Source organism: Apteryx mantelli, chromosome 31, assembly GCF_036417845.1.
Source record: "Apteryx mantelli isolate bAptMan1 chromosome 31, bAptMan1.hap1, whole genome shotgun sequence".
NCBI lineage: Eukaryota > Metazoa > Chordata > Aves > Apterygiformes > Apterygidae > Apteryx > Apteryx mantelli.
The window spans coordinates 1,209,713-1,343,022 of record NC_090008.1 but is presented as its reverse complement, the minus strand read 5'-3'; the positions used below and the strand labels follow the sequence as shown (position 1 = coordinate 1,343,022).

General features: G+C 49.1%; 10 protein-coding genes across 12 annotated transcripts; 5 read left to right on the top strand and 5 right to left on the bottom strand.

Moving 5' to 3' along the window:
* Nucleotides 1–15,776: 15,776 nt before the first annotated feature.
* NCSTN (nicastrin) lies at nt 15,777–29,391 on the bottom strand. The gene is made up of 17 exons (XM_067313136.1): nt 29,268–29,391; nt 28,947–29,051; nt 27,411–27,534; nt 26,747–26,865; nt 25,494–25,639; nt 25,217–25,367; nt 24,635–24,744; nt 23,644–23,796; nt 22,125–22,229; nt 21,873–21,950; nt 21,558–21,727; nt 20,212–20,314; nt 19,841–19,936; nt 19,237–19,324; nt 18,951–19,102; nt 18,412–18,624; nt 15,777–16,817 (listed from the first exon to the last, which is right to left on the bottom strand). Exons 1-17 carry the CDS (start codon nt 29,389–29,391, stop codon nt 16,695–16,697), a joined length of 2,160 nt encoding a protein of 719 aa, XP_067169237.1. The 3' UTR covers nt 15,777–16,694.
* A 175-nt stretch (nt 29,392–29,566) lies between these two features.
* On the top strand, nt 29,567–52,155 carry COPA (COPI coat complex subunit alpha). 2 transcript variants are annotated; one of them, XM_067313542.1, is made up of 33 exons: nt 29,567–29,625; nt 29,818–29,931; nt 30,402–30,475; nt 30,785–30,865; nt 31,177–31,253; nt 31,764–31,873; nt 36,021–36,130; nt 36,497–36,596; nt 37,190–37,325; nt 38,239–38,321; nt 38,932–39,082; nt 39,516–39,582; nt 39,932–40,007; nt 42,228–42,310; nt 43,305–43,444; nt 44,373–44,458; nt 44,889–45,027; nt 45,395–45,557; nt 45,668–45,814; nt 46,226–46,415; nt 46,548–46,643; nt 47,022–47,110; nt 47,359–47,482; nt 47,778–47,867; nt 47,973–48,082; nt 48,285–48,362; nt 48,567–48,635; nt 48,862–48,998; nt 49,316–49,502; nt 49,604–49,714; nt 49,972–50,133; nt 50,394–50,588; nt 50,901–52,155. In XM_067313542.1, the coding sequence occupies exons 1-33, from the start codon at nt 29,586–29,588 to the stop codon at nt 50,958–50,960; spliced, it is 3,675 nt and encodes a 1,224-aa protein (XP_067169643.1). In that variant the 5' UTR covers nt 29,567–29,585; the 3' UTR covers nt 50,961–52,155. The 2 variants fall into 2 exon arrangements, with proteins under 2 accessions (XP_067169643.1, XP_067169644.1); XM_067313543.1 differs by lacking the exons at nt 49,604–49,714; nt 49,972–50,133; nt 50,394–50,588; nt 50,901–52,155 and adding an exon at nt 49,109–49,187 and having other exon boundaries at nt 49,316–49,466.
* Nucleotides 52,151–54,369, bottom strand: S100A11 (S100 calcium binding protein A11). The gene is made up of 3 exons (XM_013939865.2): nt 54,209–54,369; nt 52,747–52,896; nt 52,151–52,437 (listed from the first exon to the last, which is right to left on the bottom strand). Exons 1-3 carry the CDS (start codon nt 54,209–54,211, stop codon nt 52,285–52,287), a joined length of 306 nt encoding a protein of 101 aa, XP_013795319.1. The 5' UTR covers nt 54,212–54,369; the 3' UTR covers nt 52,151–52,284.
* Nucleotides 54,370–54,802: 433 nt separating this feature from the next.
* On the top strand, nt 54,803–94,408 carry LOC106482322 (keratin-associated protein 9-2-like). Of its 2 annotated transcripts, none has more exons than XM_067313418.1 (7): nt 54,803–54,913; nt 64,305–64,454; nt 64,900–65,057; nt 65,348–65,504; nt 65,740–65,800; nt 67,433–67,596; nt 93,477–94,408. In XM_067313418.1, the coding sequence occupies exons 4-7, from the start codon at nt 65,475–65,477 to the stop codon at nt 94,107–94,109; spliced, it is 888 nt and encodes a 295-aa protein (XP_067169519.1). In that variant the 5' UTR covers nt 54,803–54,913; nt 64,305–64,454; nt 64,900–65,057; nt 65,348–65,474; the 3' UTR covers nt 94,110–94,408. The 2 variants fall into 2 exon arrangements, with proteins under 2 accessions (XP_067169519.1, XP_067169518.1); XM_067313417.1 differs by having other exon boundaries at nt 67,430–67,596.
* LOC106482313 (trichohyalin-like) lies at nt 57,744–62,468 on the bottom strand. The gene is made up of 3 exons (XM_067313135.1): nt 62,331–62,468; nt 61,328–61,829; nt 57,744–61,213 (listed from the first exon to the last, which is right to left on the bottom strand). Exons 1-3 carry the CDS (start codon nt 62,466–62,468, stop codon nt 57,744–57,746), a joined length of 4,110 nt encoding a protein of 1,369 aa, XP_067169236.1.
* LOC106482321 (cornulin) lies at nt 68,165–69,885 on the bottom strand. The gene is made up of 2 exons (XM_013939873.2): nt 69,732–69,885; nt 68,165–69,457 (listed from the first exon to the last, which is right to left on the bottom strand). The coding sequence occupies exons 1-2, from the start codon at nt 69,867–69,869 to the stop codon at nt 68,489–68,491; spliced, it is 1,107 nt and encodes a 368-aa protein (XP_013795327.2). The 5' UTR covers nt 69,870–69,885; the 3' UTR covers nt 68,165–68,488.
* On the top strand, nt 84,913–87,423 carry LOC106496342 (keratin-associated protein 16-1-like). Its single transcript, XM_013956984.2, has one exon. It carries the CDS (start codon nt 84,913–84,915, stop codon nt 87,067–87,069), a length of 2,157 nt encoding a protein of 718 aa, XP_013812438.2. The 3' UTR covers nt 87,070–87,423.
* Nucleotides 94,409–101,154: 6,746 nt separating the features above from the next.
* Nucleotides 101,155–102,045, bottom strand: LOC106487907 (keratinocyte proline-rich protein-like). The gene has a single exon (XM_013946716.2). The coding sequence runs from the start codon at nt 102,043–102,045 to the stop codon at nt 101,155–101,157; it is 891 nt and encodes a 296-aa protein (XP_013802170.2).
* An 11,799-nt stretch (nt 102,046–113,844) lies between these two features.
* On the top strand, nt 113,845–115,053 carry LOC106487906 (keratin-associated protein 16-1-like). The gene has a single exon (XM_067313134.1). The coding sequence runs from the start codon at nt 113,845–113,847 to the stop codon at nt 115,051–115,053; it is 1,209 nt and encodes a 402-aa protein (XP_067169235.1).
* Nucleotides 115,054–119,894: 4,841 nt separating this feature from the next.
* LOC136994585 (SCO-spondin-like) lies at nt 119,895–120,815 on the top strand. The gene has a single exon (XM_067313133.1). The coding sequence runs from the start codon at nt 119,895–119,897 to the stop codon at nt 120,813–120,815; it is 921 nt and encodes a 306-aa protein (XP_067169234.1).
* Nucleotides 120,816–133,310: the final 12,495 nt, after the last annotated feature.

The window sequence follows — 133,310 nt, the reverse complement described above, 5'->3', positions numbered from 1 at the left end:
GAGTCGGTGGAAGCCGTTTCTCCGGGCTCTCCGGAGGGATGACAGGTGGTGGATGAGTGAAGGGGAAAGACAGACTGTGGGGGTGAGAGAAAGGGGGGGCTGGTTGTATATTAAATGAGCCCGTATGTCATGGATTCTGGCACCCCAGACATATGGAACCCAACACAGCTGCTTTGCTTGATGTATCCAAATAGAAGCTGGCTCCCTGCTCCCTGCGGGACGCAGCGCTGCCGGCCGGGAAAGCTGCCTCTCCGGCTCCCTTCCCTCCCCCTCCTGCTGCCTCTGCTGCTCGGCTCCGACATGCGGGGGGCCAGGCCCGGACAGATGCCTCCAGCGCCCCGGGAGCAGGTCTGGGAAAGGCAGGGCCTTGCCGGAGGCACCTCGTTCCCCGAGCAGGGGAAGGGGAACAAACTTCGGCAGGAGAAACGCTGCTGCTCGAAGAGATTGCAGCCTGCCTGGGAAGACAGCCAGGCAGAGATGTTCAACATATTACATCTCTCAGGCCTGATGAGCCTGTAATGAGCCATACGACTAAGAAATGGAAACGGAGCGGATACGGACAGGCAGTGACTGGAAAGAAATAACCTACATCCCGTTTTAAAAGACTTGCGATGGACAGAGCCCTTGATGTGCATTTGCAGAAACGCTGCCCAAGAAACACAAGGAACCCGGCAAGCAGACACGGAAATGCCTCCCCAACCCCTCTGTCCCCGCCACGAGCATCCGTGGCTGTTCGTCTGTGTGCTCACACGCGTGCACACGCATGCACACGTTTCCCAGCACACATGTGCAAATATTCTCAGCCAAAAACTCCTCTGTGAGAATCCCACATCCATTTATACACCATAATTTACATCCACGCTCATACACTTACCCCAAACCAGGCATTTGCACATGCACAATTTGCTCTCGAGTGTTTTCACGCAATAATTTGCACAACAGCAACATTCACATGCACACGCACACACACGCACTCCCACAAACTCACCCTTGCACGGCAATATTCGGATTTCACTAAAAAAATTATCTGGACTTTCTAGGTCTTTTTCTAGAACACAAATCCTTTCAGCTATGAGTGATAACGTAAGCAAACCCTCCAAACCCTAAGCTAAAAGTTATTCTTGCAAAGTCCTTGGACTGAGATGACGGAAGGAACTGCATCAAGTAAGGGCTAACAGAAATGTGGCTTCTAGTTGGATCCACCGCGATGTCCCCTCAAGGCTTTGAACTTGCAATAAAACAAACCGTCCTTAGAGCAAGACTGAGTCTGGCTTTGTGTTTAACTTGCTCTCTCTGTGTCAGGTTCAGAGGCAACAAGTCAGGTACCAAGAAACATGACCAGCGCAGAAGCACGTATCTTCAGTTCCCAAATTAGCCACATCTGCTATAGCTGTTTACTACAACCGTGCTTCCTGCATCCTACTTAACTTTCTCTTCTCCCCTCTCGCTTTCATTTCCCTTGATCCTTGTCCTCCCCTCTGCTTTTGTCACGTTCCCGCAGACCCGGGATCTCCTTTCTCGCGCTCCGCGGAGGGCAGAGCGGTTCCTCCCCTCCAGGTGCTCCGCTCTCGGGAGCAGCACGTCCGTCTGCGAACAGCACTTAAAGGAAGCCTGTGCCCGGCCCGAGAGCCGGCGCAGCCCCTCTGCCGCAGCCCGGCAGGGCCAGCCGGAGGCAGCTCGCCGCAGCCGTGTTTCTTTGCACGCTGGCGGTGCCCGCCGTGTGCCGGGCAGCGTGTGCGGCCGCACCACTGCTGTTCACAACAGCCGTCCCCGGAGCATTGCTCCGAGCCGCCGCGGCTCCTGACAGCGGGACAGGGCGGCCGCTCCGGCCGCCACCACGAGCTCCGACGAACGAGGCTGCAGCCAGGCTGGGAGGAGGAGGAGGAGGAGGAGGGAACTTCGGCTCTGGGGCCGGGTGCGTGCCGCGGACCAGCCCGGATCGGCACCTCTAACGCTCTGCAGCGCGGCACGTTCAGCCCCCGGGCTGGCGATGAGTTAGTGCGCGGACACCCACGATCACATCCATGCGTGCAGCTCTGCACCCATGCGTGCAACTTCTGGCTCTTTTCAAACACTCTCCCCTCTGCTCCTAGGGACTGGGGAATGCACTTGATTTCTTGCGCTAGCTTCGCTGCTCTTCTGCCTCCCTGTTATCCTAGCACGCTGCTCCGAAAAGAACAGGCCTGACCTTCTTTTGCTCTGCGAACTCGGGCGCTGCCGAATCCGGCTGGGGACGGGCTGGAGGTGCAGCCCACGTGCAGCAGGTGAGCTACCGAGCCACCCCGGCAGGAAATCCAGAGCGACTCTGCTGCGCCCTGGCCTCGTCGCTCCGGCGCAGGGCAGGGAAGGAGACAAACGATCGCCTCCTGCCCCAGCCTCCCTCCCGGCCTCCTGGGACACCAGCATGGAGAAGCGAGGATGTCAGTCATATCCTGGGGGAGGGGAGGCGGCAGAAACTCTCTCCTTGGGAACACAGGGATGGCAACACGGCACGGGAACAGCCCAGGAACCACTCACCAGTCCACCGCGGTCCGTCGAGGGCACAGGCTGTGGGACCTGTTTTACCATCGCTGCCAGAGACCCCGTCTCGGCTTCCTTGCAAGTGAATTCAAGGTGTATCAAAGAAGGAGAGGCAGGAGTCCCGCGTGGGGGCTTCTCTCTTGTCCTCAGTCGCATGAGGATGTCGGCAGGACACACCGGGTCATTTGCGTGGGGACCAGTTTCAGTATCGGACCCAAACGAACTCCTTAACCCAATCCTTTGCTGTGTTAGTTCAGTCCGCAAGAACTCTTCCTTCACGCAGGTGACTTCTGCTCTGAGGGGTTCTTCTGCTCTTTCCTTTGGATGAACTGCAAACTGCCATCTTCCTAAATTTATCTATTGCAAGAGTCTCATCTGACCTACACTTGTTCCAGTCCTTCCTTCAGAGCCCAGCAAAACCCCAGTAACATTTACACTCCCAAAAGAAAGTAATGCTTCCCCCTCCTTGCCCTTTTCCTTGCACTCTGGATCAGCGGTGTGACAATTTGTGAAGACTCCCTGGCCATGCAAAGCAGGACTCAGGCTATGTCCAGGACCCACTTTCAGGCCATTTAAATGGAGGTTCCCTTTCTTTTTTTCCAATCAGAAATCCTCCGTGTCACTGACAAGTCCAAAGTGAAGGATGCGCACATGTGTGTGCATTAAATGTTACACCAAGTGCGAGTGGAAGGGTCAAGCATCTCTTCCTGGGAGAGCTTGGAAGTTATGCAAAGGGCTGACTTTTAGCACGGATAATCCTGCTAATCTCGCGTCCATCTCCCTACCTGTCACACTAGCATTTCAGCAGCCACAAACCTCACAGCAACATCCAGGTGTATCTCTAACCCATCCCGAGGAGTCACCTTACCCCTAAGCCGATGACCATTCCCGAGCTCCGGCTTTTCTCTTCCAGCAGGATGAAGCTCAAGTAATCCAGGGCACGAGGAACTGCTTGGCTCATCCGTCCATTGATGAGGAAGGAAGTTTCCCCTTGAGCGCGTGGCGTCCTGCTCGGCGGGACGGGCCTGGGGGGTCAGGGGGAACCCCAGCGGCCTTGGGGCCCAGGCATGCTACTCCTTGGGCAGGAGTGCGAGCGGGCCACCGCGCCTTGAGATGGACACCCCAAGGAGGCATGTGCCCCATACGCTATATATACACCCCAGCCTCGCACGCCGGGTCCGACCCCGGCCGCCTCATTGGCCGCTCCGGTGCTCCCCCCCTCATAAATATTAAAGTCAAGAGAGGGGATGCCATTGGCTGCGCGGGAGGTTGGAGCCCCTGGGAGAGGAGGGAGGTGGAGGTTGGATGTGGTCCTGGAGGGTGGATGGAGGTGGTGGGCTGGGAGGGAGGGAGGGAGGAGGGTGGGGGTGCTCCGGGAGAAGGCGACATCTGTTCTCCATGCATATTTCATAAAGGAGAAATGGAGAGATGGGGTGGGGGGAAAGGGAGTGAGCGGGGAAAGGGGAGAGGGGGAGCGAAACTGGCAGGCAAGTCTCTGCGCCGGGGTGGGACGAGGCGCAGCGCTCGCAGAAGGAGCGGGACGGGCGGCGCAGCTTTCGCGGCGGCTCCCACCGGCGCGCAGCCCCCAGCGCTGCGGCGCGGGCGCGAGTTGGGCGGCGTGTTTGTGCGGCGTGTGCGTGTGTCCGTGTGCCTGCACGAACCCGGTGTGGGTCCGCGGGTGCACGTGCGAGGCAGGCGAGCCCAGTCCTGCCGGGTGCCTGGACCACTGACAGCCGGGCTCTGACACGAGCAACAGCCTACCCATAGCTCCCTTCTGTGAGCTGCTGGAAAATGCACCTGTAGCGAAGTTTGATGGGGAAAGAGAAAGAAAGTGAAAGAAAGAGGCACCCGGAACGCACAGTTATTGCTCTGAACATTGATCCTCTAGTTAACGACGAAACAACGATCTCTTTTTGCGGGTAGGCTTCGTTTCTGCCTCTCACCCTTCTCCGACTGCAAATCCTTCCTTTCAAAAAAAATCTTCCCTGGTTCTCACCGTCACTAAACTCCCCGCTCCGACATCGGCGCGTCCCCCATCCTGCACGTACAGATCTGCGCGTGCCTCCCCCTCCCCAGACCTCCCGTCTCCGTCCTGTCCCTCCCTCCCGAGCGCGGGAGGTGACGGTCCCCCCTCGCCTCCCTGCCCGCCGTCCCGGGGGGCCGGTTGCCCCTGGCCGGCCCGGCAGGCGAAGCCCAGGTGATGGGCATTCGCACCTGGGCAGCCTCCAGCCCCCGGCACGGATCGGCAGATGGTCGCGGCGCTCGCGGGGCGAGCGGCGGCCGAGGCGGGGGGGATCAGGTGGCGGCGAGGAGCCTGCCTCGCCATTGCTATGGCACCGATTAGAAAGCAATATTCGCCTAATGAGCTCGTGGCGACGGCCACGTCCGCCCCGAGGATAACGCGCGTGCGATGCGCAGCGCGCGTCCCGCGTCGAGCACGCGCGCCCCACGGGCGCCCCGCACACGCGTGGCACCGATCGCTCCTCTCGTGCACGCTGACACGTGGACGGTGCCTCCGTGGCCGCCCAGGTCGCCCAGGCACAAGCCAGCACAGGGGCTGTTTGCATTTATTTCTCGCCCGGCGCTCCTTGCTCCGTCCCCGTCTCGCCTGCCACCCCCAGGGCCAGCTCCTCTCCCCCTGCCAGGACGCCAGCAGGGCCCCACCTCTCTCCGCAGCTGATGCTGGGCTGCTCCGGGCATCCTGCCGGGCTCAGGCTCGGGCTCAGCGAGGAGGGGAGGGGAGGGGAGGGGAGGGAAGGAGCGAAGCTGGCTGCTCCGCTCCCCACCGGGAACGCGGGGCCTGCTCCGTGCTCGGCCTCCCGGCCGCGGCAGCACGCAGCAGCCAGGCTAGCGGGCAGGTTTCTGCTCCCTTCAGCGATCGCTTCCGCTCAAGTTGCTCTCCCAAGTCGAGGCCGCGGGAGATCCATCCTCCCTCCCCTGGATCCTCGCTGCTCTCCTGGGGAGCGATGCGCAGCGCTCCGGGATGCCGCCCGGTTGCACCGTGCCACCGCGGGGACACAGACTGCACAGATTGCTCGTCCCCAAGGCAGGGGAGACTAACCGGGGCAGCCCCCTCTGCTCCACACCAGTGACACCAGCAAAGCTCCTGTTCCTGACAAACAAGGCCACTTCCCGCAGCGCGGTCACCTTAACTCTGCCCTGGGATGCTGCAGACCGAGCTTCCCTCCTTTCACAGGCAAGATCCGCGATTGCAAAGGCCCGTTCACTTGTCAACATCCAAATTTTGCACTGTCAGGAGCAAGAACTTCATCTGGGATCATCCCTCAGCTTGGAAAACCATTGCTCTTTGTATACGAGAAGGATCTAAGGGCAGGATGCGGCCCGCGCGCCGAGCGCTGCACCGACGCAAACACAACCTGCCTTGCAGAGCCGACGGCTCGGGGAAGGCGAGACGCACGCCGACGGGGCTGCGTCTGAGGAGCAGGGGAAGACGAAGCGATAGCCAAGGGTCTCACGGGAGGGTGACGACACAGCAAGAAACTCAGGACCTCTCTCCCGCAATCCAAGCCAATATTTTTCCCCCCTCAGCTGCAATTTCCCTGCTGCAGGGGCTCGCCAGTCCCTGCTCAGAGCCTGCCGAGCTGCTGTGGTCCCCGGGAGGGACCTCCTGCCTTGCCAGGCTGCCAAGGGCAGTTTGGCTACTGCTTCATTTGCTACCTCCTCAGCAGGAAGAACTTCTGAGCTTCAGATATCATAAGACTGGCCAAAAAATGACGAGATTTGGGGGAGAGGGAACAGAAGACCCTCCGGCTTTGTTCTTCACTTCTGAATTTCCCAGCTTCCCGGCCAGCAGAAACTGGTGTTCCTTGTCAAAACCAACCTTAACCACAAGAGTCCACAAGCTGGGGCCTGCAGAAAATCCTCATTTCCTCTGAATTCCCGGGCCTCACTTTCAACACGGCATTCGAGAGGAAAGTGAGGCTGGTGAATACTGGTGGGAACAGAGCCAACTTTCTAAAGCCTCTCGATACCTTTGGCTTGACCTGCGAGGCTGAGGTCCACGTGGGTTCATCGTGGTGTTCAAGTCCAAGGGGACGAAGCCCTCCAGGACTTGCCCATCTCAAGGCACGGAGACAGAGGTCAGGAACTGGCTGCGGCTCAGAGGAGCCGCGCGGGCCGCACGGCCGAGCCGCTCTGGGCCCGCGCGCGTGCGTGCAGGGAGGGCACGGCGAGGTATGAAAAGAGACTAGAAGAGGCAGCATTTGGCAGGAGATGAGGCGACATATTGTACAAAGCCACTGGGGACCACACTGGCCTGTGCTTGTCAGGGAAAACAGACGGCTTTAACCCTTGTGCTGCTGCACCCAGCCACAGTTTCATAACTTTTAAAGAGCAAAGGGGTGCATGCTCAAACCACAGACGGGAGACCTTGAAGGACATCCCTGCCACATCGTGCTATGACTCAGGACACAGGAAAAACAGAGTCCCTGGGACTCAGCACCCCTACCAGGAGGAGAGAGATATGGTGAACTGTTGGAAAGGACTATTACCCCCCTTAATACATGGGGAAACTGAGGCACGATAAGGTGGAGGGACTGTGCCGGATTCAAGAATCTGTGGCAAGCCTGGGAACGTAATGTAGAGCTGTGGTCTTCGGGCTTTCACCACCAGATCGCACTGCCTTGCAGGGAGAAGGTGCTTGTGGCCGTGAGCAGTCAGACGTTACCCCTTCTGCCCTCATAACTGGCATCTTCGTGCATATTGCACGACTGTGCCCATTGCACGACTGTGCCCTGTTCTTCCAGCAAGGAGCCTTTGCAGGAGCAAAGGTGCTGGGCTCCCCCTTGTCCCAGTGTCCACCCAGCCCCTCATACGTGGTAAAGACTTCTCTGGCAAACCTGCCCTTCTGGGATGTTCCCTGCACCAGAGCCTTGAGGGATCCTGAAGTATCCATAGTGTCATGTTCAGCGCCTTTAGACCTTTCTCAGGCAGGCAGAAGTGCAGTTTATAGAGCGGGCAGCTCCCAGCTCCATCACGTCTGGTTTGCAACATGCTCTTGCAGCCAACTGCTGCAGCCTGAGCGGCTGCAAAGGTTCAGATGCTCCGCACCGACGGCGCAAGGCCTCACCGACCACACTGCGATGCTGAGCCACAGCCCCACCATGTGCCCCGTGCCCTTTGCAGACAGAGTGGGAAACGGAACTATTTGGACTGACGTTGGAGAAGCATCTGGACGGCCTGTGACTCCTCACTCGGGGTGATGATGTCCTCGAAGGCCAGTGCTCGAAGCCTTTTTGAGCAAGTCTGTTTGAGCATGCAATTGCGCGTGCATGCATGTACATGGGTGTCTGGGCAAGCTTCATGTGCAGAACTACGCGTGCACATGTAAACTTGGGTTGCAGGGTGTGCACGCACGTGTGCGTGGGGGGTAGGTGGATGAGCAGGGTCCAGGATACCTCTTAGGACACATGTGTTTATGCGCACATGCATTTGTGTGTGCACACCTATGCTTACTCATGCATGTGCAGAGCCAGGAACAGAAGGTCCCTGATCTGCACAGCTCTCCCCACGCCCTGGGCACGCTTGCCTGGCTAGTGACAGAAGCTCTCGGCTCCGATAGCCCCTCTCCTCTCCTCGCCTTTGTCTCCCTGGCTTTTATTGAGTGCAGGTTTTGTGAGCGGTCGGTGACAGACGGCCCCGGTGCTCGATAACTAGACAATCTGTCACCACCACCACTGACAGCTTTCACAAGGAGCCCCTTTCCTTTCATCCTTCCCGGTTCCCTTCGTCGCTGCTTGTCCCCCTTCCACACGTGCTCTCTGGCTTTGTTCCCCCCTAAAAGCCAAATAGCGACAGAAGCTCCTGATCATAATATTGCTCTAATCGAGTCTGTCATAATCGGATCCAATCTAATTACGTTCAGATCCCTCTCTTCTCCTGACTCTCTCTATTGCCTGTCCATCTGTCCCTCTCTTCCCTTCCAGTCTTTGTGTCCATCCATCTGTTATCTGCAGGCCTTTCTCCCTTCCCATCACCTCCCTGGGCCCCTGCCCCATTCGCAGCGTGGCCGCCCCGGCCCTTTCCTCCAGCGGCTCCCTCTCCAATCCATCTCTCTTAAAGGCCTCTCCATCAATCCATTTAGCAGCAGCTCCCTGCCTCCTCTAGCCCATCTGCTTCTCCCTTTCTGCTGGCTCCGAGATGCAGAGATGCTGTTTTGTTTGTATGTCGATCTTGATTAGCCCCAGAAACCTCACTGTTAAAGCCGTGCTGGCGCTGGGGAAAGATCACCTGGGTAGCAGAGAGCTGTAGGTCCTAAGCAGCATCCTCCAGGCCTGCCTCACCCCCTACCTCCTCCGAGCAATCGCACGGCACACAAGCAATCAGCCGGCACGCAGGTGCGAGAGGCTGGACAAAGCACAGAGTAAGGAGAACGGGGCCTCGGGAGCGCAGGGCTGCATGGGGCGGACTGGGAAAGGCGAGTTTGAATCAGTAGACGGGAGGCGGCGGCAAAGTCTCCTCCTAACACCGCCTCCCCAAACCACCTTCCATTTTCTCTAGTTGTGGTATTTTTCTCCAGAAATGCAAACAACTGATTAGACAGATGGGCAGGAGATGTGACTGGATGTTCTCAGCGCACACGCAAAGAGAGGACACGGTAGAGCCGAGCTGGGGCAGACTGCTGCAATGACACAAGGTGCAGGCATTAGGTGCCCAGCTCTCATGTCCTTCTGGTGCTCCATCAGCTCTGGATTTGGGGTGCTGGGTCAGCAGCTGGGTCACCTAAGGTTTTTTGTGCCTTTCTCAGCAGCAGCTGCTGCTGCTGGTCTCTGTGAGAGACAAGGACACCGGCATGGATGGACCCTGGGCATGATCCAGTCTGGCAGTTCCTACTCTCCTATTTGTAGTATTCAGACCCTGATTTTAAACACATGTTGGACTCAGATGCCTGCTGGATGCCAGCCAAGGGCCTTCGCTTGCTACAGTAGTTATCCTGAGCTAGGCTGCCTTCTTCCCTTCAGCTGGACCACACCACTGCTCATGGGCATGACACAGAAAGCAACTGTCAATGATTGTGGCAACGGGAACGCTGGAGAGTCACTCTAGGCTACTGGTTAGAGCACTAGACTGGGACACAGGACTCCTGGGTTCTCTTCTAGCTTTCAGTGACTCAATAAATGGGACTAATCTCTTGCATCAGATTCCTTGAGCTGCAAAGCAAGGATAAGGCTGCATACCTGACTTTACCATCACATCCAAGTGTCCTGGGCAAGGACAGGCAGGCAGCCCACATCATGCAGCGCTCAGATCCTCGCACGAAAGAGGTGAGGGATGTGCAGACAGAGGTTTCTTGTTTGTATTTCCACCTGTTTATTTTTGTCTTGGCAAACGCTTGCCCAGATTGGCTTCTCATAACCAAAATGATTCATTAGCCGTGCTCTGATGTATCCTTTAGACAGCAGCATGACACAAGGGCTCTGTTACCTCTGTATCCAACGTAGTGGTCCGTGGTCCACGGTCCTGGCAGTCTACATAGGTAAAGGATGGGCTCAGGCCCATTTCACAGATAGAGACTCAAGGCACAGGGCACACAGAGCTCAGAGGTCTTAAAACAATTCAGCACAGACAGAACCTAGAGCAGGCATCGAAGGCACACAGAGGAGTAACCCTTGTTCAAATCAATGAAGAAAGCAAGTAGCAGACCTTTCTCTACATATTTATTTGGGAGTTACAGCTAAATACTCTCCCTTCAATAATCCAAACTTAAGCAACTGAGAGGACCTGGCTGTCTGAATATGCCTTATAGTGGTACGTACAGCAATGCCCCAAAACCTTTAAATTCTCATCTAGAGGTCAGGCAGGCAATAGCAGAACTGGGAACTGGACCCAGCCACACCACAAGGAGAAGCAAAGGGGGTGAATGACAGTCCCAGCAAGGCCATTTGCAGGACAACGTAACTCCAGCCAGCTGCAGGCGCTGCTGCCCAAAGCGCAGGTGCTGGGCCTTGGCACCAGGAAGAGAAGAGGCAGCAGAAGCCGTGCAGACTGGAAAGGAAGGATGGAAAGTGGAGAGCAGAAGTGTCATTTCAAGTAAGGGAAATAGCGACTTCTCGGAGAAGTGACAGAGAGCACCGTACTGTAAATACTGCTCTGCTGCGTCCCAAGCTGCGTCCCCAGCTTGAATATGCCAACAGAACAAACTTTCTTGCTCTTTATCAGCAAGTCTCTTTCTCTGGTCTCCAGAAATCAAGCCCTCCATCCCCCAGTCGGCTTCATCTCTATTTAAGATGCTGACAAAATGTAGAAAACAAATTATTTAAGACAACACTGATTTTTTCTTCCTGTCTCCACTGCTTCCTTCACCCAGAAGCCAAACAGTGTTGGCTTTGTTCTGGGTATTAATTAACTTTCCTGCCTCTTAATATTCCAGAGCCATAAAGTTCCCAGGAGCTGGGAGGCTGGGCGCTAAGAAAACACACATTTCCTCTCCTTTCTCCTTGTCTCATTGACTGTCACCCCCATATGTCTCCCCCCTCAGGGCACAAGGGCAGCTGCAAACCCTCCTCTCTGGGCTCAGCCCCAGCCCTTGCCTCCCGGGAGGCAGCTGAGTTCAGAGGTCAAGAGAGTCAGTGGCATCTTCTTTTTGTGCAAAAATCCCTGGTAGAGTCGCGTAGGGAGACAGGAGAGGAAATTGCTGCTTGCAAATTATATGCTGGGGGGGGGGGGGGGGGAGGCAAGTCTCTCATCCCGATGCCTAGGGGCTCTAAGGCAGACTGCATGTGTCAGCTGCCCTTTTCTGCAGCAAGGGAAGTCAGGGGCCGCCCAAAAAAACCTAGTCTGGGTTCTGCTCAAGCCAGGGAAGGTTTGGGGGAAGTTTCTTTAGAGCAGCTTGGTAATCCAGGCACTATCACAGTACCAAGAACGTGACTTGGAGTTGCACAGGGAGCCTGTGGGAACACCTGGGAGGACAGGGCTTCTCACTGACCTGTCCAAGGCAAGATAAAGGGATGAAGCTGATTTTGGAGGAGAGGCAGGAGAAAATGTGGCGGGGGGGGCTCTCGGTTTCTAGGCCTGGCTCAGCACTTTGTAGCTAAAAGGGCAAGAAGCAGCTCGTGAATTAGTTCTAAGTACAACAGGAAAGCTAGTTCCACTTGCTGGAGCCAGATGCTGGGAGAAGGAAACGGGCACAGAGCTGCAGTCTTCACCCTCAAGAGCAAAACAGCGCAAGGTGCAGACAGGCGACTACCCTGGGGAGTGGCTGCCTCTGCCCTTGCTGGCGTCAACAGTGTGTTTATTTTGAACAGCAGTTCAGCAAGACTTGCTAGAAGTTGCATCACTTCTTTTTTCCCCTGGCAGATGGCTGCAGAACTTGCTTCTTCCAGGCGCCGTCTCTTGAGGGTGAATTTGCTCTTGGCTGCTCCACTACTCTCTCCTTTCTTCCCTGTTCCTTTGGTCAAGGCTGGGCTAATTCCACTTTCTGCAAGAGAAAGTGTTTACCTGAGTCCCCAGCTAACCTAGAACCACATCCAGAGATGGTCCTGACTCCCAGCATGGGGCTCTGTCCCTCAAGACACTCCTTCCCTTCGCAGCCAGTGGGTTAACAGCTCACAGATCACCGTACTACCTGGCCCAGGAGAGAGCCTGGCCCACTGCGTTGGGTCCTACCCAGTGCTAAGGGCACCCGAAGGCTCATAAACGCTGGGCGAGAGGCAGCGTGGGGATCCACACTTCACAGGGAGGGCCATTAGGCCTAGAGAGGAAGGGGAAGCAAGTGGAGGACAGCAGAGGTAGCCAAGCTAGAAGCCAAAGGCCATTCTCAGTGCTAGCAGAAGCAGGGGTGCAGAGGGCTGAGCAGGGGAGTGGGCTTGCAGACGCCGCCCCCCACCTCACTAAACTAGCAGAACAACTGACCTGCTGAACTCGATGCCTAAAAGAAGCCAAGGATGCCAAGTGCTTGGACAGAACTCAGAAAACCGTCCAGTATCTCTGAGGAACGGGAAGAACTGGTTAGACCAGCAATGATTTAAGACACCTACAAAATGTAGTATTTCTGGAAGAAATTCAAGGACTCATGCTTTGGAGCAACAAGCCAAAGTTTAAAACAGAAGAGGGCATTTTCCCAGTACCTGAACTTGATAGCTACGCTGAACTGACACGGAATGAGCTTTTGTCCCCTGCGCTGACTGTGCTACAGAGACGGTAACCTTTGGCAACCGGGAGAATACCTTAAAACCCTGCAGCAAGGTTTGCCAGATGAAATCTGTCAAAGCCAGAAAACAGCTAGTTAGCTCTGTAGCATTCCTGTAAGAGTCCTTTCCCAGTTGAACTGCACGCTGCTGTGGATGAGGTGGACCAAAGACAGATGCAAATGGTGCTTGCTATATCCCTTCGCTACACTGAGAGGCAGCTAGGGATAACACACCGTGAGAAGTTGCTTCAAAGACAACCAGACACCATGGATCAGGAAAGTTGTTTTGCATAATTTCCCATGCAAACTTACTTAATTATCAAAGCCAACAGGCTCTGAACAGGGGAGTTATCTTGTTTACATCAGCCTACCTCAAAGGCGGCCACACCAACAGCTCTGTATTGTCACCCAGTGTAGCTATCTGAAGCTACAGCACAGCAGCTAGCAGAAACAGGAGAGCTGGAAAAGAAAGCACTTCTCTCATCCCTGCCTGGAACGACTGTGAAGGTCCAGGCTGTACTGCCACTTACAATCTGCCTTATTTAGGCAGCATCCATCCAAATATATGTGGTTACACCTCAGAACTCAGTAATTTTGTTTTCGTTGCAAAGATAAAAATAAACCTACGTATACGCCAATACTCAAACTGCTTTCCACATTCATGGACTGAGAAGGCACTTATTCTCCATTGCTTATTAGCATTAGGAATGCTCTAATTAATGCACATAATCTCTGGAGTGATGGGGAAAAGGGCATCAGGGGAGTTATCAACTTTAAGGTTTGAGCAGCTGAGGACAGCTGCTGTTACACCAGGAACTAGAAATACAACCCGGTCCCAAACCAAAGGGCAGCTACTGCACAGTATGAAGGAAGATAAACAAGGGGCCAAGCTTGTTTCATTTTTAAACTGGGGATATCTACTAGATACCTGTACTCAGACTGAAGGCACGGAAAGGATGTCCTAAGAGTGAATCTTTCCAGTGGCCAGACACTAACTCTGGGTTTAAAACAGCAGACAGCAACTCCCTAAGGGCGAGCGATTCAGTGGCGGTGCACAAAGGAAGCAAATGGTTTCTTGATCCCAGAGGAGAAGAACGAGCACTCCCAAATCCACTGTCAGCTCTTTGTTTGAGGAACAGGAGTGAGGATAAATGACTGAATGGGTCATAGAGATCGTGATTCCTTCCAGCCTGCTCCATTTATGGGCTGGAGAGGGAGGCAGGTGAGCATAAGACCTTTTTGCATGGTCTTGTTTCTGGATAAAAGGGGATTTAATTCTCCATGATACACAAAGCAACTCCTTTCACCAACATCAGCACTTTCATATTTTAAGTACTGCTCACCTCAAGGTCTCACGAGCATCCCCTCACTCCTGTGAAACAGGACAGCAGCAGGGTTTACATTACAGACGAGAGAACAGGCATGAAAAGGGGAAGTGAAGTGGTCACAGCCACCCTGGGGAGGGACACGAAGAGAAATCTGGGGCTACTGACTTGCTTCTCATAGCTCATTTACTTCCCCGATGAATCCAGCCATCCTGACTACTTCTTCCCCACCCCCTTTAATCCAACACTCAGGCCCAACTCCCCAGAGAAAGTAAGGCTCAGATTTGAGCAGCAGAAGCCTGACTGTCAAAAGCCAGCTGAGCAAAATGAATTTACTGACCATGGCAAAACACGATGAGGAAGGCTGCAAATACTGATGGCTACTCCCTTTCCTTCTACCCCTCTGCAGCAACACTGCTGGCACCAAGAGGGTTTGCGGGATGCGCAGATCCCCAGCTCAGGGTAAATTTTAGGCTGACAGTCAAGCAAAGACTTTCGGTGTTCTCCAGCGTTGGCAGCAGCAGGCAAAATTTCTCTCTGCAGCAGCGGCTGCCAGCCTAGCCCCCTTGCTTCTCCGTTCCTTTTGTCAGCCGCTGATAGGAGGGCTGCTCAGCGCACCGTCCACAGGGGAGACCTGTTGGCCATCCAAGGAGCGGCGTAGGCACAGGCAACGGAGGCAGCTGTTTGTTAGCCGCGCCAGAGAGCGGCTCTGAACAAAAAGCTGGGAGTGGAAAACGGGGGTGGGAGTGGTGAAAGGGCTGATTTCTGTTTGTGTGGGGAAAAAAAAGCAAGCAGAAGCCTTCAGGGGAGGGGGGGGGGAAAAAAAAAAGAGGCAAACAAACCACCCGCCCAAAACAAGCACACAATCCAGACTTGAGTAGGGAGAGAAGGAATTATGGGAGGGAAGCATTTTTAGTTTTAAAACTATCGAGAGTCCTATATATGTTGGCACAATTTGTTGATTAGCTATCACCAATTCCACCATCTCTCCACTTAGCTCCACCATGAATCAAGTATTTTCACTTTGATATGTAAAAAAAAAACCCATATAGATAATAAACTTACCTTAGGGAGGCAAAAACCCCTCACACAATTTACAAAATTCTATGTCAGATCACATACTGTTTTGAGACCCTCCGTATCATGTAAAACACTTTCATGCACAGAAATATTCTGTTTGGACAATTTTGGGGGACTGATTTTGTTCTGATAAAGTTGGAATGAGTCCAAAGATATGAAAATCCTTATTATAAAAGAAAAAGGTATCTCCATTTAAATTAAGATACAAGTTTCTTCAGCATTGCTAGGAGAGATGGAAAGAGATCAGGCATCGAAACATTCCACCAAGTATCAGGAACAGTTTCCTAACAGCAAGATGCATTAGCAGTAGAAAAAGTTTCCCTGAGGGAAGCAGTGAAAGTACAAAGTCTGAATTACTTTAAAACTCTGGAGCGTATGCCTAGTTGAGAAAAGACTTAAATACAATACGCCTACATTGTTCTCTAAGGAAAGGAAAATGATGTCTGGTTTAGTGCTAGTCAGCTCTGATCTCTATGATTAATCCTCTCTGCCTATTTTTGAGCTCTTAACTTTGGACAACACCGTCACATCTTTGAATCAAGATCACCAAAGAACGAGTGAACTTTCTTTCATACAAAAGAAAATCAGGAATATCCGAGAGCTTTTTCCTCCTGGGCTGGTCAGTCACAACTGCTAGCCCTCAGGGTCCAATCCTGCTGGGTGCTGTGCAATAGCATCAAAGGAAACAAGAGTGGGCGAGCATGCTCGTTATAAAACATGTTTTATTATACCAGTGCCTAGGGAGCAACCAAGATCGAGGTGCCACTGTACAGAGCACTGTACGGAGTGATCAACCATCTCAGCCTTGGAGAGCCTACAGTCCAAACAGACAAATTGGACAACAGTGAGTTCACTCCCTGTCCTGTCTAAGGGCACAATTTCTTTTGTTCGTCCAATTCTAGGAAGTATGCAAAGTTTCACTGCGAGTTAAAAAAACAAATCAGACAAGTTCCATTCCTCCCAAGGCCAAACCATTTTGCAAGACCCAGTGGTTTTGGTCCTTTTGGCAGCAACTAAGACAATACAGGCAATGGGTTAACTTGTAAGCGGAGATTTTTTTTTAATTAAACGGAACTATTATATATATATATACAAAACCCAGAAAATATTGCACCTTTAAAAAAAAGGACATTTTACATCTAATCATCTGTTTAACAAACCTTGCACTCCCTGCATTGTAGTATACACAGATTCACAGCAACTGTTTGACATTAACAGGCAACCAGTACTGTCTGACACCACAGAGATCCGCCAATCCATGTACATCCCAGAAAAAATACTGTTATGCTTTCCACCCTTGCCCTCATTTTGAGGATACATCCATCACATTGTCGTCTTGGTGGCATCCAGGACCAATCCTCTCAAGTTGCTCAGAAGTAAGGACAAATTACAAAGAAAGGCTTGGGGAACTTCTTAGGCAGTCACAATCTTGTTAGGACTTGGTCAGCATGGTTTTCTGGGAAAGTCTTTTATGTTTTGGGGCTCAGACCCCAGAACCCGAGCATGGAAGTTCTGGAGCAAACCATTTGCGTCCCTATCCAGAGAGAGGGGCGTTCCAGTGTAGTTTTATCTTTGACAATTATAATCCAAGAACCGAGGCTTCTCAAACCCAGGGAGAATCTTCAGTAAGCCACAGCCCCAGGGTCCCGAGGGATGCTAAAAAGTACATCCGCTTTGGCGTTGATAAAATATGTGGCCAGGAGAGAGAAGATCAGAATGGCAATGCCCACAACCAAAGTGATTATCTAGGAAGGGATGAGAAACACTTAGCATTTTTGTTACAAAGACAGACCTGCATCACCTCACAGAATTTGTATTGAACGGGAGTGTCTGTCACAAAGCTATGGACAGACAGCTCATTACTGAGGCAATACATATATTAAAAGATACAGTCTTAGGCAAAAGGAACAGGACTGCCAGACAGGATCAGATCAGCAGTGCACACAAACAGATGTTTAAGGGAAAAGGCAAGGAAGTTACATCACTCAGATAAAGAAAAACATGACCCAGTATCATGTTTCAAAAAAAAAAAAAACCCCACAAAAAGCCATCGGAGCGGTCGACGCAGTTAGCAAGGATTTTTAACACGCATTCCATGTTAACGGTGACACTGTGGCTATTTCCACTATTTGCATGAACTGTCACCTCCTCCAGCAAGGAACTGTGAATGCTTTCAACCAGCACAGCTGTGTGCAGAGCCAGCATCTCTCAATAGCCTTAGCGTAACTGAGATTATCTCCTACTCGGCACCTTCCCTGAGGCCTAAGTGCCATACCAGGCTAAGGCACACAGTCATTAGGTTCCTCACTGTCAACCCTTCTTGCATGGTAAAGCTACTATTTCCAGTTTCCCCTGGATAACTCAGAACAGTCTCCATACTGTGGCCAGAAGCACATGTGATGCTACAACTCATATAGTACGTTTTACATCAGCTCAACACTTCAGGGATGGCTGGGCTTGAACCGTGCATTTCTGAAAGGCACCAGCACCCGCTGGGCTATAACAGGATGAGACACACAGGCAGGGCATTGTCCTTGCCTGACATAGTGTTAAAAAGGCCCAGTGCCACACAAATAAATTGCTCATAGTGCAAATAACCATCTGAGAGATGCAACAACTGCCTGGGCTTGCATGGCCTTTGGGTGGCTTACTGCTGGAACACGTGATGACTACAGTGCTGTGCGCTCCGAAGTCCTTACCAACAGGGTATGACATCATTAACAACCAACCAGAGGGCATCAGGATAGGCACACAGTCCGAAAGTCACTGTAAACTTAACCCTTAGTCTGCTGCTACTTAAGCCATATCACAGCCAGCTAAGTGCTGCTTAGAATCTGAGATGGTGAATCGACAACAGCTTTCACTTGTAAAGATTTTTGCAAAGGTTACCTCCTCCTATGTTCCAAGAGGATTTAAATCGCAGCAAAGAAGATTTGGGTTGCAAAACACCTTAACAGTAAGCGTCACTGGTTTGACTTCCATTGCTGGGGGAAGGGGTTAAGATTCATGTCACTTGCATCTTCTATTCATAGAGCTCAGTCTGCTCACTGGACTCTGATTATTCTGCACTGTCTCGGCCTCGGCAGACTAGGTTATTAACCCACAAATAGCTGGATGTGGTAGGGTATCACCAACAACATTACTGGTTACCCCTTTCTCAACGGTCAAAGCCTGGCTGTTCTTAATTGGGGAGCTCATAGAGGACGATGGCACAGGATCTCGTAACAACCTCTGAATGGTTTCTTGAGCTGTCAGGAGATGTTATTCAGTGCCCTACGGATTTCGCCTAGCCACACTTTTTTTTCCTCTATTTTCTTTTTTAAATATGTACAAACTTACCTCTAGCTCCTTGCTGGCTACCAGAAATATTCGGGCACGGATCTCTTTCCACCGACTCTCTGTCCATGTAGAGTACTCAGTAGATCCCCATTCTCTGAGCTCAAAGGCAGGAGAGAGCGCTTTGCTTAGGTGGACAGTTGACCGAACACAGTAGGGGACTCGTGTTGTTGAATTAGGGTCCAGAGAACCCTGCACCCAGGCATACTCATACATCTGTGAAGAAAACAGGGCAGTAAGAGACAGCAAGGCATCAGCAAATAACTAGACTAGTTCCCCTGTTCTGGAACCTCACCGACATCTCTAGAGAGGGGGCTTTACTGACTGTTCTCACTGTAATGGGATCCTTTGGCCAACCCCTTCTCTGTCCTTGGGCATTAAGATGTCTCCTTGTTGAAGGAGCTTCCCCTGTTCTCCCATGCATGATCATGGGCAACAGAAAGTATTCCTAACCAGATTTCTTCAAAAGCGGAAAAACAGCAAATGGGACAACAGTTCTTTCCTTGTCTACCATCTGCTACCCTACTCCGAAGGTTACTTACTTCTTTCTCAGCGTGGGGTGTTTTTTCAGGGTTCAAGCACTCTTCCTTGGTGAGGTTGACAACAGTGCCTGTGAGGTTGGCCAGGACATACTGCACGAGGTAGGTGGTGTTCACAGGGCTGGAAACCGCAACATAGTGTTGCGGAACATCACCTGGAACAGTCAGAGAAATGGGATTGGCAGGGAGAAGGCCAGAAGCAGATGACATTTCTACAGAGCTTTAGAAAGTTGCCAGGTAACACATGGGGTCAAACCCAATCCCACATTCTTCCCTGTATCACACTTACCTAGAATTACTTTTATGTCTGGTTTAATGATGGACTGAAACCAGGAATTGTTCATTTTAATCAGAAACCCATACAGCATTCGAGAGACCTGGAAAGAGATGGAAATTGGTTTATACAAAGAGGAGAGAACACAGCATCTTAATGGCTCTCTCTCAAGATTATCTGGCTGAGAGATGCTTCCTTCTCTAGGGGCCAAGAGCACAGCAAAGGAACCACTAAATATTACAACTGTATACAATGCAGGGATGAGTTGTCAAAACCGTGTTTGATTCCAGCTCCACTGACTCCTTAGCTGATCCCTGTGGTATATATTGCCATTTCCCCTCAGCTTCCTCTTCTGCTTTGTGGAACGAGGATAAAAGAGCTCTGTTTTATAGGAGGCTTGTGGCTGTTAATGCCTGCCCTGAGATTGAGAGGGAAGGTACTAGAGAAGGGCAAAGTGTTCTTCATTTAGCTTTGGTGGGGAAAGGGAGAAAGGGGGAGGCAAAGCCCTCATGGAGACAGACAGGACAGCATGCTGTGTAAACACATATAAACAGAGACAGAAGGGAAGTACGTGAGGGCTCAACATCGATGCCAGGGACTCAATTCCATCTGCTCGTACCGTTTTTGGATCTGCCTGAATAGCAGAGGTGTTGTTGGCTCCCCCTGCAAGCTGGTAGAGAGCACGGGCGACCACTGTGGCAACTTCTGCCAGGGACTGCAAAGGAAGAGGGCTCTGTGTTAATCAAGATAGGCAGACCCAGCACAACAAGGAAGGAGAGCAAGCCAGAACCTACACATCTATCAAAGTGCTTACATCGTGCTAGCATCTGAGTGCCTATTGCCTTTGTCACTATACAAAGCGCTCCAGACTTCTCTCTGCCCTTTCTCAAGACAACCTCCCCTCTCCTCGTGATCCTGCTTGCTGTCTACCCCTACCCAAAGCCCCATCCATCCCAGCTACAACAGCTAAAGAAAATGCAAAGTAGGAACCTTGGCTGTGTTTGTGACATACTCCAAGGTCTCCTCAGGGCTAAGCCCCTCAGGGTACTCCATCCGGATGTTCTCTGGAGTGTCGTACATGCTCTGATAGTATCTGAAAAGAAGAAGGCAAACAGAGCTGAGAAGGGGCGGAAAAAAACCACGGGGCATGGAATTCAATTCAGAGCGTGCCTAAAGCAAACAGTGGGAGCAGTCTCCTGGGAGCAGAGATACAGCCCTGCCAAAGCACTACCCTGCCACACGCTCCTTAAACCATTTAATGAGGCTTTATAATTAACTTGGCCCTTCCACAGCTTCTCCCATCTGAGGATCTCCAAGCAATTTACAAGCTGTGATTAGCTTTCAGGTGGGCGACAGCCCAATCTATTAAATGGGTAGAGAAACTGAGGCAGAGACAGCCCATGCACAAGGCCTCGTGGGAAGACAGCTCTTGATGCAAGTCATGCTAGTGGACTTCACTGATGCCTTATCTTAAAGCTGGTGAGGAATTCCAAGTCAGCTTTATGAGAGGTTTACATCAAAGTATCTGCAGCAGACACAGCTGAACTGGAAAGCGGGCTGGAAGCCCACTGCCTGGTGTACGCACCTGACACTCCCAGCCCACCTGGGACTGATCCCCCAAGTCTAAAGATGGGTCACATACACGTGGGTTGTACTTTTCCTCTACCCCAGCATTTTCCTGCCCTTTCAAAGCAGTGCAGATCTAGAGCTGAAAAGGAAGCTACTTCCCCCCTTGACCACTACAGATATTCCCAGAAACAGCATAGAAGAATAGAAGATGAAAGGAAAGAGACAATTTGAAGAAAATGTGTGTGTGGGGGGGAAGAGCGCAGGGCTACAAGGGGATCTGTCCGTCTTCTGCCCCACATTCTCACTTTCAAAGTTGAGGAAGAGAGGATCCCCAAGGAACAAATTGTAGTAGGGTCAGGTGGGGTAAATGAAAGTGCCCTTTCCAATGCCTGGGGCTCCTTGCCACCACAAATAGAAAGATATATTGAAAAAGGAAAAAAAAAAAAAAAAGAAAAAAGCAGCTTCTGGAAGAACAGATGAGGCTTAGGCACGCTCTGTTGCCATTTGCTCACCTCTGGCTTCCAGCCAGCTGTGGGGAACATTTTCTGTACAAAACTGGATTTCTTTCGGTTGTCAGAATAATTATGTTGCGCCTGTTCAATTACATGGCACATGTTTGCTCCTCTGCTCCCCCTGGACTGCCGCTCTACATGTATGTTAGACAGCGCACCCCCGGCGGGGGCGTTGCGGGAGCTAGGGCTGCCCTCTGCCGGCTCCACCAACCTCGGCCACAGGCCAACGCGTGTCCTTCTGCCCCGGAGAAGTACCTGTTCTGGAAGGAAGTGCGGTGGTCAGTCAGTACCACTCCAGGGATGTGCCTGGCCCGAAGGAAGCGTTGGAAGGAAGACGGGGGAAGAGGCTGCGAAAATCCAACTTCCTGCAAAGTCACTTTTCCTCCTACACTGCTATTGCTCAGAATTTCTAGCAGGTTTTTAACCTGAAAAGGGGAGAAAACTACACTGTTCCACTGTACTTTTGGAGGTGGAATTTCTCTGGAAAGGTTAACACGCTGACCATTTGTAGCTTGCTAATATTGCACAGCCTTTTGGCTGGATGAAGGAGTACAGATTGCTCTCCATTACCTGCGTTTGAATAGATTCATTCCTCCGAGAGACAGGGTCCGTATGCATCCACAGAACACTGTCATTCCTTAGAGCCACCTGCAAGGAAAAGAAGCACCATGAAGCACATAGTAGGATATCACTTAGTCCTGGTAGAGCAGGGGAGCCCAGACCAGGGAGAAGTCAAACACAGTGAAAGGCTGGCTGGAAAAGCCACATTTAAATTATCACAGACAAACAGGGAATAAAGAAGGTCCCTAACTTATCCCACACCTGATTCAATTCCACAAATGAATGAATGTTGTCCAAGCGGAGAGGAAACTTGTCTTTTTCCATATCATACACCATTCGTGAACTGCCAATGTAATCAAAGGTCTCCTGCAATAGAAAAAAAAATAAAAATCGTATATGAATCACATAAGGGTAGCTGCCTAGCTCAACTATCAGTCATATTTGAGAGACTGAGGTAGAACAGAACCAGGAGTTCAATGGCCAACAACTGCATCAATTCTTTCGGAAAGTCCATACAGCCCAGCACACACCAAAAGACCAAAGCAAGTATTACACTGTGTCTGGCTTCAAAGAGAAATAAGGGTATTGTAGGCAGGGATGGAGCAAAGGACAAAAAATGAAGGTAAAGAGCAAAAATGCAGGGGACAGAGTGAATTCCACAAGCAACAAAGATACAGAGGCAAAGTCAGACTTGGTATCAGTGAGCGCTTATATCTAGCAGGGTACGGCAAGTGAGTAACAGTGGAGGAGCATTAATGCAGTCTCTATGCTGGAATATGCCACCTTCTTTGTTCTTGGATGAGGAAAGGGCAGAATACAAAGTTAGAGAAAAGGACAATCATCTATTCCAGGAATTAAAAATATGAACCTTTCCTGAAAGGAGGCGTGTTTGTTTTCCTGGAAAAAAAGGAAAGAAAGGTGACATGACAAGAACAAGTTTGTCAGGGGAGCTGCAAGAAGCTGAGCATCACTCGGGGAAGGATAGATGCCTCTAAGGAAGAAGATCCCTGCTACAGAGAAGGGCAATAAAGTCAGGCAGTCACTATATTTCCCCCTTGAATAATTTACAGCCAAGTCTTACCACTCCTCCTACATTCTGGGAGCACAACAGAGACTCCACTCCGCAGCACTGCGCGCCCGTCTCCCCCAGGGAAATTCTGACTAGGGATATATGTGCTAGGGAGGGTGAATGAAGGAAGTCACATGGCCACAGCATGGGGCTGCGGGAGCCAGTTTCACAAAGCTGCACAAAAGAAGCCATCAGCGTAGATGCCTTGAGGGGAACATCAGCTGTTGGCCATCAGTCCCTCCCTCATAAGCTTATTCTGCTTTAACACAGCTGCCAACTCCAGTGCTGGGCTCTCAGAAGTGAACTGCATTTCACTGCTGTCAACACACATAATTTTAATCTAGTCTTTTCTGGGCTTCATGTCAGAATGTAAAGTGTGGCTGCTGCATTCCACCCTGAATGGTGGTGAGGCAGAGAACAGACAGACAGAGATACTAGGGAGAGGAAGGAGCAAAAGGAAAGTTTGTGTCATTTGCCCAGAATGAACTGGGGGGCAGAAAACAGGTTGCCCAAGTGGAAGCTCGATCTGCTGTTGCTATCTCAGAGCAGTTGAGATCTCGTTCTCACTGAGTAAAGAGAGAACCACGGTGTGGGGATGCAAGCAATGACCTTGCAAAAAGAGTGGCAGGAAGTTCATTCGCAGGGAGCCAAGGACTGACGTACTGTCTCGGAATAAGCCAAATGGTGGAGTGATGCTGCTACTGCTCTTACCCCTTGGAAGAAGGTGAACATTATATTCCTTTGCAGCAAATGAACATCTGACACTTTATGAAGGGCTTCAGCAGCAGCCAAGTGGGTCACAAAAGAAGAGACGGCACTCTCTGCCCCTGGGGCAACGTTCCAGAAGAAGGAGTGGCTGTCAATCTGCAAACATAAGAAATATGCACATAGGCAGTGAGAATCTAGAACCTGGCAGAACTGAGTAACGGGCATACTTTATTGGGAAAGCACCAGTCAAATCCGCAACCTCTCTCCTATCTTACAACTCACCCCATGAGGGAAGAACCAAAGCATCCTGCTTAATGAAACTTAAAATACTGATTCCATTGCTGTGCCAGTCCTGAGGCCTCAGAGCTCTGCCAGCACACCTCAGTCCTGGCCAACATGCCTGCCAGATATGCTAATTCAGGTATCCTAGAATCAGCACTTCAGGGCTAGCCCCCAGTGAAAACTGAGATTACCACGTGTGCTGTAATCTTAATAATGTTCACCAAGTAAAATAGACTGCTAGACAGGGGAGTAAACTTTTTCCTCATCTTTGAAACCTTCTCACTGCTTGACCCACAAAAAAATCCCCATGTGATTCAGTCTCGCCCTTCTGTAAACACAGACGGATCAACCAGCTCTCCTCCTCTGCAAAGCATTTCAAGGACATAAACTATCTTAGAAAAGCGTAATCAGAAATGTTAACTGTTTCTACTTGTCTGGTTCCTTAAAGGTTTTGCATCACTGAAGAAATGCCCTAAGTCATGTAGCAAGACAAGCAGAATTAAAACCCAGATGTTCTTATGCCGAAATAACAGGCTCTACCATCTAAAAGGGTCCTACTTGCAGAACTAGTAAGTCAGATGTAAAGGAAGGTCTGAAACATAGGAAGAAATTAAAATATTTAGGAGGGTATATTCCAGTAAGGCCCTAAGTCCGCATCTTCCCAGAATCCTTTTAGCCCACCCTCCTCACAGCAACATTAAGAGGTACCTACTCGAGTAGCAACAATAATGACTTCTTTCTCAGGGTCGACTTTTCCAGAGGAATTGATAGGTTGCAAGGTGCTCCACACGTTGTAATCAAGAAGAGGATCACATACAACCTCTAGGAAGCAGAAACAACACAACTCAAGAGCTGAGACTACAGCAGTGACAACAAGCGAGAAACAATCTTTCTGGTCAGCTGTAGCTCACCAGTGGTTCTATCACAGCAGCAAGCTTCTGCTCAGCGTGGGTGAAGTCCTGGCCCCAGGAAAGTCACTGACATTCACCAGGACCAGGATTTCAACCCGTGTACATGCACTGCTAGAGAAGCACTAACATCAGAGCCATTCTTTATGATCCGTTTAGCAGATATTAAGTCCCTTCCACTGCCAGCATCTCTTCTACACATTAATTTTCCAAACCAATGACAAATATACCCCCAAATTCTTCACCACTTAAATAGTTTATTTTGAAAAGCAAGCAAACCTTCAGGGAAACTCTAGCATTTTCTTTCTTTCGAGCAACTGTATTCCACTGGGATTTTTACTATCAGCCTTATCCCACATCATGACAAGGAAGAGGAATCTGCTCACCGGGATTAAGGCTGAAGGTGCTTTGGATGGAGCTGCGCCTCATGCAGGTAACAGTGCTAGTGACAGCATGCATGTGGGAGAAGAGCTGCATAGCACACAGAGGGTACTCAGGGCCAGATCCGTCGTGAGGGACGTTATGGTCTTGATAGCACTGGGGAGAAATAGAAATTATTACAAAACTTAGCATTTCTGTAGCAGTGTTGTACACTGCAATACAGCCCCCTTTCTTAAACCACATAGCAGATCCCCTCTCCCGCTTTTTGGCAAAGTGCAGTACCTGCTTAATAACTTGAGTCTCATTGGCATCCTCAAGTAGAAAAATAGGGAAGTCAAAATCCTCGTATGAAAGCCCGCTTCCCACAGGATTCCACACAGTACTATTGCAGTGTGCAAACTGAGGGCCATAATCTTTGGAATAAACACCTGGAAACAGGAAGAAATGGGCAAATCAGAATCTGCGAGAGAATAACAGACTGCAGGAAAGGTAAGGCCTGCTGAGAAAATAGCAGCAAGGATAGATTTAGCACCATTACGGGCTAAGGAACCAGCTGACAAAAGCTCACAGAGCTGGAGCTGGTCACCGCATGCGGCAGAGTGGCAGAGATGGAGCACTGTGCCACACGGACAGAATAAGAAACATGCATGCTCGGAGCCATCACATGCCAGGAGGCTGGCACGAGCACTCAACAAGCATTTATCACCTGCTGGGAGAGTGGAGGAGGCATACAGAGAAACATTATACTTCAAAAGGAGGAACATACACACCAGCATTTTCTGAGCTCATCACGGGCTGGAAGTACCTCTAAGGCATCCGTAATGTGCCAATCATTTTAACACCTAGATACTGCATGCAAACAGCAGGAAGGCAGCGAGACAACAAATGCCAGCGCACCAAACTCATCTCAGGAGTTTATATAGCATCCTTCACAACAGAAACCTTTGTGCAAACTACACAAGGTTTAGCAGTCTCTCCCCTCAAAGCACAACACAGTAATTTTGCTGCTTGAAAATATTCTAAAGTTTAGGGAAGCATGAAAAAAACAGTGAAGTGAAAACCTAACTGAAACTGCAAGAGGAATACAGGGAAGCAAAATGGGATTTAAAGAAAGGTAACAATTAGCCCAGAGGAATTAATACCTACTCCACCCAACCTGCACAAACACAAGAGGCTTTAATGATCACGTGTGGACAAGTACAAGTTTCATATGTTAAAGAAAAAGAAGTTGCAGCAAATCTGGATCAGGTTTAACATTTTAATGACATAATGCCATTTTATCCAGGGCAGATTCAAAAGCTTATCTAACAGTCTTTCCCCAAACATCAGTTCCAGCTCTTGTTGAGGACTGATGAGATTTCAGCTCAGACCAACTACTTCTAAAGGACATACTGAGCCTATACCTTAAACATCGTTTTGACATTAAACTGCAGCTGCAATTTTGGCTGCCCTTTGCACTTCTTGCTTTGACTATATAACGTAAAACTGCTATTTCTCCTCCACCCAACAATGATAAAGACTTAACATTTCCTTACCAAAACCATCATTGGGGCACTTCAAACCAGGAGAGAATCCTTGGGGAGGGCTAGGTTTGGCAATGGTCACGGCAAGGCCTGAAACTCGTGAGGTTCCCTTCAGTTGCAGCATTACCCTCCTGGAATAGAGAGCATACGAGTGAAAATTCGAATTCACTATCCAAAAGCTACAATCCAATACATGCTATTGCTGCTGTATTACAGTCAAGCACCCCTTGATACTTTTGATCAAAATGTGTCCCTTTCTCCTTATCTTCTCAGAAATACATAAGACTATGCATATGTCAACAAGAAGGAAACAATCACTTCACCCACTTCTTTCCTCCTCTGCCCAGGAGGACATGAGACAGACATTAATCATGTCATTTAGTGAAATACTACAGTGCTACAGTGATGAACATGACTTTAAAATTTACAAAGAGAAGAACTCTTGGATTCAAACAACCAAACGATCCATTTAAGAAGTAAATGGATACAGGCACTAAGATACAGTAAAAATACAAATGCTCCAACTTTACTGTACATTGGTACAATCAGGCATTCGGGGCCGATTTACCATCTGTCATTTGAAAAACGACATTTTTCATCATCAGATTAGGGACCCTTATTGGTCCTCTGGGCTCCTGTCCCTTTGGGAAGATTAAAACTCGTGACGACTCTTTACCTGTTGAAAAGGTTCCCATCTAGCAATATCATATATGGCGGGTGTGGGCCATCCGCGAGCACCCAGCTCAGGTCTTCTTCCTTCTCAACCACGTGGATCACCCCTGTGTCCCCGTTGATGGAGGCTGCGGAAAGAGAGCGTGCCCTTCATGTTTCACTGGAACCTACTTCTTTCAAACCTCAGACAAGAAGGGCAGTATGTTGCAAAGAGGTTTAAGAAAAGAACAGCTCACAGGGATTAGAGAGCTGAAGAAAGGAATTTGGCGAAGTGGTACTTCTAGCTAAAATACACCAGAAATACCAGATACGCTTTTGTTTTTTAAAGTGAAAAAAGCGAAACATTATAATTTAAGAGGTAATAGCAATAAGCACCTATACTTTGAAAGCACCTTTTGTTTAAAGCTCAAAGCACTTACGGAATTTCAGCTACCTAAGCACTACTAGTTTCCTGTGACTGAAGAAAATAAGGAAGGATATAACAGGAAACTGAGGTCTAGAAATGGAAAGGCACAAAGAGGAGACAGGAACTGTCAAGGACCACAACCACAGAAGCAGTTTAGAGCTGCCCATTATGAAAGAGCAAAGATCACAAATTCAGAAGCTGAGAGTTCAAGCAGAGCTCAGCACGAGGCTCTGTCAATGCCCACAGTTAGTAACTGCTGTTGTTGTCAAGAACTGCCAGAGATTAGGAAGGCAGGACTGCGGACAGGTGTCTTGCATTAACACTAGACTCACACCAAATGATGGAAGTCGGAGAACCTTTTACCCCAGGTCATCTATCAGACCAAGAGCAGCTGTGCTGCCCTGCAGTACTAGCTGACAATCCCACTGCAGGGAGGGGCTCGCTCAGGAACCTCCAAATTCAGTCACAAACTAGCAAAACACTGACTCAGATAAAGCCCTTTCTATATATCACTGCCTTCAGCAAGGAACACTGATTGAATTGGGTTCCCTTATCTCTCTCTCTCCATTCTTACCAGCCAAGCAATCCTCGCTTCCCCAATCCTAATTCAACAAAAACCTTATCAAGTTAACAAGCACTGCACAAGCTGCACAACCAAGCCCTCTGCTCCATACAGATCTCAACTTCCCATTTCCCCTTCACTCCCTGCTCCCTTTCTCCAGTCCCTTGTCACCCCTAACTCACTCCGCAGCACTCACAGCTTTACCTTGCACCCCTAAATACTGGCTGGGCAAGGGACAGCCTATGCTGAGGCTTGGTTTTGTCCTATGTGTGCACTGACTGACTGCTACACACAAGCACAGATTGCTGAGTTCAGAGTGCTGCTCTCTGCCAGGCGCTGATTGTCAGAGAGTAGGAACACAGCCTCTCTGAAGCCTCTACCCTTCGATTTAGCAGAAACTGGTCAGCAGATTCAGCCTTACTGAAGCAGGAGTGGAAGAGAGGGCAAATAGCACTGAGAACACGAGCAATGCTGATCGAGGCAGGACAAACAGGACAACACTATTACACCACATCACTCGGGGCCTGGCCACCCCAAGGGGCTGCTCCAGGGGGCCCCACAGCAGTACTCACACTGGCAGCCGATCTGGTGGGTGGCATTCAGGAGGCGAACGCACGGCGCCGTTTTGTTCAGGGGGATGTAGATCTTCCTCTCCACAGAGTTCCCCTGGCAGGAGCCTGGGAACCAGACACAGGCCTGCTTCAGAAGGGGCCAGACGAGGGGTCCCGAAGGGAGCCCTCCCAACTCGGAGGGAAAAAGATAAGCCCCCACTCCCTTAGTCTCAGAGGGAGACAGGCGACCCCCCCAGACACCTCAGAGAGGGGCTTTCCTCCCCCCCCAGTTCGGGGGCCCCCCGCCCCGCCCCGCCCGGGTCCTCGTCCAGCCAGCCTCACCCGCCCCCAGCACGGCGAACAGCAGCGCCCGGAGCAGCCCCCGCCAGGCCGGGAGCGGGGCCCAGCGGCTCCCCGCAGCGGCCTCCACCCGCCGGCTACCCCCGGCGCTCCCCACCGCCGCCATCTTCTCAGCCCTTCCGCTTCCTCCGCCGCGGCCACACAGAAGCGCCGCCGGAAGCCTTTCTACACCAGGCAGGAGGACTTAGACTCTATGGTCTGGGTGGTGGGGGGGTGAGGCGGCGGGCGGAAGCGGAAGTCGCTCGGGGGCACTTCCGGGGCGCCGACGTGGACCGTTGGGGCGGGCGGTGGCGGCGGACGATGCTGACCAAGTTCGAGACCAAGTCGGCCCGGGTGAAAGGTAACGGTCGTGCCGGGGAAGGGCACCGGGTATCCCCGGACCGAGGCGGCTGGGCGCCCCCCGCCCCGAGGCCTGCGGGGCCCGGCGGCCCCGCTCTGCCGCTCCCTGGCCTGGGGCGGGTTGGGGCTCTCGGCGCCCCGAGGCCCCGTTCGCGCGGCGGCGCCGCTGTCACGTCTCCGTGTGCCTCGGCAGGGCTCAGCTTCCACCCTAAGCGGCCGTGGATCCTCACGAGCTTGCACAATGGCGTGATCCAGCTGTGGGATTATCGGATGTGCACCCTGATCGACAAATTCGACGAGCACGATGGTGAGCGTGTTCGGGGGGGGGGGGGGGAGTGCAATTTTGGAGCGAGAGTGAAGGTTGAAACCTCCTTGTGGGAGAAGGCTGGGGTGAGAGAGGAGGAAGAGTCTGTTTGCTGAAGCCTCTGCTGGTCTGACTTCACTTTCCATTTGTTTTATCCTGTCTTTCTTTCTGGCCAATTTATTAGTCTCTGAATGTGTCTATAAAGTCGGGTATTAGTTTCATTGTTGATAAAAAAATAAACTTGTAATTGCGTCTGGAGGGCTTAGATGTTCTGTGATGTGTTTCTGCAAGTGTGTTGATAGAAAGGAGTGTGACCTCAGAGTTTTACCTGACTTTTTGTTGCTGCTTTAAAGTTTTTATTTTATCATTGCCAAAAGAAACAGGGAGGGATAAAAATCGTACTCTAAGTGATATAATGGACTGCTCCAGCTGTCAGCCATCTTTCTCTGTCAACCTGCTCCTTCTATTTGTAGGACCTGTTCGAGGTATTGACTTCCACAAACAGCAACCTCTCTTTGTTTCTGGAGGTGATGATTACAAAATAAAGGTAAATTTCCCCCCGTTATCCCTCCTTCTGTAAAGGACATTGTCCAGACAAGAGAACGTGTAGGGGAAATGCTGACAAGTTGAGAGGGTGAGGGGAAAAATTAGTGTTAGGAGGTTAAAAATCTGCTGTTTCAGAAGCATTGGAGGTAATTATAACAAATTGAAGTCTCTATGTAGCTTGCATTAGAACCATTGTAGAATAAAAGAGAGAAGTTTGTAAATGAGCTAAAGTCTAGTACGTTGTGAGAAAGCGCAGGAAGTCTAGGCAGGCTGTGGCACATACTTTTTGTTCTGTTCCTGTGTTGTACAGGTCTGGAATTACAAATTGCGCCGTTGTCTTTTCACTCTGCTTGGGCACTTGGATTACATTCGCACTACCTTCTTCCACCACGTAAGCCTCCCTGCTACTTAACCCAGTGATATACATCTGCTCTCTTTTTGTATGAAATGGGATCTTTCTTTTGCTTCCCTGGATGGGAATCTTTGCTAAAGAAATCGTATCTGACTTGCTAGTACGAAGATTCTCCCAACATGTTGCTCTTCTGTAGAGGTGTAAGAGGCATAAATTCTGCCTCCTATATCTTAAAAAAAAGAAAAAAATACTGGTTGTTCATGGAAACCATTGGAAAATACTGAGAAGGGGAGGGGGGCATGTCTGGGGTGGAGATTATTATTTCATTTAGAAAACACTGTGTCTTTTAGGAATATCCCTGGATCTTGAGCGCTTCTGATGATCAGACAATTCGTGTTTGGAATTGGCAGTCCAGGACTTGTGTTTGGTAAAATCAATGGGTGCTTTACAAGTAACTGCAGGATTGGGGTGCAAATCATCTTAATTTGTTGTTTTTGAATGGGAGATGTTACTGACTTTTAAAAACTGGGCATAGTTGAAGGAATAGAACTGGTAAAGAAAACTGATCAATTGTGAATATATCTGTCAGTCTTTCCTTTTGCTCATTTATTCTGATGCTACTAAACTATCTCTTACTTGTAAATTCGCATATTGTTTGGGTAAAAAACTTCCCAGATTAAAATAATATGTTGATACTCACCTGTGAAGTTATTGCTATCAGTAAATAAGCCGTTGAATGCTCTCCACAAGAACGTATGTGTCAGGTGTTCAGTCACACTAACTCTTAAAGAGTCACATTTCTCTTCAGAGTGTCACCTTATCATATATTCCTTATCGTCTCTCTTCCTCAGACTGAGTTTATTGCTGTTGGTACAAACTGAAATGTATGTTAGTATTTGCTGTGTTTAAATGGTATTTTCTGTCCTTTTTGTTGTAGTGTGCTGACAGGACACAACCACTATGTGATGTGTGCCCAGTTTCACCCCTCTGAGGACCTGGTAGTGTCAGCCAGCTTGGATCAGACTGTGCGCGTTTGGGATATTTCTGGTGAGCTGCCCAGATCGAGGGGGTCTCCAGTAGCTCAGCCCACTTCAAAACTGCAGTTGCTGAAAGCCAAGTGAGGCAGGAACAAGTCAGTTCATATCTGAGAGCAGAAAAAGTAGCCTGTTTAGGAGCCTCAGGCAGCAAAGTACAGAATTCTCTACTGACAGGGACTTGTTGCCCTCAGTTTCCGTGAAGTTTCGGTTGTTGGTTGGTAGGAACCCCTGGGGGTCATCTAGTCCAGCCTTCTGCTTGAAGCAAGTCTTCAGCAATAGATCAAGTCAGCTGTAGCTTTGCACAATGAAGAAAACCTCTAAAGATGGAGATTTTACAATGTAATATCCCAGTCTGAATTTTTTTTTTTTTTTTAAGCCGATGTGGGTGATGAGTATTGCTGTCAGAAGGCACATAGTGCTGTCTCTGAATCAGCTTTGCTGATGTGCCAGACTTGTAGGCGGAATTCTTGAGATTTGTGGATCATCTTTATCCCCTTGAAAAACTCTGGAGGCAACAATAAGTCATTCGGGCCTTTATATGGATTGCAAAAAAGGCTTTTTCTTTTTTTCCTTTTTGGTAACCTAGTTGTGCATGGTAACAGGAAGACAGTGTTAGAAATTTCTCCAGCGTACAGTTTGCTTATCTGCTTCATAAAATGAAGCATGCTCTAAAGATCAGAGCAAGGAGATGCAAATCAAAATTCCAAAGTATTTTGCTAGTAACTTATTGTTAGCGGTTTCTTAGGTTATAGCTAGGCCACGAGGTGACTTAATGATTGAAAGAGGATCCCTCGGTGAAAAAGTAAAATGGAGAAAATAGTAGGTGGAGGTAAGGGACTGCTTGGAGGCAGGCAGGCGGGGCAGTACTGATGGTGTTACAGTGTTGTGAGCTGTTCTAGAGATGGATTGTGGTCCTTTATCCCACCTGCCGCTCTCAGCACTGCAGTTTTGGTTGGGCATGCTGCACTGTTTGTGGTACGCACTCGGACATGGCCAGCTGTGTCAACAGTAGGGGCTGGGGACAGGATCTCTTGGTTATTTAAAACCTGTCCCCCTCTCTGTACTGCCAGCGTGGGGAGTCTAACAGCTCTTCTGCCAGTAAGCTTCACTGCTGCATTCTCCCACAGACTCTCTCTCTCTCAGCAGAGTTCCTGCTGCCAAATTGGTTTGGAGATGGTACAGAGCTTTTTTTTTTTTTCCCCTCAGCTGATATGTGATGAGGGGTTTTAGCGATGTGCTGAATTATTGACTCAGCTGCTGCTCCAGTCAGACAGGACAGTACAAGAATACTGGTGTGTGAAAAAACTAGGGATAGATGAAAAATGGATTCAAAATAAAGACTTTCCCCCATCCTTCCACCCCTGAAATTTTTCCCCCAAATGACTTCTGTCCTTAGCGAGATTCTGTTTTGGTTCAAGGAGTCTTCTGGGAATGGTTATTTCCCCATTTTGTCTGATGTCTGTCATGTGTACATAATCTTAATCATAGACAGCATCATTTGATACTGAGATTTAATTCCAGTTCTGAGTGCTGCTGATGACTTGTAGCTTCTGCTGACATCAGTGGGAAGTTGTGTTTTCAGCAGGTTTTGGGATTATGAGCACTGGTTCTTTGAATGTCCTCAGTTAAATGAGTTGGAAGGCCATATTCCAAAATCCTCTTCCCAGCGTTGTCAGCTTTGTTGTCAGCGAGAGATGGAGGAGTTGTAGTGGGTGAATTAAGCATGACCTGGAGCAGGCAGTCAAGACTGCCCTATTGTTTTGAACTCCCATGTGTTTTGTGTTCTGTGGACTGAAACTTTCTGTCTTCGGAGCTGCTGATAAAGCATCTTCAATGCAAAACAAATATGGTCCAGGTTAAAGAGTCCACTTCTTGCTAGTCTCCTGAGAGAGACTGTGTGAATGCAGTCAGAATGAGCATGTTTACATATTAAAATGCATGAAATTTGTGTTGTGTTATTCACCTGTGCTGTGGAATGAAGTCCTTGCTTATGATGATGATATTAACCTCCAACAACTACAAAATAACGTGTTTTTTCTATCTCTTTTTAACTGTTAACCCAGGAGGAGGGTGTTAGTGGTCATGATCAGAGAGTGCTTTTGTTTTGTACTGTAACATCACACACCAACTTCTGTTCAACTTCCTCTTAGTTGGCAAATGTTGATGTCTGCTGCTTGGCAGGAATCTTTCTTGTTCTGTCAGGACTCGGATTAGTCAATCGGGATGACCAGCTTAAGTGAGGATCACCCGAGGGTTTTGGCCTTTAATTCACTGTTATGCTGTTGAGGAGCCCTGGGGCTGGGAGGACCTGAACTGACAGAGCTCAGATAGTATTTTTAGACCTAGCCTGCCTCTCCCTGAGCATCCTTAGTGGATGTACGTTCATGGTTGGCAAAACCTTTGCACAACTTCAGCCTCCACTGCGCTTTCCTAATTGTCCACTGAATGCAGATGGATTAGAGGGATAGGAAGAAATCTATGCTTAGCAATGAAACAGTCAGTACCCAAGAGCCCTTCTTAGTTTCGGTCCTGGGTAAGTTATAGACCTTTAAGTGTGAGGCCTGAATTGGGAAGAAGAGGAGAATAGAGCAAAAGAATTTGCAAAGGACTGTCTGTCGTTCAGCATTGCCTCTAACGTGTCAACCACTGTATTCTCAAAATGGATCCTAGGAACGTCCTGATGCTTTGCAGTTCTCTTGCTTCTTCCCTCCTAAGCTCCAATTTGTCGGTTGCAGTTAGCGTGTGTCCCCTTTTCCCTGGTTATTTTAACACCTGCTCCTCTTAGTGCTCTTGTGCATGTTGAGCTGAGTCTCCTTTTTAGATTTATTTTTTTTAAACAGCTGTCCTCAGAATGCCTAATATCTACCATTTTGCTCCGAGTCCTTTCTCTTTCCCTGCTCCTTCCCCAGAGCCATGCAGGAAGCTGGTATGTTCTGTGAGTGTCCTGCCTTCCCTCTAGATCTGTGCAGTTATGCCAGAAATTTTCCACTTGTGTTCCAGTCCTGTTTCACTGGCTTGTCAAAGGCTCAAGTATTTTCTCTTCTAAAAGCCCTGTGTTTCTTCTTTCACCATCCCTTGATTACGTATGTTTTATTCCTCACTTTCTGGGTCAGTTTGTGTCAGCTTTATAGAAGCTTCCACTCAGCCGTTCAAGTTCTTCACTGTTACTTGGACCATCTGCATGTACCTCACCCAGCGTGCAGAGCGTTCATGCTTTGTTTCAAGCTGCTGCTTAATGTGTTGATTTCATTAGACTGACTTTCTCGAAGAGGTAATTGAGACTAGACCCTCACCTTAAATCTCCCCAAAGCCGCTAATTCTTGAGGAGTTTGGGAATCAGAATTATAAGAAGAAAAAAATAATTTTATCCTCAGTATTATTTGTTTTCCTATTGCACCTCGCTCTTTGTGGCATCCATAACTGGTTCAGTTCTGGTTTTACTCTAGTCATTTTTTTCTTGATAAACATCATGATGGCTTCCTTGGGCCGCAGACCTTTAAATTGAAAAGTGTATTTTCTAAATTTTGTTTGAGAATGCTTTATCTACTAAGCTCACAGTCTCTTTTCCGTGTTTGTTGCTGGATGAGAGGCTCATTTCAATTCTCACTTTCCTGACTGTGTTCCTTCTGATTTGGAGTTTTCTTCAGAATCGGGAACAAGCTTTAGTTCCTATAGTTTTAGCCTCTTAAAATAGCTCCTGAAAATACCTTGTTTCCAGGCAGATTGTCCAAATTCATAATCAAGAGGTGAATGAGAGCACTCCTCAAACTGGCATAGATGAAAGCAGCCTAAAAGTTGCAAGCTCAGATTAGCAAATAAGGAGTGAGAGAGGGAGAAACCAGAATGTGCCAGTTGTCCTTCGCTGTGGCGCTGCTCTCTGCGTACCAGTGAGCTGAAGTGATCCTTTGTGTGGTGTACTGCGTTGCAGACTTTCCTTCTGACATGTCTAATCTGAGCTTGCACTTTTGGAGGAAGTGAAAGGGAGTCCTGGATGTTTCTCTCGCCCTCTTCCACTTTCAAGTTCTTCCTTTCCACCTGAAGGTGTGTGAAAACAGCACAGGAGAGCACTCAGCTTGTTGCTAAATTAAAAATACTGTCTTGATGATGTAATTTTTGCTTCCTCTGCCCCTGCTTCTCCTTCTTCTCTGTCCCTCAAGGCCTAAGGAAGAAAAACCTGTCCCCTGGAGCTGTGGAATCGGATGTCAGGGGAATAACCGGGGTGGATTTGTTTGGGACGACAGATGCAGTTGTGAAGCACGTTCTTGAGGTACTGTGTTAATATATGCGTGCTGTACAGCCTTTTCAGCTTTGCTTAATGAAGTCCCTGTGATGACTTCAAATGATCCTCTAAAAGATCTGAAAAACAGTGGAGGAAAAAGGAGTTGATACCTGACTCAGCTTTATGGATTTACATGCTGTTGCAGAATATGGCATTTATTTTTAAGAAATTTAAGATCTGAAATCTGGAGATGTTTGCACTGTAACCTAACAGCTACTGTTTTCTCTGTACAACTAAAATCTCAGCTAAATAGCAGGCACTGTTGCCTTGTGGGGGGTTCCCTTTTCTCAGCATTCTGTAATAGCTCATTAAGGCTAGGAAGGCTTCAAGTGACCGTTTTCTTTTTGCTTCTAGGGCCATGATCGTGGAGTGAACTGGGCTGCCTTTCACCCCACCATGCCACTTATTGTATCAGGAGCTGATGATCGACAAGTGAAGATCTGGCGGATGAATGGTAAGAAGATTCTCCAAAGGGAGTTCACAGAAAGAAGGGGAGGCTAAGCAGGATAAGAGTTGAAATTTGTTTGAACATCTGTAGGCAGAACTTGAAGGTAACTTAAACTTCGCAAGCATGTCTGTACAAGTCAGTGGTAAATAATCCTGGGCAGCATTGCCTTTTGCAGTTTGAGGAGAGCTCAGTTCCCTAGCCAACACCTCAAGCTTATTTTGTTTTTCAACCACATCTGAGCAGAGGCTTGTAGGAACAGATAAGCTTGACTCTGAAGTTTTTTGAATGTACACCAATGCAATAAGAAAGGGAGCTATTCCAGAGCCAGGAGCCCTTCATTGGGAATGGGTGTACTAATGTCAGTTCAGGCTAGATAAACTATATAATATTCTTAGCACCTTTTTGGTAATCTGACTTTACGTGCTCATCAGATGAATTGTGCTACAGGTGAGAGAAATCATAAATGTAGATTGGAGGGAGTGATACAGTAACTAGCAGCCCATAGAATCCACTTTCTAAGGTTGCTTGCTGTGCTTCTGCTATGGCACAACTTAAGCTGCTTAAGCATTAGTTTCCTCATTGTGTTTCACTTTTGTTAGAATCGAAGGCCTGGGAGGTCGACACTTGCCGTGGACATTACAACAATGTCTCGTGTGCTGTCTTTCACCCGCGGCAGGAACTGATCCTCAGCAATTCAGAAGACAAGAGCATCCGTGTGTGGGATATGTCTAAACGGTTAGTGCTTCTCAAGCATCTGACTCAACCTTATTATGGAAGTTTTCACACAAATGAAAGGCCTACAAGTATTCTTAGAGCAGTTCTTAAAATATCAGTTCTAGAGTTTGAAAATTCGTGAGTGAGAAACCATGTTCTTCACATTCTCTGTCCCTTTGAGAGACACGTTATGGACAAGGCTTGCAGTTATCTGAAAGCAAATGGAAGAGGGCTGGCTTGTCTGGTGCTACTGCTGCTGAAAGCACTTTGAATGAGAATATATTATTTGACTTGTTTGGCTGAGTATCATTCTTCTGAAATGGATACAGAATGAACCAGACTAGAGATTTATATGTAAATTGAGTATTCATAGAACAATAGCTTTAGTTTTGAAATCAGTTACTAGATCTAGTGCTGTCCTTCACCTTAGGCATCAGGAATAACATTATAAATACAAATATGTCTGACATGAAAGGATTTCATAAATAGACCCTAGCTGGAGTACTGAAGGCAATTAATTTCAGTTCTCATTTTGACCTAAGTCAGTTTGCTCTGCTCTTATTTAGAGAGCTTAGTTAGTACTAAGCTAAGCTTACTCCGGGGTTGGAATCTCATCTGCTCAGGCTCTTGTTTATATAAGAGAAATTTCTGGGTTAGAGAAGCAAAGTAGTTTGCACATTTTAATGTTGGAAATAGTATTTGAAGTGTCCTGACTTTTGAACCAGCCTGACAGAGCACAAAACAGAGGCTTTCTCTAAATAAAACAAACCAGAAGTCTTTGAATTCAGCGTTTTGAACTCTCAGTGGACTCTCCCATAACGAATGCCAGAGATGTTCTGTACTGTTAAGCTCAGGAACTTCATTTTGTGAACTGGAGCTTACATCAAGGTTTCCATTTTGTTTATTTTCCTTAATCCCTCTCTTGCACATCTAGCACGGGTGTCCAGACATTTCGCCGTGATCATGATCGCTTTTGGGTATTGGCTGCTCATCCCAACCTCAACCTCTTTGCTGCAGGTAAAAAAGAGATCTACTCAATGTCTGGCAGGCTGCAGTTGAGAGAGTACATATTCCATGCAGAAACTCTATGCATCAAGGATTTGATTTTCATTAGCACACTTTGCAGAACACAGTGTTTTTCAGATGCTTGTATTAAATGTGTTGGACAGAAAAGATCCTTGTTTAACTTGCTGCAACATCTGAGAGCTGTGAATGGACACAGTTTCATTGCATCAGCTGCTGATCAAAGCTAGAGCAAGACAGTCTCTGCCTTAAGGCTAAAGCCTTAGAGCGTTAGCTCGTTAGGCATAGGACAGATTCAAGGGGAACTCCATGCTGGACTAGTTACAATTACCAAAATGCATGTCAGCAAGGCAAAGTGTTTCTAGTGGAACGCCAGATCTTAAATTTATTGGGAAACCTAAAGGGATGGGAACGTGGCCCTTAGTGAGGGAGGAAATAAAATCACTTCAGTCAGGCTGAAAAGTAGTAGATGTGGCTGACAGTCATTGGTTGCAGTCTGTGTTGGACCTTTCTTGGTTTGAGGGGCTAAGACATGTCATTTACATAATGAGAAAAACACAGAATTTAATTCTTAGGTCTGAATTCTCACATGTCTTTTTCTCAGGCCATGATGGTGGCATGATTGTGTTCAAACTGGAGCGTGAGCGGCCTGCTTATGCCGTACATGGGAACATGCTGTATTACGTGAAGGACCGTTTCCTCCGCCAGCTTGATTTCAACAGTTCAAAGGACGTTGCTGTCATGCAGCTGCGAAGGTAGGAAGAGATGAGTGCTCATGTTACAATAGTTGCTGGTATCCTGAATTGCTTGTTAGTTCCTCATTGATAAATAGATTATATTGTCATTTTCTGTTCAGTACCTCAGTTTCAACTGATTGTTCTGCTAGATGAACTACAAAGCTAAAAGAAGTTGATTTAGGTCAGTTGTTATCCATTTATGGTTAAAAATTTTTTTGTAACTAGCTTCAAATTTGAAGCAACTTCAAGCTGAAATACCAGCTCTCTCATTTAGAAAATGCCGGTGTTCTTAGTTCTTCCATGTATTTTTGAGTCAGGAAATTCATCAAAACAGAGCTTTTCTGGTAGTGTATTTCAAAAAATAAGGAGTTTTTATGAGAAGATGATTTGGGTAGAAGAAATTGTGGTTTGCTCTTTTATTAACTCTGTTCTCTTCATCGCTCCTCTTCAGTGGTTCCAAGTTCCCTGTGTTCAACATGTCATATAACCCAGCTGAGAACGCTGTCCTCCTCTGCACGGTAAGCCAGTTTTGCTGCAGAATGTGCTACAGAACTTTCCAAGAGGCTGTGAATGCGAATTCTGTTCTCAAGATGCAATTTAAAACTGAGTCCCAAATGCTAAGAGGATGTGAGATACAAAGCTAGACTGAGGACCAATTTTATGGGTGACTTTTTGCTTGTGAACTGTTTTGTGCATTTATTTTTGATACCTACCAGTTTGTTCCTTTTCCTCTCATGTTACAGGCTGAACATCATTTTTTTTCTTACTATTTTAAATAATTTTCCGTCTCAAGTGGGTTTGTAATTGGGAGGAGTGGGGAAATCCTATCTCGTAATGTTTTTTTGTTTTGTTTCCTCACCCCCACAGAGAGCCAGCAACTTGGAGAACAGCACTTATGACCTATACACCATTCCCAAGGATGCAGACTCCCAGAACCCGGATGGTAGGCGTTTCTTATTTCACATTAATCCTTCTTAGTGTTTTGCCTCTTTATGGCTATCCCTTCCTCTGCTCTCGTACTGTGTGTTTGTGTGTGTGTTTTATGTATATGAAAGCTTCATTTCTCTAAGCCTCTCTTGTTGGACTCTTTCTCATGTTTCCCAATGCCCCCGCAGTACACATCGTTTGGCAGGCTTCCTGCTTACTATATCACAAGCTTCACTGACTTGAAAAATTCATGTTCATCCCAAACTTTTACTGCTACAAATATATATTTTATAATTTTGTTATTAGGAACTTTCCATTTTCCGTTTCGACGCAGCAGGCAGCCTTCCTGGCTTGTCAACAGAGATGGATTTTAACCAGATATGTTTTGTTCTAAAAGGGTTTATACTCTGAAAAGTGGCTGTAAAAGTGACAGTGCCAGGGCACCAGTATTCATTCTTCCTCTCAGCAAATTCCAATCAGTTTTGTGCAATTTACAAGTCAAAATATGATTTAGAAAAAAAATTTTTCTTTCTCCTAACTGTGAATTCCACTTGGGATCTGAAACTCCAGCTGGTTCCTCCTGCCTCTGTCGTCATGGCAGTAAAGATTTTGAAATGAGTGGGAGTGATGAATGAGTTAGACTGGAATCTAGCGTACTACTTTGGAGATTTATTAGTTTCTGAGGGTCTAACGAAGAAAAGATTTCTTTGTCAGTACAGTCAGCGGGTGTATTCTGGAGAGGGAAAGAGAAGAGCTTTTTAGTCACTTTATATATATTAAATATTACTGAATATATTTCAAGTATTTATTCTGATTGAGAGGTTCAAAGCTGACTTGTTTGGGGATGTTCAACTTATGATCCTATTAAAGAGGAGAGGGGTAATTCTTGCAGAGGAAGAGGCATCTATGCTTCGTGAAAACCAAGTATTCTTAATGTGTTTTCTGTTGAAAATTGAGACTCACCATTGTCTTTGTCTTGTGTTTATTTTTCTGGGGTGTTTTTAAGCAACTGTCTATTCTCAAGGACAATGTAAAATTCTACTAACTGATAAGTATCCTCCTTGTTCATTATTATTTATTATTATCCTCCTTATCCATCCTTCTGATGATTTCCCAGGTCTGTAAAGTAGGGATTTAACACGTGCCCTGGAGTTGTCATCCTCATATCCTTCAGCTTATTTACCTGCCCTAAAAGGGGAGCTAAGCTTCCTAATCACTCTTCTCTGATCTTTTGGGTAATATATTTCTGTCGCTTTCTCCCTGGTGTAGAGTCAGTGTTAAAGATTTAAAGCCATTACATGTGGGGGAAGTCAGTAAAAACCCTGAATTGTGGAGATTCATAAAAACAGGTGAAGTTGCCTTCAGAAAGCCCCTAGCTGAGCTGGGAATAGAATTTAGACCAGTCTTTCATATGTTGGGCAGTAAATGAGACCTGATTGCCTTGCCCTTCAGCCCTAAGTTATTGTTTGTTAGGGTGTAGATCTGCCACAAATGACACTAGGCTTGGTGAAATGATACTCAATCTAGTGAGCGAGTGACTTGCAGGTATCCTAAGAAGGTCTCCCAAAACACTCATGTTTTCAGCAGCAGGAGTACTGGTGAGAAAAGGAACTGGAAACTGAAGAAGGAGAAATTGTATTTTACCAAAACAGCAGCAGCGCTCTCACTTCGCTCGTCTGTCCCCTTCCTCTGCTGCAGCAGCCTTCCCCGCATCTGAAACACATCCTGCAGCACAGTTCTCTCTGCGCTTCTGACATGCGGAGCGTTGTGTTTATATTAGCGTTTTAAAACCGAGAAAACAGCTGCGTGCTGGGGAAAGTGCAGCCTTTCTCCTCCAGCTCGTTATGTCAGTTTGCAGGGGGGAGGGAAAGGGGGCTTACATTGAAGCCGGGACCCTCGCTGCTCGCTTGGTTTGGCCAGCAAGGCTCTGCTCGTTAGCTTGACAGACTGTGCTGTCGCCCAGGATGGCCTGCCTCGGCGCCAAGCGGTGGCGTTGGCTGTGTAGACAGCCACTTGTCTTGTGCCTTGGCTGAAGAGAAGGGCTGGCGCTGGCCACACGGAGATCTGAAAGGACATTGGGGGAGGAAATGAGTCTTGCGAATAGCCTCAGGTTAAACATGAATTAGTAGGAAGCAGCTGATCCAACAACAAGATGGGATCAAACAAGACTGACTAATGTGTTGCCATAAGAGCCTGCCAGAGGTTTTATTCACTGCCTGCATTTTGCTCTCCCCAGCCCCTGAAGGGAAACGTTCCTCCGGGCTAACAGCTGTGTGGGTAGCTCGTAACCGCTTTGCAGTCCTGGATCGCATGCATTCGGTAAGGGGACAAGCTTAATAGGGTCATCTTTTAAACTGGGTATATTGTCATCTGGAAGCATCTGAGTGGAAAGCGGGAAAACTGGGTTAACGGAATTACTGGTGATCTGAGTAGACTGGCAGAGCACTGTCAGTAGAGACTGGGGTGCAGATATAAAGAAACGTAATATGGTGAAAACCTAATGAATTTAAATATTGTTTAACTTCTTTTACTATAAATGTTACCTCTCAGTTGCTGGGGGCCTGCTACAGAAGGTGAGTTCAGAAATGAAAGCTGCCCAGAAAAGGACTGTGCAGCTAGCCAGGCCACTTTCATAGCATGAAAGTGCTGAGTAAATGGTGAAAAAGCAGGTATAGGTTTTTATAAAGCTCTTTGTTCTCACTCGTGGAGTGCAGTAGGAGAAAGAGGAAAGGCAGTAATGGAAAGTTTTCCCCACTTGGATTTACTTGGTGGGAAGGAGAAGAAAAGTCTTAATCTCTGCCTTGTACAGGATACTGTACTCATCACAGTTTTTAACATTAGATTGCATCATTCAATATTTACTAAGCAAGAAAATTCAATTTTATTACATACCTGTTTTGTTATTCCTCTCTTCTTGGCTTCCCCTTCTCCCCCTTGCTGTTCTCCTGTCAATTTTCCCTACTTTTTTTTAATCTACATTGTGTTCTCTGTTTACCTTGTATATTCACTTGTAGAGAGGGCTTGCAAATTTTATCAGCCAGCTAATAATGACAGCAGTGGTGATGAAGGGAAAGTGTGCACTGTGTGAAGGTGTACTAAGAAAAACAGATTTTTTACTCTGACAAATTGACGTGGTTGAGTTTTCTGGCAGGATAAATTTCTGTTGATCTTGCTTTGTGAAAGGCTGCATCTTCCGTTTGTCTCTCTTGTTATTGGGGTTCAGCTATACAAAGTGTCTGAGCCTAAATGATCTTAAACGTCTTTGTAGATTCTACCTAACTTTCCTGTGGTGTTACTTTTCATCACATGGCAGATCCTAATCAAAAACCTGAAGAATGAGATCACCAAGAAGGTGCAGGTGCCGAACTGCGATGAGATTTTCTATGCTGGCACAGGGAACCTGCTGCTGAGAGATGCAGACTCCATCACCCTGTTTGACGTGCAGCAGAAGCGGTAGGTTTCAGCCTGCTGGGAGAAGTTTTAATATTGTAATCCTGCTGGTGTATGCCCTCTGGGGACAAGTAATAGCTATTAATGCACTCCAGAATTTAGCATCAGCTGCAGGCTGCATCAGACTGATCCAAACCACGGCTAACAACTGTTACAAAAAGCACAGTGTAAACATAGCCAAGGTGCAATTTATGCTGCAGGCGTTGTGCCATTGATCACAGGGAGATGTGTGCCATACCCTTGTAAACTCTGTGATTACAGAATTGGGTATTATAAAAGGGAAAAGAAATCAATAAAACCACCCCAAACTCAATCAGGCTAAGCTCTCCCGGTGCCTTGTCCCTTAGGTTTTATATCTGTACAAAATACTCTTAAACCACAATGTGGTAGCAAGTTCTTAGTGATATAAGTGTTGCTAGCCACAAAGAAACAGGCAAGGAGCTGGTGGTTTTAGCTGTATTTGGGGCTTGAGAAGGAGTCTGGATTAGCTGCAAATAGGTACAGTATATGTGCTCACATGTCCCAGAGCTTGCCTCGTGAGTCTCATTTCCTTATTTGCATGCCTTTTGTCTTTATAGTATTGTTGGGATAGTTGTGAACAGATTTAACAAGATAAATGCTGCTTGGAAATTCCCTATTTCCCATGTTCTCTTAAATCCATCCTTAAAAAACAAAAGCACCTCAGAGACCTAGAATTTGAAGTCAGTTGTCACCTCAAGTATGTTTGTCATTGTGCAGATATGGAGAGAGGTTTGTTTTGCTAAACTGGACCACAGAGACAGTTCTGTCACACGATTTTATAGCTCTAGAATTGCATGGGGGGGGGGGGTTGGAGCATCTGCAGACTGGGTTCAGGTAGTCATCATAGAGCTTGCTGTGGTGAGGAGGGATATTGTTCAGCTCTCTGATGTCAGTGCTGTCCTTTCCACAGAACTCTGGCCTCGGTGAAGATCTCCAAGGTGAAATACGTCATCTGGTCGGCTGACATGTCCCATGTAGCTTTGCTGGCTAAGCACGGTAAGCAGGGGAGGCCTGAGTGTTTCACCTGGGTCCTAGGCACTGCATCAGCCCCTTCCTCTTTGCGGAGCAGAATCCCTCCTTGTATGGCCTGCTAGAGTAACCATTCAGTGCCATGGCCACGAGTGAAAGTGCAGCTGAGGACTTTCAGTGTGAACCCTTTCAGTTTGTCTCTTCAGCAAAACCTTTCTGTGAGGTTGTAAAAAGGAGGATTTCTAAAACTCCTCAAAAGGGATCCAATAGTTTCCTTCATAAAATAAAGGCAGATGGTAACAATTCTGTTTGTGCTTGCTATCATCTCCTTAATGTCTGACTCTTTTTGAACAGATCTCTGTTGCTGGGACTATGGAGGAGATAAGCCGTAATTAAGAGGCAGATATTTAACAGTAGAGAGTTCCATATCCTTAAATCTTATGTTTTTCTTCTCCAGCCATCATGATCTGCAACAGAAAGCTGGAGTCACTGTGTAATATCCATGAAAATATCCGTGTCAAGAGTGGTGCCTGGGATGAGAGTGGTGTTTTCATCTATACCACCAGCAACCACATCAAATATGCTGTCACTACTGGGTGAGTCTGGGCATCACCCACGGAGTCCCTGAACTGGCAGGCCTTGCACAGACTACTATGTTTTTTTGGCAGACACCAAAGATGGTGCTGGTGTAACTGCACTTTTTCTTTTTTTTTTTTTTTCCTTCAGTTTGGGCTTACTCAAAGATAACTAGAGCTAGATGATTGCACTGGCCTCATCTTTGGTTGCTTGCATTGTTACTGGTACTTCACTGCTGGGTGGCTGCACTGTTCTTCAGACTGGGATTGCTTTTGTAATCCAGGCTAAGATGATAGTGTTTGAGCCTCCTTTGAGATAGAGGATGTGGTCATACAGATGCATAGTGTTAGCATGCACGTCAAATGAATATGCTGTGTTTTGGTGTAGGGATCATGGCATCATCCGCACCTTGGATCTGCCTATTTATGTTACCCGTGTGAAGGGAAACAACGTGTACTGCCTGGACAGAGAATGCCGTCCCAGGGTCCTCACCATTGATCCCACAGAATTCAAGTTCAAACTGGCATTGATCAACAGAAAATATGATGAGGTGAGGAGGCAAGCGAAACACTGCACTTTTCCTTCACCGTGACATGGGGGTATAGGATAATCCTTCCCAAGTGGCATTGTCATCTTCAGGCCTGGGCCTTTCCTTTGCAGGTGCTGCACATGGTGAGGAATGCTAAGCTCGTGGGCCAGTCCATCATTGCCTACCTGCAAAAAAAGGGCTACCCTGAGGTGGCACTGCACTTTGTCAAGGATGAGAAGACCCGGTTCAGCCTGGCACTGGAATGCGGCAACATTGAGGTGAGGTAGCAGGTGGTGCTGTGGGAAAGCCAGGTCTTTTCGGGCAAACGTTACTTTATGTTGCAAGGGGGAGGAGCGTTAGGAAGAAAAAGCTCACCTTTCCTTTTCTGCATTTCGTTTCACAGAATCTGCATCTCCCTGGGAGAGTAGTTGAGAGTCACAGATATGCTTCCTAGAGCAGGGAATGATAGCAGCCCTATTAAGGTGCAGGCCCTCAGCTGAGGGCATGATTTAATGCAGTGATCCTTGTAATCCTATCACAGGTATTATGAACAGGAGCCTGCAGGGAAGACTGCCTTCTGCAAAGCCACTTACTGTTTTTGGTAGAGCAGAGAATAGAGCTCAAGTCTTGTGAGTGTGTTTAGCTGTTTTCAGGTCTGCCCTTGTAACCATGTCTCATTCCCTTGTTAGATTGCTCTGGAAGCAGCCAAGGCTCTGGATGACAAGAATTGCTGGGAGAAGCTGGGAGAAGTGGCATTGCTGCAGGGAAATCACCAAATTGTGGAGATGTGCTACCAACGCACCAAGAATTTTGATAGGCTCTCCTTCCTCTACCTCATCACTGGCAACCTGGAGAAGCTCCGGAAGATGATGAAGATAGGTGAGTCCCAGGATGGTGGCAAAGAAGAATGAGATAAAAGGAGTAGTGTCATGTCCAGAGGGAATGAGTGGCAACACAGTGGAGGCCAAAACCAGCAGAGTTATCATTACATCTATTTTTCTTTTGATTTAGCTGAGATCCGTAAAGATATGAGTGGCCACTACCAGAATGCCTTGTATCTAGGAGATGTGTCAGAGAGGGTGAGGATCCTGAAGAACTGTGGGCAAAGTGAGTAATATCAGACTAACCTGTGCTTCTGTGGGCTGGGGAGAAGCTGGAGAGGTTGTATGGATGAATGATAATTTCTGGGGAGAGATAATGTAATCCCTTACATGAAAAACAGAATCAGATAGGAGGAAAGTAATCTAAGAGCTCGAATACAATCCAGGAGACCTGAGACAAACTTTGACAATCTGAATATGCTCTGTCATTGCATGCACACATTCTAGTCCTAAATCCAGTGATACCCCTAAAGGTGTAATTATAAATCTTAGTATGATGCTAATCTTTCCTTTGTGGCAGTGTGGCCATGCAAGCCAGTATGAGAAGTTCTCTTGTTTTAGGCAGTGAAGGACACCCACTCATATTAGCTATATCTCATTTCAGAGTCCCTGGCCTATCTCACAGCTGCAACTCATGGTCTGGATGAGGAAGCTGAAAGCCTGAAGGAAACATTTGATCCTGAAAAGGAAACAGTTAGTGAATTAACTAATGCCTCCTATTTCGTTATGAGAGCCCTAGAGTTTGGGAAGAGGATGGCAGTGGAATGTGGTGGTAGTATGACTGGTGAGGCAGCTCCTTACCAGGAGGGAGGAACCATCTCCATTGCAGTCACTACTCATCATCAGGCTTGAGACTGTCTATGCTGCCTAGAGGTGGGTAGGTCAAAGAATAGGATTTTCCTTATATGGCCTTTAGCTGATTTCTGTTCTTTTCTGCTCAGATTCCAGACATTGATCCCAATGCAAAATTGCTGCAGCCTCCTGCCCCTATCATGCCTCTGGATACCAACTGGCCGTTGCTGACTGTCTCCAAGGGATTCTTCGAAGGAACAATTGCTAGCAAAGGTATTGCTCTGTACCTGCAAAGCTGCATTAAGGTGGGATATGCAGAACTGAATTTGTCCCTATGGCTCCTGAACTGTTGCTGTTAAACCTCAAATTTGTTGTGTGTTACTAGCAGAGGTTGGAATCCAGTTATATATTTACACCACCCTTAAAATCTCTCAAGAAATCTTTTGGCCTTTTAACAGAAGATGGTGTTTGACAATTGGAGGGGAGGGTGTTAGCCTAAGTTAATTCTTTGCTTAACATCTTATCTTCTCAGAGATGAGTAAATGAATAATTCTATCCTTTTTTTAAGGCAAAGGGGGTGCTTTGGCTGCAGATATTGATATTGACACTGTTGGCACTGAAGGCTGGGGTGAAGATGCAGAGTTGCAGCTGGATGAAGGTGGGTGTATCCAAGAGTTTCTTAGAGAAGTGAGAGAGGAGAGAGTGTATGTGCGTGCATGTGCTTGTGTGTAAGAGTTCTAACTAGTTCTTTTCCTCCATGCAGATGGTTTTGTGGATGCTGGAGAAGGCTTTGGAGAAGAAGGCCTAGGTAAAGGACAGGAAGAAGGAGGCGGATGGGAAGTTGAGGAAGATTTGGACCTTCCCCCTGAACTGGTAGGATGCTTTTGGGTGCAGGGTATGTTTGTGAGGCTTTTCAAGTATCCCCTCATTGCCACGAGGCAATGAAAGCTTGCAGGGAAAAAAATGTCTTCTGGGCTTTCCCAGAGAGTCTCTGCCACCACAGTTGAAGCCAGCTATGATTTCATCTGGGTGTCAAACACTTGAATGCTAATCACTGTCCTGTATGTTTCCCCAGGATGTACCTGCTGGACCAGCAGGAGGAGCTGAGGATGGTTTCTTTGTGCCACCCACCAAAGGCACCAGCCCTGCTCAGGTAATGGGACAACTCTTTTGTCGTCTTTCCAAGAAACTTTCTACTTCAGTTTTTCTTTTTTCAGGCTCAGTCCTTCTTGTTAACACTCAGCTGTGAGCACAGCACAGCAACTTGTTATGGGGACTGAGGGGCGATGAGAGTAGGTAGGGTGAACGTGCATGTATGCAGTAGTTCTTGTAATGTGTTTCTCTTCCCTTTTTGTAGGTGTGGTGTAACAATTCTCAGCTTCCTGTTGATCACATCCTGGCAGGCTCCTTTGAAACAGCAATGAGAGTAAGTTACCCCAGGAATTCCTGGGGGGGAAAAGAGCTTGCCCTTGTTCCCATGTGTTCTTGTCTCTGATCCAGTCTGAAGCTTTGTTTTGTGTCCTTTTGTGAATCATTTCATGCATGATTTTGTCCGTGTATGAAACGAGGTCAGAGCCTGAGTGTTGATGTCTGTGCAACCTCTATAGAGCCCTAGACATCTTTTACTCAGCAGATCAATGTGTCCCTTTCAGCTCCTTCATGACCAGGTAGGAGTCACAAACTTCGGTCCCTACAAGCAGCTGTTCCTGCAGACCTATGCCCGTGGCCGTACGACCTATCAAGCCCTGCCTTGTCTCCCTTCCATGTATGGATACCCGCATCGCAACTGGTAAGCAACTGGGCTGGCTCCTTTTCTGTGCTCTTTGCCTTGTGCCATTTTCCTCCCTGACACCTTGGAAGTTCAGTTGTAGCCAGAATTCTTCTCCCTCTCTTCTGAAGGGGAGCTTGTGTTAATGCAGAGACAGCTGGGCATTGTGGGAGGCAGAATTACAGAAGCACAGATGCTGTTGGTGCTAAGGTGAGAAGGACAGTGTGGCCCTAGGTCAAAGCATTGCTGACAAATTGCAGTTGAGCTGACAGTGTGTTCTGGATGCCCTCTGCAGTAGTTCTGTTCATCCCTCTCCAACCCCTCTCTGGTGCTCCCAGGAAGGAAGCTGGCTTGAAGAACGCCCTCCCTGCTGTTGGACTGAAACTCAATGACCTGATCCAGCGCCTGCAGCTGTGCTACCAGCTCACTACGGCTGGCAAGTTTGAGGAAGCCGTGGAGAAGTTCCGCTCCATCTTGCTCAGTGTGCCCTTGCTAGTGGTAGACAACAAGCAGGAGATTGCTGAGGTGAGAGGCAGATCTCTCTTTTTTTTTTTTTTGACTGTGTTCTGCATCTCCCTGGGGCAGGAGGCTGAATGCCTGACTCCTTCTGTCTGCCTCTCTCCAAGGCCCAGCAGCTGATAGCCATTTGCCGGGAGTATATTGTAGGGCTCTCAATGGAGATAGAGCGGAAGAAGCTGCCCAAAGAGACCCTGGAGCAGCAGAAGCGCATTTGTGAGGTACAGAAGCTCTGTGATGGGAGTTGGGGAGGAAAATAGCCTTTTGGTTTAAAAAGGTGTTGGGAATCATGAGTTCTGCCATTTCTACCATTTCCTCTTATGTGGAGTTGTGCCTCAGTTTCCTGCCTTTAAAGCAGAGGTGGCTGTGATCACCTGGGAGGGTTTGGTGTGTTTCGTGCAGCATTTTCAGGGCATCCAGTTTCTCACTTAGTTGGTAGTGATTGTATCTCTCCTTTCCCTCCTTCTCCCCAACGCAGATGGCTGCCTATTTCACCCACTCCAACCTGCAGCCTGTCCACATGATCTTGGTGCTGCGCACTGCTCTCAACCTCTTTTTCAAACTCAAAAACTTCAAGACAGCTGCTACCTTTGCTCGTCGGCTGCTGGAACTGGGTCCAAAGCCTGAGGTGGCGCAGCAGGTATGTCTGCAAGGTGCATGGCCAGGAATATCACCGAGTGCTCTGTGTGTGCTTTGGAATGAGACCTCCTTGGTTCAGAGAGGACTGACTATTGCTCCCTGCAGGGGTGGGCGGAGGCTTTTGTGATCAGAGCAGAGGTGCTTGTTAGTGGGAAGGGAGAGGTATTGAGAGGAAGCACCCTAATTTATGCTCGTTACCAGTTGAATCTATTTGGACTGCTTTGTAGCTCCCCCTCTGGTCAATGTGGTTGCTTTTTGCAGACCCGCAAGATCTTGTCTGCGTGTGAGAAGAATCCCACTGACACCTACCAGCTCAACTATGATATGCACAACCCCTTTGACATCTGTGCTGCCTCTTACCGGCCCATATATCGTGGCAAACCTGTGGAGAAGTGTCCACTCAGTGGAGCCTGCTACTGTCCTGAGTTCCAGGGGCAGATCTGCCGTGTCACCACAGTAAGGGAGCCTGAACATTTGTAATTGTGCACTCTTAGTCTCTGGCGCTTTCTCTGAGAATCCACTCTAACACCTTCCCCTTTGCTCTCCCTAAACTGACTTGGCCTGGACTTTGGGTCTAAAGTTGAATGTCTGAGGACTTGGCACGTGAGGAGGAGCAGTTTGGGAATTGTGAAATACAATGTAGTTTTAAATTCTACCTTCAGGGACTGACCTTGCAGTCCTGAGAACTGTATAAGCTGTGAAAACCATGTATGGGGTTGGATTGTTGAGCTGCTTTTAAACATTAATCATCTCCCTTTTATTCCCCAGGTGACAGAGATCGGCAAAGATGTCATTGGGCTGCGGATCAGCCCACTCCAGTTCCGCTAGGGCCCTGCCCCATCCTGGGGAGGTGAGAGGATCAGAGGGGAACGGTCCTGTTTCACAGCGGTGTTGAAACTTTTACCTCCCGTCATTCTAACTTCTAGGCAAATATCTCCACCATAGTTGTGCCCGTGCTGTTGTCTTACATACTCTTCCCCTCCCAGAAATGCTGTAGTGAGACTCTCTGCTGCTTTTGAGTAGTAGCAACTAGAGAGTCTGTTTCCAGATCCAGCTGATGTGACATTTCTATGTACTGTTGCCTCAAAGCTACAGTTTCTTCTCCAAAACCAAATTTTTCTAGAGGGCAAAGGGTGGCTTTTGCTGAGACCTGGGTACCATACAGTGCACACCATAGAAAATACTTGACAGGCAGTGACTGGCTCTCACTTCCTTTAGTGTTGGGACTCCTGGAAGAAGTGCTCAGCCTGCTGCAGCTGGAACAGCAGGAAGAGCTGACTCAGCTCTCAGTGGAGTGTGGTACTGTCTGGACCTGGGGCCAGCACAGGACCTGTCCCCGCTCAGAGATAGCTCTGCTCCCTTTGGAAATGGTGGGAGAGCAGCTTAGAATCTAACTGCTATTATTGACTTTTTTTGGTTCTACCAGCTTTTTTTCAATATTATCTGCTCACATGAATAAAATAAATTGACCATCTTGATCTCCCTCTTTGGTAGCCCAGTTGATCTTACTGAGATAGAATAGATGTTGGATTTCATTTCCCCTTTTCATAGTTTTTTCCATCCCTCCTGTGCTCTTAAGCTACTAGCTTTGGAGGGTTTTAAAGTTCCCAGAAAATGGAGGCTACATTGCTGAAATAATTTATTATGCTGACAGGGTGTGCTTCCACTAATTATTAGTGTATAATTGCTCTTGCCAGTGCTCAAATTATCGTTACTTGTAATGCTCCTGTCTTCACGTTTAGCTTGTGTAGTTTTACCGTTTGGAATTACTGTGCCCTTCCCCATGGTATTTAACAGACTGGATGATCTCCAAAGTCAGGTGCATTGTAGTTTCCAGCAGTTACAAGGCTGAAAAATGTACAGTTAGGGGGACTGTGAGGTAGGGGGGAGAAGACCAATGTTCTCACATCAGTGGAGAAGCAGAGGAGAGGAACCGGAGATCCTGGCTCCCTCGGGTGTCTGAACTGGTTGCGTAGTGCTTTCCCCTGACTTGTAAAAAATAAAACCATGCCTTATGCTAGAATTTTAAACCTTTATTTTATTCAGAAAATGGGGAATGGGGATGTCCGCATTTCAAGGGGACTGCTTCCAGGTTTGTGTGGTTCTTGGTCATAACACATTCACAGTGGTGGGAGAGGCAGAGCTGCCTGGGCTAGTGGCGAGGGGCCTGCACAACTAGGGCATCGTGGCATGCCACTGCAATGCCCCCAATGAGGTTCAGGAACTCCTGGAAGTCCAGCTGCCCATCACTGTTCAAATCAAGTTTCTTCATCATTCTGTCCAGGACAGCTGGGTCCTTCTGATTCTGCAAAAGATCAGGGAGTCTGCTATCAACATCTGCTTAGAGGCAACGGTGCCCCTTGCCGTTATCTGCCAAGGTATGAACCCTGCAGCTACTGAATTTTAGTCACCATTGGAGAGGGGTTGGCAGAGGGAGACAGGATTCAATCGGGGTAGTTCTTGTTCAGGATGTACTTTGGCTGCTGGCAAAAGTGAGTTCTTCCCCCCTCTCACCCCACGCTGCTGTGAGAACAAGGGCTTTAACTGCTGTCCTAGGGGATGGAGTGCATCATGGGGGAGACTCCTGGAAGGATCTGGCCTGGGTTTTGCTCACCTTTGTGAAGGAAGCCAGCTCACTGTTCATGAAGGCAAGGAACTCTCTCTTGGAGAGCTTGCAGTTGTCCCCTTCGCGCCCTGCGTACCGCTGGAAGACAGCCAGCAGGGACTCGATGCAGCGTTCGGTCTCTGTGGGTGACACCTTTGACTGAAGGAGCAAGAGCAAGTTTAGGCCAGCCCTTGAAGAGAGCTCTTTGCTTGCAGAAAAAAGCAATGTTACTTGTAGAGGAAGGTTGGGGTGAGGGGGACCTTGTGCAATTGCTCCCCTAGAGGAGTCTCCTTCTGTGCCCAACCTGTCCAGCTGCATTTTTCTTTAGTATTAGTTTTTCTAGTGCCCTGCACAGCAATGTGGTGAGGAAGTACCCAGGGGAGGGACGAGGTTTGAGTCATGCTGCTTTGGGATTCCTGGGATCTCTAGCATGGAAAATCCCCTGGGGAAGCGTCAGCTCCTTTAGGAGGAGTTGCCTGGAACGGGAAGAGCTCATGCAGCGAGAATGGCTGCTCCCTCGCCCTGGAAGAGCAGCTAGTTTTTCAGTGATTTCCAACAGGACTTGGCTGTGGCTGCTTTTCTGGAAAGATAAGCGTTTCCCCCTTTCCCTCCCCCTGCCCTTTCTGGACAGAGGAGAAACTCTGAGTCAGGCGACAAAAATGCGAGCAGCGCTGGCTCCCCAGACTGCTCGCATCTGGGAACTGCAATACTGTGAGGGCCGAGGGGACGGGGGACCAGGGGGTGAAACGCTGACCTGGCCGGGAGGGAGCTGGGCTGGCTCACGGGCCGCTGCACTGGGGACACCCAGGGGAAAGGGAGGGGGACAAGAGGGTCCCCCTCGCCTTGAGCCATAAGCCCTGAGCTGTGCTCCAGCCTTTGGGAAAGGGCAGCGCAGGGGAGAACTGGGAGGAATCCACTCTTCCATCCGTAACCTTGGCATCCTGGGGACTCCCTGGCCACATCCTGCCCTGCCTGAGGCTGAATTTAGCCTTTTTTGGTTGATATGAGAGAAGCCAAGTTGCTTCCGCCCTGGGCCCCACTTCCTTGGCGCTTGGCTTCCCCTGCACCCCCTGCCCCGGGGTCTGGTGGAGGGGGAGACGCAGCCCCGAGTCCAGGGATGGGCATCAGAAACACGAGCAAGAAATAGGGAATGAGAAAGGGAGAGAGGAGGGAAGGTGGTGGGGGGACTGCAGGGGCTCAAATGCCACCTCCTGTCCCCCCCCAGCTGCAGGAACCATCTGCCCTCCCTCTCCACAGCACTGCACCCTCTTCCCGCTCCCAGGCCCCCTCCTAGGGAGTAATCGTAACTCAGCCCTTGGCACCGTCTCCTCTTTCTGGTGCCAGAGTGAGTCTCGCTTTCAGCTGAGTGCAGAGTTCCCGGGCTGTTTGCTAGAAACGCTCCCCTGCAGCCTCCTTCCAGCCGTTACGGAGCGGCGTCTCCCTCCCCTTCCCGGGGACCCGGCTCACTCACCATAGCTGGGGCGCGAGGAGGGGGCTCAGTCCTCAACGGGGGCCGCGGCGCGGTATGGAGTGGACAGGAGCTGGGGCGGTTATGAGCCTCGCCCCGGCTGCCACCGCCCTTCCTGGCGGAGCCAGCGTCGAGCCCTGACTCAGCCCCCTCCGCTGCGTTGGGAAATTGCTGGCTCTAACGGCAGATCTGGACATGCCTGTGGTTCCCACCTCGGCTCAGGAATGTGCGGGGCCCCTCCTCCGGGCTCTCTCATCCTCTTCCCTCTGTGTTTCATTCTTTACAGTTATTTGCACTTTCATTTTTCTCCTTCATGTCTTTCGACCTTCATTTTTCTTCCAACCTGTTTTTTCTCCTCGGTTCTTTGTCACTCGTCCCTTTGTGGCTCCCTTCCCTTCTCGCCCAGCCTGAGGGCCACCAGGGCTGCCTTGCCGCTTGCCGGAAGCGTTTTCGCTTGCTACGGCGAGGTTTAGCCCCCCAGCTTTGCTGGAGAGGAGCCCCTGGGCCAGCAAGAGCAGACAAGGCACAGGGGAGCGGGTGGCTTTGCCCTGCAGAAGGCAGGTGGGACCTGAGGACAAGGACTATATAGCTGGGGCTGCTGGAAGGGAGCAAAGGACTTGCCGGGGAAGTCAGACCCTGGGGCTCCCCAGGTACATCAGCACCTGGGGCCTGTCTGTATACTTGCTCGTCTCCACCTGGTCCCACCTGGTGAGCTCTGCTGATAGTGCATTTTAAGCTTATACTATTGCAAAAGGGGCAGCTGCCTGTGCTGTTGGGCTCTCGGGGGCAGAAGGCGACCCCGCTGGGGATGGGGTGCCCGTCTGAGCTCCCCACCGCGGCCGGCCACCCTTGTGCCTGACGCTGCTCAGCTGCAGTGAGAGTCTGCGCTGGCCGTGGAGAGCTTAAAGCGGGGAGTCATGGAGGTGGAGGAGAGACACCCAGAAGGTAAGGGATGTGCCCATATGCAGCATGTAGGTGGGACGACTGGGGCTATCGGACTTGCGCTGCTGTGAACTCGGCCCAGTAGAGGGGAGCAGGGCCGGCTGCGTGAGCAGCCCCAGGGCCGTGCCCTTGTCCCCCAGCCGCTCCCCATCCTGCAGCCAGCGGGCGCTGGGGAAGTTGCTCAGGCATGTCAGTTTATCTGTGTTTACTTAGCTGCCGCATGGTTACGGCACTCTTTTTCTCCATTCCTTTGGGATTAGTACCAACACACCCCAAAGCCTGCAGGTCCTGAGGGCCAGATTTTCCCACGACTCCCAGCCCCAAATGGTGCCAGGTTTCCCCCAAAACTTCAGGTGGAGCCTGGAGCGGAGTGGCCAGGGGTAGCGCAGGCTGCTGTGATGGTGTGTGGGGAGTGGGGATGCCCTCTGGGCTCAGGGACATCTTCTAGGGATGGGGCTAGCTAGGAAATATTGCTGGAGACTGACTCATTGTATAGCAGGAGAAAAGGAAATCATATGAAGCACCAAATCCGGGGGAGAATCTTACCCTCCAATCTATTTTCCTTTCTTGCCCCAATTTCCTTCCCCAAACTATCTATTTTCCATGTCTTGAGCAAAAAGTGTCCCCCCCAATCCAAACCCTCCCAAACCTGAAACATTTCAGTGCAAGTGAATCAAAGGGATTTTTCAAATGAGGGAGCTGGGAGCAGGAAACCTACTGCTCTTCTACCTGGACTTTACACTTCCTTCTGCGCTTTTGCAAACTCTTCCTTGTGCTCCCTTAAAACCAAAATAAGAACTGTTCAGATGGGCCAGCATTGTTTCTCCTTTTAAAAGAGCAAATCGCAGAGGGGCCCTGGCCCAGCCCAGTCCTAGCTGCAGCGTGGGGTTTGGGGAGGTTGCTGTTTCCTGCTGTTGCTGTGTGTGTTTGCAGTTGAGGGTTTGGCCATGTTTGCAGACAGACCATCTGTGCTGCCATATGTCTGTCACTAAGAGGTGCGACAGTCACATGCAGGAAGGGAGCATCTCGGAGAGTGTCATCCCATGCATCCGCCTGTCCCAGATTGGGACAGACCCTTTTGAGTCCCTCTGGCACCGGCTGTGTCTGAAACAGAGGAAAGTGGCTGTGCAGCGAGCCCGTGGCAGGGTGAGTGAGGAGCCCTGTGTGCTTCCTCCTGAAGCCACGTCAGGCTCTGATGGGCCTGAGACGCCCTTGCTCCTCCCAGCTGGTGCCGTTATCAGCCAGCGGGCTCTGACTTGTGCAACTCCGACTTGTACAGCTCTGGTTGCGTTTCAGACTGAGTCACAGATGGTGCCAGGGTTGTTCTCGCTTCTCCCTCCGACTTCTTGCACAGTCACAGCCCCATCTGCTGCTGAGGGAACTGGTTCCCTCTCGCTCAAGGGAAAGAAAAATGAGTAAAAGCTGGTTTTCCTCAGGGAGAGCCATAGACATCTTCTCCAGTCTTATGCATGATGTCTGGGAAACAGTGCATTTTCCATGCCATGCTGCTGCCTCTCTCCTGTCCGAGGACCTGTGAGTGGTCCCAGATATGGGGCAGCCCAGGGGAAAAGACAGGCAGATGCGTGTGGCCAGGAAAATGGGCATCTAGATAGCTCCTTAGCCGGCAGCAGATTTGCACTGAAGGCTTTCCCTGTCGTGCCTGTGTCTGTAGTGAAAGCCAGAGAGCAAGGGCACATCCTCGCCTGGCGGGGGCTGTATGACCCACCGGGGGTCTTGGATTATAACGTGTGCAGGCTGCTATGGGGACACCTGAAATAATGCAGAGCAGTGGTGAGGTCCAAAGTTTTAGAGGTATGTGGGCTCCTAGATGTGCAGCTGGGTATCTGGAGGGATTTTCAGCAGATTTTTCATCCCTGTCTGAATTAAGTGCCTAGGATTAGGACGGATAAGCGGTCTGAACTGGGACACCCTCCCACCAGGCTGAGGCCTTTGAAGAAATTAGATGCAAGGTTGAAGGATGGCAGCAGTCAGTGCAGTCATCAGCTATTTATTGTGATTTTTCATGCAATACATCAGTGTGAAGAAGAAACAATCCCCCTCCGCGCCCAGCCCGCCAGCACCGTTACCCTGTCGTAACCACAGCATAACTCAACTACTTCAAAGCCTCCTTGACACTGGGGCTGGGATTCTGCTCAGCTGCTAGGAAAGCAAAAATGTGTAACCAAAAGCACTGAGTCTGCATTTAAAGGTGTCTTTTCCCAGCCTCAAGGATTTTCAGGCCCCAGAATGAGTATGATTGAGGTCCTGGGATTTTTTTTGCATTGGACAGCAGAAGCTAACAAGCAGGAGAGTCTGCCACAGGGCTAGGGATGTGTGAGTGCAGCGTGAGATACAGAACAGTGATGCCACAGGGTAGCAGAGATGACAGGGATAAAAAGGACAGAGATACCCAAGGAGTCCAATTACAGTAGAAAAGTGACTAAATACCGCACTAAGGTGGATAGAGATAATGCAGAAAAGCAGAAGCTGTAGATCCTGGGATAATTCTCTGCCTACACTAAAACTAGAGAGCAGAAGCAATCCTCAAAGAGATTTGGGGAAGGCCCACCAACTACCCAGCAGAGACCAGATCTCCTTAAGATGCCTTGGCCTCATCCACACCGGGACAACTTGGTGCCTCCTGTGAGCCTGGAGGGCTGTGGGGGCCCTGGCTCTGCTTGGTGCAAAGACGTGGTTCCTCTTCCCCTTGGGCCTGGGGCTCGCTTGCTTGGCGGTAGCTCCCCTTGCTGTTTTCCTCCTGTCGCAGGTGGCTGCTCCTCTCTGCATCCTGCTGACGGCGGCTAGCTTCCTCCCTCGAGGGTGGCTGCGGACAGGTCTCTTCTGCAGCTCGCTGGCCCAACTTGGACGCCGGTGCCTGGCGCCCTCCACTTTCCCGTGGCTGCGGCTCTGGAGCCTGGCCCTGGGCCCCCCGGTCCTGGTTGCGTTCGGATGCCTGGGATGGAGGTAGGCGGCTCTTGGCCTCCCTCTCCTTGCGCTCGCTCCCCCACTGACTTGCTTCCCCCTGGGGCGATTCGCCCTCCTGCGGCCGAGGTCGGCTTCCCTCATCCCCTGGCGCTCGGGGCTTGCTCGCTGGGCCGCAGCTGGATTCGGGCTCCTGTGGGTCCTGCTCCCTGGAGGCTTTTGATCCTTTTCTCTGCGGCTCCATTTTGGAGTCAGGCGTCCTTGGGCAGTGGTTGTTCCTCCCGTCCTCTCTGGCTTCAGCCTTGCATGGCTGATGAGGTTCACCCTTAACGCTGTCCGATGGGGGCTCCTGACACACCCCTTCCTTCTCTTCTATTTCAGCCCTCTCCTGCTGACAGGGGCTTTTTGTATTCTGCGGCTCACGCTCGTGTGGCTCATTGAGGTCCCCTTTTCTTTCCTGGGGGCTGGAAGCAGACAGCTGCTGGCTACTGCTCCTGCCCACATGCGGTTCCAACACACGTGTGCCTTTGCGCTGCGGGGGTTCAAGCTCCTGAGTTTCCCCTGCTTTTCTCTTGTCTTCCCTGGATTCTGGCTCCTGGCGGCTGCTCCCTTCACATGGGACTGCTGGAGGCTGGGGTGACACATAGCATTTCCTCACGTAAACTGGTTGCCCAAGGTCATGGGGCTGGTGGCAGACAATCTCATAAGTGGCTGCTTCAGCATCGTTTAGCTTCTGGATCACGTGGATCAAGTATGCCACGGTGTGAGGCTCGCAAGCCTGAGGGAGGACCTTCACATCTGGCCGTACATCTGGCTCATCAGGGAGATAACGGATACTCGTGTCTGCGACAGACTCCAGCTCTCCTGGCAGGATAAGGTCCTTCATATCCAACTCCACTGTTCGGTACAGACTCCTCTCAACCCTTCTTCCTTCACTTTCGCATGATGGGTACCTATTAGGTTCATGCACTAGGGTTTCTTGCTCACGTAACAGTGTGTGATTCCTCTTGTCTCGGTGCTCTGTGGGCTCACAGGGGTTCCTCTCACGTGCCTCATGCTGCAACCCATCAGAATGATGGTGGGGGACAATATCACTCTCTTGTTCTGGTTCACTTATGTGATGGATGGTCCTCTCATAGACTTCCCTCTGGGTGCTCACGGCTCCTCGCTCTTCTCTCTCCCGTGCCTGGCGTCTGCTGGTCTCAGAAACCTCAGCTTGCAGCTCACGAGAGCGAATGTTCCTCCTCTGCCCCACTGGCTCCTCCAGCTCTCGTCCCTGGTGAATCCTCCTCTTGTCCTCCACTACTTCGAGGTCGCGAGAATGGTCTCTCCTTGCTCTGTCCCCACGTGGCTCAGGTTCATGGGAGGTACGGCGAACCCTCGGGTCTGCTTCTGCTGCCTCTTCTACGGTCCGGCGGGTCCGCTCGTATGTGCTGACGGGGCCTCGCTCTTCTCTCTCCCGTGCCTGGCGTCTGCTGGCCTCAGAGACCTCAGCTTGCAGCTCATGAGAGCGAATGTTCCTCCTCTCCCCCGCTGGCTCCTCCAGCTCTCGTCCCTGGCGAATCCTCCTCTCGTCCTCCACTACTTCAAGGTCACAAGAATGGTCTCTCCTTGCTCTGTCCCCACGTGGCTCAGGTTCATGGGAGACACGGCGAACCCTCAGGTCTGCTTCTGCTGCCTCTTCTACGGTCCGGCGGGTCCGCTCGTATGTGCTGTCAGGGCCTCGCTCTTCTCTCTCCCGTGCCTGGCGTCTGCTGGCCTCAGAGACCTCAGCTTGCAGCTCGCGAGAGCGAATGTTCCTCCTCTCCCCCGCTGGCTCCTCCAGGTCTCGTCCCTGGCGAATCCTCCTCTCATCCTCCACTTCTTCAGAGTCCTGGGAACGGTCTCTCCTTGCTCTGTCCCCACGTGGCTCCAGTTCCCTCCGTGCATCATCTCTTTCTTCACACTGCTGAGCTTGATAGCTGTTTCTCTCTCTGTCCGGATGTTCAACCTTATGTTCCCTGTACCTCGTTTGTTCATATACACGTCTTTCTGGCTCATGTGTTTCATAGCACCTGCGGTCCAAAACTGTTGGTTCCTGGAGGTATGACTCATACAGGCTTCTCACATCTTTTTCTTGCACATATGGCTTATGACTGCTTTTCCTGTCTTCCAGGGTTTGAAACTCACGTTCCTGACTAACATCCCTTGCTTCTGCTTGTTCTTCCTGATCCCTTTTCCTATGGCTAGTTCCCCTATTTTGAACTTGTTCAGACTCAGATTGCTGATACCCGCTGTGCTTGTAGTCTGATGGTTCCCAGTCACATAACATGCCATTCTCTCTTGTATTTCCTCGGGCTTCTGGCTCACGTACCTGAAGGCTTCTCTCCTTTTGCACTGTGTGATGCTCCCATTGCTGTTGGTTGCTTCTCACGGTTACTTGTCTTTCTGGTTCACTTATCTGACAGCGTCTCCTCTCATTCTCTACTCGTTCAGACTCAAATGACTGATAACGGCTACGTTCGTACACTGGAGGCCCTGTTTCACGTGATGGACCACAGATCCTTTTGTCTCCATTTTGTGCTGGCTCAGATGATTTGCGGTTGTGCATCTCATATTGCAGGCATTCAGTGTCTTGGGACTGATAGCTGCTATGTTGGTATCTGTGAGGATCTGGTCCACATGACAGGTTTTGACTCCTTAGATCTGCTTGTTCTTCTTTCTTGTGTTTTTGATGACTTCTCCTCCCCAAATCCAGGCATTCCAGCTCATGTGGCTGGCGGCTGCTACGTTCAAATGTTTTTTGTTCCAGCTCACAGAGGTGATAGCGGCTTCTCTCATTTGTGAGTAATTCATGCTTACGTGGCTGATTGTGACTTTCTCTATCTGCTTCTTGTTCTGGCTCCTGTGGCCAATGGCTGCTCCTTCCATATTGCACTGCCTCTTGGTCTTGTGGATGATGGTTTTTTTGATCATACATTTGTGGTGCTGGCTCATGTGGCTCACGACTACTCCACCGGTTTGGCAGTGGTTGAGGTTTACATGGCTGGTTGTGACTCTTCACAGCTGCCAGTCGTTCTGGCTGAGGCCCCTCTTGATTTTGTCTCTCATCTGCTTGCGGTTCAGGCTGACGTGCCTGCAAGCTGCTGCGTTTGTTGAGTTGTGCTTCTGATTCATATGGCACGCAGTGGGTCCTCACATCTCCTTTTTGCTCTGGCTGACGTGTCTGGTGGCTGCCTCTCTCGTACACCAGTGGTTTGGGCTTTCTTGACTCACTACGGCTCTGTACGTCGTCTTGTCTGTCCAGCTCAGGTGGCTGGCAAATGTTACGTTGGTCGCATGGCTCTTGGCTTCGTTCTTCATATACTTGAAAGGTTGGCTCCTCGGATTTGCTGTTTCTTTTGGCATCATCTCTGCTTTGTGTGTTACATTGCTGGTGATGACTCCCCGTTTCCTCTAGGGTTTCAAGCTTGTGAACCCTGGTGTCTCGTTGTGGCTCAGGTTCACAGGGTGGATGGCGATTACTCTCACAGATTTGTGGTTCCTCTTCCTGGAGCTGACGATGGCGCCCTCTGTTATTAATTTCAGGCTCTCGGAGTGACTTCCCATGGGTTATTAGCTTTGTTCTTTGCAGAAGACACGGTCCCTTCTGCAGATACCAGTAGCAAGCCTTAGCCACTCTGAATGCCAAAAGTAGGAACTCATTAAAATCTATTTTCCCATCACCATCCCATTCAAGAAACTGCAGAACCTTGTCAATCGTTTGAGGATCATGTGGGTTCTGCAGGGAAAACAAACACAGGAAAACAAAAACAGGGTTTTAGCCCTCCTGCTCCTTTCCAGAGAAATACAAACACAGGAGTAACTAATATTTTCTCCTTCCATCTCTTGCAGCTTCAGTTTTATAGCTCAGCAACACCGCCATGTCTTTCTCCTCCACTTTTCTGGTGGTTCCCTGGCTACGGCTAAGCAGCTAGTTTTCTTCTTTTTGACAGATGCTGTGTCCTTCCACTGGATGCATTTCCTTTGGAAGAAGACCATACCTTCCCACAGTTTCTTCCCCAATTTTTGCCAATTTGTTCATAGCAGAATTAGTTGAAACAGTTGTCGAAGCAGTCAGTGCAAAGGCATGCATCTGCTGCTACCCCTTGGTAAGAGCCTCCCCATCCCACTGCCATCTGGTCGTGAAAATCATCCCCTCTCCCGGAGGAGATATCTGCAATCACTACTCTCCAGTCAGCCTCCATAAGGGCTTTGAGGGCTCCCTCATAATAGCACTCACCGCTATGACATCTGCAAACTCCTTCAGGATAAACTCTTTCATCTCCCTTCTGCTGAGGATGGAGCCATCTCCATCTTCCTTTGCATGTTTGTAAAAGACGCTAATGATGGTGGAAATGCTGTCTAAGAAGTGAGACATCTTCCTGCAGATTCAAGCAAGCCTGTAAGAAAAGTAGGAGATCAGAGTAGGACAGGATACACTTATTTGTCTCTGAGCATGAACGGAGGGGGAAGAATTGCTGGGCTCAAGTTGGCTGTGTGCATTGACAGGATGCTATGTGCTGTATGTCTGCTCCCGTGCCATGGTGACCTCTGTTTCGCCAGAGTCCTGGGAAGAAATTCAAATGCTTAGGGGTTTTAGTGGGATGGGGAGTGTCCTCCAACTTGTCTGCTGATGTAGTCAAATGACGTTTGATAGAGGGTGGCAGGAGGTGTGCATTTATGGATCATAGGGAGGGGACTGAGAAATGATGACTCGAGAGATACCCCAAAAACCTGTCCCCGTGGTGCTGTACCAAGTATTTATGTTTCCAGGATGCACGTTGCTGTCTCTGCCTGCCACTGAGAATATACCAGCTTCTCTGGAGCAGGTTAGAGGATGTCTAATGAAGTGGTGGCATGCCCTTAGACAAGATCTAGCTGGCTAAGAGACAGGTAGAGAGGTTGTAGATCATTAAACAAGCCCTGTGGCCAATCTTCCTATGACCAGGAGTATTGTAAATCAACTGATGAATCTTTTATTACAGCATCAGTTCATTGGCAAATAGATTTTGGCCAGAGGAGAACTGCCAGATCACCTTGGTCAGAGCTACTTACTTAATTTTACTGCGATCTGCTCAGCAGAAAGTAGTGCTCCTGTTTGAGCTTTATGTCTGGAAACCTCGAAAGCCACCCGCCTTCCTCCTCTCAGGATCCCAAAGCCTGTTATCGGGGTGCATCAGTGCTGGGATCCCATCTTGCACATGGGGAAGCTGTGCTGTCTGTCTGCCTCGCTGCCTGTGTAACGTGTACACACACATGCACTTCCACACATCCCTCTGTATACAAAATTCTGTTTCTTGGTATTTCCACAATCTGTTCATTGCGGCTGTGAGCTGAATCCAGACCGAAGTAAGGCACAAAACCTGACTCTCTCTCTTTCTCTCAGAAGACCGCTGCTACTACACATAGACACAGTGATAACAGCATGTAGATGTCCAAATCTCACAAAATAACACTTTACTGGATATAAACATGAAAGACCCCCAGAAAACAGTGCCACAGGAATGACATTGTCACCCAAGATGAATCCTATGTCAAGAACATGTTCTTTCCAAGCAAAATGAGCATTTCAAGAAGAACGACTTACCCAAATCACCAGCGGGATCAAATGGGATTCCAGTGAAGCCGTGTGGAGTGAGCGGAGGACCTGAGTGCTTTTATAGGGTCCTTGACGGAGCTAAAGAAAGGAGACACCCTTTGTGGACGTTGTCCTGATTCATCTTTGGCCAAGCCCAGCTGCACCTTCGTGTCCTCAAACGGGTTATTTAACTTATCATCCCCTTACCTATCATTTTAACCCAGAAATAGCAGTTACCATGTGGCAATTCAAGCACTGGCTGGTTCCACCTAATCCGGATTGTAAAGTTATTTTACAGGTTGATTGTATTTAAGATTAAAAAAAAAACACCTCGAATAGGTATAAAACATATAGATGTGCTTATGGGGTGGCATATTTTTATATATGTGCATATATATCTGTGTCTGTATAGGTATATGTTTATATGTGTATATGTATAATGTACACAGGTGCACGCACAAACGTACACACACACACATACATAAACGATACCAGAGTGAAATTCGGAGGATGTCGCTAGAAGCACTGAATTTAGTAGAGCTAATTGTGAGCAGATCCGGGACAGTAAGAAATCTGCGTGGCCTGTGAGCTTGGCACTGTAACACCAGGGATTATCTGTGTGCTTTTTTTGTGCAGTTCTTTCGGTGCCCTGGGCCTGAGGTCAATGGACTCTGGATCTGGCTTGTGTTCACAGCGGAAGAAGGACAAAAGGACCCCTAAGCACTATGGAAATGGTGAAATGGAGGCATATGGCAGTGAGATCCCCAAATTCCCCAGGAGACCATGGTTTGTGTCATGTCCTTGTAGGGTGTGTTGAAAAATGTACTTTATTTTTGGTAATTTCTTGTTAGGGAACCTTTTCATTGTACTATTCAGGTTTCTGTTGAAGAAAAAGAACATTTTAAAATTGTGAGGCTTGAAAAATGATAATTTTTACAAGAAAATGTCTGTTTAATAAGCAATGACTTTTCATTGAGAAAAATCATGAAAGAACATTCTCAGATTAACTGTCTTCCATGAATGACTTTCATTTTAACTTTGCTTGATCTTTAATTAAAACGAAAAGCCGAAACATCTCTACTGAGAGGCAGAATTATGTTGAATCTTCATCCGGTTGCTCTAGGCAGCTTTTGGTGTAATTACCTCCACAATCCTTTTTTTTATCTTTTAACAGTATATTAATTAGAGACCAACTCATTTCTTTATTCATCCCAACTCTCCTGGTACCCAGAGAAAATCAGGAAGACATTAGCCATGCCACCTGGGCCCCTGCTTTTGATTTTGGAGGAAGGCTCGCTGCTTTGAGAAGCGTGACGGAGACATTGCAGAGAGGCTTCAGAGCATGAACTTGTCATGCAGCCTTGGATGAGTCGCTGATCTGGCCCATCTGTAAGTTGAGATAATAGTGGGTGTAGGAGTCTAATTAATTAGTGCTGGTAACACCTTGGGGATACTCATATAAGTGCATATAAGGATTGTTACTAACCATACTTCATTTTTAAGCTTTTTTTCAGATTAAATTATACTTGTGCAAATTATACCCCACCTGTGGGATAATGATACCCTTGGGAAACTGTAATTTTATGGTAGATTGGAGTTATTATTAAAATTAGAGTATTACAGTGCAGCTGGAGCCTGTATGCTTCGTGTCCTCTAACAGTCTGTAATCCCACCCGCAGGAGTTACAGCAACGTGGGATGACCAGGCGCTGTTTGGGCCATTGGGCAGGCAGAATTCGGCTGCCGATGCTGGAAAAGGGACGGGGCGTTTCGATCACGCGCACGTTGAAGCACTTCCTCGCTTTTCATGTTTTGCTGCCATTCCCGGAACAAACCAGTAAGTTTCAAAGCACATTCGCTACAGCACCAAACCCCCCAATTCTCCAAGGGTTTAGGCTTCCCAAACATTATTTTAAAAGAGGGGACACGGGTAGATTTTTAAAAGCTATTAGGCAACAAAATACAGATTCTTTTCAAACTAAGGATCTTAAATCTCTTGCCCCCCTGGGAAAAAAATTGTGGCTTCTGCCTTAAGGAGATTAAACAACATTTTTGTTCCTCTCTGTCCTGAGGTACCTTCAGCTTCTTTGAAACGGGGAAATATCACACAGGAGAGACATCAAGGAGCTAAAGGTGAGGGAGACACAAACTGTTCGCCTGTTGGTCTGTAAAACTGAAGGGGAGGGTGGAGGAACTGGGAGCGACGCTAGGAGAAGGACGGAGGAGCGGTGCACAAGCCCATGTGCATCGTGCAGGCAGCTCTGCCTGCTCCCCGCGTCTGCCCCGAGAGCAACGAGGGGCCCCAATGGGGCACCTCTGCCTTCCTGCTGCTTGCACCCCTCTGCGATTCCCAATTCTGCACCCGTCCCTGGAGCGAGACCGGGAGCAGGGAGGCCGTGTGTCGTCACACCTCAGCCGACGGCACGTTCCCTGCTCCACCACACAACCCCCTGAGGTCTGATCCTGCCTAATCCCTCCAGCCAGCCACATCCAAGGGGACCCCACGAGCAAAGAGATGGAGGCAAACTGCTTCCGACTGTTTTGCAATAATCCGTGGCAGCCGCGAACACTGATGGAGCGGCTGGTGGTGGGATTAGTCGTCACTTATATGGGGCAGCTGAGCCTGTAGAGCATCTCGCCGCGGAGGAACCGGGCGCCTCGCAGGGCGCACCCCATACGGGAGACCGGCTCCCTCCCAGCCTCCCAGGGTTCTTACCTAGCTATTTGTTTCAGTTGGGTGATTTTCATTGTGCTATAATGTTCTCGTTAAAATGAACCAAGAAACCCCCCCTAACTTCAAATATGATACTCCTGACAGCAAAAGTAGTGTTATTCAGAATAGAGTATATAATTAACAAAAATGAGCCAGAGGCCAATTTAGGTGAGCACAGGACATTCTTCCTTAGCTCACTTGTGTTCCCACCCGGAGCTGGCAGCACACGGCGCTGGAATAGCTTCAGCCGAGCTTAGCGTTTCTCTGAGCGCAGCAGTCACGTCCCTAACAGGTCTCAGTGGCTTGCCTGAACCCAGTCTTTTATTGGTGCTGCAAAGGGCAGCAGAATAAGAATATGGATAAGAAGATGATGGATGGATAGGCAGACGGATATGTGGAGAGGGTTTTGAAACGCTGATTTTTCTGTTCTGATTCAGCACACAGCAAATTGTGAAATTCTGGGGTGTCCCAGAGGAGTGATGTTTTATTTTGCAGTGAGGCGTCTGTGTGCTGCATGTCACCGGCCACAGAGCACGAGGTGCGCGTGCATTTATAATTTGCTGATTTTTCTGATAGGCTGCAAGTGAAAGATAGTATGATGAAAAACAGGCTGAGCATCACGCTCCCAGCAGGATGCTGAGTCCTGGGCCTGCCCGGTGGTCCAGGACACGTCTGAACCTCATAAGAATCCCCGCTGACTTCACTGGACTGCTCATGCCTTCGAAACTATCCGTATTCCTATCTGCATTTGTGGATTAGACCCTGTTCCCTGAACTACCTGAACTAAGTTTGAAAATGGCTCCGTTTGTGCACACTGTGCGTGTGATCTTTCTATCACTGGCCTCCCGGTTGTTGCTGGGATCAGATATACATGAATAATAGTTTCCTGTGTTTAATATATCTCCTTCAGGGACTTCTATGGCCAAAAGGGATTTTTGATCTTCACAGCATGCTCCACATCTCCCTTGCTTCTCAGAGTATTAATAAGCGAGGTTAAATAGGACAAATCCCTCCCATTCAGTGTTAAGCAGAGTTTATTCTTTTCATAGCAGACATGAAAAACACCTGGAGCAGATGGGTGCTGCGAGGGAGCTGCTCAGAGGTTGGTCGTGCCATTGCGTTAACGCAGACCTCTGCCCTCTTCGAGGACATCTCTCACAGGGATGTCACACCTCTGCCCACAGAGCAACCCGTTCACCTCGGCAGAATTGCAAAGGTACCTCCAAACTTCCTGTTCGGCCGGCAGCTCAGTTTGGGGGGAGCCTGCCAAGGGCGATGTTTTAGCTCTGCTTTGTTTTAGGGGCGTCTCAGTTCTGACAGAGAAGGGCACGGTGGTGGTACAGGGACAGAAGGACCTGAGGGAGGAGGAGAGGGAAGGTCTCCAGAGGCAGAGCAGATACTGCAGGCACTGCTAATGGTGCTGAGGCTGGACTGGGACACAAAACCCCAAAGCCTCCAGGACCAGGGAACGCACCTTGGCCTGATGTTATCTGAGATTCATTTGATGGAACAAGAGTTTAGGGCTGAACAACAGCACTTTTAGAATATCTGCCCCAAAGACAAGCCCGTCTCTCTTTCTGTCCATCCTTCCACCTGCACCCTAATAAATGGAGCAATGTGGCCGTGTGTCGTGGCAAGAGACGGACCCTCTGGTCCTCTGCACCATGTCACATCACCTGGCTGTTCGTTCAGAGCGGGGCCGAGAACACGCTTGCAGTAACACACTAGGACACTCTCGTTTTGCCTTGAGTTTTATTATTACATAAGCAAAGGCAGCCCAACAAAAAGTAAAAGAGAAGGTCTCTAGCCGTCGAATAACTCAGTACAGATCAGGGATGTGAAGCCCAGGGTTAATAAGGAGTTAGGCAAGATATGACAAATAGGAATGCAAACCATGGTGAAACTGGACAGGATGTACCTCTTCACAGGGGACAAGCTCCAAGCAGATCAGAAGAGTTCAGCTAGCTGAAGGGGGGGAAATTTTGTTGGGACGCTTTTGAACTTGTCCAAAGTCACACCATGGCCAGCGGAGGGAAATGTATACCAGCATTTTGTATTTACTATTGCCTTTTCTGCCTTGGTTACAAGAGGGATTGTTTTTGCCTTTACTACTGTGGTGGCCACGGATAAAAAAATTGCTGAAGATTCTGGGACTTACATGAGTATGGGTCTGACCTAGCCACTTGCTCTGCAGCGGGTTGTCTTTGGCCACCATCGTCTTGCTGCTCTTGTGCTGGACAAAACTGTGCGTCACCACCGCTGAGCTCCTGCTCCAGCACCTCGGGTTCATGGCTCTGACGGAGAGCCGGGTCATGGTGTGTTTCCTGGGGCTCCGCACACTTGCTGGGGCTCACATCCTGCTCCAGGAGCTGCAGCTTCTGGGCCTCGCTGGGACTGGGGTTCTGCTGAGGGGCCTCGCACGCCTGGGTCTCATTGCTTGTGTCTTTTCCCAGTGTCTCAGAGGGACAATTCAGGTTCTGCTCTGCTGACTTCATCTCCAGGACCTGATGGCTGCTCGAGGCATTTTCTAGTGTCTCAGCATCCTGGGCCTGATGGTCGTTCGGACGCTGTTCTGGCATCTCGGTCTCTTGGGCCTGGTGGGTTTCTGGGTCCTGTTCTGGTGTCCCATTCTCTTCAGCCAGACGGGTATTTCTGTTCTGCTCTGCAGTCTCAAAGTCCAGGATCTCACCTCTGTTTAGGTCCCATTCTGGTGGCTCGGTCCCATCAGCCTGATGGGTGTCTGGCTCCCGATCTGGTGTCTCAGCCTTCTGGGTTCGATGGGTGTCTGGGATCTCAGCCTCCTGGACCTGATCGTTTGCCCTCTGCTCTTGGACCTGCTGGCGGTGGGAGACCCTCTCAGCTGCGTGTGGCCCCGCTGGCTGCTGCTCCCTGCCTGCCTCCTCTTGGGCTGTCGGCTCTTGACCACTTTCTAGTCTCTGGCACTGCCTGAGCTCCTTGTAACAAGCCTTGGCCACACGGAAAATCAGACTGAGAAACTCACTGAAGTCAACCCTGTCATTGCTGTCGTCGTCCAGGAAGCACAGCACCTTCTCCGCAGTTTCCAGGTTGTGGGGATTCTGTAAAGAAACAAGCAGCAGTAAGAGCGTTTGAGCAGGGCTGACGCAGCCTCTGGGTGGAAATCCAGGCTCCCCGCGCTGTGCTCTGCAAGCAGCTGACCCTGGGAGAAGGAATAACCTTTCTTCTTTGCTGCAGATCGTCTCGCCTCTGACCATCTCCTTGCCTTTCCCAAGGAGCCAGGTGCATGCATGTGCATGGAGAGCACTTTGATCCCAGCCCTGCAACCCCGCGCGCACACCCTCGGCGGACACTGGCCGCAAGCCGGATCCTCACCGCTATCACGTCTGCAAACTCCTGCTGGATGAGCTGCCTCAGCTCCTCCTTGCTCAGGGTGCTGCAGTCCCCATCTCTCCCGGCATACGTATAAAAAGCGGCGATGATGCTGATGATGTTTTCTTGGAGTCGAGCCATTTCCCTGCAAACCTGAGTCAGCCTGCAAGAAAAGCGCCAACAAAAAGGGGTCTTTGTATGTTTTTTTCAGATAAGTTACTCTTAAAGAACATAGCTGGACAGGGAGAGAGAGAAAGAACTGCCAGAAAAGGAGCTAGACAAAATAAAGTAGAAAAAGGGAAAGAAAACAGAGAACAAGAAGGGACTCCTGGGAAAAATGAATCTCTCACCCGCTGCAGAGGCGGCTGGGTATGAAGATGAGCAGTGATGGCTGGAGAGACGAGGGACGGTGAGAAGTGAAAGGCTGGGGAGGCGGATAGTAGGAGAGGGGAGAAAAAATCTTCTCCTTGGCCTTAATTTGGCTTTCTGTCGAGCAGAACAGAGCTGTGAATCCAGGTTGCTTCAAACGAGCCACAGAATATTGTAATTCCAGGTCTCTTTTATGAATTTTTTGACTCATAAAAAGCCAACATAGAAATTCCTTTAGGAGAGCTCAGCAGTGGCAGCTCCAGGAACACATTCATGGCCAAAAGCTCCTGCTTTACTGCCAGTAGCAAAGTTGGACAGTGTGAAAATCAATGAGTTTCTGTATATCCAGGCTTACCTGGGTCAGCAACAGGAACAGCTGAGCTTCGGGAGCGCAGTGTAAAGCGGATCGGGTATCAGAGGTGTTATATAGGGTTCGTAATCATAGCCTGCATCTTGCAAAGGAGACACCCCTTTAGCACAGCGCCCTGAAACATCTCTACCCAATTACACTGTCATCCCTTGTGTCTTCATTTATCTCTTCCTCGTTAACTTCTGCACTAATGTTTTTCTCAGAAGTTATTGCAGGGTCCATCCTAAGCTTGCCCCACCTGCAGACGCATCTCAGAGGCATTTTACGGAAGAGGCTATTTTTACCATTGGAGGTTTTTGTTTAAGGTGATGCCTGAGGAGTGCCCGCAATTCTCGTGTTGGGCAAACGTGTTTCGTGAGACTGCAATCCCTGAGTGACGCGGGGCTGCTCCGACACCCAGGGGAGGAGGCCGCGAGGAATGCCTTCATTTTGAATTAAAAGAAAGAAAGAAAGAAAGAAAATTGTGATGTTAAGATGAATATAATTCCTTCCAGAACCTCCCCCTCTCCTGACTGTGAGATAGGCATCAAGCAAAGAAATCTTTTCAAATAGTGCCACCAAGTGGCACTTGGAGCAGGCCAGTGGTGTGGCACCGTGTGGCCGATCCTGCAGCTGTATCGCTATTTACCAGCTGGGGAAACTGAGGCACAAAATAATTTCCGGGGAAACGAGTGTAACGCTTTCGTTCCCCTGGCTGCTACAAATGCCAAGAGCTCTTTCCTGGGCACTTTCAGTAAGACTTTTAAGTGTCCTGACTTTAGCCTTCTACTTTTTAAAGTTCTTTTCTTGGCCAATAAACAGCTCTTAAGAGAGACTGAAAAAAATTAAAGACAGAAATCCATATAGCTTTTAATGTACAAGGCGGTGTTTTGGACACAACAAACAAAATACAACCAGTTTAGTTTCAGAAAAAAAGCACCATGAGGAAAATGCACTGGGTGGCTCCATGCCCGGCACGGGGAGGGTTAATGGCTCCGGGTGCATTTGTGTAAAGGCCCCGCAGGTGTGCGGGGTCAGGAGGGGATAAATAAGGGAGCTGAGGAGCCCCCAGGCAAAGCTGGCTGTGGGTGTAGGAGGGCTCTGCAATGCTGTCCTGTCTCTTGGCCGTGTGCCGGGAAAGGCGGATTGCTCCTGGCAGTGCCCTTCGGGGAGGGAAAGCGCTGGAGCTGAAAAATGCCGCGCTGATAACTGTGATGTTTAGGGTCTCTTGAAGCCTCTAGCAATGACTGTTCTAGTTTCTCTTTACTGCTCAAACTTCAGCTCTGAACTCGGTCAGCTCGAACCCAGCTCTTGAGTGTAGGAAGGAGACTCTCAATGCTAACAATAATCCTGCCTCTGTTTCCCCCCTCCTATCTGATTTTTGATCTATCAACCTTTCTATCCTATCTGCATGAAAATGCACCGCTTTCCTCTAATGTTGAGTGCTTGCTGCTAACCTTCTCGTTAAGCTGCAGTGAGGGGGGAGAGGCACATTCTGGCTGGAGTGATTCCTACTCAAATCCCTCACCCAGGCTCTGAGCAGGGTGGTTCCTCTTCTTGCAGACAGCCAGAGACAATAACAGGTTTATGTTGTTCAGGATTTCAAACATGCTTTGTGAAACAGAAGAGGTTAGAGGGTCAAATGATATGTGAATGCATTTAAAGAGAGCAAAAACTGCATAATAGGGAAAGGGACAAAATCACTTTTAGTACAGCTGGAAATAAATTGCAGTCTGGAGAATCCAGGAAGAAGGCAGCAAGTGTTTCTGATCCTCTTGTGCTGATGAAATCACCTGACCCTTCAGTGGTGCTGGCTTGAGGCAGGTGGGAAGTGGGCTGCACGAGCTTGCTCCTGGTTTCTGCCGAGCCTGGGGGGCTGCAGAGGGTTGCAGTGACGGCAGCGAGCTCCACGCAGCTGCCTGACCCTGGGGGTGGGAGCGATCTCTTCAACGGGTCTGAAAAGAAGCTGATCTGCCTGGGAGCGCAGCAAAGCATTTGCATTGCTTTTTCCCAGGGGAGCTGCTAGTCCAGCAGAGCCAGATCACTTAGCGCCACTTCAGTGTTTCACTAGGGCATTGCCTGCGCCTGCCTGCCGTGGGCCTGAGTTGGGAGCTGCGTTTCTCTCGCGTGGGGTGTCCTCTGCCGGATACGGCATTTTATGTGAGCAGGAGCATGCGATGTCTCTGGTGTCTTGAAGACCCTGCGGGGATGGACTGTGAATTGCAGCAGCACGGATCACAGAGCAGGTTGCCGTTAGTCGGCTCGGCTGTGCTCCAGCAGCAGGAGCCATGCAGGTTCTCCTGGATCTCTGAGCGTTTGCTCCGCTGTGCCGTCTCCACCGTGATCCAAGGGAAGCGCAGCCTAGCAAGAGCTCGTGGTGGTTTGGGCCAAATAAAGCTTGAGCCCTGACTTCTTCCTTTTCACCCAGTATAAAGGGAAGGGAGGCTAGCAGGCCTCCGAGGCCGGGCTCTGTGCAATCGGAGATTTCCCAGCACACCGAGACCTCCAAGCTGTGCTGGTGCTAAAAAGGGCGACATTAACATCGCAGCTTAAAAACTCAGGGCAGGTGGGGCAGAGCCTCATTTTAGCATGTCCTTCCCCGGGGTGGCACCTGCGTTCATGGGAAAAATAAATGCTTTGGGAGGTTACATTCAAAGCAGCCAAGATGCACGTTTATCTTGGCTGAATTTCCATGGCTGATTTGCCACAGAGGAGAGGTGCAAGGTGTGGCGCAGGAGGGAACGAGTCTGCAGCACCTTGTTTGCTTGGCAAACCTGCTGTAATTACCACAAATTTTTGAGGTGCCTTTGCCAAAGCAGCTCTGACTTCTGAGCTCACTGGCAGAAAATGCTTTGGGGCAGCAGGCAAACAAGCTCCTCTGGATAGGCAGAGCATATATGCAGTTTCTCAATAAAAATAAAGAAAGTAATCACTGTTTATTCCTGCATGACTCAGTTCGATTGTTCCTGCTCAGCAAGGAGGATTGGAAGGGTAGGTTAGCAGGAGGGAAAGTGCCCCGCCGAAGGTTTAACGTGAGAAAGCATTTAAACATAGGTCTCGGAGAGCTGGAGGGCTGCAGGGCTTGGGTGGCTGGGAGCTCCTTTTGGGAGTTTAGGAAAAAAGCAAGGGACTGGTTAGTGCCCGTATGGGACCCCAAAATTTTCTTTGTAGCTATTGCCTTCCCAATCCACCCGTACCTCTTCTGCCTGTTGTTTCCTTCTCTCTTTTGCCTGTCGAGCCGAGGGGCAGTTTACGCTGAGGTTTTAGCTAACCTCCCTTTTCTTGCCTTGTTCTACATGCAAAGCACAATTCCTAAACTTTGTGAGAGCTGGAGCCCATTATACGGAGCGCTTATCGCTACATCTCTGGCGTTATCAGGAATTCAGCTAATGGAAGTGAAATGCTTTATTTTCCTACGCTCCGTAGGCATTCCAGCAAGTTGTTTCTGTTGCAACCCTCTTTATTGCTAATTCATTGTGACATTAAGAAGTGAGATACATCAGCGTTTCTCTAATACACGTTCCTACTTTTTTACATGTTAATGAGCATATTTAACATATTTCTTCAGAGATAATTGGATTCCAAGGCTCCCTGTGGTAATGCACTGAAAGCCAGCTAGCAATGCCTTTAATATCTAAAAGACTCCTTCTGCGTTTGAATAATCTCACAAGTAAAATTAGGAATTAATCTCTGGGCTGAAACAAGACTTTTGTGGATACATTTTTTTGTTTTGAGACAGTTTTAATACATATTTTAAGACCTGTCATTATGGAGAAGTTAATTAAACCCTTCCTTTGCATTTCTACCATGGAACTTAAAGAGGGGCATGGGTATTTCAGATCGTCTCGTTGCTCTCACCCATTGATCCTTCTCCTGAAGACAGGCTTTTTCTGTGATTCATTTGCTCATGGCTTATCCAGCTGGGTGTTTTAATGCAAAAAGCAGGAGTTATGTTTGGGTAAGTTATTTTCTGAAGGGACAAAGGAAATCACAAGTTTACTTATCCAGGTCTACGACTGGAAGAGGAAAGGCAGTGGTATGTAGCTAGACACTAACACTTCCCAGTACATTACTGTGTGCTGTATTTTATAGAGTTGATATGAAATTCTGTGTTTCAGTTTAAGCAGATCTTTAGCAATCAGAGACTAAGAATGAAGCTAACATGGAGATTTGGTTATCCCATATTTGCCGATGTGAAGAATTATTTCGCCTTCCTCTGAAGGCATTTGGTTTTCGCTGTCAGAAAAGATAGCCGGTGAGGTAGCCGTGCGTCGGCTCCTGTCGGGCAGTCTTGGAGGCCAGATGTTTGTGAACGCTGTTAACTGACAGGCGATAAAGAAAAAATCACCCAGCTACTACTCAGTTACCGCCAGCCCAGACGACTTTGTCTAAGTTTTGCGGTTTATCTGTCACTAGGAAACAAGTTTTGACCGTGCCTGTGTTTCTTCCCTTGTAATTTCTTCTAATTGTAGCCGGAAATCTCTTCAAGCTGTACGGGCGCGCTGTGCTTTCCCCTCCCTGGCACCGCCGGAGGACGCTGCTCCTACACCCGCACTGACACGCGTGCACACGCGTGTGCGCACGCCTGGCGCGGGTGCACAGGCCGCCTACAACACCCCCCGGTGCCGCTCCGTACGTGAGGTCTGCTCCGTGCTCCCGGCAGCGCAGACCTCGCTTGCGCTCCTCTCCAGAGCCGCGCGTGTGGTTTAGCTTCTGGAAAACCAGCTTCTGGTCAGAGCTCCGACCACGCTGAATTTTGCCTCAAAGGTGAATTAAAGCAGGTTTTTGTGGTAGCGCTTAGAGACCAGGCAGGCGTTGCAGCAGGCCGGCTGTGACCCTTCCTGCTTGCCTTTATTTCTGTGCTGTGCAATGCTGAGCCCTGAGCCGCGGCGCGCGCGGGGAGCTCGCCTGGAGAGGAGCAAGCAGCACCTCACTCACGCGTGTCGCCACAGAGCGTGCACGGCCCGCCAAGCACGTCTCCCCTCTCCCCGGGACCGGCCTCGGAGGAGAGGGTCTCGGGCAGGACCGCGCAGTCGTTCAGCTTGGTCTCTTCTGCCTTGCTGCGCTGAGGGTTTGGTGGAAACCTGAGTCACCTTTTGTGGTCACCGTGGAAGTGAGTCATAGGCTGCAGTCGTCCCAGCTGCTCCCCTTGGTGGTGGGGATAATTTTGGTGCTGTTCCCCGTTAGCTTCCTTGCTGGTCAGTACATCTGCAGGAGAATTTAAATTCCTTCTGGTAGCCAGTTGCAGGAGGAAGTTGCAATTTTGGGGAATGGCTAAAGCCTCGGGTTTAGGGGCATCTCTGGCTGGGGCAGGAAGCCACCTTCTCCTGTCCTGAAAACCACCTGTAGCCCTCAAGAAGCGACTGCGGTAGCGTTGAGGGCCAGACGGAGACAAAGCGACATCGAAGGGCTCGGAGGCGGCCGTGGAGTGCAAATGGGAGCGTCGTCTCGAGCAGAGGGTGGAAGGGGGCAGAGAGGACGTGTTGGGAAACGTAACCTGGTTGAAACCCCACCAAAGGTGGGCTGGGAGGGTGGTGGAGCTGGCTGAGTGAGGTGGCATGGGAAGGAAGGCGTTGCGTTGCCCGGCCGGGGAGAACCGGCATGGGTGCTGGGGGCGAGCCGGAGCTTGCCTGGCAGGGAAGCGTTTCCGGCAGCGGTACGCCGGCGCTCGTGGCCATGTGAACAGCCGGGCCGGGAAGTTGGTTGCACAAGACTCGTGGGGTGGCAGCAGTGCGAGAAGCCAGGCAGGCAACGCGCCTTGCTCTGCGCCCTGTTATCGGTGCCTCTTGCAGCCAGTTCAGCAGCGCAACACTTGTCTGCTCTCTCCGCTCTTTCCTTGTTTCCAGAGAGATGAACAGACACGGAAATATCCTGTTTTCTTCTTCTTTTTTATTGGCATTCATTTTTCTTCATCCTGGTTTTCCCAAGAAGTACGGCTTTGAGGCTCGCGTTTATATCTAATTACTCTCAAACCTAGTATTTGCAAGTGAATTAGACACAGTGGGATGGTTCAAACCAATGCTGAATCCCTATGAGTTTTATGTAAATAGAAAGCAACGTGATTAACGCTGCTACTGGAGGAAGGGCCAGTCGGTTCTCCCTTTACCGGGCTGTTGGATGCACAGGAGAGACGGCTGAAGCCAGTTCTGCCTATGGCCTGCCTTAAAAACCACTTTTCTGCTTGTTTATACTGGAAAGGCGAGTGCAGAGGAGGGCGCCGGGCCTCTGCCAGGCTCCCAGCCCATCCCAAGAAGCTCTTTCCCCTTCTCTCCTTGTACACGTTTGTGCTGAAACTTCGAGCCGGTCACTGCCCAAAGGCGAATGAACCCACTCCTGAAACCAGCAGGATGATGAACTGGAGCCTCCAAACCAGAGGGAAAGAGTCAGATGAAGTGGGGAGTCCTGGGCTGAGCTGGAGGTGGCTGAACTGATTTTTTTTAAGTGCTTCACTTCTTGCAGCTCTTGGGTGTTTTGAAGAGCTACTTGGATGTGCTAAGGGGTGCTGGTCTCGCTGCTGTTAGTAAAGGGGGGTAGATGCTCGTTTTAACCGGACTTCGCAGTCCCCTCGCTGTGCCCGGTGGACCCTCTGGAGCTGGGGTGACTCAGACCAGGGGAATGTTGGCTCCAGCCTGGCACCGTTCGCAAGTGCTGACATGCAACAGTTGACCTGCTTCGAAGGATCAGCTTCCTCCAATGACTCATCTGGCTCCGGGGAATAAACAGCACCAGCCTGGGGGACGGAGGAGCTGTTGTTATTATGGCGATGCTGCTGCCTGTTTGTTTGTTGTCGGCTCAAAATCCCGGGCAGGGAGGATTCATACCAGACAGGCTCATGCTTGCTCATCCTGCAGGTTGAGGTCTGCTTAGGGAATCAGAGACATCTGTCTTCCGAGGGGCAAGGGAAGGACGTTGGTAGCCTGCCCAGAGTGGCTCGTGCTCCCTGACAGCGGCGTATCGCTCTCTCATAGTCCCAGACATCTTTATTCTGACCTCTCTCTTTTCGGGAATATCTCGTCATGGCCGACGCTTTGGAAAACGTGACTTAGGTGATGTTTTGGAAAGTTTGAGCTCCCATCATGTGAAAGCTGGACTGAGATGTCTGTGTGCGAGCCCTTAGCGTTATCAGCTGTGCCTGAGAAATTAGGCTCCTGCCTTTTGCTTGTACGCAAGGTTCAGCCAACACCAGGCTGGACGGTGCCTTGTCTTTTCCTTCCCCTCTGCAGGAAAGGGCTAAATTACTGGCTGATATGTCAGGAATGTCACAATCACACCTGATGCCTCTCTTCCAGCTGTACCAATTACACTCCACCCTAATGACGAGGCCGTCACAAGGTGGCAATGACGACAGGGGTGAGGGGAGGAGGAGGAGGTTGCCGTGAGGGGGCATGAGACCATCTGCAGGAACGAGGAGGTGGGAGAAGGTGAGGAAAAGGCTGTTTGTGTGTATGGAGAGCCAGCACGGTACCTCCACAGATAGCAGTGACCAGCGAAAGGCTCTAGCTGGGGCTGGTCCTCTTCTTGCCCTGCTGCTTTGCCATTGGCACCCCAGGCCCAAGGTTGCCTCCTGGGGTCGGTACGCTGCTGCCTAACCACAAGGCGATCTCTGCCCTAGACTGCTTGGCTGGAGAAGCGTTTGCCGAAATTACATGCACCCACCAAAAAATAAAACAAAATAGCTTTTTCAGGTTTAGTTTGAGCAGCCACCAATCCTTATGGCCCTGGGTGGACTGTGGAGTCCTTTGAAGAGCTGGAGAAATCTTCAGCTTAGTCTAGATGAACACCTCTAACGTGCTGAAACTTCAGGAACAGGAAGCTCTCACTTCTTTGCCTGCTTGAGGAAATGACTCTGTCCCTAGGGCTCGTTGCTGTCTGCGTTAAGCACTCGGAAGTGCTCAGGGTAATGCTGACAAGCTCTGGGCATCCGTACATGGATGGCTGAATGTCTGACGTGCCTGGCTGGAGCGCACTGTATTGGCGTATCCATAAATGCAAGCATGTAATGGGGATTAATGACTTCTGTAATTGAGATTATGTGGGAGAGCCCAGCAATTTGTGTAGGACAGATGTCAAAAGAGCATCTTATAACAGTGAGCGGAGCTTATCTGACTTCTGCGAATGCTGTTTGGGAACACAGTAAAAAACATTCCTCTGTTTATCATCTTCACTTCTTCATCTTTAGTAGTCATTTTTATGTTACTATAGGCTATCTTCGCTAAGGTTTGATTTACAGGTGTTTCAAAAGTCTCATACTGCAGATCTAATCTAACTTGCAGCAGAGTCGTATTGCAACATAATGGATAATATATGTAGTTCCAGGCACGATAATCCGATATAGTGGCTTGGGAATGATAGCTGTTGATTTATTTACCAAAAAAAAAAAAAAGAAAAGAGGACGGAAATAGTTGGCAAACTTTTCAGGTTCATGAAGATTTATTCTCTCAATTCAATGATGTGCTGCAATTATTGCTACAATAAGAAAGACTCGTTTCATCTCTCCCTAACTGCACACACACAGTGCTAACATGCAGACATGATTTGATATGCATACGGAGGTGGAAAATCCCTTCTAACAGAAGGCATTAAAGATGCGGAGAACAACATGCAATCATTCAGTAAATGACTTTCACTGAGCGGTTCTTTGCAGATGCCTCGGCTGCTTCTCGTCATTTTTCCGGGCTGACCTGAGTTGCGGGGGGCTGTTTCACAGCAGCAAGGCACACGGGAACCTGTCCCTGAAACGCCACACCGAGCGCGATAGCAGCGGCTGGGCAGGAAGCGGCAGATGATATCTCAGTTACACTGCAAGCAAATGCAGGAACAGTTGGTGTTTCCTTCTCCCTCTGACCTTTCTACAGCTTTTTAAAGCTTTATCCATCTACTGCGTCAGGCTACTGCTAATATCTAGAGATATAACTCCGTTCTTTGCGGTGCTGTTATGCGATGGGGGAACGAGTGAGGCTCCTTGCTGCTCCTGAGCAATATGAAACCTTTTAATTACACCGAGTCCAACCCAGGCTTCGACTGGAAGTTGTGCAACAACGAGGCGTCCGTCTCTCAGCATTACTCCTCTCCTGGTTTCTTCTGTAACTTCCTTCTATGCAGTGCTTGCTCTTTCGTTAACCCCAATACCTCCTGCTGTTTTGTATATCCCTAAAAGACCTTTCCCAAACTATGTTAAAATGATGCCTTTCAGCTGCTTTTCTTAATATTCTCATAACAGTTTCAATCTAAAAGACCTGTACAAAGAGGATAGAAAGCCCAAGGACAAGATCCTAACTGAATTTAAGACTTATTATGAAAGTAGTTCTTCGTATGTGGGAAGTAAAAAGTCTGAAGATGAAGAAATGGGTGTCTCTGAATGCAATTACTTGCGTTGCCTACATTTCTGCTATTATTATTGCACTTAATATTATGCAATAGAAATAAGGGTCTTAATTAAGAGACGATTGAAAAAAAAATTTTTTTTATTTAACATGAAACCCTTTTCTCTCTTCTTGATACAAATGAGAAATCAAGAGAACCACCAGAGGGAGATCCCATTTGTGCAGGAAAATCTCTCTCTGTTGCATGCTGGCGGCTGCTGCCCTATTTCTTGCCTCGCAGCCAGTTCTGACACCTTGCCAGGCACCGCTCCACGATGGCGGCGGTGCGGGTGGTGGGGCGGATGGGCGCCTGCTGGGGACAGCCGGTGTCGCCGGGCGCCGCCGCGCTCTGGGGCGCGCAAGGCTCCGCACAGATCATGCTTGGGGGTGCACAGGGATCCACATGCGTGACGAAGCACCGAGCCGGGCAGGGGTCACAGGCGATCACGCCCTGAGGACAGCAGGGCTCCACTGGCGAGGCCGTGGGCTGCAGGGGGAAGGTGTCCACGCAGGTCCCCACCACCTCGAGGGTGCAGGGCTCCACCGGCGACGTTGCATGCTGCAGGGGGAAGGTGTCCACGCAGGTCCCCACCACCTCGAGGGTGCAGGGCTCCACCGGCGACGTTGCATGCTGCAGGGGGAAGGTGTCCACGCAGGTCCCCACCACCTCGAGGGTGCAGGGCTCCACCGGTGAAGTTGCATGCTGCAGGGGGAAGCTGGTCCCTTGCTGGTCTTGGTGGGGGTCGCAGGCGATCGCTGCCGGACACACGCCGGCAGTGACACACAGAGGCACGCAGGGGTCCCAGGCAGCCGAGTTGGGGACAGCAGGAAGGTGAGAGTCCCCCAGGCAGGCGGGTGCACCCTGGCAGGGGCAGGCATCCACCCCGACAGGCAGTTCAGGACAGGGGTGCGCGCTCTGCGCACCCTGCAATGGGCAAGCGTCCGCGTGCGCAGCCGGCCCCACGCAGCTGGTGGGTGGCAGGCAGGGTGGCAAGCACTGGTGAGACATCTCTGTACTGCAGGCAAGGCTGAAAGAAAAAGAGCAATTTGGTCTCTACTAATGCAAAGCCTCAGACCTTTCATTTTTTTGGCTGGTGAATTTTTCAGCAAGATGCTTGCTGTTCATGTCACGATTTGATCATGAAATAAGGATAGGAGAGAAGTTTTTGCTGCTATTTTAAATTCTGCAACCACTTCCTACGAACAGTTTGGTCATTCTTTTTTTCTGTATAAACTGCTAAATCCAACTTTCCTATCTAAAAAGCTGTTTCCAGCCAAACAATTTTACCCTAGCAGCGTTTTCTTGGGCAGATAGCAGTGGATTTAGTTAACATTTTCAGTAGAGTTATAAACTTGGAGTTATTCCCCTCTCTTTTCTAGACCTCTTCTTGCTCTGAAACTCCCTTGCAGAGAATGCCCATCTCCCGGGGGCTGCAAGAGGTGCAGCCATCACTAACCTACCTTTAACATTGCTAAAGGCAGTAACAAGCTCAGCAGGTAAAAGGGGCTCAGCACACTCACCTGGGACCTCAGTCGTACGTGGTGCTGTAGTCGCTTTGTCACTTGAACGAAGGTGGTTAACTATATGCAGAGCAGTTTCGGCTGCTGCCCGCAGTGTAGGTGCTGCAAGAGCTAGGTCGTATGTTAGTCGTCTAAATCCAGTGCTGAGACAACAGCGCATTTTGCAGCACATCCATGGCAATTACAGCAAAGGAAGATCATGACTCCTCTTTTAAACTCTTATCACCAATGAGATGCGAGGACAAATAAACAATTTGCTTTATGCATCTGGTAACAGTAAGCTATTTCAGCACATAGCAGAAATTTAACCCCACTGATAGGTGCAGATTTGTACAAGCTAGAAGATACTCACCTGGCTCAGCGGCAGCAAATAAAGAGGACGAGCAGACACGGCGACTTCAACCGGGGCTCTGCGGTGTGCATTCAGGAGCCTGGCCTCCAGAGACGAGGTGCCCCAGGTGCTCAGACGAGCTACCCTTTGCTAACCCACACCTGCTCCGCCTCTGCCCCGTGATGGATTATTTGACTAATTGCTTTTAATGGAAACTGGCTATTTCCATGGCTACAGCCTTGAGTGAGCCCAGACGGTCCATGAATTCACGTGTCCTTTCAGTGGTGCTGATGTCAGAGAAGAATTTGGGAAATGAATGGATTCTCAACCTGCCATCAAATACTTGGACAGTCATGGGTCAGATTTTTCCATGATGGTACGACACCCTCACGTCCAACACATCATGCGTGTTATTAGAGACGGGACGGGATGTGGGACTGGAGGATTCTTTTAGCCAAATCTGGCATATTTCTGTCATTGCGTCTGTCCTGTTCAGATCTGGTCTTCCTGGTAGTAGGGTCCTGATGTGCTTTTGGAAACTTTTATGAAGTCATCGCTACTCTTGTGATGTTTTGCATTTTCTCCTAAAGCTCTGACTCAAGGAACAACATGATATTCCATCACCATGATGTTGCCTTTATTCTCGTGCAGTTGTGCCCCAGAAAAACAGATTTGTCATAGGAGAAGCAACCACCCCCTTTTCCCTTTGGCCCGCCGTCTTACCAAAGTCAACTGCATTGCACTAAGGGTTAATTCAAATCACTTGGTAACCCAAGAGGGTCACACATGCTGAATTTATTTATTTCAATTACAATAACCAAAAGCGACTGCATAACTTTCTGCTATCATAATTTGCTATGGGACACCACCATGCTCAAGAGCATGTTTAAAGGGAGAAGAGCGTGCAAACACAAGAGCACCCCTTCAGCTCTGGCTGATCTGTGCTCTCGTCTCTGCACGCAGGCGATGCGGCTTCAGTGCTTGTGTCACCGAGTGACTTGGGGTTAGTTCAGAGTGAGCAGAGAAGGAAGTCTGAGTGTCTTGATCTTGCACAGGGTTGCCCTTGTTAGCTCTCCATTCTCTCTTCTAATGAGGGAATTTCAGTTGAGAGCTTCTTTCCTTGACCACAGTTGTGGCGGGCAGAAAGCGGTGACTCTGTGCTGCTGCGGTCAAGGACGTGTCGCTATCTGGCGCGAGCGGCGTAGCTCAGTCGCGGGCCGGACCGTACAGAGGAGCTGTGAGCACAGCAAGCGAAAAACACCCACTGCCAAGACCCTGCACCAAGCACGGCTGGTTCGTCACCCCTGGGTCATCAGTGCAAAGAGATGGGCCACTGGGGGGGAGTTTCTTTAAGTTTTGGAAGGAACTAAATGAAATTAAATGTCTTAATGTGAACAGTGTGATGTCATCCCTGACTGCCCTACTGCCAAAATCATAACCAGTTTCAGTTGCATGGCAATATTGCATCTGGCCGAGGTACAGAGCTGCTGTGAAGCTGGCCACAGCACGTGGGTGCTCCCATGGATGGGGCTGCCTTAGCAAAGGTGCAGCTGGCAGGTCCAGGGGAGTGAATATTCCCCTTTATCTGGCACTGGAGACCGCATCTGGACACTGTGTCCAATTCTGCGCCCGCGGGTCTGTTCACCCTGGAGAGGACAGGGCCTAGGGGACATAATAGTGCTGCTTTCTGCTGCCCAGGGGGTACTAATGGAGAAGACGGGCTCTTCTCAGAGGTGCCCAGAGAAAGGGTGGGAGGTAACGACTGCAAGTGGCAACAGGGAAATTCTGACCAGATATTAGAATAAAACGTTCACAGTGAGCGGGATGCTGTACATTAGTGAGAATACAGAAATTTACACAGAAGAGCAGCGCAAAACACTTATAGAGTCCTATCCCATCTGTAACAGTGGTCTGTTTAGGTGTCTCAGAGGAAGGTGCAAGAAAACGTACAAAAATAACTCATATCAAAGTAAAAATTTAATCCCCATGAGGCTTGTTTTCAAGCTGCTTCACCAGTTCTGTGTTCCCCCGCCCCCATATGAAATACATGGATCAGGAATTCAAGCTCGCAGGCAGCAGTCATGGTGTCATATGTACCACCTCAGTGGCCAGGTTTCATTAAAAATTATAATGTAAGCAAGTCATTTAAGGATTGGAGGTGGAGCAGGCATGGATTATTAAAAATTTTACTTCCATACCCCTGAGGTGTCTCACTTCCGGAGACACGGACACTAAAATCATATAAAAGGGTTCATATTGTGGTGTTTCTCAAACCATTTTGGTTTTCTTTGCTTGTTCCTGTTGGTGATTTGGGTAAGTCACTTTTGGCTTACTAGGAAGTAATGCAATGGATGGGGCTATTTATTTTTTAACTGTGTTCTGCAGAGACAAGTTAGAAGACTTAGTGCTTCTGCGTAGCAAGATTTGTATATGAGCGAAGCGTAAAAACTCATTCTGTCTTCCTCTAATGCTCTGTTTGCCGTGTGGTTTGCAGTTGCTGTGCTTTCTCCCTTGAGATGCTTCTCAGGGTAGCTGAGGGTGGACTAACCTCCCTCCTTCCCCAGTGACTTTGTTACCCTGTTTTAACCAAGAAATTATGGGGTTTGCGAGGGATCAAAAGGGAAGGCAAGGACTTCAAAGGGAAAAAAAGTGGGAGGGAAGATAAGGAATGGAGACTTGCAGGCTGCGAGGGCAAGCCATGCCTAGAAGGGAGTCTGGATGGGAAGAGCTGGGAGGACTTCTGTGGGAGAGGTGATGAAGCGGTCAGACACTTTCCTTGCAAAAGTCTCGTAGCATGAAGCCTCGCCTGATGTCCTCCAGCTGAGGAGCTGCATGGGGACCGGGCAGTACCAGCAGCCTCGTGGTCTCCTTTTTGGATGGGGAGCAGGAAGTAATGTCAAGGAGTTAATCTCAGACAGAGGGGAGTTGTGGACCGGTGGGCGCTGTCTAGCCTCCAAACCCTGCAGTATAATCTCACAGAGTCCAAGTAACAGTACTCTTCTTCTACCTTTTGAGAAGAAGTTGTTTGCAATGTATGTGTAGGCAGTAGCTACAACCTTGTCTAAAATACTTTCATGTGGAGGTAGTGCCCTGCTATGGATTTCAGGCTGTTTTCCAAATACATTGCTCGATATTCCATTGGAAAAAGTGTAGTTTAACTCCATGGATGAAGTAACCTTGTGAAGGCTGAATGTCTCCATTTTCCACAATGTATGTTCCTTTCCTTCTTTCAGGCTTTCCCCTCCCCCAAAGATGTTTTGCCAAAATGAGTACCAATGCAAACAGCCCTGCCTTCCTCCTGCTGTCTTCTGGCTGAGGAGATTTCCCCAGCAAAAATGTGTGGATTCCTGTGGCTCTGTCTGTAACGTCCAGCGCTTAACTCAGTGCGTGGATCCCTGTTGCTACGGTGGAGTTACTCAGGCCACCACCAAGTATGTGGACCTGTGCGGTAATGTTGGCCTGACACAGTCTGCCAGGTGTGTGGACCCGTGCAGCTGTGTGGGCGGTCAGTACGTGACCACCTGCGTGGATCCATGCTGTGGTGGAGTGACCAAGTGCACCACCACCTGTGTGGATCCATGCTGTGGTGGAGTGACCAAATGCACCACCAGGTGTGTGGATCCGTGCTGTGGAGCTGTGACCAGAGGCACCACCAAGTTTGTGGACCCATGCTGTAGCAAAGTGACCAAGTGTGCCACCACATGTGTGGATCCATGCTGTGGAGCTGTGACCAAATGCACCACCAGCTGTGTGGATCCATGCTGTGGAGCTGTGACCAAAGGCATCACCAAGTGTGTGGACCCATGCTGTAGCAAAGTGACCAAGTGTGCCACCACATGTGTGGATCCATGCTGTGGAGCTGTGACCAAATGCACCACCAGCTGTGTGGATCCATGCTGTGGAGCTGTGACCAAAGGCATCACCAAGTGTGTGGACCCATGCTGTAGCAAAGTGACCAAGTGTGCCACCAGCTGTGTGGATCCGTGCTGTGAGGAAGTCACCAAGTGCACCGCCACCTGCGTGGATCCATGCTGTGGAGCTGTGACCAAATGTACCACCAAGTTTGTGGACCCATGCTGTAGCAAAGTGACCAAGTGTGCCACCAGCTGTGTGGATCCGTGCTGTGAGGAAGTCACCAAGTGCACCGCCACCTGCGTGGATCCATGCTGTGGAGCTGTGACCAAATGTACCACCAAGTTTGTGGATCCATGCTGTGGTAAAGCTACCAAGTGCGTAACCAAGTGTGCGGACCCATGCTGTAGCAAAGTGACCAAGTGCACCACCACATGTGTGGATCCATGCTGTGGAGAAGTGACCAAATGCACCACCAGCTGTGTGGATCCGTGCTGTGGAGCTGTGACCAAAGGCATCACCAAGTGTGTGGATCCATGCTGTGGTAAAGCCACCAAGTGCGTGACCAAGTGTGCGGACCCATGCTGTAGCAAAGTGACCAAGTGCACCACCACATGCGTGGATCCATGCTGTGAGGAGTTCACCAAATGTACCACCAAGTGTGTGGATCCATGCTGTGGAGCTGTGACCAAAGGCATCACCAAGTGTGTGGATCCGTGCTGTAGCAAAGTGACCAAGTGCACCACCTCATGCGTGGATCCGTGCTGTGAGGAGTTCACCAAATGCACCACCAGCTGTGTGGATCCATGCTGTGGAGCTGTGACCAAAGGCATCACCAAGTGTGTGGATCCATGCTGTAGCAAAGTGACCAAGTGTGCCACCACATGCGTGGATCCATGCTGTGGAGCTGTGACCAAAGGCATAACCAAGTGTGTGGATCCATGCTGTGGAGCTGTGACCAAAGGCATCACCAAGTGTGTGGATCCATGCTGTAGCAAAGTGACCAAGTGTGCCACCACATGCGTGGATCCGTGCTGTGAGGAGTTCACCAAATGTACCACCAGCTGTGTGGATCCATGCTGCGGAGCTGTGACCAAAGGCATCACCAAGTGTGTGGATCCATGCTGTGGCAAAGCCACCAAGTGTGTAACCAAGTGTGTGGACCCATGCTGTGGCAAAATGACCAAGTGCGCCACCACATGTGTGGATCCATGCTGCGAGGAATTCACCAAGTGTACCACCACGTGTGCGGATCCGTGCTGTGGAGCTGTGACTGAATGCATCACCACGTGCGTGGACCCATGCTGTAGCAAAGCGACCAAGTGCACCACCACATGTGCCGATCCGTGCTGCGGGGAGGTGACCGAATGCACCACCAAGTGCGTGGACCCATGCTGCGGAGGCGTTCAGGCTGCTACCAAGTGCGTGGATTCCTGCGGCACAGTCAGCGTCACGCAGGCCACCTCCCAGTGCGTGGACGCGTGCAGCCCTGCCTGTGCCCCTGTCTATGCCATCAGCTGTGCAGACATCTGCTGTCGTAAATGCAAGGCTCCTTGAGGCACTGCGTGGGTGCAGGGATCAAATGAAAATGATTTGCAGACCCCTGTCCTAATTAACTTCTTCCTCTTGCCTTTGCTTCCTAGTGCCCTTCTTGTCCTAGGAAAGGGGGAATCTTCCTGTATTTTTTCTTACACTTTTACATAACTTCTGCTATATTTATTTAAAGCACAGTGCCTTTTCTCATAACACGTAACTAAGTGACTTTGTACCCCCGGGAATATTGTGTATGCCTGGGAGAGCGATCATGTAATTCTTCTGCTCTGCACTGAGACGGATGGAGGAATTTCTCCATTTGATTTTTCTTTCCATCTTCTTATTTTCCTGTAGACATAAAGCAATAAAAATATTGATCTTGGCATCAACTGTCTGCACAAGTTTCCTTCACTTTCCCACTCCCACAGGCTTGCATTTTCTCCCATTAATTTCTTCCTAAAAGACTGATCTCTTTAGAGTGGCAGCAACTGCTGGAATGCGTGACAAGACGTAAGACTATGTTAGCCAGGTCTCCCGTGGTTTTGAAAAGACATTGAAAAATCCAACCATTTGCTGAATTGCTTCTCCAAAGCCAGAGATGCTCAGGGCCACTGGCATTTGCATGTAGCCTCTTGTCAGGCTCTGTCCTGCAGGCAGAGACAAGATGTTCCATTAGCAGCAATGGGTAAATAAGCCACTAACGAGGGGAAGATGAGCAGGTCTGGGAGAATATTTGCGCCTTGTGACTTTGTCACCCATGCATAAGAGGTTCCTCTCTCAGCATTTTGCAATCTGCTTGTGTTTCCTTGTCTCTGGTGGTGATGGGGCAAGTCTTGTCAGTCAGGGAGATTGACATGGATTCATTCACCGCTGAATTCTGCAGAAATTTTATTACTATTTGCAGGATGTCCCAGACAATTCTTGGTAACCCTCCATGCAGACCTGCAGACAGGAGCCAAGCGCTTCCCCCATTAGCACTGAATTTGTTTGCAAATTGCTCTCCGAAGAGCGAGCAATATCCTCGGGGACGTAAAGTCACACTGTTACACATGCCAAGGACAGCGCTCTGCAAGCTTCCGTAGCAGAGACAGTGCAGGATACAAGAGGGTGGTCAGGCTTGGCAACAACTGCTGAAAGGAGGAGAAACAGGGGAGGAAGACTGCAGATGAAGTCAGTCCTCATAACCACTGAAGCAGCAGATGTGGGCACAGCTCCATCTGCAAGAACCCACTGGCCTGTTCTTAGAAGATGCCCCAGGACACCAGGCTTGTGACTAACCCGCAATTAGCACTGTGTCACTTTTTTCTGGTAGAGGAGTTTGACCAATAATGGGACATCATAAATCATACCTTATGGATGCCGCAGTGCGGGCGGATTTGGGAGAGCCGAGCTGCCGGCTGGCCTCGTGCACATCGCTTGGCCCAAACAGCTCTTCCATCTCCCTTCCCCATCTCCAGACGGTTCGTGGCAGAGCCTGGTTCTTGCTCTTGGTTGCACAGTGCTTGCCACAACGCTGAGTCCCAGCTGAGTGTTCTAGGCGTAATCTGAGCGGAAATGCTACACAACAGAGCTACCAAACCAATTAGGGCTTCCTAATCACCTCTCTGTGGAGGTCTGACCTGACTAAGACTCCTTTAAAGCTCACTAAAGACTCTTTGTAAGCAAAAGTCTTCTCTGCTGCTACTCCCAAATCAAACAGAGCGACCTTCTGGGAAATAAGAAACTGTAGATAGGAAAAATGGCATTCAGGTAAAGTTTCTCCTTAAATTATTTTTCTGTAGTATCCCTCCAATGGCATGATTCTTGCATTGTCTTTAATCCTTCACATGAACTTGGAAACTCAGATTTTAAAAGGCTGAGACCATTAACAGGGAACAGACACTTCATTTCCAGGTAGGCATCATGAGGTTGTGCCACAGGAAAAGGAACAGAGACCCTTTCTCCCTGACTCTCGAACATTTACACTCTGTCATCTGTCACCTTGCTATAACACTTTTGGAGAAAATTGCAGTTCAGGATGAGCGAGTGTCATAAGCCCGCTGTTCTTGCTATATCGCGTAATATGTGCCGAGGTCTAAAAAGTATTCTTCAAGGATCAGGGCATTATCTTGTTTGGCAATGTAAAAAATCCTAAGGAAAACCAGATTCCCATTCTAAAGCATCAGGAAATCAAAGCAAATATCTGCAATCATCAGAAGGCCCCCCCCCAAAAAAAGTGAGTTTTTTGCTGTAGCCACAGCTAGATCCTCTTTTTCAGATGTAATTGCATTCAGATGCTCACTTATCATTCTTTGTAGCACACTCACCTTTTTGCGTAAACAGGAAAAGAGGCGGATAGCGCTGCATTGGGGTTCCTCTCAGCCCCAGAAGTAATGATTTAATCGCTTGATCAAATTGTCCCTGGGATATGGATGAGACAAGCCACTTGTTTTCATGTGAGGCTAATTACGTTCTGCGCTCAGACTCCTGGCATCCGAGGTATGCGAGGATTTCTGAAGTCAGAGATGGACGGGCAGCCCGGGAGCCCGCAGACACGGCCTGCCCTGGAAGCTGGCCTTGGTGCGTGGTATCTGATGGGAAAGTCAGATATAACGAAGCCCCAGGCTTTAAGATTTATTGTAACAGAGGAGGCGAGTGGGCTGGGAAGGCCTTGCCATTCTGAAATTGTGGGGAGAATCCTTGATTTCTGTGAAAAAGCTTTTTCCCCAAAGTGCGGGTGGTGAAGCTGCACATTAAGTAGAAATGCAAGACTTCTCCCAATACAGGGTCTAGTATGAAATCCCTCATGTTGGCCAGTGCTGGATGTCACAGAGGAAGGAAGCTTTCTTGCGAGCCCTTTGGGTGAACTGAAGGATATATCCACAGGCATCACACTTTTAAAGCAAAGTGTTCAGCAGTTTATGAAATAGATCTCTTTTTCTAGCAGAAGTTCATTTGAGCGGCCCAAAACAGCACCTGCTCAAACAGTTTCATGCCTCCAATCTTGATCTGCCTGCGTCTTTGATAACTTTTGGTGGTGAAATAAGAAGTCTCGCTTGGATTATTGGGAGCCAAAAGTGTTGGCTATGCTCTTTTTACTGCGTTCTTCAGAAATATTCTTTCAACCCCCCCCGAGTACTGCGCTTGAGGGGCTCCTCTTGGGTAGTGCCAGCCAGACCTTGGGGCAGGGGAGGTGTCAGTCTCTCCCCTCCCGTGCTCCAGGAACCGCTTGGTTCTGGTCTGTTGTCCGCTCTTTTCATCAACGCGCTGCCCGTCGCGCCAGCCTCTGGTTCTGCGAGAGAGCTTATTCTTTGCCATTTAATTAAATGCATCTTAAAAGCAGCAGATTTGGAAAACTGCTTCTTTCCAGCCCTTTTGCCAAAGGAGGATGAGCATGAAAAGATGCCGCTGTGGAGTTCTGAGTTACTGAACTTAATGGGACTGGTAAAATGGCCAAATTGCTCATAAATATAATAGAGATCCACAAATAAGGGTCAATTAAGAATAATAATCCAGCTCTGTCTGATGTTCCCACATACTACAAATGCAGATCAATTTATATCTCCTAAAATACCTAATTTTCTCATAAGTCGTTACAATTTCTTGCTAATCAAATATAACAATAGGATACACAATAACCCCCTATAGAAAGGGAGTTGTGGGACTGGTCCTCAGCGTTGGTCTTAGAGATGAGTCGAGAGCCCCAGGAAAGCATGAACTGTGCAAACACAGGGCCGAGAAAAACTCCTGAGCAAGATAAGGAGGAGAGGCAGCTGCTGCAAGGGGAACTGGAGGTGCTGACGGGTGATTGCTTTCTCAGCATCGCACAGCAGGGCAGCTCGAGGAGGAGAACATGGGGAGAGATTAATCGGTCAAAATATTAGACATCTAAATCTGAGCTAGTCCACTTGATAATCTGCAGGGATCTATTTGATGCGGTCATGGGTGTGTGCTTCCTCCTGCTAAAGCAGATATCTAAAACAAGCAAGCCACACCGTGCAAGAGCCTGTTTTGTCCTGCTTTTTGTAAAAGCTGCCAGTGCAGATGTATGAGTTTGGGGGAGACTTGCACGCCATGCATCGAGCCCGTGCTCACTTGACTGTGCTGCTAAGCGATGCCAGGGATGATGGAGCAGCTCAGGGTGGCACCGAGGGTCAGGCCTGGCTTATGCTTGGTTGCTTTTTAGCAAATGTCTGAATTTGGGGGCAGGGAAAGGGCTCAGTCCTGCAATGCTGTGTCTGGTCTCGGCATGAAACGGAGCCGCAGAAAAAGCCACCTTTGTGTCCCCATGCAGCAAAGGAAGAGGAGTGGAAAGCCTGAGCTGAGGGGAGGTTAAAAGCAGTACAAATTCCTCAGCTCACATGAGTTTTGGACAAGAACTCCGGTTTCCCCGTGTAAACGCTAGAAACGAATCCGTGCCCGTGCGTGCCATTCTCTAGCAGGGCTCCTTGTTTCCTGTGTAAACAGGACGTAGTACTCATGCTGAATGGGTTTTTTTTTTTTTTGCCCATTTAGCATTTGTGTAAATGATTTAATTGTAGGACTTGGCAAGAATGACAAAACACACCTAGACATAGGCAAATAATTGCATTCCACCTCCATGACTGGAGCATCTCCGAGAAATAAAGATTTTCTGGGCTGTGGAGCTGAGTGAGCTTAAATACGTTAATATGGAGTTCTGGGCCTAATGCTCACTTAAACCAAGGCCCTTTACACTGTTTTGGCAATGAAAGAAAAGTTTTTAAAATGCATGTCCATTTACTTTGCACTGAATGGCTTAAAGAGGTCTTCCTGGGAACTGGAGCTGTCTCCAACTTGGCATTGCCAAACGTGAACTTTGTTAATAGACCAACAGCTTGGGGAGGAATGGGCTGGGGGGGTTTTAATGGTAAGAAAGGTACTGGAGAACCAGTTGAAGCACTGATGGCACCCTGTAGGATTAGCTCTCTCTTACCATGAGAATTAGGACATATTTCTCATGGAAAATCATATCAATTGTCCACCTGCCCTAATAACAGTCACCAATTCTAAATGCTTTGAAAAAAACCTAAGGTATCATTCAGACACTTGTGGAAATAAGGAGTTGAAAATATCTGAGCATATTAAATCTTTTTTAAAAAGCAATGAATCCAGTACCTGATTCTTTTTAATTACCGTATTTTTCCAATTGGGAATTGCATGGCTTGGGTATTAGGTGGAAGCAGAATTTACTCAGAATCACATGTTTTTCCTGGAAGAAGTTTTCCACCAAAATTTAGGAAGTATACAAATATGTAAAGCATGTACAGGTGGAACCTGTTCAGGATGCTAATGGTCAGGTGATCAAACCGCTGGGCTCCCTCGTTTCCGGAAATGACGCCACGCAAACCATATAAAAAGGTTGGCATTTTGAGACTCACACCAGTTCATTTGACTTCTTCCTCACTCATCTGCACTGGTGAACTGGTAAGTCTTTCTTGGATTTATCAGGGAACGATGCGATGGCTGTGTTACTTGGTCATTCTGGTCAAAAGAATATATTACTGATCACAGAAGAGCTTTGCTTCAGGTGTTGCTCTTTGGCCCAGGATTCATCATGGGATGGGGGAGAGGATGTTTGACTCTTACGTAGAGTTTGTTCTTCCTTCAGTAACTTGCAAATGTCCTGTCACCTCTGCGGAAGCTGACTGTCTTTCACCCTCCTTCATATTCTATCTTCATTAATTTTTTCTAAACCTCATTAAGTCAGGAAATTAAATAAATTACTGGATGTTGCAGAGTAAGGCTTGGGACTTCAGAAGAGATGGGTGGGAAGAAGCGTTGTCCGGAAAAAGGAAGCTGCAGGAGACCTGAGGGCAAAACTGTTGGAGATATATGGGAGAAGTCAAGATAAGGAAATGAATCGGGAACAGGAGCTGCAACCTCTGGGCCAAGCCTTCCCTCATGAAAGCACAAGCCTATTAGTTTTAATGCACCTCCAGTGATACACAGCTGGAGGATTTGGGAGAGTGTCTGAATTTGCAGTCTTTGGGCTCTAGCCTCTGGGATTAGCAGGTCAACGTCTACACGAACGGCGATGTTCTCCGTGGTGTTCATGGGGAACCTAGAAAGTGGTGAACAGAAGATGGGCTTTGGAACTCCTGCTGGTTTAATTAAGAAAATCAGGAAACAAACTATTTTCTTGTCAGGGCTTCTGCCAAGTTTAACTGGATGCAGTTCTGTGAAATTCAGGGTTTATGGCTCTAGTCTTCCTAACAGTGATACTTGCCGGTTCCCAAGAAAGGAGGGAGTAATCTGGCAGCATTAGTTTGTATATATCTAAAACCAGAAATGATCCACGCATGCAAATTTTTCTAGCAGGCCTTCTCTCAGTCCAGTAGCTAATTGCTACGTACGTTTTAAAAGCTAAGCTGTGAATTGTGGCTCAGGGATAAACGAGGAGCGTCTTCATTTTGTGTCCCTTTTCTTACCAGCTTTGCCAGCACCCCAGCGAGATGTCCTGCTACGAGCAGCGCAAGCAGCCCTGCCTGCCCCCTCCCATCTGCGTGCAGAAGTGCCCGCCGTGCGAGAAGCCCTGCAGCACGGTCTGCGTGGAGCCCTGCGGCAGCGTCTGCGTGAAGCCCTGCGCCACGCAGTGCGTGGAGGTCTGCCCACCCAAGTGCGTGGATGTCTGCTCCAACCCCTGCGCTGCCCAGTGCGCCCCGTGCTACAGCACCCAGTGCGCGGACCCCTGCGCCACCCAGTGCCCCACGCGCTGCTGCACCACCCAGTGCGTGGAGCCCTGCAGCACGGTGTGCGTGGAGCCCTGCGCCGCGCAGTGCGTGGAGGTCTGCCCCCCCAAGTGCGTGGACGTCTGCGCGAAGCCCTGCGCCACCCCGTGCTGCACCACCCAGTGCGTGGAGCCCTGCGCCACGCAGTGCGTGGAGGTCTGCCCCCCCAAGTGCGTGGACGTCTGCGCGAAGCCCTGCACCACCCCCTGCTGCACCACCCAGTGCGTGGAGCCCTGCCCGGCCCCGTGCGTGGAGGTGTGTGCCACCAAGTGCGTGGATAACTGCGAGACCGTGTGCCTGGAGCCGTGCACCACCACCTGCTCCTATCGCTGCTGATCGCCCGGGCGCGTGGGCCTTGCACGCGGCCGCGGTCCTTTGGTGCATTGCAACGTCCATGGGCTCATGAGCAACTGTGCAATGAAAAACAGGTTACAGACCCACCAGCAACATACTGAGACCTGCTTACCCCTTGCTCTCTTCACCTTAGAAAATGTCTCTCTCAATATTTCCAGCCTTTGCTTCCTTTCTCAGCACCTCTTTTCCTCGGTAAATGCAGTTGGCCAACGTTATCCTGCTGGGCATCTTGGGAAGATGTTCTGTAAGGGTTGTGCTGTCAGCAGTTTGGTGTTGGAAGATTTCTGCCGTTTTATCCTTTAATTCTCATCTTGTCTTTTAATGTGTATGTGTAGCAATAAAAATTGACCATCAATGTCATTATCTGTCCTCTTGTCTTTTGTTCATCTCCCCGTTCCCATGTCTTCCGATCCAAGATCATCTTTCCTTAGTTTTCCTTTTAAAAAGCTGGTATGCTTGTGAAGGATTCGTGCCTACAAACACAGAGAGCGAAAGCATGCTAGCATAGAGCGATGTTTTCTAACACTGTAAACAAGCATGGCCAATACTTTTTGAGAGATACTAAAAAATGAGTTTTGTCCTACTGGAAAATAATGATAGAAAAATAATTAATAATTATTAGGTTAGTAATTAAGAGGTAAATTTAAGTGGAAGAAAACCCCAAATCCAAATGAGAAAATATTGAAGCATTCTTACTGGGTTTTTAATGATTTCTTAAAAAAAATCAGATGGAGACCAAATGGTATTTTTGATGATCTCTTCCCATAATCCTCACTGACTAGAAACAGAAAGTGAGGGATTTGGCTTCAGGAGATGAATCTTTTTGTGGTCCAGGAGCAGGTCCAAGCCCTGCAAGACTGCAGTTTTGTCCCCAGCTTTGCTATCGACACTTCATGTGGCTTTGGGCAAGTCTCGCTCTTGCTGTCTATCTGTTCCCCATCTGCAGCGAGGAGACGCCACCTCCGTGACTGATAGAGTAGTTGGCATTTCGGGTTCATTAATGTCTGGCTGGTGCAATATTTTAATTCACTTGCAAATACATCTTCTTTATTTGGAGCCATAATTCTGAACCTGAAGGAAGCCCATTGTCTGGAGGCCCATTGTTCCCTGCTAGGTGCTGCACTGCGGAGATAATGCTCCCATTGTCTCCGTGCGGCGCATGTGACTTGCTCACGCCTGTCTCCGGGAGGGCCGCACAATTTCCATGTCTGGGATGCAGAGGATTGCTATCCACCTACTATATCATTAAGGCAAGGGTGGAGGGCGATTAATCTCGAAGAGAAAAGAGTTATATTTAGGTGTGTGTAAACACTGTTACCAAATCAGCCTGCAATGAAACCTTGTGTACAAGTGTAGAGCTTTACAGTAGATCCCTTTTTGTGTTATTTCTGTCAACACTGGAAGGTGATGGTATCGAGCATGAATAACGATAGGCAAAGGTGTTTGGTGTATCTGAGTCAGGCAAAGAGATTTTGCACCTGAACATGCATTTCAGTTCAGCTAGACAAATCAGGGGCAGCTGGACAACTACTCAACAGCAAGGAAATAGAGGGGAAGTCTGGGAACATCCATCCCTAATTCCTGCTGGTGAACCCAAACCTTTGGGGATTCATCAATGAATCCTACTATCCGTAACGTCACTAATAACCGCTTGCTACTGCCATGTGCTCAGCATCAGTGCCACCTTCAGGTGTGGAAAAAGTCTTTGTCAGGAGGTCATGTGCAGCTACTAATGAGGTCCATCCTGCAGATGATTCATCCATGACTGATTTCAAGGCCTCTTCATACAGCTCTATCAGCCACGTTGGTCATGGGTCTCCTCTCCCCCTCTGCCATGAGCATGGCACCAAATGCAGTAATGATAGACACGAACGGGAAGCTCCGAAAGCTGCAGAGGAAGTGGCAGAGGCGGCCGGCTGGGTTGTGTTCATTATGTGTCCCGTGCCTATGGGAGAGCATGTTGCAAAAGCCCTGACGCATTGCTGTCCTACACACCTGTGGTTAATTCTGGGCATTGGTAAGGTCTGCCTATCTACAACAAATTAGTTCAGCCTGGTGCTTGTTAACCTCAGGGTTGTTAAGACCCCTGGACAGTCAGACAAAGATGGGGTGTGTGAAGATGTGGGTTGATTTTTTTTTTTCTTTCCCTCTTCTTCTTTTCTCTTCCTTCTTCTTCCCATGAGCCCCTTCTGCTCTCCTACCCCCACCAGAAGTCACATCCATGGTTTCTCTGTGGATCATGTGGTTGTAATGGAGAACAGGCTGTAGTTCACAGGGCCAAATACAGCCCCATGGGGCATGGCATTGAGGAAGACTCTGGGAAGGCTTGGAGCTACCTCTTCCATTAGAGCTAGAGGTAATGCTTTGGTTGAACTATTTTCCCTGTTCCTTCCTTGGAAAAGCTTCAAGGGGATTGGAATTTTTTGGAAGCATGGATTCACCCATGAGAAAAGAAATCCTACCACAGCTTCAGCAAGCCAAACCCAATGTTTGTAAATAGAAAGTTTAGTTCCTTCAGTGGGAAATGAAAAGAAAGTGCAAGGAAAACGCTGATGAAAATAAGGAAGCAACTTTCTATTTTGTTGGTAATATAAAATGTTTTGGTCCCCCTATGGGGAAGGAAGATGGAGAAGGATTAAAGCCTGTCAGGAAACACCTCAAGTTTATGCAAACAGACTTTACTGACTCTTGAGCAGATGAGTGCTGGCTCTGAAGTCTGAGTTCGGTTGTGGGATCTTTGCCCAGGGTCGGGACAGTATGAATTATTAATGAATTAGCCAGTCATTACCAGATTGGGTGTGCCTCCCATTAAAATCAACAAGTCCCCCGCACCCGAAAGCGGAGGCATCTCTGACAGACCTTGACTTAAATCCAGGACTAAGGAGGTGTCAGTGGAGCAAGTTCTGGTTGTGAAAGATTCTGGTCATCAAGTTAATCTGTCGTCATCAGCTGCCGGGGCAGACTTCAGAAAGGATATAAAAGCCTTCCCTTCGGGAGGCTCTTTAATCCAGGTGGCTTCTTCTTCCCTTCTGCCAACAGCAAGAGGTGCTAGGTGAGTCTCTCTGTGCCCATTCAGCTATACAGAGGGGGGGCTCTGTTCTCGGGAGATGGGATGATTTTTCTTTATTTCATTTCTCTAGTAGCAATTCCAGCCCTTTTCCCTGGCTGTGGGGTTCCTAGCAGCCTCCATAGAGCTGATGCAAGTTTATTTTCGTTTTCAATTCTGTTATTTTGAGACCTTCCGAGGCTCCGGGCACAGGGGCTTGCTGGCTTTTTGGACCAGCAAACCCTTGTCAGCCCTCACAAATTTTCAGCAACTGATAAGAATTTGCGTGGATAACCATCAATCGTTGAGCACTGAATAGCAAAGACATCCACTGACCGTTCATTTTGCACCCATAGAGCACCCAGAGGCCTTTCACCATGGTCTCCTGGATGCCCAGGCTCTGAGTATCACTTCGTTGTGCAAAATCGTAGCATCATTCGTAGTGGGGCAGGTTGCGTGTGCTCGTAGTAGGAGACACAGTCCCGCTCTGAGGTTTGCAGTGAAGGGATTGTTGTCAAGCTGTTCTTCTCTTTCAGAAACATTTGCAATACTGAAATATCACTGGCTTCCTGCTCCTCTTGCACCAGTTTTAAATATTTTCTATTGATTGTAAATGCACTAAGATTATTCTGTTTTCTTTCACTAGTATTTTTATTGCTTCTTAGTTTGTCAAAGTTTAAATGTTCAGAAACCAGCGGAACAGAGGAAAAGAAGGAAAACCCCTCCTCTTTTTTTTTTCCCCTCTCTCCCCCCACCTTATGTAAACATTTGCCTTTTTGGATCACAAACTTGTTAGGACAGTGCTTGCCTTGTATTCCTTTATGGTTATATACAGTTATGCCTGGAGGCCTCAGCGCAGGGCTGAGCTCCTCGGGCTAACTAGGACGTGGGGAACTGTGATGGGAGCCCAAAAACACACCATGGGGCAGCTGCAGCAAACCCGAGTCACCAGCGGCGATTTGGTCTGAACAGCAGCGTCCCAAGGGATTGCCAGTCTTTTTTCATGCCTGCCCTGGTAGAATTAACTTTTAAGGCCTCTTGGTTGTGAGTGTGAAGTCAAGGCTAAAAAATGGGCTGAAACTATAAAATCCGGAAAGGAGAATTGTGTAGGGCTAAAAAATAACCAAAATGACACCTTGGTTTCCTTCCAGATTTAGCAAAGATGTCTTCCCAGCAGAAACAGCAACAGCACATACCTCCGCAATGCCAGGAAAAGTGTCTTCCGAAGAGCACGGAGCAATGCCAGGCCCCGAAAGGACAAGCCAAATGTCCTGTGAAAAGCATCCCGCAGCAGCAGCAGCAGGAGCAGTGCCCAAAGCAGAAGTAGCGCTAACATCAACGGCCGCAAAAGTGCCCGGGAAGATGCAATCGCTTCCTTGCAAGCTCTCCTTCTCCATGCTAGCTCCGCCAAACTAGCTGGAAATCTGCAGGGCGCTGGCTTTATTTGCAAGCGGAAATTACTTTACAAAGAGATGCAATAAATTAGCTAAGATTTATTCATCCTCAACTATAGAAAAGTCATGAGGCCATTTCCTTCTGATCTTTACCTCAGGGTGTGCTGCAATAAAATTATAATTAACCGCATTACTTGCTTCTTGATATTTTTTCACTTTATTAGTGTCATTCAGTCTCTTCTGCTTTCTTGTAATAGCCCAGGAATTACCTTCAAATTTATATATGTCTACCTATAAGGCACATATACGTGGGTACCCATGCACATTCCCTTTCCAGGTTTTCCCATCAAGTTCTTTATCCATATTTTTATTTCAAATACTAAAAAAGAGCTTTCAGTTTTGAAAATGATCCACAAACCTGCACCAGCTATTAATAGCAATGACCAAGCAGACTAGAAATGCAAAAATGTCTGGAGCAAACAGGCTGCAAAAGGGTCCCAGTTTGTAGAAAGACCATCTAAATTCAGGCTGCTTTGGGGCAGTACTGCTGCCCAGGTGGCAAAACTCGCGCACCGGCTCGGGACCGACGTGCTTCCCATGTCGGGGCTCAGCTCGGCACGCACGGTCGAGGCTCAGCCTGCAGCTACGCATTGTGCCGTCTCTTGGGATTACTTTATTTTGTGTTAGCGTGATGTCATTTCACTTTTTGGACAACCGGCAATTTTGGGGTGTGTTGCCGTTCAGGAAATTACTTTCTCAGGCCTTGAATATTTACCCGAGGATTATAATATCTTGCAAGTTGTTTTCATGCTGAGCTGAAACAAAGTTTTCTGCAAGGCGTAATGTTCTGCAGTATATTCTTGTGGGTCTATCAAAACAATTAATTTTGATTTTTGAGTCTTAGCTGTACTATAACTGCTGATAGGAAAATGGTTTTTGAAAGTTTTTAAACCTGAACAAAATGGGAAGTTTTCACTTGCTCAGAACAGGTAGTTTTGGTTTTAAAACATTGAGAAACGGGAATTAGAATGTTTCTGTTTTGTGGCAGGAAATACTGGTTCAGCCAATTGATTTTCACTCAGCTATATAGCAGAGGAGGAGAATTATCATGAACGCAGACGTTATTGAGTGATATGATACTGGTGGCTTGCAGACAGCGCGAGCTCGTTCTGCAAAGCAGAAGCTGCGGGCTAAGTGTGACGCCGGGATCAGACGACGAGGTCGGCGCTATCTAACATCCATCTGGCAGGTTCGGGGCCGCGCTCAGGAGATTGCATCGCTCCTGGCTCGTTTGCAGCGTGGGAAAAGCTTATTTGCTTGGGCTTGCAACCTGCCTCGTAGACGTGCCCATGCCCTATGTATGCTGAAGGTCACAGCGAGGGGCTGCATGTATTTTGGTATGTTTTTGACTGTCGGGACAGCTCGACGTGAGCCGAGGCGCTCACATTTCTGACTCCTGCTTTGCCTGGCTTTGAGCCTAGGAAGGGGCTGAATGTTGCAAGCTTAGACTCCTTTTCATCTTTCTTTATGAGCAGAAGCTATTAAAAGTCTCCAGAACTCAGTATTCAAAGTCATTTTTATTGTTGATTTTCACAGTGAAATAAATCTTGGATACAATATCAGCCTAAAATAATTAGAGATAAGTACCAAGCGCGTATGCAAGAACACTGTGCGGTGAAACATGTTCCGGAGCGTAACTCAGACAGCACTGTGTGTACCTCCTCCTTTAGCCTGTGTAAGAGATGGAAGCCACGCCTGAGGTTAATTTATTTCAAAATATGTCTGGGTTGGATTTAATTACCTATATCTTTTCCATAAATACCCTCGGCTTGCGCTGTTCTTCACAGATCCTAGGGAATCTGAAGCAAGGAAAGTGCTGATCACAACCAATTCAGCTAAGCAGATAAATTAAGAGGTGACGGATCTTCAGTAAAAACCTTTCTATTCCCTCTAGCCCAATGGATTTTCTATTGCCTAAAATATTTAGCTCTATGGATTCATGATTCTAGAAAGTCTTGTTGCCATGGACCAGAACTATTACTAGTAGGTTCTGCACAAACCCCAAATCGTGCTGTTAGTATGGAAAAAACGCCTAAATGCAAGGCAGGGGATGACACGCGCGTACGGGGAGCTGCGGAGGGACGCGGGAAAAGCAGGAGGCAGCGTGCGGGGCTGCGCGATGCGCTCGGGGGTCTCTGCGCGCAGCTTAGGTTTGGGCATCGGCTTCACGAGCCCCGGCTGCAGCCTGCCGTCATGCTCTCGGTCGCTCTCCCGGCCTGCGAAAACCGGCGGCACGGTCGGGAGAGGATGGAGATTCGGGCCGCTAGAAAGTCAGACGCGCGTGCCTACCCGCGCCCCGCGAAGCTGCGTTATCTACCGACAGTCCTGACGCGCCAGGTAGTAGCATGTGGTCGTTAGTATAGGATAATGTTAGCGTTAGTATGGGGGGGGGGGCAGATGGAAGCTGTGCTAAATTCTGCAGTGAATAACAGGGCGATGGAAAACGACTGCTAATTGCAAGGCGGGGGAGAGGCGGCTGGGCTGCTGCTCTGCTGCTTCCTTCGGAGCTTTCCTGGTCCTCCGCGAGTTACTTCTGCGCCGGGGGCCACTGGACGGGCTGCTTCACTTGCTGCTGTTCCATGGGCGGACACTTCTCCGAGAGGGAGCACTGCTCCAGCTCAAGGCAGGGAGCAGGGGTCGGCACCGGGATCTCCTTGCATTCCTGCTTCTCCAGAGGGCACGGTGCAGGATCAGGGCAGGGAACAGGGATCGGCACAGGGATCTCCTTGCATTCCTGCTTCTCCTGGGGACACAGCAGGGGTTCAGGGCAGGGAACGGGGATCGGCACGGGGATCTCCTTGCATTCCTGCTTCTCCTGGGGACATGCAGTTGGTTCAGGGCAGGGAACAGGGATTGGCACGGGGATCTCCTTGCATTCCTGTTTCTCCAGAGGGCACGGAGTTGGTTCAGGGCAAGAAATGGGGACCGGCACAGGGATCTCCTTGCACTCCTGCTTCTCCTGGGGACAAGGTATGGGTTCGGGGCAGAGAACAGGGACTGGCACGGGGATCTCCTTGCACTCCTGCTTCTCCTGGGGACAGGGAATTGGTTCAGGGCAGGGAACAGGGATTGGCTCCGGCAGCTCTTTACATGGTTGTATCTCTTGAGGGCATGGGACAGGCTCAGGGCATGATACAGGAGGGAAAGTTGGTGGTAGCTTGCATTGCTGTTGCTGCTGCTGTTCCTGCGGCGGACACTCGGGTATCACGACAACCGGCGTTTCTCCTTGGCCTGGTTCCACTACTACGGGGACTGGTTCTGGGCATGGCACTGGGATCTGGACTTCAGGTTGCTGCTGTGGAGGACACAGTACCGGCTCGATGCATGGCACAGGCTCTTGGCTTTGCTTTGAGATAATTTCGCTCAGGCCAGGTGGGAGGGTGGTTTGCTGCTTGCATTGCATTTGATGCGCAGACATCTTTGCACGGGACAAGATAATCTGAAAGAAACATCAGAGCGTTATTGCGGCTGCTAAACCAACTGGGTTGGGAGAAGGGCGAAACAATGCCGGAGAAACGTGAATCATCCGCAAGGTAGCTTGCCCTTAGTTTCCCATAGCAGATTGGCATGGAAAGAATTATGATTTACTTCTTTTTCACCCTGCCTTTCAGTTCCTGCTCTTATCTTGCTCCTCGTTTCTGGTCTGCAACGTGGGACAGCCCTGTCGGGTCTCTCCGAGGCAGAGGCAGAGTCGTTCCTTTGAGCTGGGAGCTGATTTGCACTTCAGAGCTCTCCCTCCTGTCGCTTAGCTCTTCCCAGAGTGTTAACTCCCTTTCAGTTCTTTGCTGGAGAACTGATGAGAGGAGCTGGCAAATAACAGACCTGCTGCTTTGGTAGCAGTTTCAGAAAGTCAAAATAATAACAAAAAAATAACAACTGCTGAAGGCAAGCATTTAAAAACGTTTGGTGTATCAGCAGGTAGAAAAAATATATAGATCTGGATCCAACAGAATATTTCACATTGACAAAACCAAGGTAATTCATCTGGCTTTGCCCATTTTAAAATAATTTTCAGATTTTACATGGAATTAAGGGAAAATTAAAGAATGAAAGGTAATTTAAAATAGAAAAACCAAACTTCTTTGCATAGAAATGTTTGAAAATGTTTTGTGTTATCCCAAAGTTTTAAAGGTTACTTTTCTAAACGAGTCACTCAGTGAAATCAGTGTGGAACATTCAGCTACCGTGGGAGCCAGTGTCCAGCTCAGCTTCTGCCCTCCTCGTTTCGCTCTTTATTCTCTCTCTATATAAATCTTTCTCAAACCTGAGCTGCTAAGGCCCCAAGGTAAACTGCCACAGCAAGCTGTTAGCGTTCTGCAGGGTTGAGTTTACAGCAAATAAGTGATAAGCCAGCTCCTCCTCCTGCTCTGGTTTCACTCTGACTTCATGGGTGATGCAACGGGCTGAGGAGGTCACCCGTGGCACCGTCCTTCCAGCTGTCATGGAAGGAATTAGCCGCGGTGATGCTGCCCTTGGCTCCTAGATTCCCACGGCCGCTAATAACGTGCGGAGCTGACATGAATCAGAACAATCAGGAGAGATTTCTTCTCCCAAGGCCAGGAATGTGCAACAGGCCAAATGAATTTTCCTGACAATTTATGAAGCTCCCTCTCTTCGGTGCGTCGCAGAAGGCAGGCACCAGGCTCGCCTCGGCTGGTGCCGTGTCTCCTGTGTCCCTGTTTTCCTAAAGACAATCTCAGGACACAAATAAAAAGTTTGAATCATAGAAGCGTTGGTTGGAAGGGACTTTTTTTAAGTCCCCTCAACGCAGGACTACCACCAACACGGATCAGGGGAGCGTTCTGCCTTCTCCAGGTCACCTGCCCCTCTCAGCACATCTTCAAAGTAGATTTATTCCTCTCTGCCACATCCTTCTAGATCCTCCAGATCGATATCAAGTGTCACTTTCTATTTTCTTTATAGCAACCTGGTAACATCTTGAGCCAAATTGGTATATTGCTCTTGACACGGTTGGCCTGAATGTTACAGCACACCAGGAATATTTTCAACCTTCTGCTGTGTGCAGCCCCTCGTGCTCACAAATTTACCTTTCACAATATAATTCTTCAATTAAATCAAAGATTTAAAAATATTCTTGTTATAAATCACGGAATCATAGAAAACAGAGTAAGAAGGAGCTTTAGGAGGCCATTTAGACCTTCCCATTCCTGAAGGCAGCATCAGTTATACTCAAACCAAAATAATTTAATCTAATCTCGTCTTCAGAAAGGATCTAATTTAGCGCTTAACTATCCTCAGATTTACATGCCATCCGAATGTGCCTTGCAGAGTCATCGCAAGACTGCTTGTCCTACCCCAGTGCATACAGTTTCTCGTCTTTGCAGGAATCTGTTACATATTTAAAGGTAGCTATCAAATAAATCACTTCTTTAAAGAGTCTATGTACATTTAACCAAGCAGTAAAATCACAGACATCACAAAAAAAGTATCGGTATCCTCCAACTTACCCAACCGACCAACAGGTAGATGCACAAAGTCAAGTGGATGGTGGAGCATGGAGATTTGAGAACTTTTATATGGTTTCAAAGCCCTGCCTTCTGGGAATGAGTCCTCCTGGGTAATGAGCTCACTCTTTCACAACTGCTTTTGTGTGTTTCCTCCACAGACTTGTTTTACACGTAGGCATTGTGAAGAGGCTGCTTTTGGTATAGAAAGCCTTTTAATCCCTTTTCTGACTAATGTGACAACAAAATTTCTTAAAATGTGATTAAAGGTCGTTCTCTCAGGTTGATACCTTCCTCGCAGACCCCACCAAAATCTGGGGTCTTGGGATGCTCTAACCCAGTGTGGCTCCGCTTCAGTCCACAGAACTGAGTCATTTCACATCAGCTAATGATCTTGTCCCCACTTCTAAAGATACATTTGCAGTTTAGGACACGGGGACTAATCTGTACTTCTCTTGCCTGCTTCTCATCAGAGACTTCTCTGAAGTGATTTTCTACTGATTGTGTGAATCCACCAGGAGCTGCTTTTTAGGAATTTTTTTTTTTTTCCATGAAGATCTTCATAGCTTTCATTCTTTCTTTTCAGAATGGATTATTTTTGAATGCATGCTGCTTGCTGTGGTACAGAGGATGCAGCTTCTGCCTATCCAAATTTGACAGGAGAGGGAGCTGAATTTATCTCCATGTATCGTGTGAAAAGTAAAGGGATTTTTAACAGTATATGAGATTTATCACATCCAAATAGGTCTGGGCCACTGGTTTGGTTGGATACCAGAACAGCACTTGGAAAGATGCTACAATTTACCAGTGAAATAAAGGGAGCTTGCAGGGTTCCTAGCGGATTCCCTTAGCATCAGTCCATGTAAAAAGTTTATGGAGCGAAAACGGCTCAGTTATTATTAAAAGCACAGCAACCTCTTCTCCACCCCCTCAAAAGCTCAAGGAGTTATTTGGACCCAAGTCAAACAGTCCTTGTCTGTGATGGTAGGATTACTTTCACCAGTGGAGACGATGCGTCCCACGCAGGGGTGAATTTCATCATATTTGGTTGTTTTGGGACTATCTTTGTCCTGTCTCAAGCATTTTACCAGCGCCCTTATCAGAGCACCCACTGCAGATGCAATCACAGCAACAGGCTGAGCTGGTACCCGCCGCGCGTTGGGATTCCTGCAGTGCGAATGTCAGCAGCTGCTTCTAGCTGTGGTGTAACTTCCTCTGTTAATAATCATTTGGCAATCGAAGGGCAGGATACCTGGATTTTAGACCACGTCGTCTTTTCCCATAGCGTGACTTCATCGCTGCAACTTCCTCTCTTGCCTCATCTGCAGGTGGGGCCCTGCACCGCTGCCTGCCTGGCTGCCTCTGGAAGCTGCTTAGTTTTAATTTCCAGCCTTTGCTAGCGAGGGGTAAAATTGCAGCCCAAGACCTGCTCCTGACTCAGGCCTCACCTATGCCAGCTGCGACTGCTTTTCTGCTGATGCCGACTGCAGCCGCAGCTCTGCTGAAGGCAGGAACTGGGACACTTTCCAGCCGTGGAGAACCTGCCCATCCGCTTTCTAGGTAGAATCAGGCTTTGCTATTATCAGAATGGCCTTTCTGCTGAGATTTGCTCCTGGAATGGCATTCCTCAGAGCAGAAAGGAGGGGGAATAAGCTCAGACTCAGAGAAGAAAAAACTCTTGCGCTTTATAATTATTGCACTTTTTGGCCTAAAGGGGCCAGAGCAGCAGGGTTTGGGAGGAGAGGCAGTGCATTTCATTAGATCAAATATTGCAGCTGAAAAACATGAATGTGCATCTTTGGATTAGAGCTTCAATAACCTTCGTTATGTCCATCAGTTAGAGCACCTGAGAGGAACAGGGCACGTAGCACCTGTGAACCAGTGTTGAGACTGGTTATGGGCTGGACAGTCATGGCCCTGTGTTGAGACATGGCTTTTATTTAAGCGAGCAGTCAGCTTTCTAGAATACGTAGCCACTCTGAGCATCAAATTTCCAGCCTCAACTTGCAGCATCTAGTGATTAAAGAAAATCACTTTCCATAGCTGGAAGGGAGACGGTCTGAGCCCTGTCTGGAGATCAAGAGGTGGGGCCGTCCTGACCGTAAGGCCTGGTTGGGATCCAGGTCTGCAGAGGCTTGGGGAGGTCACTTCGCCTGCAAGTCAGCAACCTCAGCAGAAAAATGATGGTAATTATCATGGAAGAGGCTCTGAAGTCAGCCCGTGGAAAGGGAGTGAATGTTTTTCCCATAGCAGAGGTGTAATTGCTTTCCCCTTCCATGTGAATTGCACAAAGACTATTTTTAGAGGCAAATACCCTATGCAGTGAAACCTGCCTTACTCAAACATTTGGGAGAAACGTGCATCGAGGAGGGTGACTTCACAGCGAACGTGGAGCTGCGCAGCTCCCGGCTCTCGCCTGGCAGAGCGTGGCTCTGCTCCCAGCCTGTACCGCATTTATCCCACTAATCCCAATAAATAATACTACAAGTGAGAAAAACCCTGGCCCGCTCCCATCCTTCTTCCTAGCCAGAAAATGCCACTCCAGCTTCTTAACAGCTTGTGCAGGTGCTGGGCTGCCTTCAGCCCTTTAGGGTCCTTGCAAATGCTGATCGGGTAATTAATTAAGTGCCCAAGCAGCTAAGATAGGCAGGGAGGGAGACAGCAGTTATGCCAGCAGCCTTGAATGGAGGTCTGTGGCCATCTACCTTATCTTGCTTGCCACTGAGATGAGATGAGTGTCTTGGCATCTCTAAGGATCCTGAGCTCTGCCTGCTATATCGCTTCGGCCTCAACAAAATATGAGTTTTCCAGAAGCAAAGGCCACTGCAGAGATTCTCGGCCCAGGATGCGAAATGCTCACTGTGTCCCATGTCTGCAAGGATGCGCTTTCATTTCTTGCTCTCTCCAGGACTCTGAACCTTTGTGCCCAGAGAAAATGATTTGAGGAAAATATTACACTGCTGGATTTCATGTCATGGTGTAATTTAGAAGTTGCCGAACTGGATCTCCCAAGGCATGGCTCGCCCTGATGGCTTAATTAGACACTGTTTCGTTAACACCCCATCTTGTTCTTTATTATTGTCTCTGTCATCACTTTAGGGTGGACACCTTGATTAACTCATCTCACGAGACAAAAGACATAACTACCTGTTGCAGAATTTCCTAGTATCGGTCTGTCTGCCTGCCGGTCCGGTCACTGCTGCACCTGCGGACCGCGTCGTCTCTCCTAGCGCAGGAGGCTGGAGGGTCAAGGCATGCTACGGGAGGAGAGCAGCTGGTCACCCCCTCGGTTCCCTGATTTGGGAGCCTATTGCAGAGTCTCCCTGCTCTGCTTCTTGGCAATCTTTTCCTAATTCCCAGCCTAAATTTAGTCCTGACCACTTCTGCTGAATTACCGCTTCTCAGGCGGAGCAGATGATTGCCTCACTGAAAACTCACTGGGCACCGCAGGAGCGCTGTGCGGGCAGGCAGCACATCGAAGAGCCCAAGTCTCGATTGCTTCGTTCATGCGCCGAGCTCAGGAACGGACTTGCTGGAGCTGAGCCTGCGATCAGCCTTTCCTAGCCTCTCCCCGACGTTGCGCGCTCGCAAAGTAGAGCAGCCCAGGGCTCACCCTGCGTTTGTGCTCAAGTTTGCAGCACTGCGGCTGGAGAGCAGGGAGCAGCGAGGGTGCCGGGCCGCGTTTCAGGCTTCCCTGGGAGAGGGCGAAATATCAGCTTGCTGCAATATCAGCTGTGCAGGGGTCGGAAAATGGGGAGGCCTGGGCAACGGGGAGGTTGGGTGCAGATTAAGGGCACTTTATGCTTCCAAAATAGGCAGAAAAGGCCTTGAATGACCCTGAAATTCAGGCCCCGCATCTGAAATTTTCAATGTTAATTTGCCACCAGCATTGTTTTTATTGTTATTTTTCGGCAGGACCGAAGCCACAGGGTTTTGAAGCAGAGCATTTGAAAAACGTCCAAAGAAAAATGGGCTTTCGTGCTTCAGGTGTGGCCGACACAACGGCCTTCTGCTGCTAAAATAGAAAATGCCTAACAACAGGGAGTTTTCTCTCCTAAAGGACAAGGAAAAAAAAAAAACAAATAGTTTCTGTGAATTGGACCGTCCTGGAGCTACAAAAAATGCAGACACCATGTACTGTACAGGCCCATTTTCCTGGGAGGCAGGGCTCCCCGGCTATATAAGGATCTTTTTAATTCCCCAGACTCTTGCCCTGCCTTTGCATTGATTCATTGCTTCACTGGGGGGTTGCCTAAGTCTGATTTTGAAGCATCTATTAAATATTACTAATTAGGCTTGTCATAATATGACTTACTGCGGGGGCAAATGTAGGATCATAAGTTGGTGGTGCCAATTTTAGACTCTTCCGCCTGCGAATGGGATTAAATTAGATTAAATTGCAGGGGCTGCAGGCTCCAGAAATTAAACTGTCTCTTCTCCCGCTGTTTCAGTGCCTGTGTAATGCCACTGATTGATGGAGATAATCTTGGTTTATACCTGTGCCACTCTTTCGACTTTGATGGCATCACTCCATTGCACAAGGCGGTAATAGGGGGTGACTCAGGCCCAGAGGACTTAGAGTTTATACGAACACGGTTTGTTCTGTAAAGCAAAACCTGCACTGTTAGCTGCATTGCTATGGAAAGATGAAGATTAAAAAATTTCCTGTTTCCAGAGCATCTGATTTGACATGTTCTGGCTCCCCCTGGGGAAGGGAAAGAAGGGATAAACTCCAGAGCTGCAGGAGAGCAGAAGGGAGGATTTTGAGCAGCGTTGCAGCTTTGCACGAATGCGGCGCCTGCCAAAACAGACTTTGCTCCAACCTGGGTGTTCTCAGGGGTTTCTGGTCTGCAAACCAGCATCAGCAAGGTTGGGTGCTGGAGGAAGATCATCTGACAAGGGCTGGCTAATGAAAGGGACCCGGAGCAGATGAGTGCAAAGCAAGAAGATAGCACAGGAGGGAAAATTATTGGTCTACAGGCCTGAGAGAGGGAATTATCTTGGATCTTCTGCTTTCCATGGTTCTGAGTCAGTCGTTGAAACCACAGCCATCCTGAGCTCCCACAGTTCGCTTGTTCCTCACATCAGTGTGCAAATTAGGGCTAAGTTACCAGTATTTCTAATAAAATCGCTGCTGTTGCTGCTTTTCTTTCCTGTCTTTGCAACAAAAAAAATGGTGCAATATTTCCTTTCTTCAAAGCCACTATATTGCCTTTTTTCCCATGACATTTTTCTCAGTCCCTGGCCTGGCAGCAGGATGTCGTCGCAGTTAACCCAGCAGCAGGGCAGGCAAGCAGCCCCTCCGACCCCCCCGGCGGCGGCAGCAGAGCCAGAGCCGCCAACAGCCAAAGAACCAGAGAAGAAACCCGAGGAGCTGCCCGCAATGAAGCTTTTCGCACCAAAACCCGAGCAAGACCCACCGCCCGCTGGGGCACCTGCCATTCCCGCTCCTGTGCCGCCCCTGGAAGAGCAGCAGAAGAAGCCGCTGAGACAACAGCCTCCAAAGTGAAAGTAGCTCCTGTGCATGGAAAACGTGGTGCAGAAGCAAAATCCACAGCGTGCTGCAGCTAACTCGGGGTGCTTTATTGAGGGTCTGCTATAAGTATTTCACGCTTTCATCTTCTCTGGGTTAGTGCTTCGTTTTCTTATGCCGTTGCCCCATTCACGGGCAAAGCTGCTGGCAACCACTGGTGCCGTGCAGCCAGGGGAGCTCTGCATCAGTGTCGAAACTGTTAATCCAAGCATTTTGTAACTCACCAGGACTGTTACGATCCTGTAGTCCGATTTTCTATAGAGACTGAACTCCCCTGAGCCTAATAACGCCTAGAACAAAGAGGTGTGCTGTGGCTACTAATTGCAGAACAGCGAGAGTTCATTAAGTAATAAAACGCTTTTAAAACGAAGCAAGAAGGAGCCCAAGTGAGGAGCATTTCATTCTAACGCACGATGGCCTCCAGTGCTGTTAGATCGTTGAAATAGCGATACTGCGGATTTACTGCTTGCTGGGCTAATAATATGCTAAGTTTTGGTGTCTGCAGCCTCTGTGCCGCTTTCTAGTTACAAGCCTGATACAATAAAAACGTGCAATCTGTGCTTATTGCCCTGCGTTTCCTTCATTCTCCGCCCTCCCCTCCCTGCACACACCTTAGGGCCCTGCAGTGATTGAAGGAGCAGAATGCACAGCAGCCCGTGTGTATGAAGAGCCGGAATAAAGCAGCTTTTACGGAGGTGGCCACAGGCTCGCAGGAGGTTGTGGCTGGGCTGCTTGATATAAATTGATATTTATATCTTGATATAAATGATGGTAACTTGATATAAATTCACATCGGTGGGTTGGTACAGTGAGAAGCCTTAAAACATGAGGGTGCTCCGATGCAAAGGGCTGGATTGAGTCGCCAGTTTAAAGCATCTTCCTGGAGAGAGAGAGAGGAGGGCACCCAAAGGCGATTTCCCAACTTTTCCCAGTGCAGCTGGTCCTGCCGGGCGCCGTCGCGCGGGCGGGTGCTGCGCTCTAGCGGCTTCGCCGTGGCTGGAGGAAAGGGCCCAGCCTGGCCCAGCCGGGAGGAAAAGCCGGTCCCAGCCGTGGCGGGAGCAGCCCTACGCAACGCTTGCTGCCAGCAGGACGCCTCCACGCTCGGGAGATGCTGAGCGGGACTTGGCCATGGTGGCACTTCTCCAAGACAGATATATTGCCTCGAGGGAGGACTCTCCTCCTTGCGCTTTGCTTTTGTAGCCTAACACGCTTTGCTGTGTGCTAGTTTTAACGTTTCCTTCTCCGTGCGCTAGTTTTAATGCTCAACAGCTCCCCGCAGTCGCTCCCTCCTGCTTTACAGCTCTGCATCGAGTTTAACAGCATCTGCTCGTTACTGTTAATGGAGCAAGGCTAATTTTACACCACTTGAGCTTGCAAGCCAATATCCCAGGTCCCACCTGGCCTATTTACCTCGTTTCCTCTCCCCCCCTTTAGGACTGCCTTGCTCTTTTGCCATTTCTGGCTCTGGCGCGGGCAGGGAGCCGTGAATTCCTGGCGTGTGGGCTCACGCTCCGAAATCGCCGCAGCGTGACGGCGCTCCGCCGCATTCCTCCCTTATTAAAGGGCGGGCGGTGCATTCCCGAATGTCTCACCTGGCATCTCTGCCAGGATGTTTTCTGGCTCCCTCTTCTTAGTTCCCCGTGCCACGGCTCTATTTTTATTTCTTTTTCCACCTCGGTCTCGTGCTGTTTTCCAGGTTGTCAGACGAGTCGCACGTGTTCGAAATGTCCAGGAGATTTTCTTAGATGACAGCCACTGTAGGGCAGGGTTGGTTTGTGTGGATGGGGTGGATGCTACCAGGAGATGCTCAGATAGCGGCAACAGAAGCACACATTTTTGCAGGCGTTGTCATGTGAAAGTGAAACACTCATTAAATCGCTGCACAGTGAAAGTCTGCAGAGCCGCTGCGCTGCCAAAGTTAAAATGGAGCCTAATAGGGTTTTTCTTTATCTCTTTAGTCCTGTAGGTTTGGGGTGCACTGCTTAAGCGGGTTGAAATACATAATCTTACAGAAATTACTGCATATGAAAATAAAAGACAAGTCATTGCTGTGAACAACTAATTAAATCTCCCTTGGGCTTTCAATATGTTAGGTGGATTCACAAGGCGTTTCAGTCAAGTACCGGATGGAATTAGGATTTGTGTGAAGGCTGAGGCACTGCTTGCACGCAGAAGAAATGGTTATTTAAGGGACGATTCCTCTGACAACATATCTGTGAAAGCATTGATTAGATCTTCCGTGGCTTTGAAAAATTAATCTCCCAATTTTCTATCCAGTTCCTTTAATGTGGGCGCAGTGCGTGATAAGCTGACTTGCCGCGAGCGTCACCCGCAGAACTGGAGGAAGCTTGTCTGCTCTTGGTGCTGCCCGTGGTCTCCTGCGCTGCTCATCACAGCTCTGACGGCTGAGCACGTTATGTAATAGCCGCAATCAGGCGTGATTGCAGCTAAGCCTTTTCCGTTCGTCTGGGAGTCACTGGGTGGCATGTTCCCGTGGCTCTGATAACAGGTGATGGTGTCGGGGTCATGGGAACATCGGGGCGTGCGCGGCCAGACGCTCTCCAGAGATGCGTGAGCTAACGATCAGGTTCACTGCCAACCCGAATGATGAACTGCCCCGTGAACTTGTGATCCACCCCAAGGGGATGGTGTGAGTTTTACTAAGAGCCCCTCTTTTTCCCCAAAAGGGCCATTGTCCTCTGCCCAACCTGCACGTGCAGCAGACCCTGGATGCTGTGCCGTACGGGCCAGGTGAGGAGGGCCACCAGGTCTTACTGAGCGAGCTGCAGTGACTGAGGTTGGAGAAGGGACATGGAGTGGTCAGGGCTGCTGCCACGTGGCACAAAGCCAACACAAGGTGTATCCGAAGAATGGAAACAGGCTCAGTGTTGGGTCTCGGACATCCCCCATCGCTGGTGACCACAGGCTGCTTGCAGGGACTTTGAAGGCTGCCCCGGTGGGTCCCCCGCGATGCCACTACTGCATGGTGTTATGCCCGCTTCTGCCTTGCAAAACTCCCAGGACAGGAGATGCTGCTGTTGTTGCCTCTCCGAATGCCATGCAGTCTTCCCATGCCAGGAAGGATTATACAAATGATAATTGGGCTTACCATGGGGAGCTGACATTCAACTACTCATCCCTGGGGATGAGTACACCGATGCTAGTCACCAGCAGTGTTGCGCGCAGAGCAGATTTTGTATAGGCGCTAATAGGGCATGTGGTGAGCACCTCATACCTTCAAGGCAGGTCCAGAAGCTATATAAAAGCTCTCCCTCTATTAGGTCTCACTGGTCACATCACGAAGTTGCACTCATCCGGGAGCTGGGTAAGTCTGGTTTGTGCTGAGCCTCTAGAGCCGCTGAAGTGCAAACTTATTTCTGCTTTTTTATTTATAAGAATGCTCTACAGGAAAGATTTTTCAAAACTGGTGGGTTTGGGTCGCCGTGTTGGAGTGGGAGTGTGCTCTCTTACAGTGTCTCTAGCGGGGCCTCCAGCTCCACTAGCTGCTTCCAAAAAAGCCAAGGAAAGGCTATTAGCAGCAAACGGAGCGCTGCTAATGTAGTTTGCTTTTGGGGGTGAAGGAGGCACCTGGCAACAGTCAAATTGCTTTGGTGCATCAGGGAACACAATGCTGTAAGAAATGCGCACACGCCTCTGCTCAGCTGTGGCAACTCTACCCTTTAATCAACTCTTGTTCCATAATGAGCACGAACTTTGTCACGCTGGGACTGACCGTGAACCTTTGCCTGCCTGGTTTTACGGGGTTACCAAGCCCTGGGTGCCTTGGGGTTGTTTGCTCTTCTGGCTACAGCAGATGCTCGGAGCTGAATGCCCTGAGCTGCTTGTTTCTGGGCTGGGGGCTTTTTCTCTGCTCATCTAAAAGACATCAGAGGTGGTCGCCGAACAAAAAGCAGAAGGGGAGAACTGGGTTCGGTGGTTGAAAGACAGCTCTGAGGTCAGGAGGTCTTCTACTGCCCTTGGAGATTAATTCTTCCCACGCAGAGGTCAAGGTGGTGGAAGGGGTGAGTAGCCATTTGGGGAGGGCTGAGGTATCTAACCCCGCTTGTGTCTCCGAGTGCCAGTGTCAGAATCAAGAAGGAAGGGGCAGGTCCTCAGCTGCTGGTGCGGGTGGGAGGCCGCGGGGAGACGCTGGCCCCAGCGCCACCCTGAGGGCTCTGCTTTTCCCGTGTCCTTGCAGTCTTGCCGAAGCCTTGCCAAGATGTCGTGCTACCTGCCGCCGTGCCTCCCCAGCATGTACCAGCAGCCCCTCCCCGTGAAACGCCCGCCGATGTACGCTGCCCCGTGCCAGTCGGTGCCGGTCCAGTGCTCGGTGCCATGCACCCAGCAGTATGTGACCCCTTGGGCGTCCCAGCAGCGCTTCGCAGGCTCCGGTTTCCCGCAGCAGCAGTGCGTGACCAAGTGCGTGCCACGGCAGCAATACGCAACCAAGTGTGTGCCACCGCTGCAGCGTGCGACCACGTGCATCCCGCAGCAGTCGTGCGCGACCAAGTGCGTGACAACCTGCGTGCCGCAGCAGCAGTGTGCAACCAAGTGTGTGCCGCAGCAGCCCTGCGTGACCAAGTGCGTGCCGCAGCAGCAGTGCGCGACTAAGTGCGTCCCCCAGCAGTGTGCAACCAAGTGTGTCACCACCTGTGTCCCCCAGCAGCAGTGTGCGACCATGTGCATCCCGCAGCAGCAATGTGCAACCAGGTGTGTGACCACCTGTGTCCCGCAGCAGCCGTACGTGACCAAGTGCATCCCCCAGCAGCAGTGTGCCACCAAGTGCATCCCACAGCAGTGTGTGACCACCTCCTTCCCGCAGCAGTGTGCCACCAAGAGTGTGACCACCTGTGTCCCACAGCAGTGTGCCACCCAGTGGGTCTCGCAGCAGTACGTGACCAAGGGCATCCCGCCGCAGTGTGCCACCAAGTGTGCGACCACTTGTACTCCACAGCAGTGTGTGACCACTTGTGCTCCGCAGCAGTGTGCCACCAAGTGTGTCCCGCAGCAGTGTGCAACCAAGTGTGTGACCACTTGTGCTCCGCAGCAGTGTGCCACCAAATGCATCCCACAGCAGTGTGCCACCAAGTGTGTCCCGCAGCAGTGTGCCAAGTGCGTTCCGCAGCAGTGTGCCACCAAATGCATCCCACAGCAGTGTGCCACCAAGTGCGTCCCGCAGCAGTGTGTCACCAAATGCATCCCGCAGCAGTGTGCCACCAAATGCATCCCGCAGCAGTGTGCCACCAAATGCATCCCACAGCAGTGTGCCACCAAGTGCGTCCCGCAGCAGTGTGCCACCAAGTGCGTCCCACAGCAGTGTGCCAGCGAGTGCGCCCCTGCCTGCGCCCCGCAGCAGTGCCAGCCGGGTGGGGTGAAGATTTCCAGCCATTCGAAGAAGTACTGCTCTGCCTCCAAGTGGCCCTGGTAAAACGGAGCGGGGGGGATGCGAGTTCCTGGAGATGGAGCGAGCTACAGCTTTGGGGCAGGAGTTATGGATCTCCTTTCAGCCCCTGCCAGCTAGTTTCTTTTGCTTCATTCCTCCTTGTCTCTGGTTTCCAGCAATTCCCCTATAGATCAGCTCTATTTTGGGGCAGGGTGCAATCATATTTCCCTGGCTACTCTCTGGGTGTCTGTGGCTTCTTCCTTAGTCTGCTATAATAAATAGTCTAGTGGGATGTTAAGGTCTCACCTAATTGCAGTATATACTGATTAAAAAAAAAAAGATTAAAAAAATAGGTAGAATAGAACCGTCTAAGGAGTCCAGCTCAGGACACGTAAGAGGACCGGTGGCACCGCAGCGCGCGGCAGCACTGGGGGCTGCTCCTGGCGATGCCCAGGTTCACCTTGGCTCCGTGAAGCTGCAAGCTCTGCGCTATAGCTGCATTTACTCTCAGATTTGGAAGAAAAACGTCAATTTGCTAGGCAAACAATCCATAAGCCTCGTTCCGGTGGCCTTCATTTAGGAAGGTGCTCCGAATTCCCTGCTGCTGTAAAACACTGGCTCTGCGCTGGCGTCAGCGGAGTCCCAAACATTTACAGAGAGGATTTCTGGCTCGGTGAAGCCCATCTCGCTGCAATTTTTATACATTAACATTTCCTTGCACTTAGTTGCTTTAATTAGTATTGAAAATACAGCTTGAAACAAAAGAAAGTCTTTGAAATATTTCAGAAACAAGTAGCACCACTGTTTTATAAAAGTTTGAGATAAAGAAGTTATTACCTGTGTTGTTTATGCTCCCTAAAGATGTGCACTCTACATTGTATTGAAAACACATTACCTATATACATGCATATTTATGTTATATATATATTTAAATAAATACAGTTCTATGGCCTCAAAATTAGATATCTTGTCTTTCCGCCCTCTGGTGGTTCTCGCTTTTTTTGCATTTACTAAACACATTGAACTGCTGTCGGAAAAAGACAAAAATTCCGCAACATGCCCTCTCATTAGGAAAATGAGAAGGCGACTGCTCAGGCTAAGTAGCTTGGACGTCGTCAGAGGGCAAAACCACATGTCGCAAGCGGCGGCGGCGGTGGGTGTGCCGGGGGCTGGGAGGCTGCTCCGCGTCCGGCCCCGGGACGCCGGGAGGTGCCTGACAGCCGCGCGGGGCCATGTCCGGCTGTGCCGGAGCGGCGTCCGGCTGCCTCCTGCCTCCCTGTCTCCAACGCCTCTTCCCGAAATCGTGACTTTCCCTTAGGAGCCAATTCCCCGGGGCCGGGCACTCGTTTTTCTGCAAATCCGGCGTTTTGCACGGAGCAGCCGCTGGGGCACGGGGCGCATTTCAGAGACGGGCGCGACGGAGCCTGATCCCGGCCCTGGCTCTGACTCATCCCCCGCCACCGAGCGACCGCAGCACGGTGTGCCTCAGTTTCCCCTCTGCTTAATTGGGAATAATAACAGACCCCGCAATAATGTCCCATGTAGCGCTGTGAGTCTCTCGGAGATTAAAGGATTTCAGAGAACTTTGCGGAAGCTAATTAGGAGCTTTTGGATGACAGCGCATGATGTTATTGCTGGGTTAATATTTGCTACCTGGCCTGGAAACGCTCAGCTGAATGTTAGCGCTGCTTTAGCACCACTTGGGCTGGAGCTTGCCCAGGAACTGGATTGATGGATTTTTTTCATAAAAATGGTATCAATCTGCTTGCCGTTCCTCAGATGGCTATTTGACGTCTAAAATCTCCGGTCAGATCATTTAATATTAAAGAAGGGCTTTGTAGTTAAAGGGCTTTGTAGTTAAGGGGAGTGAAACGCAGCTGAGCTTATAGAAATCCAGGTGGGATTTAGTCCTTTCTTCTCCAGACGCAGAAAATAAGATCGGCCTAGAGATAGCGTTCTTCTCTCAGTTTATTGTATCTCAAAGTGTTGGCATTGACTGGGAAATCACATGGTTTGTCTGCATTTTTTCTTTGATACCGAGGGAGACTTTTGTTGGAAAAAGCAAAAATGGGAAGAAACCCAAACAAACCTTCAGGCTTTGGGGATTTCTGGTGAAAACAGAAATAGGGAGTAAACTTAGGGATTCGTTACCAGAAGATCAAAGTTCTACCTCACACCAGTGAGAGATTTCCCACGTCCTCTATGAAATGTTAACTTATTTCACCCCTTTTTTTATTCCAGGGCGTAGGATCGCCCATGCATTCCCGGCAGGCCGGAGCCCAGTTGATGGATGTCAGATACTCATTAAATAAAACATGCCAGGGCCTTTGCTTGGACAGATGTGACTACCTAAAAATGCCCTCCCGGTCTCGGCACCTGTGCTCACGTCGCAGTTAACCTTCCCCGGGGTTTGCTCCCGGTGCAAACAGGGAGCAAAGGGAGGGATGACGGCGGCAGGGAGGGCAGCAGAGCGGGAACCGTCGTTGCAGATTTCAGGGCAGCAGCTCGGTGTGATTCAGGCGCCTTTCCCTGGGCTGCCTGAGGACGGCGGCACGCTGCCGTAGTTAAGGCCACCAAGAACCCTTCCCAGACTGTGTTTTCAACATATGCACATGGAAAGTTCCCGTGGGAAAGCAGTCACAGGAGCAGCCCAAGCCCCCCCGTGCCCCGGCCGCAGCCACAGCTGCAGCCCCTTTGCAACCCCTTTGCAGCTTGTTCCGGTGCCCTGAGCTGGGGATTTGCAGCGGGAGGGTCACGAGCAGCTTTTGCACGTGATATATTTGGCCTGCAAGGGGCTTCAGCTGGTTTTGCCCCCCTGGGATGCAAAGGAGGAGGTTCGCCCTGCTGGCGGTGCCAGCCGTCGCTGGCAGCGCGGAGCCGCACGTGGCTCAGCCGGGGCTGGCAGGCAATTAAAGGCGGCCGCGCCGCCTCGCTCCCCCGGGGCACTTATTCACTGTATAAAAGCCCTGCTGTCGCCGGGCTCTCGCAGGCACTTCTCTCCGGTCCTTCTCCCTGATGAAGCGGGTAAGTCTGGCTTTTAGCAGCGCTCTGGAATGGCCGGTTTGTTCCTGGGTGTCCGGCGCAGGCAGAGGGCTGGAGGAGACGCATCCTCCGGGAGCTGCTGTCTCCAGCACCGCGGCTGCGAGAGCTGGAGCACCTCATCCGTGCTAACGACCGCCAGGAAAGCGCTTTGGATGGACCGCGAACTCGCGGGAGGGGGATCCGTGGGCTCCTCCACGCTTCCTTAGATATAGCCTAAAGGAGGCTACCGACTACCTACGGGGCTCCGTGTTGTCGGCAGTCAGATGGGACCATGCACGAAAAGGCGAAGCCTTTAGTGGAAGCGGCATGGAGAATTTCGCCACTGTTTTTTGGGATTTGATCAGAGCAACTATGTGGATAATGGCGAGGAGCCGACCGGCTTCAGCACCGATGCACAAGTTAGCAGCCAGACTCTCCAGCTGAGTCTGAACAAGTCAAAATTTCTATTCAGTTAATTAATAATGATAAAAATAAGTCCAAGATGCAGACAACCCCCTGGAAGCAAATAACCCCTCTGCTTTAGCAGGCTCTGACCTTGATGAGAGTCATCAGATACTTTAATGTTGTATGCGGAGTAGTAGCCATTGCTATTGTTGTTTTCAGGCTGGTTATTTTTATTAGTCAATAATTATAATAATGACAGCGATTATGAGTTTTTATTAATGATAGTAACACAGCATTGTATCATTAATAGTCATGCAGCGACAGGTTTTTAGAAGATAAAGCATCTTGCCCTAACTCTAGGCAGAACTAGGAGTGTTCAGGAAATGCAGTTTCTTTACAGACACTTAATTATATGTCTTGCTCTCCAAGCACTGTTGAAATGAGGGGAAAAAAAAAAATCGCATTAGACACCTTTAGCGTATCAGTGTTCCCAATTCCTGTCCCACTCAAAATAACCCTGTTAGAAACTTGGGAAATACCGCTGAAATCAGTGTTTTCCTGAGAGGGAATGAAGCTGGGTGGTTTCTCCTGTCGCTCACGGTACCAAGGCAACTGAGAGGGTTTGACTCGATTTCATGGTGCCGCCGGGTCTTTTCCCCGAGACGCGGGGTCCTTGACTTGGTGTCTCCTCCTTCCTTACCGCTCCGGTTTTACAGAACACTTGGAAAACCCTCTTGTATTTTCTGTTCTTGCTTTTCCTAAAGCTTGCCCACGTGGCAATGTAAAGATGGGAGCGCAGCGCCTGTAGAGGCCGGGAAGCCGGTGTTACGCTAGCCAGCTCCAAACCCGATAACCGCGTGGGTCTTTCAGCCCGTCCATCCCGATGGGATCGTGAGGACAGGTAGTATGTGCCGGGCTCCCTGCTACCCAGAGCTGCTGTCACCCTGAGCTGGCTAATTTAACCACAGCTTGGGCTCGCCCGCGTGGACGGCAGCCACACCTGGGTGTTATGGCCTGGACACACCTTTAATTTTGGGTTGTCTTTCATCTTTTGTGCTTCAGAGAAGCAGGAAATAAGCTCGAAAGCGTGTCCCAGTAGGGACGCAGGAGGCTTGCGGCAAATGGGACGCAGGGTCAGGATGCCATTTCTCTTTTGCGAAATGCTTTGAGCGCTCACCCGGGCTTTGACGGGTGACGTGGCTGGGCTCCCTGAAGGTTTCTGGGCTCTTCTGGGCGTGGGGCCACCAGCTAGGCGCAGGCGCTCCTGCCCTCGCCGCTTGGGTGATTGCAGCCTCTTCTCTGAGTCACCGCGGGCCTCCGGCAGAGCTGAGGTGCGGGCTCCCCCTGCAGCGAGACCCACGGGAAACATCAGGTCCCCTATCGCGGAGAAATGCCCAACGCCCAGCTGACCTCTCCACCTTTCTCCTGCTTTTTTCCAGGCGTAAGCACCTTGCATGACCATGCACTACTATGGGGAGCAGTACAAACACCTGTGCCTGCCGGGGTCCGGCTACAGCACCGAAAACCTCCAGGTGTGCGCGCCCCAGGCCGACGTGTGCAGCGCCACGTGCCACCCGCTGAGCGTGACCAAGAGCCCCATGCCCAGGTGGCCAGGCTACCTGCAGCCCTTCGCGCTGGTGTGCGCGCAGCCGAGCGTGGCCCCGCTGCCGCTGCTGCGCTGCCAGCCCTACGTGCAGCGGTGCATCCTGCTGGGCCCGGAGCCTTGCAAGGCCGCTTGCCTCGTGCCCTGCGCCGAGCCCAGCGGGCAGCCGGGCGCCGTGCCGAGCCCCCAGCCCTGCGACGCCGGCCGCTTCGAGAAAAAGCGCGTGGCCAAGAGCTTGCCGCCGTGCGCGCCCAAGTGCCCGGAGCCGGGCAAGCTCAGGTTCCCACCGTGTGGGATCAGGTACTCGTCCTCGTGCAAGAACGAATGCAAGGCGCAGCGGGGCTCCAAGTGCTGCCCGCCGCAGGCGATGCCCGGCAGGTACTCGCGGCCGCTGCAGGGGGGCACCGAGTGCCCGCCGCCGCCGCAGCAGTGCGCGCTGCAGGAGTGCGTGCCGCGGGAGTGCGGTGGCAGCGGCGGTGGCTTCCCCCCGCAGCGCTGCACCAAGGGCTACCCCACGCAGGAGTGCGTCACCGAGTGCCTGCCGCAGCCCTGCGGCGCCAAGTGCCCGCCGGGGCAGGGGGCGAAGGGATGCCCGCTGCCGCCGCAGCGCCTCGCCAAAGGCTCGCTGCCGCCGGACGGGGCCAAGCAGAGGTGCTTGGCGACCCAGCATGCCACCAAGTCCAGGTGCTCCCACCACATGTCCCGGCATCATGCTGGCAAAGGGAAAGGGTCAAGCCATGCCAAGAAGAGTTGCTGCGCTGCAAAATGGCTCTGCTGAAGGAGCCCAAGGATGCAAGCTGCGTAACCGGGGTCTGAGGTTATTTCTTTCCCTCTGACCCTGTTCCCAACCCTTGAAGGAGCTTTGGCTGCACTTTTCCCTTATTTTCTCAATGTTACATTGGTAGGGTGTATTGCCTGCCTTCTCTGACTCCAGTTATTTCTGCAACAGAAAATACCTTAGTGAGAAGTTAATCAACCTGAAGCAGGTGCTCAGCCTTTGAGCTTTAAATTGGTACAACTCTGCTATAGTGTCTGCACCTGTGAGGGTTTTTTTACTGTTACTGGGTCAAATATATTCTCCAGCTGTGGCAGTCACATTAAATCTCAGGTTGCGGCTGGATTCCTGTGCTCTCATGTCTGATTTATTCTCTGTTTTTCTAAACTGTTTCCATTGCCGACCGCCAGGCAAAATTATTCCCTGTTGTTATGCAGCAACACAACTTTGTGCAAAATAATGAAAGCAATCATGCTTTTAGGGCTAGAAAGATTTCCTGGCTGTGGGACCGGGTCTTGGCATGAAAAGGTTAGCCGGAGCTGTGGCGAAAGATGTGCAGGCAGCTGTTTCGAAGGAGGCTTTGCTGAAGTAATGAGATAGTCTCCAGTGAGGAGACTCGCTAATCTGTGTTTACAAACATGCAACCAGACGGAGAGCGAACTTTCCCCTCCAGCTGTTCCTGGGACACAACGTTTTCCTAGACAGCAGGAAATAATTACCTTGCTAGGTCAATATTTTGATTTCCTAATCAAAACACACGTAAGGGGCAAAGTTCAAAGCATGTTTCTGTGCACACCTGGCTGCACACGCTGAAGCTCTCCTGGGGCTGAGCAGTGCTTGCAGCCCGGGAGCCCTGGGGGGACCCTGGGCCAGGAGCTCTCTGCCACCTTCTGAAGGCGCTGGGAGACCCGACACTGTCTCCCACTGCTGCTTTGCACCGCCACCCCAGCTCCCGGGGCAAATCCCAGCAGGAATATTGCCTTGCGTCTCCTCTACAGCGCCCCAAACGGGATTTCTGTGGATTCCCTTTTCTAATAAAGTAATAGATTTGCCCGTGAAAACAGACATTGATGCTACCAGCAAGATCTCCCTCCTGGCTTAGGAGAGGTCTGGCTTTCCGTGGGGAGGGAGAACTCCTTTAAACTCCTGGTAAATCACTAACCCTGGGGATTAAATGACACAGAGAGGAAAGGCCTGGGTAACGAGGCACCAGCCGCCTCCGGCTACCCCACATCAGATAAACCCCTTCCCTACACCAGCTCCATCTACGAGCTGGCTCCGCTTTGCCCTCGCTCACCCTCCCGGAGGTTTTCCAGGAGCCCTCGCGTGGGTCGGCACCCTGCTTTCGGCACTGGGTGCTGCGGCGCGGCACCGGGGTGAGCAGCCGTTAGAGGGAGATGGAGCATCGCGATCCAGGTACGAGCTAAGGAAAGAACGGCTGGTGCGAGGGCTTTCCACCTTCTACAAATCTGAGCTGCAGTTTCTGCGGTTTTGCTCAGGGCAAAGGGGTTGCGCTGACATGAGGACACAAAACACAGCTGTTAAATGGTGCCTTAGACTTTTTTTGGGCTGTCTGCGTGAGGATGGCGTTTTGTGCTGTCTTGTCAGCCTGGGTCAGTAATGCAACTTTGTCTTAAAGCCAGCATTTAAAAAAGAGGTGGAAGATACCTAAATGCCTTTGGCTGCTTTGATCAGACTCAGGCTGTCCCTGCTGCAGTTTTTTGCTAGCGAGGGAAAGTCTTGCTCCCTCTCTCCTCCTGCCAGGTGCCCTGGCAGCAAACCCACTCTCCTTGATCACACGGATTCGTTATAATCTGCTCGTGGAGGGGTCGCAAGCTCTGCGAGAACCAACCTGGTGGACCAAAAGGTGACGTGACTCAGCCCTGCAGCCTCGTGGCGACGAAGGCCAAGTGCAAGCTGGGCTGCGTGAGCATGGCCAGCAAAAGGAAAGTGGCCCAGAAACAGGAATTTGCATTTTTAGGGGCATTTTTCTCATTTTTAAGGAAAAGGGGTATGATCAGAAACTGATTCAGGATGTCACAAAGACTGCTGACAGGTATCCATATGCAAGCTGCAATGAGCAAAGACTATGAAACATGATTTTTATCGTTGTCAGCACCCTCCAGTAACAGGGGTTAGTAGGGTTAGCATCTGCCATGAGGCGTGAATTCCGGGTCTGGCTTGTCAGATAACTTTGTGTGAATTTTTCCATGTCTCTGGTGAAAGAATGGGAAAATAATCCTGACAGCTAGGACTGGGGAGCTGAGATTTCCTCACAACCTGGAATGTCAAAACATTTCAAAAATATTCATTATTGTTCCATGCATGCAAAGTGTTTTATCATTATAATATTAATAGCATGTTAGCTGAGACAAACACCTCAGGGTTGAGTAATAGCACCTTTAAAAATATGCACTTTTTGATTAAGGTGTCTCAAGTTGTTCTCATAAACAGGATGTAGTTTAGAGCCCTGATAATTCAAGGTGTTTTGCATTTTTGTTTCTGTTTGCATTCACAATCATTTCTTAAAACCGGAATTTCAGAATGGGCTGAGAGCAAGGCTTCTCCTAAAGCTGTGTGAATCCAGCTGAATCCTCGGGAAATCAGTGAGGCGCCCCCAAATTCAGAGATATGGGGCGGATACCAGGCAGGAATATGGCTCTATATATCAGAAAGTTTCTTAGGGCCTATTAGATATTTTGCTCTGCAGATGTAGAGGTTTTTCTTGTCTGCAATGTTATAGAAAGATGTTATCTCTTTAGGAAATTTTTCGAATACATTTAATCTCCAGCACAAAACTCTGTTGACTTTCAGTTGTCTTTTAATTTGTTGTGGATGTAGTGATGTCTGTCAATATACTGAGCTTCCAGGTTGAGTCTCTCTGACTTTGCAACGTCTCCTGCTTTCTGATGGATTCAGCCCTGGCAAAGGAAGGATGAGGGAGACAAATTTGGTGGCTAATGCATCCAATTTGTGAATCAAAATTTCCAGAAGTGACTTTTATTGATTTTTTTGGTATGCAGCCTGAGGCTGTTTTAAGGAGCCTGGTTCAAGATGTCTTAACTGAGCACTGCATGGGCTGGTCCTACCTGCAGACCTTGACTCGGAGCTTATCTGGAGAAGTCTGAGGATTTGGGGGCAGGCCATCAATAACCACTTGATGATGTCCTTCTCTCTGTCCTCAGCGGTTTTCTTTCTTCACTTTCTGATCCTGCTTGCAGATAGGTACCAGCCATTCGCCAGCAGGTCAATATCTAGAGCGTGGGGCTGGGCGGGCTGCTGACGGATCTAGTACCTTGCAGTTGATGCGTCTGGCATATCTGCAATACATCTATGGTCATCTGTGACCCACCGTTCACATTGTCAATGTTTAAGTCAGGGCTGAACAAACTGGAGCGAGGTACGTTCACACCTTAACACAAAGAGAATTGGTAGAATCACACCATCGATGAATTTAGACTGTAAAGATGTAATGTGAAGGACACTCCACAGAAGGTAACAGTATGTGCTATAGAAAATTGAATAATGCCTGTAAACAATGTTAAAATAATTATAGTAATTACAAGTGTTACACATGCGGGAAAAATTGTTTGGAAAGTAATTAAGACCTCATGCACAAAGGTTGTCTCATCTTCCTGGATGTTGAAGAAAATATATAACTTGGAGGATTCGGGGCTCCTCTGGCCATTTCTCTTGACTTCTTCCTGGACAGCTGGTAAGTCCCATTCACCTCAATCTAATTATATCGAGCAAGATGTTGCTTTAACATGAGCTGGGATTTAACATTAAGCCATGCTATGGTTTCTAAAGATGTTAACGAGTTCCTTTCTAGCAAAGCCTTCCAGAAATTATTTAGTTGCATACTTGGACCTCAGCCTTAAAAATATATCTATGGGGATTGTCATTCTTATTAAAAAATGAAAATTACTGTAATTTTATTATTATCAATTAACTGTATATATCTACATGGTATCCAAAATGAAAGGCATTTTGAGCTTAACTCAGGTAGAATTTAGATAATATTTTTTCATAAAGAAAATTGGAAAAGATCTGAGACGCTCAAGCCAGATGTTCTAGATTTTTGCTTTCCACATGCTTTTTATTCATAAAATTATCAAGATTTAGTTTTCAAGGGGTAAAGAAGGGATTGAAATCTTCTTGTGTCTGTCCTTTCCTCCCAGAATGATCATGTTTGCAGCCCAAACAGGGCTAGAGAAAACAACGACTTCATTTCACTGCAGTGATGTCTCCCCAGTTTCTCAGTCAGTTATTCCTACAGCTGTGTTCATGGCTGGAGCCTCTTTGGGTCAATCGCATTTATCATAGCACTGTTAGAAAGAAACTCTGTATGGACAATTGCTTTCATACTGAATGAAAAAAAGGGGTTTTCTGATAAAGGTAGCTGATGTTGAGCAGTGACAGAAATGAAATACTGGGCATGAAAGGTGAGAGGGATCCCCTTAACCTCTCCATCGTAATAGGCATTTCATGTGATGTATTTAGACATCTACCTTAGAAGGAGCTTGACTGCACTTTGATTGCACATTTCTCCCTAGCCACAGAAATCAAGTGGCTCCTTTATGGGTAATCATCTACATCATGCAGTTTTTAACTTTGACAAATAAATCCCACAATATGTTTTATAATTAGTTCCTTATGAATGGCCTAAAAGATGGATTCAGGGTCTCGGCAGTAAGTTAGATACGGCAAATCTCCCTGAAGTTCTTAGCTCTGCCACGAATTGTCTCTGCAAACCTCCAGGAGGTACCTGGAGGCTGGCTTGCCATGGGAGGTTAGCACCTAGCATGCATCCCATTACTGACATCAGGTCCTTTCACCTTCCGCGCGGCGGCTCCCAGCTTGCGAAGCCGCGATAACAATCTTTTCTCCCAGCCTTTGCCAACGCTGTCTAGTTCATCTGCACGAGCGTGTCAGGACAGAGCCTGCCCGTAGCTTTGGGCTGATACGGTGCCCAGCACAATCTCGGGAGAGGCACAGAAACCCAGTTATGAGGGATTAGCCTACCGAGAGCTAGGCAAGGTTGGAGATATCGTGGACACACCAAACGATCCTGGGTAAGATTTTTATCCTTTCTCAAGTACAGGGCTATTCTTAGATGACCAGTGGCCACATGGTGCTGCAGGTGGTTGTATCAAACCCATGGACCGCAGCTGCGTTGTCCTTGGTGCCTGGGTGAGCCAGGACTTGCAACTGGAAGAAGGAGAAGAGGCACTGGGTGGGTGTGGAGGTGGAAATAGCCCACAGCAAGAGATGCCAGTGAGGCGATGGGCTGGAGAATGGTCCAACCCGGAGGCCCAAGGGTCTTTTTCATGAGGGTGGAAGCAGGGTGCGAAGGACTCGGGATAGGGGAGCCACAGGTAAATGGAGCAGGGGGACTAGAAATAGGAAGGGAGAAGCCAGGACTGACCCGTGAACTTCATCTCCTGAAATCACAGGCTCATGTTGCTGCTGCTGCAGCATCTAAATTTCCCAAACAGCCCCTATAACCAAAACACCTGAACTGTACTCAGGCGTCTCCCACGAGGCGGAGGGGAGCAGACAGCCGAGTTTGCAGTGGAAAGGGCAAGGGCGCGAGGCGCAAACGCTTTGAGAAACACCACTGTGTTCTCCGTTGTGTGTGCTTCAGGTTGGCCACCGTTCCTCCGAGATGTCCTTTGCCGGGGAGTGGTACACGGACCAACGCTGCCATCTGTGCGATGCGTGGTGCCCGCAGTCTTTCGCCGCCAGCTGCAATGACCCGTGCGTTGTGTCCTGCGAAGGCTCCCGAGTCATTATATACCCCCCTCCTGTCATCGTGACCTTCCCGGGGCCGATCCTCAGCACGTGCCCGCAGGAGACGGTGGTGGGAAGCTCTGAAGTCCTAGAGGGATGTGCGCCCACCCCGCGGACGTCCTTGCAGGCAGAAGTGGCGTGCTCAGAGCCATCCGCCGAGAGAGTGTCCCCACGGTACGAGCCTCAGTGCCCCCCAAGATCCTCATACGTGTATTTGTCCCACTGGATACATCCTTGCAACAGGCCAGGTTACAGGCGCTACCGGTCCTCTGGGAGCCAGGAGGAAGAGCATCCTCCAGAGAAGGAGAAACCAGATACTGAAAACACAGATACTGAAAACACAGATCCTGAAGAAACCGAGACCTCGGAAGTGTAGCTCTGCCCATGCCACCCGGCCAGCCCCAAGGCCTCGCCGATCCCTCCTGCCTCTCTAAAGCAGCCTTACCTACGCCTTTCTTAAATTATGTTTTATCTTAGCTTCATAACTGTTTCCTCCAGTACATTCTCAGGCAGGCGCTAAGGCCCATAAAATGCCCCTGATTCTAGTATTTATTGGCAGAAAGTCTGCAACATCCAGGATCCAGTTCTCATTGCCAATTCGTTCTTCTTGCATTACCAGAAAAATGAAGAAGGCAGTTGCTTCAAGATGAACACAAGTGTAGTCAGTTAAGACACAAGAAACCCTTTCCACTGCTAAGGCTGGTGAGACTGGCCTTTTCTAGGCCCCAGGAAATCCACTTTTTCCTTTTATAAATATAAATATATATACACAGGCCATTTGCTCATGGCTTTCACTTTCATTGCAGTGAGGAAGTGTAGCAGAAACGAAATGGTGCCTCTGTTTATATTTTACTTAACAGAAGGGGGAAAAAATATTTGGTGAAATACACAGAAAGAGAAAAAATATTTGGTGAAATGCACAGTGGAGTAAAAGAAAGGTTTTAATGCAGTGAAACTATACTAGCATCTCTGTGTTTGGAACCGCACACCGTACCCACCCCGTGTTATTGCTTCTAGCAGCCTCCTCCTGTCCTTTTCCTTCCTATTAAACAGATTCTGCATTATCACAGTGGTTTTCTGGTTTTCTTTCTCTTCTGCTCTTCATTGGCAGGTACCTACTGGCTAAACACATTAATTCCATATAGTCTGATTAGTAAATTGTGACAGCTGCTGTTTAACAATTTGCCCTCACTTGTCGAGGCAGATGTGGTGAAGATGACGGTGTCCACATGGTCATGCAAGTGGCCCTCACAGCCACAGCCAGGTGCAGTTGTTTTTCCAAAGGCTTCAGAGAGAAAAGGGGCTGCAGGAAACTTCGCGCCCATCTATTGCTCCGGAGAGAAAGGGGATGGGCGACTTTTCCGACAGAGCGTCTCTTTCTTGGAAAAAGCTGATCTGATAAGATGTCACATGGAAAGCATGTTACACTGAAAAAAATGATATGAAAACATACTAATGAGTCTGGACCCCCACCAGGCTCCTGGCTTGCAGAGCCCAGCCACCCCCGTCTCCCCAGGAGGCTGCTGGACCTGGAGATGAGCAGCCCACACACGTTCCCTACCCCCAATAAACCTCCTTTTTCCAAAACGAGTCTCCCAAATATACAGTGGTTCCCTCGACTAGGAAATCAATGCTGTTCAATGCAAGCTTAGCTAGCTGCTTCTTTCTAGGCAAAAACAGGCTCATAAATTTGCCTCTTCATCACTCTGCGGGTTTTCCACGTGCTAAATAAATCCTAAAAGGCCACAACTTTGGAGCAACTTGAATTTTTCCCTTCATAGGATGCCAAGTCTTGTAAATCAGCTTGTTTGTCTTGCAGGCATTAGCATATGCCCTACTTTATCGATCCAACAGGAAGATGTAATTAACATATCTCAGAAGATTCGGTTTGTGAGCTGGGTCTCAATATCACGCCCCAGATAAGCTGGGAGGCAGGGCAGAGATATAAGCTTATGTTGTTTGCCTTGCTCATGCAAAAAGTGTTGTGAAAAATAGTTTAATGAGGTCGTTTGCAGGGTGGAGTTCTAGGGAATCTGCAGTCCTGAAGACCCAGTCTTGAATCATTACCTCCACCCCATCCAGTCCAGCGGTCCTGGCAGTTTAATGATAATCCACTTACGCAACAGGCTTCAGGAGCCAATTTTCACCAGTTGAAGATGACTTATAAATTACTATTTTTTTAAAGGTATGTACCTGAAAACAGAAAACTATTCCTCTTGCAAATGAACCTGTCCGTGCAAGATCGTCCTCCAAGATCCTTGCTGAGCCTTTTTAGGGGAAGAGTCATTAGCCTTTCAGCTTAGGGATTTCCAGTTTGATCCCTTTGGGGGAAATCTGTGTGTGGTGCCCAGGCCATACACCGTAGAGCTCTGCTGCCTGATACACGGGCATGGCATTGGGGTCCATGCGATGTGTGGTGACATGTGGCACTTTCTTCAGTCCTCAATCTTCTTTACCCATCTGCCTAAGTCCTATATTAAGACATTTTGGTCAACAGCCTAAGAAAAGCCAATGTGTCTCATCATACTGCATCTCTCTGCCAATTTGGCCATCACTCTTGGTCTTTCCTGCTTTCCCTGCCTTTTAACACATTTCACCTGTTTTTTTGAAACTGCCTGTTTCAGTGTTTTCTGCCTGTATTGCCCGGGCCAGCAGCGTGCCTGCTGCCCCCTCCTCTGCTTCCCGCTCCTCTACCTCTGCTCTTTCAGTTTAGATCCCATTTCCAGCTGTGACGTGGGCTACTGGGGGCAATGAAGGAGTGCGTTGACCTTGACGGCAGGTTTTTACCCAACCTGGAATTTTAGCCCTGTCGACTCAAGATGGAAAGAGCAACGTGATGCAGATGTTGGCAGCAGAAGAGGAACTGGCTCTGTAATTCAGACAGTATCACCTGCGGAGAGCAGAGCTCTACTGTCCCTTTTTCTTTAGTGGCAAGAGCATCCTCTGTCTCCAAGTCTGACAATAAATGAGTTTAACAGGGTCCTGTGCCACCCAATTAAAAGTCTTTCAGCCTAACAAGCTGGAAGGAACCAAAAGTCAGCTGCCAGCCTGCTAGTTTTTATTGCTGAGATTGACAGGATTAATTAGATAATGAACCAGGATGAAAATTTAATTTACAGCTTTGGAATTAATAGGCTATTAAATTGGATATTGGTGCCACACCTTTGTGAGCTGTGAGGTGGTGCAGAGCTATGCGGTCACTCCGACAGTATCAGCAGATACTGTGAGCGCTGAGAAAGTATTGAAAATGTATTATTTGCTTGGGTGGAACACCTGGGACGCCCCAGTCCGAGTGATCCAAAACTGGATTTGCCAAATCCCGCCTCACCAGCCAGCAAACAGGTCTCCACACAACTCTACCATACTTTCATTTAAGAAGGCCCGGCTAATCCCAGGCCCTTTCCCTGCTCTTTGCCGTGGGACAGAAGCGCTATTCCAGGCTGTATTTGTCTGAACGTGGGATTCCCATTTCCATGAGTGCATCTTGCAGCCCCAGAGCTTCACATCAGCCAGCTTCAACCTGATGCTCAATTATACACAGGCATGCAAGCGGGAGCTACACCTTGGGCTGCAATTTAGCATACCCTCAGGTTTTATCAAGCAGAGTAGCACTTGCACATTAAAGAGCATTAGTTCTGTTTTGTTTTTAAGATGAAAGATGCACTGAATGATTATGGTAGCATAATTATTCCTGTGCTTTGAGCAAATCACATTTAGTGGTGGGGAAGTATTTTTCAGCTTGAGAGTTATTTGTATATATAATTATTTAATCATCATCTTTTGTTAGAAAATGTAACCATTTCTTTCCATAAGACATGAAATCCATGTAACAAGAGCTGCACTTAATGAACATGAGCTGCCTTTTGCCATTAAATACTTGGAGATGGGAATTGGTATTCAGGCTGTAAATGGGAGATGAGTAGACCGGGGTCATTGACCAGGAGTTGTCTTTAGGAGTGGGGTGAGTTTTGCTGAAAGGGGGATAAGTGAGGAGTGTGGAAACAGCAAAAAAAATTGAAGGAATTTTAGTGGAAATGGTAACTGGAGCCTGCACCTGTGTCCGAATGTGAGTCTCCATGTCCAGAGGATTCCTAAACTGCCAGTGCACTCACGGACAGCTGGACAACACTGCGGGGAGACCACAGAACTGCTCAGTGGGTGAAATGTAAGCATTCATGGAAAAGTGCATGGATGGATGGATCTCCAGGCTCTCCTGAGTGCGTCTGCTGGAGTCAGATCTCTGCCCACTGGGATCTCTGCCCACTCTCACCACCCCAGTGACCTCCTTTCTCCTGTGTCAACCACAGTGTTTCAAAATCAAGTCCCACTTTCAGACATTCATAATGACGTGTTTTGCTTTACTGAAGGGCTGAAAGAACAAGCAAGCAGGGGGTTTATATTACATGTACAGATAGATAATAAAAGAGCGGACAGCGGTGAGCTAGTCCTTTAGTTCCCTATTTCATCTCCAGTTTTGCAATTAGGCAATGAAAAAGCACTCAGTAATATTAACCCTCCAGATTGAGCTGTTTTGGAAATAGGTTCCCAGCTGACATCTCTTACACCACTCTGGAAACCTGTGCGAAAACATGGATGTCCGGAATCCAAAGCAGTGCCATAGCCTTCAGATTGCGCTCTTACACATACATTCTCACATCTTATTTGTGCTGATGCATTGGGGTGTTTGTTATTCTCTTATAAGCACTATATTCCACGTCTGCCTGGAACTGTTATGATAAAATCTGCAGAAAAATGAACACTAAGGATAATGTTTTCTTATAATCTCTTATAATGATATGGGTTATTTCCTTTCAGACAAATGAGCTTTCAGACCAATTTAGAAATTATAGCATGACACAGGTAAGAGCACTAGCAATTATGCCGGCTTCCTTTTTAAGATTTAATCTTCATATGCAAAGCAGGTGTGTAAGAATCAGAGTACAGCACTGGGATTTCCAAAGCCAGAAAATCAATGAGGCTTGACAACAACAACAGCAACCCAGAAAAAATAAGATAAGGAATTTTTCAGGTTATGCTTTGGAATTACCTTGCATGAGATGAGTTTAAATTTAAAGCTGTAAAGCCAAGTTTGAGGTTCCTCAGCCTGACCAGACTGCTAGTTGAAGCAGTGTTTTCTCTTTGTATTTTATTTAGCTTTATTTATATATATATTAAATATAATGATTGTGTATGTGTTTAGCCTTCATCTGCTAAAGGAAGATATCTGTTTCTCTGTCTTTACAATAACTTTTGCTGCAAATATTTTGGGATCAGCTACTCAGCTGATATAAATTACTAACATCAGACAACAGTTTCAGGCAATATGAAAAGTTATGCTGGTATATTGCCAACTACCACTTTGCATTTCATCTGTCATTTTTCAAAGATATCTACAGAATATGAAAACTGACCCCAGCTTGGGCTTGAAAACTCTAATCTGCTCTCATGACTTTCTACCTTTGGTAAAACATGGATACACCATTAGTTGCAACTGCCAATGAAAAGTGTCAGTTATAGAAATCAGATAGATGGTCAAGCCAGCGTGATTTTCTGCAGCCCGGGTTGCAGGCAGCTGGGAAGCTGTGTTTCGAACTTGTCATAGGTACTGTTGAACAACCTCAAGAACAAAGAAGTGCTTATTTACTCCTATATAATATTTGGTTTGGTAACTGTTTTTAATTGCCTCAGCTGTTAATCATTGTAATTATTAGTCACATCTTATTCCCACAAATTATGTGACTCATTATTCTATGCAGCCTGCTGTCGTATCTCCATTGGCTGCACACATTCCTCCAGTCATTGCACTGATTTCATGGTCAGCAAACATGAATAAAATCACCTGCATTTTTTAGCTCTAGTTTTAATAATTTGCCACAAGAAGATAGGAGATTTATGTTAATGTGGTTATGTAAATCACAGACTCAGTATCTGTCATAGCTTGTGAATTTATTCTGGCTGAGGTTATGGATGTGTACTTCAAGTAATGATTTTTCAGGAGATGCTAGTCCCACAGGTAAGATGTCTTGGCCTCTCCTCTTATTGGCCTCAGCATAATCTCTGAAAAAGAGAAATTCAAGGTCTTCACAGTTATTATTAGTAATTTCTGGAAGGGAATGATTTTTTGGCAGCAGGAACTGATGATGTATTGTAAAAGCCTGCCCAGGAGACCCTCTTCAGCTAAATTTCTAATTGGATTGTTGTGCCTCACCCTGGGGCTCACAGGAGGGTTCATTAACTGCCTCAGGTTCTGCTAAGTCCTACTTAGTCAGGGCATGATTTTTTTCATGTATGAGGACATGTGTCCAAAGGACAGGACCAAGCCGTACACTCCAGTCCCACTGCCGCTGGTGGGACATTACTAGCTGTTTAAAATAAAACATGCAGAATACTATTTCCTACTTTTAAAAGGGAAAAATTCCACAAGGTCCCCAACTGTTGTTGCTATCTGAGATGTCAAATGATAAACTGGAGTCCAGCGCTTACCAGCAGAGTGCTGATGACCCATCTCTGAGCTACCTCCATAAGGGCAAATCTTCAAGTGAAAATCAAACCAATCTCAATTTCCTGAGATTTTTCAGTGAAAAGACAAGATGGGGTCAATGCGTGCATCATGCTGTGTGGGACTGGAAACTAATCAATAATCATAAGCTGTTATCAAAACAATTGCAACAAAGCAAGGCACTACCTGGGGAAAACAGCGTGTTT

Bases quoted from the DNA above. Each gene is read 5' to 3' on its own strand.
- S100A11 (XM_013939865.2), bottom strand. The intron at 52,438-52,746 runs GTGAGCAAAACC...GATCTTTTGCAG, and splicing joins AGCTGGCTTCCTTCACAAAG to AATCAGAAGGACCCAGCTGT.
- NCSTN (XM_067313136.1), bottom strand. From the start codon at position 29,391: ATGGCGGCGGTGGGGAGCGCCGGGGGTAGCCGGCGGGTGGAGGCCGCT. The intron at 25,368-25,493 runs GTACTGCACTTT...ATTTCTCCCCAG, and splicing joins AGACTCAAGTTATTAAGCAG to TGCTATCAAGACCATAACGT. The intron at 22,230-23,643 runs GTAAGAGCAGTA...TTTCTATTGCAG, and splicing joins TGTTCACCTTCTTCCAAGGG to GAGACCTTTGATTACATTGG.
- LOC136994585 (XM_067313133.1), top strand. From the start codon at position 119,895: ATGCACTACTATGGGGAGCAGTACAAACACCTGTGCCTGCCGGGGTCC.
- LOC106482313 (XM_067313135.1), bottom strand. From the start codon at position 62,468: ATGTCTCACTTCTTAGACAGCATTTCCACCATCATTAGCGTCTTTTAC. The intron at 61,830-62,330 runs GTGAGTGCTATT...TTTTCCCTGCAG, and splicing joins AGTTTGCAGATGTCATAGCG to AACCCACATGATCCTCAAAC. The intron at 61,214-61,327 runs GTAGTGAGTCAA...ATGAATCAGAAG, and splicing joins ACAAGACGACGTACAGAGCC to CACAACTCAACAAACGCAGC.
- COPA (XM_067313542.1), top strand. From the start codon at position 29,586: ATGCTGACCAAGTTCGAGACCAAGTCGGCCCGGGTGAAAG. The intron at 49,503-49,603 runs GTGAGAGGCAGA...CCTCTCTCCAAG, and splicing joins ACAAGCAGGAGATTGCTGAG to GCCCAGCAGCTGATAGCCAT. The intron at 50,134-50,393 runs GTATGTCTGCAA...TGCTTTTTGCAG, and splicing joins AGCCTGAGGTGGCGCAGCAG to ACCCGCAAGATCTTGTCTGC.
- LOC106487907 (XM_013946716.2), bottom strand. From the start codon at position 102,045: ATGTCTGCGCATCAAATGCAATGCAAGCAGCAAACCACCCTCCCACCT.
- LOC106496342 (XM_013956984.2), top strand. From the start codon at position 84,913: ATGTTTTGCCAAAATGAGTACCAATGCAAACAGCCCTGCCTTCCTCCT.
- LOC106482322 (XM_067313417.1), top strand. From the start codon at position 65,475: ATGTTTTGCTGCCATTCCCGGAACAAACCA. The intron at 65,505-65,739 runs GTAAGTTTCAAA...CTCTGTCCTGAG, and splicing joins GCCATTCCCGGAACAAACCA to GTACCTTCAGCTTCTTTGAA. The intron at 65,801-67,429 runs GTGAGGGAGACA...TTCTTTTCATAG, and splicing joins GAGACATCAAGGAGCTAAAG to CAGACATGAAAAACACCTGG.
- LOC106482321 (XM_013939873.2), bottom strand. From the start codon at position 69,869: ATGGCTCGACTCCAAGAAAACATCATCAGCATCATCGCCGCTTTTTAT. The intron at 69,458-69,731 runs GTGAGGATCCGG...GTTTCTTTACAG, and splicing joins AGTTTGCAGACGTGATAGCG to AATCCCCACAACCTGGAAAC.
- LOC106487906 (XM_067313134.1), top strand. From the start codon at position 113,845: ATGTCGTGCTACCTGCCGCCGTGCCTCCCCAGCATGTACCAGCAGCCC.